Source organism: Sphaerodactylus townsendi, linkage group LG03 (assembly GCF_021028975.2).
Source record: "Sphaerodactylus townsendi isolate TG3544 linkage group LG03, MPM_Stown_v2.3, whole genome shotgun sequence".
NCBI classification, from domain to species: Eukaryota; Metazoa; Chordata; class Lepidosauria; order Squamata; family Sphaerodactylidae; genus Sphaerodactylus; species Sphaerodactylus townsendi.
The window spans coordinates 160,538,606-160,664,890 of NC_059427.1; the positions used below are offsets into that span (position 1 = coordinate 160,538,606).

A 126,285-nucleotide genomic window follows, 5' to 3' on the forward strand; every position below is an offset into this window, starting at 1 on the left:
CGAACGGGAAGACAGCACCAGGGAGCACCGTCGTCCGATCGACCTACCTTCTCTGCGACCGTCCAGCGCGTCGCCATGGCCAGGGGACACGCCCCCCTGCCCTGTGCGACCGCTCCAGAGTCACAGGGCAAGGGGGCGTGTCCCTAGGCCTCGGCAACGCGCCGGACGGTCGCAGAGAAGGTAGGTCGATCGGGCAAAGGTGGGAGGGATGGCGCCTTCCAGCCGCTGCTGTTTGCACGGCAGCGGCTGGAAGCCGCTGTTTTCCCAAAACCTCGCTAGGGGAGCGAGGTGGGAAAATGGCAGCTTCGCGCCACTGGGGCGCTGTATTTGGCCCATGCAGAAAGGGCCTAAGTGTCCTACATCCAGCCATCTGTACTTGCACTGCTCCTGAGCTCCAGCAAGATGGGGCGGAGGCAGAATTTCACAGCTTTCACTACAGTGTGGTGTAGTGGTTAAGAGCAGTTGCATTCTAATCTGGAGAACCAGGTTTGATTCTCTGGTCTGCCACTTGAGCTGTGGAGGCTTGTCTGGTGAACCAGATTAACTTGTGCACTCCAACATATGCCAACTGGGTGACCTTGGGCTAGTCACAGTTCTTTGGAGCTCTCTCAGCCCTATGCACCTCACAGGGTGTTTGTGGGGGGGGGGAAGGGCAAGAAGTATCTGAAAAGCCCTTGGAGATGTATACAGGAGAGTGGTAGAGGGTATCGTCCAAACTCTTCTTCTTCCTCCTCCATTTCCCCTCCCCACTACCACAGTTCACATAAGAGAAGTGATGTGTTTCCAGAGATCAGACTTACTGTATTCAAAAGTATAAGGAACTTTAATACATTAATGAAAAGAATACACACACTTCAGCTGTGGAGGCTTATCTGGTGCACCAGATTAGCTTGTGCACTCTAACACATGCCAGCCGGGTGACCTTGCGCTAGTCACAGTTCTTCGGCGCTCTCTCAGTCCCACCTACCTCACAAAGTGTCTGTCGTGGGGAGAGAAAGGGGAAAGGGAGCTTGCAAGCCACCTCTTGAGTCTCCTTACAGGAGAGAATGTTGGGGTATAAATCCAAACTCTTCTTCTTCTGGCCATAAGCCTCCTCTATTAAATAGAGTCGGCCGACCTCACCTGAGTTGCCTCAAAGAACCCCACCCCTGGTCCACAACCACCCCTCTCTCCAAGTTTTCAAGAGGTAGCAGGGCTGCTCCAGCTGGCCCTCGCTCAAAGGGTCAGTAGGCCTGCTCCTAGGAGACCTATTGAAGTGTGGTTCTTCTCTGCACATCTGAAAATTACTAGCACAAGCCCATGACGGTGGGGGGTGGGGTAGAGCAACTGTAGTTTATCTCTGCTCTGCTGCAGCGAATGAGCCAAACTTCTAGCTGCTGCGGAGGGGGAGTCCTGCTCTGTGCTTGCCTTATAAGTCCCGTCTCCTGCTTGCCTCGCTTTGCTTTCTGCTGCTGTCCTCATCCTTTCCTTGGCTGTCCATAAATCTGGCAACCTATCAGAAACCAAGCTGTAATTTGGGCTGCAAGGGGGGGGGGCGCTCAGCGCAAGAGCCTCGCCTGCCTGCCTGCCTGCCTGCCTGCCAGGTTCCACAGCACTTTTATAAACATATTTGCGTTCCACCAAGAAGTGAAGATTTTCAGCCTTTATATGGGAAAGCAGCAGAGGGAGGGGCGGCTGGAGGTCCTGGGGGCTCTCAGCCTGCAAAGAAGAGTCTGCAGCTTGTTTGGTCCCACTGTGGATGCATAACTCTGTGGACGGGAGCTGACCAGGACCTCCAGGGAGGAGCTGCCAGCTTTTAAACTGGTCACGCCGTACTATTCTTTATGTAACTGGTTGATCTTATTAACGGTTGCCAGAGTGATGACAATTCAACTCTGAAGCAACAGTGGCGTAGGAAGGTTAAAAGCTAAATTATCTAATCTGGAAGAACAGGGTTTGCGATTCCCAGCTCTGCCCCCTGAGCTGTGGAGGCTTATCTGGGGAATTCAGATTAGCCTGTACACTCCCACACATGCCAGCTGGGTGACCTTGGGCTAGTCACAGCTTTTCGGAGCTCTCTCAGCCCCACCTACCTCACAGGGTGGTTGTTGTGAGGGGGGAAGGGCAAGGAGATTGTAAGCCCCTTTGAGTCTCCTGCAGGAGAGAAAGGGGGGATATAAATCCAAAACTCTTATTCTCTCTTCTCTCTGTGCCCTGAAATGCTTCAGCTGCCCGTTTACATTTGTTAAACCTCCTTTTAAGAGACAGGATGTTTTTCTTCCTGTCTGTTGGGAAGGCAGGTCCCCCTGACCCCACCACCTACAGCTGCCAACTTCCAGGGGGTGCCTGTAGATTTCTAGCTGTTCTCCAGACAACATGGATCAGCTGCCCTGGAGAGAATGGTCACTTTGAAAGGTGGACTCTATGGCTTTGTATCCTGCTGAGATCCTTCCCTTCCCCAAACCCCGCCCTCTTCAGACTCCATCCCCCCAAAAAATCCAGATGGAGCTGGCAACCCTAACCCTCACCCCCTCGAAAAAAAAGGAGAAAATAAAGCCTCTGTCTACACCAGCCCTGGAGTTTATTTTGAAATCAACCTTCTGTGGCCCTTGTAGTAGCAGTAGTAGCAGAAGCAGAAGCAGAGGAGGAGGAGGAGTTTGGATTTATCCTGGCCTTTCTCTCCTGCAAGGAGACTCAAGGTGGCTTACAAGCTCCGTTCTCTTCCTCTCCCCCCAACAGACACCTTGTGAGGCAGGTGGGGCTGAGAGAGTTCAGAGAGAACTGTGACTAGCCCAAGGTCACCTAGCAGCAATGTAGGTGTGCGGAGACACATCTGGTTCACCAGATAAGTCCCTCAAATGTTGTACAGGAGTCAGCCAGTCAATCCTTCTTACAGTCATAGACCAGCATAAGGTACATAGATAACATACAACCAATTAAAAGACAAAATAAGATCTATTAAAAGAATAAATCTATTGTTGAAGGCTTTCACGGTCGGAATCACTGGGGTGCTGTATTGGTTTCGAACAACCATGGCGATGATCTAGCAGCATTCTCTCCTGGCGTTTTGCCTAAATGCTGTGGCTAACGTCCTTCGAATATGCGTCAGATTTGATAAGCACCTAGATATTAAACGGAAACAAACTGCTTACAAACGAAAAAGAGGTTAGTTAAGGAAGTTAGGAAATCAGCTCTCTCCTAGCAGACAGGTCTCTTGGCATCTTCAGAAAAGTTGGTTGCCGCAGAACCTGTTGGTGCCCTGTTGGTGCCCTGGGGCCACGGACACCCCTTCACTGCAGGGCTTGCAGCTGAGGTCTTCCACCTCCCCTCTGACTCTGCCCCTAGCTTCTGTGCCCCCTGGCAAAGCCAGATGCTCCTGCAGCCTGGTGGGGTGACAGGAAGAAGAAGGGTTTGGATTTATATCCCCCCCACCCCGTTCTCTCCTGTAAGGAGACTCAAAGGGGCTTACAAACTCCTTCCCCTTCACCACTACCACGCCCCCACAACAAACATATAATGAAGTTTTATTGAATTGAAAGAGCTCCGAAGAACTGGGACTAGCCCAAGGTCACCCAGCTGGCATGTGTTGGAGTGCACACGCTAATCTGGTTCCCCAGATAAGCCTCCACAGCTCAAGTGGCAGAGTGGGGGATCAAACCTGGTTTTCCAGATGCAGTGCACCTATAACTAACCACTACACCTGCCTTGAAGGCTGGAAAGGCAACGCCGAACGCATTCGTGAAGAAGGGGCTGGTCAGGCATTCTCTGTGTCTGGGATGGAGACTTTGTTGGGGTTATACGCTTGGTTGGGAAATTCCTCAGGATTGGGGGTGGGATGGTGAGTTTGAAGGACCTCTGTGGAGAATGATGGTGTAGAGCACAGGTGTCAAACTCGTGGCCCTCCAGATGTTATGGACTACAGTTCCCATCATCCCCTGCCAGCATCATGCTGGCAGGGGATGATGGGAACTGTAGTCCATACCATCTGGAGTGCCGCGAGTTTGACACCTATGGTGTAGAGTTTGTCCTCCAAGCCAACTGCCTTCTCCAGGGAAACCGATCTTTGCCCTTTGGAGATCAGTTGTAATTCCAGGAGGGGTCTGCAGGCTCCACTGAGATGTGGGCAACCCTAGTTGGAAGCCTAGCGGCCAAACTCTTTCCCCGCCCCCGAGCGAGGCTTCCCCTGAGTTCCAGGGACTCCCCTGATCCCAAAGCTATTTCATCCCAAGCTGAGAGAGACAAGAGGGGTCAGACTGGCCATTTAGCTGACAGGGGAATTTCCTGGTGGGCCCCAGCAGGCCAAGCTGCTTCTTGGCAACTCTGTGAATGACTTGAGGGCTACTTGGCTTGGACCCCTCCTTGGCAACAGTCAGGCTTGAGGAGCCACACAGCTTAGTCCAGTGGTGGCGAACCTCTGGCACGGGTGCCAGAGGTGGCAGCACTCAACAGTCCTCTCTCAGCGAAACATCGCGCCAATTTTGCCCCCAACTCTACATCTAGGCTGGCACAGGCGACTGGGCACCGATTATTAGCGGTAGAAGCCAGAGGTGGGATCCAGCAGGTTCTCACCAGTTCCTGAGAGTGGGTTACTAATTATTTGTGTGTGCCGAGAGGGGGGTTACTAATTGGGTCTGCTTTTCCGTTAGAAATTCCATTAGGTCCAAAAATCATAAAGTCCTGTTGTTGTTTCTATGTGGCTGGTTAGCGAAGGTAGAAAACGGGATAATTCTCCCTGTTGGGCTGTTTTAAAAACATGTTTTAGAAACATGGTGAAGTTTCTTATTTAAGGAAAGTATCCTCCTTTTGATTTCTAGAAACAAAATTAAGTATTTGAAAGTATTAAGTATTTGACGGGCAGTCAATTAGAGGTAGAAGTAGTTGTTTCTGTTGGCAATAGACGATAGGACTTGCCATAATGGGTTTAAATTATGGACAGAAAGATACCAGTTGGAAATTAGGAACTTTTTTTTACAGTAAGAGTTTTTTACAATGACAGAGAAATTATTAATTATACCCCTGGAATGCCCGGTTCAAAGTAACGTTGTGCCCATGGCTTAGCCCCATTGGCGCTACGCTACTGTTTGAATCCCACCACCATGGGAACCTGTTACTAAAATGTTTGGATCCCACCACTGATTAAACCTAAGGCCTAGTTTTGGAGAAGCAGTGTAGGTAACCCTGTTAAGCGCTGTTAAACCCCACTGATTTTCATACAAAGAACTAAAGCGCTATCCTTCACCTGGGAGTAAGCTCGGTTGCTGGCAATGGGGCTTGCTTCCGAGTCAACCCTCCTAGGGTCGTGATTCACTCATTGGAAGAGTTGCACGGTTGCTTCAAAGCAAAGCCAACAACTACCACCAAGCTTACTCCCAAGTAACGCGTGCCTTGGAGCCAACCGTTTTTTCTAAACTAAAACCTTAGTATTCAGGTTAAATTGCCGTCTTGACACTTCACGATAAATAGGTGGGTTTGGGGTTGCAATTTGGGCACTCGTTCTCGAAAAGGTTCGCTATCACTGGCTTAGTCTATTGCATGGCTCTTTTTCCACTTCCCAGCCCACTGTCAGATAAAAGTAAAAGGCTCTTGGCAGGGTCAAGGGGGCCATGAATAGACCACCCAGGTCCCAGAGACCTGTTTGCCAGTTCCATCTTTGTGCCCCAATTGATTGTTAGCCTGCCTGGATCTTGGTTCCATTCCTAGGAGCGGAAATTTCTAGAGATGGATGAACTGGAATGGAAGGAGCTTCCAAAAGTCTGTTTACAAGCATCTTACCATATTTTTTTTAGAATTCCCCTCATGAAATTTTGTGTCTGAAAGATACTTGATTCTCCACTGAGGTCCTTCCTCTCTTCCTTTCCTGCATTGCAGGGGGTTGGACTTGATGGCCCTTGGGGTCCCTTCCAACTCTATGATTCTATGAAGCCCACGTGCATCTGCCTGAGAGCCAGCGGGGTATAATGGTTAAGAGTACTGGATTCTAATCTGGAGAACCAGGTTTAATTCCCCACTCCTCCACAAGACTGGCTGACTCTTATCTAGTGAACTGAATTTGTTTTCCTGCTCCTATCCATGAAGCTTGCTGGGTGACCTTGGGCTAGTCACAATTCTCTCAGGACTCTCTCAGCTCCACCTGCATTGCAAGGTGTCTGTTGTGGGGAGAGGAAGGGAAAGGAGTTTGTAAGTGTCATGATCGGCCTGTGTTTGATCCTGCCATTGTCTCCTGTCTCCTGCCCAGGACGTGGGAATCTTTCTCTTCTCACCTTGAGTCTCCTTGCAGGTGAGAAAGGCAGGGCATCAATCCAAACTCTTCTTCTTCTACTGAATCAGTCTATCAAGGTCATGGTAGTCTGCTCTGACTGGTAGCAACTCCTCAGGGTTTCAGGGAGAGGCCTTTCATATCATCCACAACCCAGTCTGGTCCTTTCAAACAGAGATGCTGGGAATTGGACCTGGGATTTTCTATGGGAAAAGCAGATGAAGAAGAAGAGTTGGATTTATATCCCCGCTTTCTCTCCTGTAGGAGACTCAAAGAGACCTACAAACTCTTTTCCCTTCCCCCCTCACAACAGACACCCTTTGAGGTAGGTAGGGCTGAGAGAGCTCCGAAGAACTGTGACTAGCCCAAGGTCACCCAGCTGGTGTGTGTTGGGAGTGTACAGGCTAATCTGAATTCCCCCAATAAGCCTCCACAGCTCAGACGGCAGAGCAGGGAATCAAACCCGGTTCTTCCAGATCAGAGTACACCTGCTCTTAACCACTACGCCACTGCTGCTCCAGATGCTGTACCACTGAGCCATGGTCCCGCTCTCTATCCTTCATTGGTTAGACCTCATATTGTGTGCAGTTCTGGGCACCGCAATTCAAGAAGGATATTGACAAACTGGAACAGGTCCAGAGGAGGGCAACCAAAATGGTCAAAGGTCCGGAATCCATGCCCTACAAGGAGAGACTTAGGGAGCTGGGGATGTTTCGTTTGGTGAAGAGAAGGTTAAGAGGTGACATGATAGCCCTGTTTAGATATTTGAAGGGATGTCATGTTGTTGAGGGAGCAAGCTTGCTTTCTGCGGCTCCAGAGACTAGGACCAGGAGTGGTGGGTTCAAGGTGAAGGGAAAGAGATTCCACCTAAACATTAGGCAGAACGTCCTGACCTTCAGGGCTGTTGGACAGTGGAATGCACTACCTCGGAGTGTGGTGAAGTCTCCTTCTTTGGAGGTTTTTTAAAGAGAGGCTGGATGGCCATCTGTCAGGAGTGCTTTGATTGTGTGTCCCTGCATGGCAGGGGGTTGGACTGGATGGCCCTTGGGGTCTCTTCCAACTCTATGATTCTATGAGGAAGTTTCATGATTTTGCAATGAAACAGCGAGAAGATGAAGCTTTATAGGGAGGTTATGTCTGCAGCTGAGCTGGTCTATTAGAATTTTTAAAAATCCAAACTGTGACAAGATATCACCTTTCACAATGCTGCCAAAAGGTTTATAGGTCTGATCACCTAGCTGGGTGTTAAACAAAAGTAATGAAAGGGGAGGGAGACATTTGGGACATGGTAGAGAAGATGGCTTAGTTGAATTTCAGATATGTAATTTCCCAAATAGAACAGAAAATTTTATTTCACGACACATGAAGCTGAGCCGAAGACAGCTGTGTCCAAGCAGAGGGGAGACGGCATTAAGTGTAAAGTCGCCAAGAGGTCGTTTGCTTTAGGGATGGAGAGGATCTATTTTATTGATAAAGAAATCCATAGGATAGGAAAGGGGATGCAGGGATTCTAACTATGGTGGATTTCACACAGAGTAAATGATGAGTGTAGGATGCTATATAAACCATTTGCAGATGGGAGACGTCTTTGCACAGGTCTCGTCCCCAAAACAAGTCTGCCCTGTTTTATTTCCCTCAATAAAACAGGAGCAGCAGTGGCATAGTGGTTAAGAGCAGGTGTACTCTAATCTGGAGGAACGGGTTTGATTCCCCGCTCTGCCACTTGAGCTGTGGAGGCTTATTTGGGGAATTCAGATTAGCCTGTACACTCCCACACCGGCCAGCTGGGTGACCTTGGGCTAGTCACAGCTCTATAGAGCTCTCACCCCTACCTACCTCAGAGGGTGTTTGTTGTGAGGGCGGAAGGGCAAGGAGATTGTAAGCCCCTTTGAGTCTCCTACAGGAGAGAATGGGGGGATATCAATTCAACTCTTCTTCTTCAATACGCGATTTTCAAAAATCGCTGCGCCAGCTATGATGAGGTGGGACAATCCTCTGCCATTCCACATCCATTGGCTCAGCTGCCTCCCATCCCCCAAACACTGAAGCGCTTGATGCAAAGCACCGTCCAATTGTTCTCCACTTCCAACAGATTTTCTGTATGAGGCAGGGCTGTGGTAGGTGTGGGAGGGAGGCCATGTTACAAATTTGTACTGGCTCCCACCACGGAGATGTCTGGGGCTCGTCTTGACTAGAAAAGTCTGCCACTCCTGAGGAGCCTAAGCAAGCCAGGTGTAAGGAACCTCAAAGGACTCGAAACAAAGTAACTGAGTTCAGTTCGTTTATTTCATAAACTTCAATGATCGCAATACACGGAATGCGGATTCTGATTTTCCCGGGCTTAAGGTGTCGCTTTTACGGACCCTTCAGCCCCTCCTCCAAACTCCCCAGCAGAATTCCCACGACAGAGTAGAACCGAGCTTCAAACACACAAGATAAACGTAGCAAGGTTAAGGCCACAACCACCCCGGGCACGAAGCCCAGAACGAGGAATGCGCCAAGGACAGGCTAAAGGAGCAGAAACTAACCCCCATCCTTACACTCTGCCTCCTCCACGAAAGCCCCCTCCCCACCCGGTTTATGAGGGAAAGCCTTATGGAAAGCAGAGATCAATATTTTCAACATACACCCATTGATTATGGCCTGAGGGATATCCCGCAGGAAAGCCAAATAATTGCATAGCGTTTAGCGCATGTAGCGAGAATCCAGAATAGTTAATCGATTTAAAGTAGTGTTTCGCGACCATCAGCGATCACCGGCGAGAGGAACACTTTGTTGGAGTGCGGTATAGCCAAGCATCTGAATCCTGGAGCCAGCAGAGTAAGCTAGAATGAAATACAGGGTGAATGTTACTGAAGAATTGGGCAATTCCAACCGAGCAGTCACATCATTGATCACCTGGGTGATCGAAAGAACCTATGAATTTCTTGCCTGGCGGAATACTTATGCACATCCCCTAAGGTTTTTGGTGAACAAATAGACCGTTACATGCCGCCCCACTTGCAGAGGAAAATCCATCTATGTTTGTCCGCTTGTGTTTTGGAGCTTCCTGTTGCGAAAACTAAAGGAAAAAACGGATTTCCAGCCTTCAGCCAGAGACCGGATCCAGTCACCAAAAGTCAGGGTTGGAGCGCTACCGGTCGGGGAGCTGGGGTAACAGGAACGAAACGACAAAGGAACCACTTCAAACGGAGTGTTATTGGTGCTGCTGTGAACGGCGTTGTTGTAGGCATACTCGGCGAAGGAAGTTCCGTCCAGTTATCTTGATGATAGTTGGTGTAACAGCGCTGGAGTGCACTGCTCTACAAGCGTTCTGTTGGTCCGTTCGGTCACAGCAAGCGTCACTTTTACGCGTGAAATGCGGGGCAGCCACAGCCAAAGCTGTTCCCAACAACTCCAGGAAAGCTTTTCCAAAACCTAGATATGAACTGCGAGCTACATTTGGGAAGTCACCCTCTCGGCGGCGAAGTGCAAAAGCGATAGATATGTTGAATAAACAATTTGGCCAATTTGGGTGGAGGGGATGGTGGAACATGGAACGAAGTGCGCCTGTTTAGAAAAGAGGTCCACCACCACCCATAATACTGTATTACCATGGCTTTCGGGGAGATCTGTGATAAAATCCATAGCAATCACTTGCCATGGCTGGGCCGCCGGGGGGATGGGGTGTAGTAGTCCGTGAGGCTTACCAGGGATGGCCTTAGCCTCTGCGCACATCAGGCACCCTTTTATGTATGCCTCAATGTCCTTGCGCATGGTGCGCCACCAAAATTGCCTCCTAAGTAAGTGGAGCGTTTTCAAAAACCCAAAGTGCCCCGCTTGTCGAGCGTCATGGCCAGCCAGTAGAACCTGCTTACGTAGGGCCGGTGGGATGTACCAGCAGTCACCCCGTCTCCAAACTCCCCCTCGCAACTGCAGGAGGGGGTCGGATTCATCTTTCGGAACCTCCTGTCGGCCCGCCTCCTCCAGGTGGCGTAGAAACGGAGATACAATGTCCGGGACATTCGTGGGGGGGGTGTATCAGGGATGCCGCTGTTTGGGATCAGGTTACCGCCAAGCCCAATTGAGAGGGTGTGAGAATAGCGCGAGGCATGGCGCGTAAGGAGGTATCCGTCCCCTTGGGGAGGCGGGACAGGGCGTCAGCCAATTTATTACTATTACCAGGGAAAAAGTGGACGGTGAAGTTGAATCTGGAGAAAAAATCCGCCCACCATAATTGCTTGGCCGACAGTTTGAGTGGAGTAGACAAAGCTGCCAAGTTTTTATGATCCAACCAAACCTGGAATGGGCGCGCGGCGCCTTCCAGCCAATGCCGCCACGTAGAAAGAGCCTCCTTAATGGCTGCCGTTTCTTTATCCCCAACCATCCAGTTGAGTTCGGGGCCCGACAGTTTTTTCGATAAATAAGCACACGGTACAAAGAAGTTGTTGGCATCTTTATTATTGTTCTGCAAGAGTGCTGCTCACAAAGGCTTATCGAAGCATCGACATTATTACCGCGATGAAAGGCAAGTGGGATCTGGAATTGTTTTCAAAATGGGCTCTGTAGTAAAAGCAGTCTTAAGACGCCTGAAAGCGACTTTTGACAATCTGGGGACCGGGAGAGGGAAGCCCGGGTTTCGATGCCTGGGGTCGCTTTTCATAGTCATACAGTCAAGTCATGTGAGTGGTAGAGCCAAGTTTAGCAAACTTCAGGGAATAAAATCTCGATAAAATTCACAAATCCTACAAAGCGATTGAAGTTCGCTTCACGGGTGTGGTGGAGTGTTGGCCAATTCACCACAGCTGCCCACTTTTGCGGATCCATCTCCAGGCCCTCTGGAGAGATCTGATAACTCAAGATAATCCATGGAGGTCTGGTGGAAGGCACATTTGGACGAGATTTTCGCGAACAGGGAATTATCAGCAGAGCGTTGCAACTTTACCTGACCAGAGCGTTCATGCGCATTTTCCATCGTTTAGAATATATTAGAACATCATCCAAATACACCACCACCCCTTTGAACAGAAAATCTTGTAGAACGTCGTTAATAAAGCGACATGAAAGCCTGGAGACTCCGGATATCCAGAATGGCATTACAAAGATATTCATACATGGCGAAATGGTAAGTATTAAATGCTGTCAAATGTTAGAATCCCTCAACGAATTAGGTACTTTCGGTAATAGGCCTCCCTCAGGTCCAGTTTGGTGAATATCGCCCTTCCCCAAAGCATCGAGCAGGTCCTTGATCAGGGGCAGGGGGGTATTTATTCGAAAGATGAAACAGCGTTGAGACCACGATAATCGAATTGATGCACTGAAGCGTAGGGAATTCCATCTTTCTTTTTCACAAACAAAAGGGCTGTGGCTGAGTGCTTTCTTGGTGGCACAAGCCAAATGAACCCATGAGCCAGATTCTTATCGAGAAAGGCACGAAGCTCCTTCTCCTCGGTTGGACTCATCCGATATATTCTACCTTTGGGGAGTTGCCCCCCTGGGACCAAGAGGATTTTACAGTCTGTGTCCCTATGGGGGGGGGAGTTGATTGCACTCCTGTTCTGCAAAAACTTTGGCTAAATCCCAGTACTGTTTGGGAACTCCGGCCAGCTCGGACTCGGAGACTGATGGCTAGGGCCATTGACTACAGGCGCATCGGGGTCTTCTTCGGAAACTCCGCCCGGTGGCTCACCCTAGTGCATGTGATCCCCACAAGGAGGATCGGTGGAAATCGGACTATCGTTGCCCCCAGAAGATGGTGGGATTTCATGGGAGAAGCCAGGGCATCCCCAGCACTATGGGATGTTTGGCGACTGGAGCCAGAAATGAAGCTCCGATCTTTCCCAGTCGATGCAGCACATGTAGGAGCACTGGATTACAGGTTTTCAAACGGACCGGACCGTCGGTTTTACCCAACGGGCTGCCATCCATTTGAGTAAAGGGGATGGGTTTGGCCAATGCAATATGTTCAAGCCCTAGTTGCTCAGCCACCTGAGGCCTCATAAGGCAGTGGGAGCAACCGGAGTCTACGAGAGCTCGTGCCAGAATATGGGTGTTAGCGGGCCGTTATTGGTCAGCGTGGTCATAATAATAGATTATGGGGGCTCCCCTTCACTCACTACATCTTTAAAGCGCATGAAACTCTTCTGTAAAGGACCCGGCAGAGAGGCTCCACTCCTTCCAGGTTTGAATTGTCATCGGCGTCCTCCGGGCTCTTCATCGCATAGGTGGTTTTACGCAGCTCATGCCAGGGTCCCTGAGGAGTCCTGTCTTGCGCGGCGTTACGTGCCTTATGACTTGCGAGGAGCGGGGACAAAAGCCGTTTGTTTTCGAGACGGTTGGCGCCGTAATAATGTGGCCTGGGCCCCATAATATAAAACATAACCAGTGGCGGTGGCGGCGCTTCGGAAGTGGAATTTAACTGCCGGCGGTCCTGCACTCGCCTTCTTTGGCGAGGCTGACGACCGTCGCTGCGAGGCTTAACCGAGGAGGTTTGGCACCGGTGCGATTTTCCCCGTCTTGGAACGCGATTGAAGTCGAGCCGCAATAAGGTTACCCGGTTGTAATCCATTCAGCAATAGTCTGCGGTTCCGCGCACCATGCCATGCCAAAGTGCACGGATTTTCGAGTGGTAGCGTCGATGGTAATTCACACTTCATGCGTTCAGAGCCAGTCCGAGGAGTTTGCTCGTGACTAACGGCGGAATTCTCGGTGGCGGAATTCTGCAAAAGGTTTTATTACTCTAGCTTGACACGGTTTTAATGAGTCTTGATGGCTTTGTTCACCTCCTCCGGATCCTGAAAATGTGGTCATGCCAGCAGCGAAGTAAGGCTATTCGGTTTTGAAGTTCAGGGCCCTGCTATTTCAATGCAACTCCACAAACGATTCTACAGCATCGCCATTCAGCACAAGATCGATGTCATGCACTTTCTCGGCTTTGGATGCTATAGAATCATCAAACTCAAACGTAGTGTGCGTCGAGTTGTATGCAGATGAAATATGGCAATCTGGAAGCCGTCCCATCAAAACGCGCGGGGATTTGAGGGCGAGAGTAGCCCCTACCGGCTCGTGGAGCTGGGGCGAGAACTTATTAACTGGCGGTTAATAGCGCCGCCTGCCCTCCTGGTCCGGGGGCCGGAGGTTGCACTGGGAGTATGACTCTATGTTGCGGCAGAGCCTCCATTCGGGCCAGTACGATCAGAAGCGCGATGAAGCGGCGAGTCGCGCTGCTACAATTGCTGGGTAGGGTTGCTGGAGGCGCTTCGAGATTCCTCTGGAGCGTCGCTTCCCTTGCCGCCAACTCCCTCTCACGCCGTGTGAGAGCCTCTCGTTCACGTTGTAGCCTATCCCGTTCCCTGCGTTGCATTGCCGCTTCGACTTCTCCTTGGTTTTCCAGCGCTTTAAGGCACTCGCGTTGGCGCTGGAGCTCGAGTCTGGAGTGTTCTAGGACATGATCACGGGACGTGAGGTCTTTGAGGGGTCTATAGAACACCGTTCTCTCGATTCCAGTTCCGCGTCCCGCGGCTGCGTCAATGCTGTTCCGCGTTCCTGTTCGAAAGCTAGTCGGCTCGCTTTCAAAGGCTTCCCGGCTCCTGCTCCCATTCCAGTTCCTGGGGCTTGGCGGCTCTCTTTTCGAGGGCCTCCGTTCCCTGCTCCCAGTCCCGTTTGGTTCTCTCAAGGAGGGCTTGAGTTGTTCCCAAAGATCCGAAACTTGGAGAGCCCGTGCAATCTCTGTGGCGGTAGAGGCGGTAGACCTGGTAGGCGGAGCACCGTCAAGGGGCATGGCAGTTCGGCTCCCTCAAAGAGATCCTGATCCAGAAGTCCGGAGAATTGAACGGACACGGGCATCTTCTTGAAAGTGAGCCTGACTCCTGGGAACTTTAGGTAACTCCAAAACTTCCTCCTCCAGAGTCCTGGGCCGTTGGGGGATGCGAGCCTTTCGAAGCGGCAGCTCCGGTGCTCTGCCAGTGATCTTCGGGAGGGGGATCCTCGAGGTATTGATCCAGAAATCTTACCAGAGACTCCTGGGTGTCCCTGTGGATGGTTGATACCCCGATTTCCTCCTCGACCCTTCGCATCACCGGTTTGTAATCCATATGCTGGCGGGTGGTGAAATGTTGCTCCAGGGGGGCACGATCCATCGACACTCCGCCACCAGGATCGTAGAAATCCTGACGCACTTCCAGGCGGCCGGCCGAAACGGTGCGCCGAGCCATCAGGGGGGCTTCTTCCACTTGCTCATGCAAAACGGATGGAAGATGGTAGTGGACCAAAATCAATCCGAAGATAGAGAAAAGAGAATCCGCATAATGTAAGGAACCTCAAAGGACTCGAAACAAAGTAACTGAGTTCAGTTCGTTTATTTCATAAACTTCAATGATCGCAATACACGGAATGCGGATTCTGATTTTCCCGGGCTTAAGGTGTCGCTTTTACGGACCCTTCAGCCCCTCCTCCAAACTCCCCAGCAGAATTCCCACGACAGAGTAGAACCGAGCTTCAAACACACAAGATAAACGTAGCAAGGTTAAGGCCACAACCACCCCGGGCACGAAGCCCAGAACGAGGAATGCACCAAGGACAGGCTAAAGGAGCAGAAACTAACCCCCATCCTTACACCAGGGCTGCCAATCTCCAGGTGGGGGCTGAAGTTCTCCTGGAGTTACAAGGAATCTCTGGATGACAGAGATTAGTTGTGAAGGTATGGGGTAAAGCCCCTATAGCAGAGTAGTGCAGTATACTGGGACACAGCAGGAAGTCAGATGCACACAGCAGCTCAGCTTCACAGAAGCGGTCCTACTTTTATTCGTTCACAAGTCTAGCTCACACAAAGTGCTCCGCCAGGCAGTGCGAAGACAAGCGTCTCTCAGACCTCAGTACACTGCAGCCTTATATCTGGTTTACTGGCCAATCACAGTTCTTTACCAATCAAACCCAGAATGAGGCTGTGTCATGTGACATCTGTCAGTTAGCTGTCAGTTAGATTTCGATGATCAGACACCAGTTACAACAGTGCTCTGACTTTAGTTCCCAAGGAGAAAATGGCTGCTTTGGAGGGTGGGCTCTGGGCAGTGGTGGGATTCAAACAATTTAACAACCGGTTCCGGTGGTGAGATTCAAATAATTTAACAACTGGTTGTTTACCAGCACCATTTTAACAACCGGTTCTGCCGAAGTGGTGCGAACCGGCTGAACCCCACCACTAGCTCTGGGGCATTGTAGAAGAAGAGAAGAAGAAGAGTTTGGATTTATATCCTCCCTTTCTCTCCTGTAGGAGACTCAAAGGGGCTGACAATCTCCTTGCCCTTCCCCCCTCACAACAAACACCCTGTGAGGTAGGTGGGGCTGAGAGAGCTCCGAGAAGCTGTGACTAGCCCAAGATCACCCAGCTGGCATGTGTGGGAGTGCACAGGCTAATCTGAAATCCCCAGATAAGCCTCCACAGCTCAAGCAGTAGAGTGTGGAATCAAACCCTGTTCCTCCAGATTAGATACACGAGCTCTTAACCTCCTACGCCACTGCTGCTTCATTTAGGCTCCTCTTCTCTCCAAACTCCAGTTCCACCTCCAGATCTCCAGGAATTTCCCAATCCAGTTAGCCAACCCTTAGACCTGGGGAAGTAACGTATCTCGTGAAGGCCTTCCTCCCACATACCTTGTCATTACTGGTCTGCACAGGCACCAGAGGAGGCCAAAGCTGTGATTGTGGGCCGTGCCTTGGATGGGTTGAAATTGTTCTTTGGGGAGGTCCAGGGGCGTATCCAGGAAAAATGCAACCCGGTGCAAAATCTGACTTTTCCGCCTCCCCCCCTCCCCCCCGGGCGGCCGCCCTCCCCCACCACAACCAAACAACACTTTTTTGCACCAGGTCATCTCACTGAACATGCCCCAACTCACAAATTTGAACACAGCAATGGTCCATGCCACAACAGAAATACACAGTGGGGGAAGGAGGAGGGGGTTGGGGTTATTCCCCCCCCCCCATGTGACTAAATGGCCCCTGGGCAGGACTCAAAGGGCTGTTGTTGGGAGAGTGGTTGTTGAACAACTGGTTGTTTACAAGCACCATTTTAACAACTGGTCCTGCCGAAGTGGTGCGAACCTGCTGAATCCCACCACTGTAAACATCCCCAGCTCCCTCAGTCTCTCTTCGTAGGGCATGGATTCCAGACTTTTTACCATTTTGGTGTCCCTCCTCTAGACCCATTCCAGCTTGTCAATATCCTTCTTGAATTGCGGTGCCCAGAACTATTATGGCTATAAGCAGTGGTGGGATCCAAACATTTTAGTAACAGGTTCCCATGGTGGTGGGATTCAAATGGTGGCATAGTGTCAATGGGGCTGGGCGGGGCATTCTGGGGGCGTGGTCGGGCATTCCTGGGCGGGGCGTTCCTGGGCGGGGCTGTGGCAAGGACGCAGCCGCTGCGCCGGTCCTTGGGTGGGAAACGAATGCACACAGGCGCAGGCTGCCACGCATGCCGGTGCACCTCCTGCTAGACTGCTTCAAGTTCTGCACTGCTGAGAGGAGGGGCGTAACTAAGGCAAAAATCACGTGGCAAAATCACCAATTAGTAACCCCCTCTCGGCACCCACAAATAATTAGTAACCTACTCTCGGGATCCTGTGAGAACCTGCTGGATCCCACCTCTGGCTATAAGCTATATATAACAAAATCTGCCTTGAGTCTCAGACAGGAAGGTGGACTATAAATAAAATATCCAGAAGATTTTAACACGGTTTTCAAATTCACTTTCTCATTCGCACAAGTCAGAAAATATAGCAGCTTATTTGCAGGGATTTTGGCAGAAAGGTGAAGAGGTTTTTAAGAACGTTCATACGTGACGATCAAAGTGGTTCCTGGCCAAAAAGACAACTCAGAGACAATGTCAGAACAATACTGAATGTGTTGTACTATGAGAAGCACAGCGATAAATGAGTAGCCCTGCTCTTTCTGGATGCAGGGAAAGCACTTGACAATGTCTCTTGGAGGTTTATGTTTAGTATTCTAAGAAAAATGGGTTTTAGAAATAATTTTGTGATGGGCATGGAGGCACTCTATGCCAAACAGTATGCTAAAATAATTGTCAACGGGGAAATGTCGGACACATCCATGTACCTGGGCAGTTTTCCAGCTGTGCCCTCTGCGGCCCCCAGATAGTTAACTCTAAAGCGGAGTGTCCCTTGGCATGCAGGCCCCGTCCATTCCTGAGGGAGCCGTTGTGAGTTTAATTTTTGCTGATGATGTGAGTCTGGGATGCATGCGGGCTGAATCAGAGCTAGCTCCCCCCACCCGCCCACTCCGTCTTTGCTGAGAATGAGCAAGTCCATTTATAGAGCCCCGAGTGGCTGCGCTGACATCGTGGCCGCCTCGCTTGGCAAACACGGCCCTTCAGTGGCTGTTGGCAGTTTCACAGGCAAGAGGAAGCTACTGCCACGCCTCTTGGCAAGAAGGGCCCGTCGCACTTGGTGGCATCCATGGACGGGCGTGAATGCGGGATGAAGTCATGACTGGGAGAATCTCCATTGCAAGGACAGAGAATCCACAGGACTAGGCAGGAAGTGCTTCTGTGCTTTGCACCATGCGGGGTTCCAGGGCAGCCCACTCCTGTGTCCTCAAGGACACGGATGGGAGAGGCATGTTCTGCCACCCGGAGAGCAGGGGGTCCCAAGTGAACTCCTTGCCTGGGGGTTAGGGACAGAAGGTACCTGTTGGTTGAGGGGAAAGTGTTGAGGGCTGTGCCGGCTGCTTCAGAGGAGCACATTCAGCTCACTGCTGGAACTCTTTGCTACCCCTGGTGTAGTGGTTAAGAGCAGCTGCACTTTAATCTGGAGAACCGGGTTTGATTTCCCCGCTCTGCCACTTGAGCTGTGGAGGTTTATCTGGGGAACCAGATTAGATTGTGCACACCAACACATGCCAGCTGGGTGACCTTGGGCTAGTCACAGTTCTTCGGAGCTCTCTCAGCCCCACCCATCTCACAGGGTGTTTGGGGGGGCGGGGGTGGGGAGAAGGAGTTTGTAAGATCCTTTGAGTCTCCTTACAGGAGAAAAAAGGGGGATATAATCCTTCTCCTCCTCCTCCTTTTGGCTGTCAAGAAAACCATTTCACCAGTCTTACTGCCTGCTTTCCTTGGCCAGGGTATTTTGTTAACCAGTAGGTTTCCAGTATGACCCCCCACCCTGCTGAATGCATGTTGCAGGGAGTTCCACTGGCTGCAGTGGGAGCAAAAGCTAAACTGAAGGCAAGATGCTCTCTAGCAGGTTCATTGGCAAACACAGCCCTTCAGTGGCTGTCGGCGGCTTCACAGGCAAGAGGAAGCTACTGCAGCGCCTCTTGGCAAGAAGGGCCCGTCGCACTTGGTGGGCCACTGCGAGTAGCAGAGAGCTGGACTAGATGGACTCTGGTCTGATCCAGCTGGCTTGTTCTTATGTTCTTATGTTCTTATTCCTACATTCTGTGATGTAATTCCTTTGCCATTCTCTTGCAGCAGCCCAGGCCCAGAGCACAGAAAGTTTCCCCAAGCTCCTCAGGCCTCTTGACCCATTGCATGCTCAAGCAGGGCCAAACTATGTCCCAACAGGCTTCTAGGCGGAACATGCAGCGCAAGCCAGGATTTTGCTACACTGTGCCATGTTGGATAACCTCCTCGTAGAGGTTACCCCTTAACACAAGGAGCAGAGTGCGTTCGTAAGCTTTAGCGCAGAGAAGCACATCTCCAAACATGCGTGCGAGTTTAGGCACAAAGAACGGAGTCGTTTGTAGTTTCTTAACTAATAAAAAGAGTATTTAAGAACATAAGAACATAAGAACAAGCCAGCTGGATCAGACCAGAGTCCATCTAGTCCAGCTCTCTGCTACTCACAGTGGCCCACCAGGTGCCTTGGGGAGCTCACATGCAGGAGGTGAAAGCAATGGCCTTCTGCGGCTGCTGCTCCCGAGCACCTGGTCTGCTAAGGCATTTGCAATCTCAGATCAAAGAGGATCAAGATTGGTAGCCATAAATCGACTTCTCCTCCATAAATTTATCCAAGCCCCTTTTAAAGCTATCCAGGTTAGTGGCCATCACTACCTCCTGTGGCAGCATATTCCAAACACCAATCACACGTTGCGTGAAGAAGTGTTTCCTGTTATTAGTCCTAATTCTTCCCCCCAGCATTTTCAATGGATGCCCCCTGATTCTAGTATTGTGAGAAAGGGAGAAAAATTTCTCTCTGTCAACATTTTCTACCCCATGCATAATCTTATAGACTTCAATCATATCCCCCCTCAGACGTCTCCTCTCCAAACTAAAGAGTCCCAAACGCTGCAGCCTCTCCTCATAAGGAAGGTGCTCCAGTTTTTATTAATGGACTTCCTTCTGGATAGAAAGGTAGATAGACAGGTTCACTATTCTATTCTAATCTAGCTGGATGGAGATGGATGTACGGAACATCCATGCTCCCTACCCACACGGTGCTGTGGATAGCTGGAGAGCAAGGTCGATTCCCCACTCACCATTAGATGCGCGCTCCTCATGGCAAATATCCCAAGGTCCTGCAGCACTCCCCACTACACCAGCAGTGACAACGCAGTCACCCCGATTCTGCCGCTTCTCCTACCCCACAGCGTGCGGTATTTCGGATCCTGGATGGAAGTACAACTTTTAAAGCGGCGATGCGGCCGGGGAGCAGTGGGGAAGTCAGGGGTGACTCAGGTTTGGGTTCCAGCTGTCCAATCAGGCCACAGCAGGCGTGCTGGCGATCGCACAGCCTTTTTCATTTTGCACAAAGCGCAGCCTTTTTTCATTTCACACACAAAACAAGGCGTCTACCGCGTCGATCTGAGGCAATGGGGAGGGTGAAGAAGGTGTGTGTCTCCTTGCATTCACTTAAAAAGCGTTTCCAGCATGCTTTCGCCAGAGGCACGTGGATCGTCCTTTGAAAAAAATCCTGCCCTGTAATCACCCCATGCTCAGAATGGTTGACCCAGTAAGGGTGGAGACTCAAAGCAGCAAGAGGCTGCAGCAGACCTCATGTAGTTTGGAGGCGAGGCTACCAGACTTTGGACCTTGATTTGCTATAAACCCCTTAACCTTGTTAAGGGTAACTGCAATGTTGTTGGGAACTACTGGGAAGGTAGTTGTTTCTGCTTTTGCCAGAGGCGAAGATCTGAGCAAACTGGAGCCGGGGACAAAATCTGAGAGTTTGGTGCCCCACCCCACCCCAGGGTATGGACGAGCCACCCTCCCCACAGCGACCAAACCAATGATTTTTTGCTTTAAACTACCCAAGCTCTGAAAACACGCCTCCCACCACCAGCAAAGAACATACGCATGGCTCTCCCCACCAACTCTCTTTCCTAATTTTGTCCTCACACCAACCCTATGAGGTCAGGTTGTTTGTTCAGCCTCAAGAAACAGCTCCAAATGCCAGTGCAGAGATGGAATTGAACTTTTAAGCATGAAAATCTCTCACAAATCGCCCCATCAGAGTTGGAATAAGAGAGTCAGCTTCCCAAAGGCAGTTTGAACACAGAAGAAAATCAGAGACAACTGGCAGTGAAGTTGGCTGGGGAGTACCTTGGATAGCAGGCTTTCCCCATTTTATCTTTATTGGTCCCCCAATCTGATGGAATTAAATCTGCCTTACCTTGTGCAGTGCCTCTACCATACTCTACTCATTTTAAAACAAAGTGTCCAAGGTTCCAGTGTTCTTGTTAAAAGCACGAGAACAAACCATGTAGTATTAGATTGAAGGTGGGTGGGTATTTTTTTTAGAAACAGTGTTGATCATTCCTGCAGGCACTCCCCGCAACATGCCCGGGTAGAGAGCGGCCTGGCTTAAAGATGCAGGGCAACCTTCTGACCAGGTTAAGCGTGGGGACTGGAAGTGACCTGCCCCCCCCCCCCCACAAAGCCCCAGAGGTCCTGGAGTGGGGAGACCATGGCTACCAGAGAGCATGGATGGCCCCGCTAGCCCCAATAGACAGAGGGAAACCATAAGTGGGGGGCCAATGTGATGGGGGAATTTGGAAAAACTCAGGTCTTACCCCGGTGCTAGCTATAGGCATAAGGAGGCAGGGGAATTTAACTGGTGCTCTTGCCCTGGGCATCATTTTCTGCCGTGTGTGCCTCTGGAGTTTTTCACTTGACAGGTATGCTTTGAGAATAGGGACTGCTGTAACTCACTAAAAGGTCTGCTCAGGAGAGTTGGTCACAGTGATAATATTTGGCTGGCTTAATACTGGAAACTAATTGCTGGACTAGATGGAGAATAGAGTCCCCTCTTGAAAGAGCCAGAAGGGGTGGAGCTCCACCACCACATGATGCAAGAAGAATCAGAACCTCATGCTTTTGTCAAAAGCCAAAACGAGCTGAAGGGGGAAAAACAAATGGATGTTTGACCAAAATTCCCCTAAATGTATTTTGCACTACAAATTGACTTTCTATCAGAGCTTCTATTTTTTGCTTTATTGACCAACCTGTCCCCTCCAAATTAAGCAACCAGCAGCCACTGCTCTGGAGAGGGACCTGCTCCCAACACCAGTGGCAACAATCTGTCTACCAAACAAACATTCAAAAGAATCATAAAGAGACCCTCATAATTGATGTTTATACTAGGTCAGTGGTGAAAGCTGAACCTTTGGCACTTTCAGATGTTGCTCGACTACAATTCCCATCAGCCCCTGATGGGAATTGTGATCCTGCTGGAGTGCCAAATTTCCTACATTATAAACAATTTAGTGCTTAAAGTGTATGGCAAAAGATGAATGAATGTGCCCTTTTTTTCAACCTGAGTGGCATCTAATATGGAGAACTGGGTTTTGATTCCTTACTCCTCCACAGGAGTGGTGGACCTTTATCTGATGAACTGGATTTGTTTTCCCCCTCCTACACATGAAGCCTGATTGGTGACCCCTTGAACTAGGATTCTCTTTAGCGAACTCTCTCAGCCACACCTACTTTACAAGGTGTCTGTTGTGGAGAAAGGAAGGGAAAGGAGTTTGCAAGCTAACAAATGCCTTCCTTTCCTCTCCCCACTTTCTTCCTCTCCCTCTTTCCTGCCCTTGTAGGGTAGCAGGTGGGGCAGAGAAAGTGGGGCATCAAACTCATTGCCTATAAGGAGCCCAGCCCCACAGCAAAAGTTAAGAAGCCAGGCGCTCCATCCCCCCCCCCCCCCATGTTAAGGCTATTCACAATTGCAAACAAAATTTTAGGAATAGAAGAACAATTTGGATTCATACATTGCCTATAAGGAGTCTCCAAACAGCTAACAAACACCTCCCTTTCCTCTCCCCACAACAAACACCTTGTGGGGCAGAGAAGATGAGGGCATCAAAGCCTCAGCTCATATGCAGTTACAGCCCAGCCCCACAGCAAAAGTTAAAGCCAGGCTCATGTCCCCCACCCCATATTAAGGCTTATTCACAATAGCAAACAAAATTTTAAGGAATAGAAGAGCAATTTGGATTCATACATTGCCTAAGGGAGTCTCCAAACATGGCCCAACAAACACCTCCTTTCCTCTCCCACATGCCAAGCACCTTGTGGGGCAGAAGAGATGGGGCATCAAACTCAGCTCTGCCAGATTACAGCCCAGCCCACAGCAAAGGGATTAAGAAAGCCAGGTAGCTCCATCCCCATATTAAGGCTATTCACAATAGCAAACAAGAATTTACAGGAATGAAAGAGAACAATTTGGATTCATACACATTGCCTATAAGAGAGGTCTCCAGAAACAGCCAATACACCCCTCCCTTTCCTCTCCCCACAGCAAGCACCTTGTGGGGCAGAAAAGATGGGACATCAAACTCACTCTGCAGATTACAGCCCAGCCCACAGCAAAGTTGAAGCCAGGCGGCTCCATTCCCCCATGGCCATTAGGCTATTCACTGTAGTAAAACAAAATTTTAGGAATAAGAAGAACAATTTGGATTCATACATTGCCCTATAAGGGAGTCTCAGACGGCAGCTAACAAACACCCCCCTCCTTTCCCTCTCCCCACCAGCAAGAAGCTGCAACATTGTCGGGGCGAGAGAAAGTGGGGAGCATCAAACTCAGCTCTGCAAGATTACATCCCAGCCCCTCAGCAAAGTTAAGAAGCCGAAGTGGCTCCATCCCCCCCACACACACAATCAAAGGGGCATTCACAATTGCAAACAAGATTTTATGGATAGAAGTGCAGTTTGGTTGCACCACCTTTAAGGAGTCTCCAAACAGTTCACAAGCATGCCCTCCTTCCTCTCCCACAACAAGCACCTTGTGGGGCAAGAGATTCTCTATCTAGCCAGCCCTATGGACTTCTCTCGCTGTGCTGGCTGGCCAGAATCTGCTGGGAGAGGCTTGAGAGCAACATCAAGGACTTCCCTGGAGAATAAGGCACTGCACTCTGGGTGTGAGAGAGGGAGGGAGAGGCCCAGTGAGCTCTCAGATCACTCCTCCTGGAGGCACAATGGATATTTCTCCCGCCCTCCTGGACGCTCAGGGCCACGTGAAGCGATGGGGGGGGCTATCAATCGAGCTTCCTTGAATTCTTTCAGCAGCGGCTTCCTGAATGCAGGAGCTTTGCTGGGAGGAGCTTCAAAATCCAGTCTGCTGATGAGGGATGTTTAAGCCCATGACTACAATGGATCTGCGCCAGGGGACAAGGGGTACCTTGTCCCTAGGCAAATCATCAGATGCTTTGCTATGTTGTGCCAGAAAATGTTGGAATTTATTTGTTTCAGGGTTTCTTTTATGTTTGGCAATGGGTGAGAGTTCTCCTGGAAACCTTCATCATGTTGAATCCCTGTTCATCAAGCCCTTGGAGTCCTTCAGGACCAACCCTTGCAAAGAAGAATTGGACTTAGCGAGTATCAGTAGACTGTAAATATAAGGACTTGAAAATGCAACCTGAACAGGACCTTGAAGTGTGATGTTAAATGTTGATGTTTAATGTTATGTGTTAAAAAAGTAAACCATTTTGTTTTTTTAAAATTTGTTGTTGCAAACCCATTCCAAGTTCTGCCCAACAGAACCCACAAGCTGAGGTTACACCTGCACAACGCAGCAGCCAATCAGGACAGGCCCTAGGCGGATGTTGTAGCGTTTGATCCATAACAGTGGGGAGTCACCGTGGTGGCTGCTGCGTTTGCTTATGAGACCAAGGGGCAGAAGGCACAGGTAAAGGGGACCATGACACAGCAACTCAAAGAGTCCCGAAACAACCAAACCGTCCTTTTGATCCATGTGGGAACAAATTACACTGCAAGGTGTAGCTTTTGGGACGTCACAAGCTATTTGGAGGTTCTGGGGAGGAAGCAGAAGGATCTGGATGTGCAGGAGGCCATTTCATTAGTACTCCTGGGGTCGAAGGACACGGCCCGGGGAGGGAAAGGAGGACAGTGCAGGTGAACTGGCTTCTGGGGTCGGGCTGCCAGGAACGTTTTGGCTTCTTGGACCGTAATGAGATTAACTGTGGCAGCGGCAAGAGCTTCCCAAGGGGAAGGGGTGCACCGTTACTGCTGCATACAGAGGGGGGTGGAAAAATGGCCCCTGAGCCCCTCCCTACCCTTCAGCGCCCCACCTTCCCACATTTACGCCTTAGATTCGCTTTCCCTTTTCCTAGAACTTTTCGGAAGCTGAGAAGAAAGGCCTGTTCAGAGTACAGGCTAAAAATGGCCTGAGGAACTACAGTTCCCAGAAGACCTTGGGGCTCACAAGGTCTCCTGGGAAGTATAGTTCCCACATCGAGAGCTGTTTTAAGCCTGAACTGTCGAATAGGCCTCAACCTGAAAGATTCTAAGAAAAAAGGCTCAAATGAATGGAGAAGTAACAAAGGCTTACCGTGGGAATTAACCATTGAAGTGAGGGCAGAAAATATAGATGCCCACTTTTGGGACACATTTTGGCCCAGCTATGCTTCTGGTCTGCAGTTTCATGAAGATGGTGTGGGGCCAGGACTGCGTCTCTGGTCCTACACAGCTGAATTAGTTTAAGACTAAGTTAGAAAACATTCAAGAAGCAGTTTTGAAACAGAAGATAAGTTTACTGGACAGCATAGAAAGTAGCTGACCAGAGGTGATCCCCTTAAGTAAGAGGCACCCCACTTCATACAAAAGAACCAATTTTATAGACACAAAATTTAGAAGTTACAGAGGATTTACCTTCCGAGGGTGGCTCTCGAAAGAACCACCGTAGCATAGGAAAAGAACCTTGGTTTTTTATAGATTACAAAAAATACAGGCGTCATACGGTTCATCCCCTTAGGTTTTTTCACGTACATGATCCACTTCCACCTCTTTCAAGTGCTATAAGCATGAACCTGTAAAATCCCATTGAGATAGTTCTGTCTCCTTGTCCACATCACTAGAGCAGTTTCCTTATTCTCGATGTTGCATTCCTTCTGTTATTCCAAGCGCTGCATGCTGTTACCTCTACCCATATGCAAGGGCTGCAATAAAACTAACTTCTGCCTTCAAAAGAACTGACCAGCTTGTTTTCTTAGTTTCTAAAGTTTTGCTTCTTCAGAGAGATGTATCCCTTAGGGTATGCAGCATTCTTTAGGATCATAAAACTTCCCTTCGATTCCAATACAATAGAATTATAGTGAAATACTAATACATGTGAATCTCTCATTATCATTTCTGTGTTCATTTAACATAAATAGAAAAACACTTTTTAATTTAACTAATCACATTCATGTAGCTAGTTCTAACCCAAAACAAAGTTATAAAATGCATATGTCTGCTGTCACGTTGGCCTTTAGTGACAAGATCTTAAAGATGTTATCTTTGCTTGCCTGCATACTCACTGACAAGCTTCTAACATTCCTTTGACCTGCTGCAAAAATGCAGTCTTCTAGTCACTTATACAGAAGCTCCATTTTGATTCTTAGGATCTTTGGTTCATATGAATTTCCATATTCCTTAATCAAATACAAATTTATAGACATTCTGATCCGTCCCCACAATGGACTACTGGGAAGAGAAGGGAGTGTGTATGATGGGTGGCAGGTTCTTAAAAGTAAGACCTTGAAGGCACAAACAGTTCCATGGAGGAAGAAAAATGAGAGATGTCAAAGGAAACTAAATGGATGTCTAAAGAATTGAGCTGAGATTTACAAAGGACATGGACAAGAAATGGAAAAATCACCAAAGAGGAATTCAAACAAATAAGCAGGATGTGTTGGGAGAAAGTCAGAAAAGCTAAAGCTCACAATGCGCTCAGGCTTGCCAAAGAGGTTAAAAACAATTTAAAAAGGCTTTTTTTTGTTATGTCCACAGCAAAAGGAAGAAAAAAGCTGTATAGGGTCACTGTATGGAGAAGATGGCAAAATGCGAACAGGGGACAAAGAAATGGCAGAACTACTTAATACCTTCTTTGCCTTAGTCCTTGCCCAAAATGAAAACAGTGCTCAATCAGGAGGAAATGGAACAGAAGATAAAGTGGGGGAAATTCAGTACAGAATAAATAAGGAGGTAGTACAGGAGCACCTGGCTACCTTAAATGAATTCAAATCTCCAGGGCCTGAACTGCCAGGAATGCTATAATCTTTGAGAATTTATGGAGAACAGGAAACATCCCAGCAGACTGGAGGACTTGAATGTTATCCTCATCTTCAAAAAGGGAAAAAAGAGGACCCAAACAATTACCACCCAGTCAGACTGACATCAGTATCAGGAAAGATTCTGTAAGCACTTAGAAGGGAATGCCATGATCACTGAAAGTCAACCTGGATTTTTCAAAAACAAGTCATGCTGGACTAATCTTATCTCATTTTTTTTTTTGATAGAGACAAGCTGAATGGTAAATGAAGAGGGAATGCTTTGTGGATGTATGCATACCTTGATTTCCAGTGAGGAGAAACGACAAAGAGTCCCTGCATTGATATTCTTGCAAGCAAGCTAGCAAAATGTGTGTAGGCAAAGCTAGTTAGATGGATTTGTAATTGGTTGACTGACTGAATCCAAAGGATGCCCACCAATGACTCATCTTCATTCTAGAGAGAAGTGACTAGTGGGGTGCCACAGGGTTCTGTCCTGGGTCCAGAGCTATTTACTGCTTTGATCAATGACTTGGATGATGGAATAGAGGGCATGCTTAATCAAATTTGCAGATGACACCAAATTAGGAGGGGTAGCTAATACCCTGGAGAGACAGGGGCAGGATTAAAATGACCTAAACAGATTGGAGAGCTGGGCCAAAATCAACAAAATGAATTCCCGCAATGATAAACAAAGATATAGGATGGGTGAGACCTGGCTTGACAACAGTTCATGTAAAAGGCATCTGGGAGTTTTTAAGCAGAAGCTGAAGGGACATCTGTCAAGGGTGCTTTGATTGTGTATTCCTGCCTTCGATAATACATTGAAATATACCCTAGTAACAATGAAGTTGGGGCTGTGTGCACAGCAGGAAGTGATGGTCGAGACAGAAGAAGACGGCAAACAGGAAGCAAACCCTCCAACCTCAAATATCGGGCCATTCAAAACCGGCCAGGAGACCAGCCATTTCTCCTCTGTCAGCAGATGCTTGAGGAAGCGAGAGCCCAGTTTAGATCTATCAGTCTGAAAGACTCAAAGGAGGAGCATTTTAACAGGGACAAGCCCAGCGCTTTGATGACGGATTACAAAAACAGTGGGCAGGAGAGTTTTCGACTCAAAAAGTGCTCTTAGTTGAAATGCCGTGCGCATCTCAGAAAGGTTTACATGTCGTCTGACCGAGACTTGCTGGCAAAAGGAAATCGCTCTGTCGCTTTCCACTTTCGGTCAATTCATCTTCCCTGGACGCATTGCCATGCCTCTTCCACCAATTTGTGCTAGAAAGCAGCCTCCCCATGCTTTCCAGCTAGTTGCTTCCATTCACAGGGCTGCTGCTGCTGCTGCGTACTGTTTCCCTCCCAATTAGCGAAGAAGCAGCTGCATAGAATGGCTTCCAAGAGTCAGAAGATCCCATCTGGGCAGAGGGGGCAGGGCCCAGGACCTGTTATTGTTCAAGAGAGGTTTTGAAACCTTGCAAGCTCATTACTCCGAAGAGCAATATTCCTCATCCTCTGAATATGCACAGCCATTTATTTTATTTTTTTATTTATTTTTTAAACTTTTATACCGCCCCATCCTCTAGGGGCTCTGGTACTCTGCTACCAACTTCAGCACAGAAGGATGTGGGGGGACAGGAACCAAGATTCACATTTCAGGTCATTGCCGATGTTTGACACAGCTGGCTCGTGGGCTCTGGGCATCTGTGTCCCAAGTGCTTCCACCCAGAGATTTTGCTCAGCAATGGGATGGGGTGAGGGGGAATGAACCAAACGCATTGTCCACCTTCCAGGTTTCCCTCTGATTTGCTCTGATCTTTCCCATATCAAGTTTGGTAATGTCTTTTCGGAAATGGCACAGTTCAAGTGATCGTGTGCATGTCATGTGAATGGGAAGGTGTCAGGAGGATGCTTATCTGGGTGAATAAAATGTGTTCCTGATTCTATGTAGAAACAACAAACTCTTTGAGATATATGTAACCACTGCCACCTGTGCATTCTTTCCTTGATCTATACTTTATGGCTTCACACGCTTTGTAGTAAATGAGGCTTCCTTTGGCACCTCTGTCCCGTGAGAAAAGAATTAAATCTGTTATTTTGTTGTGGGGCAGGAAGCTAAGTGGCTCTTTTGCTATCTGCTGCTGACAACTTGGGGGCAGTCATCGGGTTTCAGAGACTACTGGCAAATTCTGTGAAGGTTGGGGGGGGTTGCTGTGGGGAATAAACGGGACCTCAAATGACAGCTTGATTAGAACTGGCTTTTGCCAAGTATGGTGCTTGTATACCTCATCGATAAATTCTGCTGACTGATATTTCAGAGTCCGTTTATTGGCTTAAGATTCCGAGACCTAACTGAAGGTGCCCCACCACCCAGTGCCACTAACATCACCAGCCCTTTCTGTTGCAGAAACAAACCTTTCCCCTTATGCCTCCACAATGAGAAGGGCTAAAAACTTTTTTCTTTGAACAAAAGTAGAGAATTCAAAACAACTAGCTCATGGCGGTCTCTCTCAACCTGCAATGGAGTCAGCTGACCCCAAGGGGTCAAGCGACCCTTTCACAGGAGGTAAAAGCCTAAGAGGCTTTCTGCATCAGTGATTCTCCATCTGTGAAAATGGATAGATGTTGGGATTGGGGAGTCCACCACAACATGAGGAACTGGTATGATAAAGTCGGTGAAACATTAGGAAGGTTGAGAACCACTGAGCTAGCTGATCATGGTTACAGCGTTAGAATGCTATTGTAATCGAGCAATTGCCAAGTTTTGCAAAAAAAAGAGCCTTCCTGTGGTACAGGAGAGACAGCAGTTAATGGCTCCTATGTGGACAGTCAATATGACTGCTCCTTTATTCACAGCAGGAAAGACAAGGAAATTGAGAGTTCTTGCGGGGGGGCGGGGGCACTTCTCACTTGGATGTGCAGAACATCTACTGAGTGTGGACTAGGCCACTTGTGTATTCAAGGATATTGATGAGATAGAAAAAGTGCAGAGAAGGGCCACGAGGATGATTGAGGGACTGGAGCACCTTCCTTATGAGGAGGCTGCAGCGTTTGGGACTCTTTAGTTTGGAGAGGAGACGTCTGAGGGGGGATATGATTGAAGTCTATAAGATTATGCATGGGGTAGAAAATGTTGGCAGAGAGAAATTTTTCTCTCTTTCTCACAATACTAGAACCAGGGGGCATCCATTGAAAATGCTGGGGGGAAGAATTAGGACTAATAAAAGGAAACACTTCTTCACGCAACCTGTGATTGGTGTTTGGAATATGCTGCCACAGGAGGTGGTGATGGCCACTCACCTGGATAGCTTTAAAAGGGGCTTGGACAGATTTATGGAGGAGAAGTCGATTTATGGCTACCAATCTTGATCCTTCTTGATCTGAGATTGCAAATGCCTTAGCAGACCAGGTGCTCAGGAGCAACAGCCGCAGAAGGCCATTGCTTTCACATCCTGCCTGTGAACCCCTTTTCTGGTGCAGCTCTGTCAGCATCCCAAGAGGCACTGCCAGCCACAAAACGTGTACACAGCACACATGCAGTAAACAGTACACATGCAGACACACAGGTGGATAACAATGCACAGAGGACAACTATTTAATATATTAGATCTTCTTTATTATTTTACCATGGCCATTCCTGTAATTGACAACATTAGAAAATACTGCATAGGTTAAAATTCTTCATTGCAGACCAAAAACAAAAAAAAAAGCAATAGAATTTCCACTGCTGATATTTATGGAATAAATTCTCTGTGCAATATTTAAAAAAGGGATGGAATCACCAGCACCGAATAGCCAGTAACAAGTACTTTTCAGGCTGTTTTGCGTGAAAAAAATATATTCTCAGGCACGAGTTTAGTTCATTCTCCCTGCACCTAGAAGTTCTATAAGAGGAAATAAACCTAAGGGCTTTAAATTCTTATTTTAAATGTGCCCTAAGACATTTAGCACCTGGGGTTAGTACATTTGGTCAACAGCAGCTATGGAGAATGATTCTCCAAGAATTTCCCTTGGGTAAGCCCAACAGAAATGAAGGGGGGGGGGAGAGTACTTGATGTCTGGGGGCTACTCAGGAAATGCTGCTCCACCACTTTTGGAAATACCTCAGCACAGGGATGAGAGAGACCCCACACTCTGACATCACGCCCAATGGTGCCCCCCACCTCCTCAGCTCCCTTGCCCAGACTGTGGCTGGCTGGTCTCTCTTGCACTCCCTGCCTTGGCCGCTCCGTCCATGGAACGGAAACAGCCCCCTCCCTCACAGGTATGTCCTGAAGACCAAGCAAGGTAACAGGTACGAAAAAAACCTTCCCAACTTGCTAACACGAAACAACATTAACCAGACCAGACCATCTGGCACGTGAACCGCCTTTCAGCTGAAGTGACTGTCGAAACCGAGCATGAGGCAGGAATGTATGGGAAGGAAGGGTGGCAGGAAACGGAGCGTGGGGTGGGGTCTGTCTTAAGGTCCAGGCACATGATGGAGGGTCAGTGTGGGGCTGCTGAAATGCTTGCACGTTTGAGGAGGTAAGCAGGGGCCCCCAGCCTTGAGGATGCAGAGGGATCCCCAGAGCTCTCCTAGACAGCCCCTTGCTTCTTGAATCTTGGGGATAAAGCGCAAAGCATCTTATGCGGAACAGGAAATGAGAGGGAGCTTTGGGGAACTCCCTGCCGGCTCGCAAGGGCTGCCGGCTCGCAAAGCCCTGCACTCCTCTTGGGCAGGTGGCTCACAGTCGCAGGGCATCCGGTTGGCCGCAGAGACAGGTTTCCGGCACTGGGTCTGGAAACATCTCCCCACGGCTGGGCTGGCAGGGACCCCTCCCTTTGGAAACTGAGGCCAAAGCCTTCGACAATACATCGAGGCCAAAGAGTTTCTGTTCCCAAAAACTGATCCCAGATTTCCTCTGCTGCAGGCAAAGAACGTCATCTTGGTGCCTGCAGGGAGCTTCCATTCAGAAGCAGATGTCTCTGTTGGAGGGTAATGCTTGGCTCAGAGCCTCATTTTGTGATGGGCCCGGCCTCTGCAGCCGCCGCTGTGTGGTGCCCGAGACTCTTCCTGAAGGTTCCAAAAATGCCCTGAAGCTTGGCAAAGGCGGAGCCCCCAGAAGTATAGTGCCAGTGCGAAGAACATTCAACGGCACGCAAAATTCTTTCCAAAACCGTTAAGAACCTCAGAAGAGCCCTGCTGGGTCAGACCAGGAAGGGTCCATCTAGACCAGTGATGGCAAACCTTTTCGAGACCGAGTGCCCAAATTGCAACCCAAAACCCACTTATTTGTCGTAAAGTGCCAACCCGGCAATTTAACCTGAATACTGAGGTTTTAGTTTAGAAAAAAATAGTTGGCTCCGAGATGTGTGTTACTCGGGAGTAAGCTTGGTGGTAGTCAGTGGCTTTGCTTTGAAGCAACCATGCAACTCTTCCAATGGGTGAATCATGACCCTAGGAGGGTTTACTCAGAAGCAAGCCCCATTGCCAGCAACCGAGCTTACTCCCAGGTAAAGGATTGTGCTTCAGTTCTTCGCATGAAAATCAGTGGGGTTTAACAGCGCTTAACAGGGTTACCTACACTGCTTCCCCAAACTTAGGTCATAGGTTTAATGATTGAGCCCAGTGGCCCAGGCCAGCCTAGATGTGTTTGTTTGTGCGTGCCTACACTCTGTTCGTGCGTGCCTACAGAGAGGGCTCTGTGTGCCATCTCTGGCACCTGTGCCATAGGTTCGCCATCATGGATCTAGACCAACATCCTGTCTCACACAGTGGCCAACTAGTTCCTCTGGAGGGCCAACAACAGGGCATGGAGGCCAAGGCCATCCCTTGATAAGAACCTCAGAAGACCCCTGCTGAATCAGGCTAGTGACGGTCCATCTAGTTCAGAATACCGCCTCATGCAGTGGCCAACCAGTTCCTCTGGAAGGCCAGAAGGGTATACAGGCTAATGATGATGTAGTAGTAGTAGTAGTAGTAGTAGTAGTAGTAGTAGTAGTATTTTATTTATTTATTACTGGGATTTGTATACTGCCCTACGCCCGGAGTAGTAGTAGAAGAAGAAGAAGAGCCGGAGTAGGAGTTTGGATTTATATCCCCCCTTTCTCTCCTGCAGGAGACTCAAAGGGGCTTACAATCTCCTTTCCCTTCCCCCCTCACAACAAACACCCTGGGAGGTGGGTGGGGCTGAAAGAGCTCCGAAAAGCTGTGACTAGCCCAAGGTCACCCAGCTGGCATGTGTGGGAGCGCACAGGCTAATCTGAATTCCCCAGATAAGCCTCCACAGCTCAGGCGGCAGAGGGGGAATCAAACCCAGTTCCTCCAGATTAGAATGCACCTGCTCTTAACCACTACGCCACTGCTGCTCCTACTAGATTCCCCAACAAAATCTGGCAATGCCTGACCCCCAATTGGACCTTGCTAAATGTCTACTCAAAAGTAAATTTCCTTCTGTAAATGCCCTGCCTCCCTTCACTTTTTCTTTCGTTCCCTTGGTTTTAGCCCAATTTAGCTTCTCTGTCCCAGTTCTATCAGTTCTTATATGGGAGAGAAGGAGCACATTGAAATAATTGCTTTTTACAGCAAGCTGGAACCAACGCTCATAATTTTTTTTAAAAATCACTATGATGACACATTTGCAAAATAACTGGAGACAATACCTGTGATTCGGCTTGTTAAAAAGTTGCTTGCACAAACTCACCTATGTGCCCTCCCCTGCCCCCCCAGCAGTCAGTCAAGCATTTGCTCATGAGAATGGGGAGGGAAAGGGCCAGCGTGGTGTAGTGGTTAAGAGCGGGTGCACTCTAATCTGGAGGACCGGGTTTGATTCCCCGCTCTGCCACTTGAGCTGTGGAGGCTTCTCTGAGCAACCAGCTTAGCTTGAGCACTCCAACACAGCTGGGTGACCTTGGGCAAATCGCAGTTCTTTGGAGCTCTCTCAGCCCCACCCACCTCACAGGGTGTTTGTTGTTTGGGGGAGAGGGAAAGGAGATTGTCAGCCCCCTTATAGGAGAGAAAGGGGGGATATAAATCCAAGCTCCTCTTCTTCAGCCAACAGGAAGTAATCTAGGCTGTGGGCAGGGGGAGATAAAAGGCTAATGGAACAGAAGCAAACAGTGCTTTGGCCCTCCACGTGGGACAGCCTGGTAGGGCAGTTATAACTTAATCTACAAAAAAATGCCCATAAACCTGGCCTGAAAACAACATGGCACAGGGGGACAGATTGGTCTGGATTGACTGCAAAAACTTGAGTGAAGAAGCGGTGGCCATTTCAGATTCTTGTAGAACCAGCGGTCGCCCCTCCTGACACACTGCCAGGATGTTCTGGGCCAAATGAGATTGTAAGGCACAAGGCTCTCCTAAGGCATCCCAGCCCTTCCCGATAATCAGCAGGCAACACAACCTCCCCAATCCCGAGGGGCAGACGTCCTGCCGAGGTCGCACCACTTCCTGCCTTGTGAAGTTCCCTCCAGGAGTGCAAAAGGCCACCCGGCTCGACTGGGTTCTCTTGCAAATCCCCTGGACGAGCAGTGAGCAGCTGTGGCTGAGATGCATGTGCCGGGAATCTCCGCTTCCAGCTCTGACCTGCCCCAACTACCTGGATACTTTGCCAGGCATTCCCAGCTGTGTCAGATGCTTTTGGGAGGGACAGATTCCCCACCTCCAGGACTCGGTGGCCAAGTCTGGTCCGCGTGGCAAAGATCATCTTCTGATAGGGCAGAAAACCAAGTGCCCCAGTTGTGTGGGGATGAAGGTGCCTGCCCGGCCCTCACAGCGATGCCTGAGGGGGTTGGAAATAATCAAAAGATGGCTCCCAGCTTGGCTCTGCATCACCAGACGTGCCCTGCCGGTGCTCTGTCTTCAGGCCGTCTTGTGAGCTTTGGGCTGGCAGAAGGCCCGGTAGAAGCCACGGGTGATACGATACATCCAGATCACATTGAGCACTTCTAGAGCCAGGCTGGACCCGATCCAGGCCAGCTGCACACTGAGGCCCAGACGCTCGTATTCAGGCGTGCCGTACCAGGAGAACACCTGCGCATAGTAGCTGGGGATGACAGCGATGCGCACCACGAAGAACACCACGGTCATGGCCAGGCCGTTGGCCAAGGCCAGCCAGGAGGATCGGGGGCACCCGGCTGCATCCAAGAACCAGCTGAAACAAGTGCCAACAGAGGGGAGTCAGCATTGACAATAGAGGCCCAAAATACATCAGGGCGACAGGAGACCCCAATCTAATTATTCCAGATCAGGAACGGAACCTCAGCATTCAGGAACCCTCAGAGACATCTGGAGCCCAATGAAGAATAGAGGGGAGCCAAGCAACTGAGAAATTCCCCCCAACCTCCCCCACCTCTCAGCACTCAGGAGCTTAAGAAGAAGAAGAAGAAGAGGAGGAGGAGGAGGAGGAGGAGGAGTTTGGATTTATATCCCCCCTCAAGGTGACTTACAAACTCCTTTCCCTCCCCCACCCCCTACAACAAACACCCTGTGAGGTGGGTGGGGCTGAGAGAGCTCCGAAGAACTGTGACTCGCCCAAGGTCACCCAGCTGGCACATGTTGGGAGTGCACAAGCTAAGCTGGTTCCCCAGATAAGCCTCCACAGCTCAAATGGCAGAGCGGGGAATCAAACCCAGTTCTCCAGATTAGAGTGCACCAGCTTTTAACCACTACGGCACGCTGGCTCTCTCTAACAGTCTAAACCCCCTTCCAGATTTTCTTTCAACTTCTCGGAAATTCAAGAGCCTTTTGAAGACTGCTGAGTCCTCCTCCACTGGTGGTTGATCTGCAAACGCCTGCCTATCCAGGGAGGAGTCCCCCCACCCCCACCGGCCTGAAGGGACTGTTTGTTCTCCTTTTCTCATTGCCATGAGGTGGACATGAGGATAAAGGGAAATGGAGTTGTTTGGGTAGACATTTTGGTGAAGGGAACAGCGCTGTGATTTTAAGCAGCTCCATGTATTATGTTTGCATGATACTGTAACACAGCACTGTTTTGGAAATTGTTGAAATTTGCCTCAAATCTCAGACAGAAAGGTGGGCTACACTTTACTATCAGAAAAATGCCAACTGTAACGGATGTGCCCACACCAAAGGGCTGGTGTGTGTAAATGGCTTAATGAAGAAGAAGAAGAGTTTGGATGTATATCCCCCCTTTCTCTCCTGTAGGAGACTCAAAGGGGCTTACAATCTCCTTTCCCTTCCCCCCTCACAACAAACACCCTGTGAGGTAGGTGGGGCTGAGAGAGCTCAGAAGAACTGTGACTAGCCCAAGGTCACCCAGCTGGCGTGTGTGGGAGTGTACAGGCTAATCTGAATTTCCCAGATAAACCTCCACAGCTCAGGCAGCAGAGCTGGGAATCAAACCGGTTCCTCCAGATTAGATGCACGAGCTCTTAACCTCCTACGCCACTGCTGCTCCTTAGTGACAGCCAGAGTTATACAGAAGGCTCCACTATACTTAAGGACCCCATTTGATTGGTCGAGCAAAGGCACAGTTGCCTATGGCCAGGGTTAGGGGGAGTCAGAGTGCTTGGCCGTATAAATAGACAGAGCAGAGCCTGTCAGTAGATTCACTCTCTCTGAAGAGATTCTGATACAGAGATCAGAAGGAGTCAAGATTGGGAGAGAGATTCAGGAAGAGCCAGAGTTTGACAGAGCGCGGTCTGTCAGGTCTGAAGCTGAAGAATTCTGTCTCAGCCGAGATGGCTGACAGAAGTCCAGTCACTCTACAAGCTGAGGAGGCTTGTCAGAGAAAGGAGGCCCTGAGTTTGGTGCAAAGTGACGCGCCAGTCAGTGGCTTGACAGTGAATACTGTCCAGACCTAGAGTCTGCCCTAACCCTGTGTAACACCAGACTGGGAAAAGCCCGATCCAGAGGCAGTGAAGCCAAATTGGGATTAGTGTAAGAGAGGGAGGCTATGTGTGCCTGAATCTCACTGGGCATAGGCTGTGTGTGTGTATTCAGTGAGTTGCGGATTAGAAAGGACTAGTGTCAGTCTGTAAAGGAACTTAGTGATTAAAAAGTATAACCTTTCCTGAAGAGACACCTGCGTGTGTTTGTGTGTGTGTAAAACCTAAGTAACATCTGAAACTCTGTAATTTTTAAGTGAAAAGAACCTCTCTGAAACCATCAAGCGTTAGTACCTCTCGGAGCCAGTTTAAGAAGCCTTTCTTTTGTTTTAAAAATAAATGTATTTCTTTGTGTTCAAGTTACCCTCGTGCCAGCCTGTGTTTGTGTATGAGAGGTTGAAGAGTGCCTGTCTGTGAGACTAGAATCCCAGCCAATTTTGAGTTCCCTCCATTTTTGTATATGGGGCTCTGAAGGACATTCCCCTCAGACCAAGAGCGAATGTGAGGTGGGATCCTTTAACATACTGGAGGCTAGCAGCAGTCTGGGATTCCTAGTGTCTCTTTAAGTTAATGGTGGCAGCAGAGAAAAAAGAAGATCCCTGAACTGGGATATTTTTGGGTGGCAAAGGAAACCCCATTGGTCAGTTTAGAGGGTTCTTTGATTGTAGGCCACACAACCCGTTATACCAACTAATGTGGTTTCAGAGAGTAGCTGTGTTGGTCTGCAGTAAAAGAGCTTGCTTTGACTGGTTGTTGTGGGCTTTCTGGGCTGTGTGGCCTTGGTCTGGTGGATCTTGTTCCTAACGTTTCGCCTGCATCTGTGGCTGGCATCTTCAGAGGTGTATCGCAGAGAGAAGTCTGTTACACACTGTGTCCTGTGAGAAGGGAATTTTTAGTGGGGTATATATTGTCCGTGTCCCAGGGCGGGGAACCAATCAGTAAATGTTTGGGTGGAACTTGCTATGCAAAGGTGTGGTTGACTGCATTGTATTGTGGGTGGGGGTTTCAGTCCATTTACATTTGTAAAAAAAACCCCCAACAAACCACCTCCAATACAATGCAGTCAACCACACCTTTGCATAGCAAGTTCCACCCAAAACACTTACTGATTGGTTCCCCACCCTGGGACATGGACATTATATACCCCACTAAACATTCCCTTCTCACTGGACACCGCGTGTAAGCACACTTCTCTCTGGGATACACCTCTGAAGATGCCAGCCACGGATGAAGGCGAAATGTTAGGAACAAGATCTACCACACCACAGCCACACAGCCCGGAAAGCCCACAACCACCAGTTGAGTCCGACTGTGAAAGCCTTCGACAATAGCTTGACTTGAACCCAAGAGCACCTTAGACACCAACACATTTGGAGTGGGGGTGGGGGTGTTCAACTTTCAAGGGTATCTAATGAAGGGAGTTTTGACTACTGAAAGCTCCTACTCTTGTTGGTCCTTAAGGTGTTTCTGGACTGGAATCGAGCTATCTAGTATATAAGCAAGAAAATATGATTTTTAATTTTACCACTTAGTAGAGCTACAGAACACTCATCCCTCAACGATGTGAAGAATTAGGATTTCAGAGGGCCAGGAGTCATCCACGGATCTCCGGAGGCGGAAAGACTCTTCTCTTAGCCGGCTGGGTGTGCACCAATGGTGTGTGCGCGTGCGTGTGTGAGGCCAGAAGACCACATGAAAAAGGGGAGCCCGAATGACTGTGGTTGAATTCTGCATTAAATATTGTGCACTAAAGAAGATCAGGTTTAACAGAGAAGCTAGGAAATATCATTTTTATTTTTATAATACATCAAATTTCTCACCCTTGAGGGTACAGAATAAAACCCTGAACAGATGGGAGGTAGGAAGGGGTGGGGGGAGTGAGGGTCTGCCACCCCCAGCTGAAGGTTACAGGAGCAGGCAAAGAGTTTTAATGGAGCTCCTGAACGGAGGGATTGATTCATTAGCTCTTGGTGCGTGTGTGTTGGGATGGTGGTGGAAGGGCTCAGAAGATGCTAACCGCCCCCCGCCACCTCTCCCCCCTAGACTCACTTTTCCGCCCCCTGAAGTGGCCTTTGGCCAGGCCTCTGAGATTACCAACCCATTTTGTTGCCTGTCATCTAACTCACCGGAGGTTCACAAAGGGTGTGGACAGCTCTGAGAGAAGCCGGAAGTTGGCAAAATAGGGCAGCACCCCACGGCTCTGCAAGGACAGAAAGAGACGTCGTGAATTTACCTTATGCCCTCGGAACCCCCGCCCTACTCAAGGCCAGCATTACTTCCGCTGGCAGGGAATCCAGTTGAGGCTGTTCTCCAAACTGCTTGGGCTGAATCAAGGAACCCATGGGTGCGGGGGGGTGGGGAGCTCCTATCCTTCTCAGCTGCATCTCCTGAAAATCTGGTGTCATGAGCCAGTCCCCGGACACTGAGAACGTTCCTGCAGAGCCTGAAGACATGGTGGAGCCAGAGCTGGCAGCAGAGCCAGCTCCAGGCCTTTCCCTGCAAGCCGAGGCAAAGCCTGATACAGCACAGCTGGGAGAGCTGCAGTGGCGTATCTGCCAGAGGGACACATGGTGTCATATGTCCCCAGGTACCACCAATTTAATCATGCGGGGGACGCAAACTCGCCCCCTGCACCCACGGTGTTCTGCCAGGTGGCCCTGATGTCAGCCCTGCGCTGTGGCGGTCTGTGCTGCCCAAGAGGCTCTCTGGACGCTCTCTGCCGGTTTACTCTTCCCCCCCGCCCACGCCGGCCTCTGCAGTCAGCTCGCCTGCTTGAGGTGAGTCGGCGCTGGGTGCAAGGGGGGGCCAGGCAACAAGTTAGGAAGGGGGTCTTGCCCCGGGCACCATTTCCTGTTGGCACACCTCTGGAGAGCCACCAGGGAACGAGCCAGCTGCTCAAAGAAGGCAAAGTCAGAGGCAGCAGCTGCAGAGTCAAAGGAGAAGCGCTCGCATGGCTATTAGGTACTGCAGAAGGCTCTATGACAGTGTTGGCGAACCTTTTTGAGACCGAGTGCCCAAATTGCAACCCAAACCCCACTTATTTATCGCAAAGTGTCAACATGGCAATTTAACCTGAATGCTGAGGTCTTCATTTAGAAAAACCGGTTGGCTCCCTCTTCCTCCGCCCCACCCTCTCGAGCACGGGTCAGCATGCTATAGTCTCCAGCAAGTCCTGTATGCACTGCTCTGTGCCTCTCTAGCATCTCTGCCTCCTCTGCGCCCCCCCCTTGGGCAGCAGCCACCCAGAGCACAGGCACCAGGCCCTCCAGCCGAGTCCTTCCTGCTCACCACAGTGCACGCACGTTGTGCTCAGTGGCCCAGGCCAGTCTAGATGTGTGTGAAGGGCCCACGGAGAGGGCTCCGAGTGCCACCTCTGGAACCCGTGCCATAGGTTCGCCATCACTGCTCTATGAGATGGAGGTATCTGAGTCTGATCCAGCTCTTGCAGGATCCCAGCCCCATTAGCCAGGACTTCCTGTATGAACCCTCCCTGGGGCTCTGCTCTGCTTGGATGCAATGAGTGCACTTCCTGGTAAGCTCCATGTGCCTGGTCTCTCCCTCTGGCTCTCAGCCTGATCTCCTACCTGTGCCTTGACTTTGGATTGCTTTGACTGAGCCTGTGCCTGCTCTGACTCCATACTGGTTGACCATGCCTCACCTGCTGCGTGCCTGGCTTGCCTGGCCACAGTCTAGCTCCTGCCTGCCCGCAAGCATCCAGCCTCCCCCAAAGTATCACTTTACCCTGACAAAGAAGGGCTGGCAGAATTATGCATGCCACCCTTCCCAGTACTTTAAAAGTAGTGTGGAAGAGGGGTTAACTGAGGAAGGGGGTACCCACTTCTGAGATGGAAGGGTGGCGTTTCCCTGAGGAGTCCTACATGGTGTGGCATTTGCTCTCTGATGCAATTCTTGTTCTGCTCTCTCTTCTCCCCCTGGTCCAAAGGAGATGCTCCCCCTCCCGCCTCCACCACTGCTTAGGGTAGTGGTGGCGAACCTTTGGCACTCCAGATGTTATGGACTACAATTCCCATCAGCCCCTGCCAGAATGGCCATTGGCCATGCTGGCAGGGGCTAATGGGAATTGTAGTCCATAACATCTGGAGTGCCAAAGGTTCGCCACCACGGGCTTAGGGGAAACTCTGCACACTTTTAGCTCATTAAAAAGGCCACCTTAACAGAATTACCACCTTCTACGGCCACTCTCTTCAACACTCGTGCAACCCCACACAGGATGCTGCCGTTGCCCGTCACACAGCAGTTCTCTCCGTCTTTGCCCACGCCTCTCGGGGCCAGCTTTTTGCTTCTCTAGTGTTGCACGATACTTTCCAGAACCCACAAAGCTAACATTGGTTCCAAGGACTCTAATCACACTTCCCAGTTTCAACCACATATACCCCCAAACAAGCTTTAGGCCAGTGATGGCGAACCTTTTTGAGACCGAGTGTCCAAATTGCAACCCAAACCCCACTTATTTATCACAAAGTGCCAACCCAGCAATTTAACCTGAATGCTGAGGTTTTAGTTTAGAAAAAACCGGTTGGCTCCCTCTTCCTCCGCCCCACCCGCTCGAGCAGGGACCAGCCTGCTGTAGCCTCCAGCAAGTCCCGTGCGCACCGCTCTGTGCCTCTCTAGCATCCTCTGCGCACCCCCCCCCCCCGGGCAGCAGCCACCCAAAGCACAGGCACCAGGCCCACTAGCCGAGTCCTCCCTGCTCACCGCGGTGTGCGCGTGTCGTGCTCAGTGGCCCAGGCCAGCCTAGATGTGTGTGTATGCCCACAGAGAGGGCTCCGAGTGCCACCTCTGGCACCCGTGCCATAGGTTCGCCATCACTGCTTTAGGCTACCCTGAATTGTACACCCCGCACACGCAGCAAGGAGACACAGACTCTTTGGCCCAAAGACTGGTTCTGGTACCCAGAACTTCAAAACAGATTCAGAATAGTGCAAAACTCGTTTGGGGTGACCAAAGGGATGCAGTTGCTCCCATTCCTTATAAATAAGAGCCAATGGGATTTAGGGGGGCATCTGGCCGGTAGCTCTTTGTACCAGAACCAAGCCTAGAATGCCTGGGGATGTCTGATTTGGGGTTACTCATGGCCTGCGGCAGGACACAGTTTTCCGCATTTTTTCATCTTAATTTCTCGCGAAGGGACCCATCTTTGGTGCCATTACCAATACAGTGAGCAGCGTAGGTCCAATACAAAATACCCTGAAGTCTGGGGCCATATGATTTGAGGTGGTTCAAAGTTAATTTTGGGGTACAGAGGTCAGATAGACAAATAAGGAAAATGGGAATTGCCTAGTTTCAAAACTGATATATAAGTTTAACATTGAGGCAAGACAGCCTCAGTCCCAGGTGATGAGGAATAAGAAATAAAGCGGGGGTGGGGGGAAGAGGTTAAACAAGAAGGATCAGATGCCTGATTGCACCACACTTCCAGTGGTGTAGAAAAATACACGCTTCCAAGGGGAATCTTCCACAGACAAAATGGAAAAGTTACTAATTTTCTACCATATATTAAACGAAACTGGTTATGGATCCACCTTGGTAATAGTTTCAGGTGGATTCTAATCTGGAGAACCGGGAATCTGGAGAACCCCACTCCACCTGAGTGGCAGAGGCTTATCTGGTGAGCCAGATGTGTTTCCACACTCCGACATTCCTGCCGGGTGACCTTGGGCCAGTCACAGTTCTCTCAGAACTCTCTCAGCCCCACCTGCCTCACAAGGTGTCTGTTGTGGGGAGAGGAAGGGGAAGGAGCTTGTAAATCACCTTGAGTCTCCTTACAGGCGAGAAAGGTGGGGTATAAATCCAAACTCGTCTTCTTTTTTCCCCCATTTGCTTCACATAACAGACTCCAGTGCCTAACCGGTCACTGCCCCTTTAATGCCCAGTTGGATCTTGGTGCTCAGAGTGGGAGCCAAGAATTCCACAACTCAGTAGATCTAAAAGTGGGCAGCTATTATACCCATTTTAAAGAAGCACGGCTGAGGGCTGAGAAACAGATACTTCCCACGGAGCATCTGGCAGAGCAGGGACCTGAAAACAGATCCTTGGCTTCAGTTCTCTGCCCCTTGCACTTCTGCAAGTCAACCACGTTCCCCAAACACAACAACCGAAGAGTTGACGGAACAAGCCCAGGTCTGGAATGCTGGCTATCCCTTCCCACTACTGATGGCACAGACGGCTGCTTTCTGTCGTTGCGTGTGTGGTTTATGATAGACTTGCCGACGGCTTGAGAAAAAAAATGCCCTGACCCTTTAAGAGAGGCTTAATGGGATGATATTTACTGGCCCTGCCTATTTTTACCCATTAAGCCTCTCTTAAAGGGACAGGCCATTTTTCTCCAGGTCATCTGGCAACCCTGCTGCAAAACCTCCCTCTTCCACCCTTCCCCCACCTTGTCAGGGTGGCCTACTCTGCAAATGCACACGAGGACTGACTCTGTTCCATTATTGTACAGCTCCGGACCCCTCTTGGGTCCTTTTTAAAAATAGGTCTGTGTTAACACTCATAGAATCATAGAGTTGGAAGAGACCCCAAGGACTATCAAGCCCAATCCCCTGCCACGGGGCAGGGAAACCACACAAGCCTGTTGTAGCTGTGCAGAAGCTGCCAAAGAAACCAGGCCGTCCGCAAGCCTCATAGAATCATAGAGTTGGAAGAGACCAGAAGGGCCATCAAGCCCAAACCCCTGCCATGCAGGAACACACAATCGAACACTCCTGTCAGATGGCCATCCAGCCACTCTTTAAAAACCTCCAAAGAAGGAGACCCCACCACCCTCCAAGGCAGTGAATTCCACTGTCCAACAGCCCTGAAGGTCAGGAAGTTCTTCCTAATGTTTAGGTGGAATCTCTTTCCCTTCACCTTGAACCCATCACTCCTGGTCCTAGTCTCTGGAGCAGCATAAGAACATAGGAACCAGCCTGCTGGATCAGACCAGAGTCCATCTAGTCCAGCACTCTGCTACTCGCAGTGGCCCACCAGGTGCCTTTGGGAGCTCACATGCAGGGTGTAAAAGCAGGGTGTAAATGGCCTTCTGCTGCTGCTGCTCCTGAGCACCTGGTCTGCTAAGGCATTTGCAATCTGAGATCAAGGAGGAACAAGATTGGTAGCCATAGATCGACTTCTCCTCCATAAATCTGTCCAAGCCCCTTTTAAAGCTATCCAGGTTAGTGGCCATCACCACCTCCTGTGGCAGCATATTCCAAACACCAATCACACGTTGCGTGAAGAAGTGTTTCCTGTTATTAGTCCTAATTCTTCCCCCCAGCATTTTCAATGAATGCCCCCTGGTTCTAGTATTGTGAGAAAGAGAGAAAAAAGCAGAAAACAAGCTTGCTCCCTCCCCAACATGACATCCCTTCAAATATCTAAACATGGCCATCATGTCACCTCTTCACCTTCTCTTCACCAGTCTAAACATCCCCAGCTCCCTAAGTCTCTCCTCGTAGGGCATGGATTCCAGACCTTTAACCCTTTTGGTCGCCCTCCTCTGGACCCATTCCAGTTTGTCAATACCCTTCTTGAATTGCGGTGCCCAGAACTGAACACAATATGAGGTCTAACCGATGCAGGATGGAGAGAGAAGGTCCCCCATTCCTTGGAGTTTAGAAACAAATCAAACAACCTTGGGCATGTGGAAATGCTATTTCTCATCCTCCAGATTAAGGGTGGAAGCTGGACCATTTCAGCCTTGACTGCTGGGTTGGTTTTCTCCCTGGCTCAATTCCTAGGCCAGTGGTGGCGAACCTATGGCACGGGTGCCAGAGGTGACACTCAGAGCCCTCTCTGTGGGCACGTGCAAACAGAGTCGCCCTCCCCCCCACACACACACATCTAGGCTGGCCTGGGCCGCTGGGCACGATTATTAGCATTAAACCTAAGACCTAGTTTGGGGAAGCAGTGTAGGTAACCCTGTTAAGCGCTGTTAAACTTCACTGATTTTCATGCGAAGAACTGAAGCACGATCCTTCACCTGGGAGTAAGCTTGGTTGCTGGCAATGGGGCTTGCTTCTGAGTATACCCTCCTAGGGTCGTGATTCACCCGTTGGAAGAGTTGCACGGATGCTTCAAAGCAAAGCCACCGACTACCACCAAGCTTACTCCCGAGTAACGCACACCTTTGAGCCAACTGCTTTTTCTAAACTAAAACCTCAGTATTCAGGTTAAATTGCCGTGTTGGCACTTTGCGATAAATAAGTGGGGTTTGGGTTGCAATTTGGGCACTCGGTCTCAAAAAGGTTCGCCACCACTGTCCTAGGCTCTCCTGTCTTCCCTTGGGAGCAAAGGCAGTTTGTATGAACTGGCAGGACACCGGGGGGAATGTTCTACTGACAGTGGCAGAGGAACAGCGGAATAGAGCACAGCATTTGGCCAACAGCCATTTTTTTTTAAAAAAAGGAACAGAGCATAAAGGGAAACCAGTCCGCCGCAAGACCTCACGCTAGACTCGGAAACACTGACCAGCACATATCCATAAGCGTACAGCGCCGCCAAGTGGTGCCAAACAAAGAGGGAATCCCCCAGCGTCGTCCAGTAACGGATTAGCAGCAGCAGATCTAGAATGCGGAACACGAACACAGAAGAAGACACACAAAGGAGAGTTTAGTGGGAGCGGAACAGGCAGGCCCTGGGTTCCAGCAAGGCCCAGGAGGGAAGGGGAACCAAAGCCTGAGGTTGCTGCCCCCTTTCTTTCTGGCCCTGCACCCAGCCTCCGGGCATGGCCATAAATTGACAGAGAGGCTCTTGCCAGCTGCTGTCTCTCTGTTGGGCTGTTGTTAAAGGCAGAGGAGACGCTTGCAGTCTGGGCACCAACTTCACTGTGAAGCACAACCATTTCTCTCTCTCTACGCCAGTGGCGTAGGAGGTTAAGAGCTCATGTATCTAATCTGGAAGAACCAGGTTTGATTCCCAGCTCTGCCTCCTGAGCTGTGGAGGCTTATCTGGGGAATTCAGATTAGCCTGTGCACTCCCACACACGCCAGCTGGGTGACCTTGGGCTAGTCACAGCTTCTCGGAGCTCTCTCAGCCCCACCTACCTCACGGGGTGTTTGTTGTGAGGGGGGAAGGGCAAGGAGATTGTAAGTCCCGTTGAGTCTCCGACAGGAGAGAAAGGGGGGGTATAAATAAAAGGGGGGATATAAATCCAAACTCTTCTTCTTTGCTTCTTCTCTCTCTCTCTCATTCTATACACACACACCCACACACACACCTTCTATCTGCTGAGGAAATCTGTAAAGCAGTGGTTCTCAACCTTCCTAATGAAGCAACCCTTTAATACAGTTCCTCGGGTTGTGGTGACCCCCAATCCTAACATTTATCCATTTTACAGATGGAGAACACTGATGCAGAGAGTCTTAGGTGACCCCTGTGAAAGGGTCGTTCAACCCCCCAAAGGGGTTGCGACCCACAGGTTGAGAACCACTGCTGTAAAGTCACAGGTGATGGGTGGTGCAGCAGCCCCAGCCCAGAATGGGGGCAGGGGGCAGATTTCAGTGTGTGTGTGGGGGGGGGGCAGGAGGCGCACCTCTGAGTTCCTTCCACTCTGCATTCAACTCCTCCTTAGTGGCCCATTTTCCCAGAGACTCCTCCGCCAGCGTGGTGTGGTGGTTAAGAGCAGGTGCACTCTAGTCTGGGGAACCGGGTTTGATTCCCCGCTCTGCCACTTGAGCTGTGGAGGCTTTATCTGGTGAACCAGATTGGCTTGTGCACTCCAGCACATGCCAGCTGGGTGACCTTGGGCAAGTCACAAGTTCTCTTCGGAGCTTTCTCAGCCCAACCCACCTGACAGGGTGTTTGTTGTGGGGGGGGGGGGGAGAGGAGAAAGGAGATTGTCAGCCCCTTTGAGTCTCTTTACAGGAGAGAAAGGGGGAATATACATCTTCTTCTTTCATTAAACTCTCCTTTTTCTTTCATTAACTGGCCACAAATGTTTGCTTGATTATGAGGGAAAGTAACTGAAATGAAGGAAATCCAGGCCAGCTGTTTTCTTTGTGGTGGTGTAGGTGCAGAAGGCATAAGAGGAATATACTCTGAAAAAGCAAAGGTTTTCTTTTTGCCCCCCATTACTTTCTTTCTGTAATGGGCAGTTGGCAACCATGATGCAGCTGAACAAAGAAAAATGCAAGCTTGAAAATCTATCCTTTTTCTGTTACTAGGCAAGCTTGATAGCCCAGCAGAATGCCCCTTGTTCAGAGTTATACAGAATGTGCAAATTCAACTGTTTTTAAGGTCTTACTGCTCCCAGACAGATACCTTGGATTTGCCCTTCTTCTAGTGACAGAAGAGAGAAACATGAAAATGTTTAGGCTCTTTGTCTAAGGAGAAGGGCAACAAAAGACAATATAGATTAGAAAGAAACAGGGCTCTAGTTCATCTTGCGTCAAAGAACCAGGCGCTGACATCTTCCAATAAGGGTCTTGAGGACCCTTTTTTCCCCCTTGTTTTGTGGAAAGGGAAAATCTCCACCTTTCTTTATGATTGATTGATGATGATGAACTTTGGGGTGTATTCTTTTTACTGCTATTCTGATGTAACCTATAAAAGTAAGAACACACTGTCATTTTGCATGGTTCCCCTGATGCTGTTTTGCCCGTTTGTTGGCGTGAATAAAATATTTATCTGATTTTATTCCTTTGTCGGCTTAAGCTTTTTGGCTTAAATATTTTGAACCCGTTACCCTGTTGTAACAGTGGGTTCTCCCGGTGATTTTTGGTGGACACTTGGCTCCGCCTCCCCCTTCTCCAGGCGGAGCGGCCGGATCTCCTCCTCTCCCTCCTCCCGCCCCCTCTCTGGCTTCCGCCTCCTCCCCGTCCCACCAAAGCAACCAGTGCTGCCTCTCCAAGTGCTCTCCCAGGCTTGCTGTCCTCGTGCAGGCAAGGTGAACTGGCTGGTGGGTGAGTCAGTGGCTTGTCAGGAAGATGCAGCTGAAGCCAGATGAGGTGATGATGAAAAATGCCCCGTCTGTGCAGGTGAGAAAAGGCTGCTATCCCCAAGGGGCTGGGGCTGGGTTCTAGGGGAGCATGGTGGGAGTTATGGGGGAGGAACTTCTCCCATAACAGGCAATCCCATTGACTACTTGCTGATCAGCAATCGGAAGCCTGGGCGGAACTCCTGCTGGGTGGGCGGAGGAAGGTGGGAAGAAGCAGGAAAACCCGCAGGAAGAAGAGTATACACTTGTCTCCTCTGCAGGGACTGCGGAAACAGACCAAACTTCAGACTTTAAGCAATCCTGGAATCTTTGGGTAGAGTCAGATTTGAGGTGCAGTGAGTTAGTTCTCAAGAGGGTGAAATGCGTGCATTACAAAAAAAAAAAAATCAAACCAGAAGAGAATGGATGCTGTATTGTTGAAGGCTTCCACGGCCAGAATCACAAGGGTGTTCTGGGTTTTCCAGGTTGTATGAACATAAGAACATAAGAACAAGCCAGCTGGATCAGACCAGAGTCCATCTAGTCCAGCTCTCTGCTACTCGCAGTGGCCCACCAGGTGCCTTTGGGAGCTCACATGCAGGATGTGAAAGCAATGGCCTTCTGCGGCTGTTGCTCCTGAGCACCTGGACTGTTAAGGCATTTGCAATCTCAGATCAAGGAGGATCAAGATTGGTAGCCATAAATCAACTTCTCCTCCATAAATCTGTCCAAGCCCCTTTTAAAGCTATCCAGGTGAGTGGCCATCACCACCTCCTGTGGCAGCATATTCCAAACACCAATCACAGGTTGCGTGAAGAAGTGTTTCCTGTTATTAGTCCTAATTCTTCCCCCCAGCATTTTCAATGGATGCCCCCTGGTTCTAGTATTGTGAGAAAGGGAGAAAAATGTATCTCTGTCAACATTTTCTACCCCATGCATAATTTTATAGACTTCAATCATATCCCCCCCTCAGACGTCTCCTCTCCAAACTAAAGAGTCCCAAACGCTGCAGCCTCTCCTCATAAGGAAGGTGCTCCAGTCCCTCAATCATCCTCGTTGCCCTTCTCTGCACTTTTTCTGTCTCTTCAATATCCTTTTTGAGATGTGGCGACCAGAACTGAACACAGTACTCCAAGTGTGGTCGCACCACTGCTTTATATAAGGGCATGACAATCTTTGCAGTTTTATTATCAATTCCTTTCCTAATTATCCCCAGGATAGAGTTTGTCTTTTTCACAGCTGCCATGCACTGAGTGGACATTCCCATGGAACTATCAACTAAGACGCCCAAATTCCTTTTCTGGTCTGTGACTGATATGGTCTCACATTTTCTCCTGACATTTTGCCTGCATCTGTGGCTGGCATCTTCAGAGCATCTTCTGCCAGACACAGATGCAGGCAAAATGTCCGGAGAAAATGCTACTGGGACACGGCCATACAACCCTGGAAAACCCACAGCACCCTAGAATGGATGCTCACTGCAAGGGAGACTGAAAGTGGCAAACTATCTCTGACCCTTGAAAACCCTAGAAGTTGCCATAAGTCAGCTGAGACTTGACAGCAAAAACCAAAAAAACAGTGTCCAGTAAACTGTCCTTCCAAAACAACTCTGAAAAGCAAGCCTCTCCCATTATTTCCACTGCATTTCTCAGGATGGGATCTGATCAATCCTATTATTTCAAGCAAAGCAGAATTCCAGACTCAACCTTCAGTTGCCTCCTGGTGGATGGCAAGACCTGACCCCCTTCCTACAAAAGAAGACTTGTGATGCACTTCACAGTGGATGGAGATGTGATTTCCTGGTGGAGGAAATGGGTTTCCCAGGCTACATGGCCTACTGGCCATGCTGGCAGGGGCTGATGGGATTTGTAGTCCATGAACATCTAGAGAGCCACAGGTTGCAGACCCCTGTCCCAGAAAGATTCTCCAGGTGGGGAAGGGGACAAAGCGGAGGAAGGCAATTCCCGAAGACGGTCAAGATGACCAAGAGAAACAGTCACTTGGGTGGAATGAATGTAGCACGGGCAGGAGGGTCCTTCCCCAGGCAACGGGTTTACCAACTGGAATCCCCAGAGGCCTGCGGGCCCAGCAGAAGGAAGCACATGGGCGGGGGGGGACTTACCATACAGCAGGTAGCCGCAGGTGATGGCAACATTCAGCTTGACCAGGCGGGGCTCTCCCCTGCAAGGATAACAGAAAGGATGAAAGGCACAAAAGATGACCCTCTGTCAGGTCTATGATTCTTCAATGACAAGCTCTGGATTTTCTCAAGCAGACGTCTTGATTGGAACGAACATTGAACCCCTGGCGTTTGCAAACCCAGTTCTGACATGCTCCCCAAATGCCCATAGCTTTATTACCTCTGCTGCCTCCCTCCCGTGCCCCCAACTACACAAAGTAAAAGCGGGAAAAGCAGAGGAAAGCGAAAGTCCATTCTAGGGAAAGATAGAGAGCCATCTGGCTACCGCTCCCTTCGCAGAGAGGCCCAGAGATGCCACTGTTATCTACATTGCAAGCACAGCGAGAAAGGCAGAGGTGGGATCCAGCAGGTTCTCACCAGTTCCCGAGAGTGGGTTACTACTTATTTGTGTGTGCTGAGAGGGGGTTACTAATTGGGTCCGCTTTCTGTCTCCACGCCCTCGCCTCCCCGAGAGGCATCCTGCCTTTGAACGTGAAGGTTCCATATAGCAATTGCGACTAATCATGTAACTCCCTGAACTGGGTTAATCCCTTTCAGGTACTGCAATTCATTGAGTCTCAGCCTTTCGTACCTTTTATCTCACCAGTCTCTATCAAAGAATCTGTGTGTTTCACCATTGCTGTGTTCAGTTTTCTGAGTTGGGGCATTTTCTATAATGTGATGATGATTTAGAAATGACCTGGTGCAAAAAATTGGGGGGGGGGGGGTCGTGGTGGGGTGGCTGCCCATGGGCATCCAACTCAGGTTTTGCCCAGGGCTGAGCCTAGGTACGCCTCTGCCCCTTTTGCTGAGGGGGGGCTGGCTAGGGAACCTGTTACTAAAATTTTTGGATCCCACCACTGGAGAAAGGGAACATGAAAGATTCGGCAACCCAGAGAAGCCCCAGACATAAAGCATACACTGATTCCCTCCCCAGCAGGCAGCACCTATCCCTGCACAACAGCCCTATAGAGCAGGCCCCGCTCTTGCTCTCTGGTCACTCAGACAGGCTGCACATTTCCTAGGCTGGGCTGGAGAGGTGTACAAAAGGACATTCTGATGTCTGGATCTCCAGCCTAACTCCTTCACGGGTGGCTTCTGCAGCTTGGCTCCTCTGCAGTCTGGGTCTGTTTTGCATCTCTTCTTTGGACTAGTACTAGACTGCTTTGGGGGGGGAGGGGTAGCAGGCACGATATGGCCAGCTGGGATCTTACTAGCCGTGGTGGCAAACCTTTGGCACTCCAGATGTCATGGACTACAATTCCCATCAGCCCCTGCCAGCATGGCCAATTGGCAATGCTGGCAGGGGCTGGTGGGAATTGTAGTCCATGACATCTGGAGTGCCAAAGGTTTGCCACCACTATACTAGGGCCTAAAGCGTCTTAGGTGGCCCACTTCTGATCAGGGGAAATGGCATCGGGGGAGGGTGGGCAAAGAACGAGGCCCAAAACCCACCCCAGCCTCAGAGGTCCAAAGGAGAGCCAAGGATGGAACTTCAGCCCCACACCTGCTTGCGCTTCAAATGCGGCCTCCAGCCGCTGTCAATCACGCAGCCCCACTGCACCGCACAAACGGGCAGAGGTTTCAGCCTGGCTGCCTGGGTCGCAGGCAGAGTTGCCAAGCCCGGAGGGCCCCCACAAGCAAGAGCTAAAAATGGCAAGTGATAAAAGGTTCCACCACATACTTCCCAGCAGTGGAGTAGTGGTGAAGAGCAGGTGCATTCTAATCTGGAGGAACCGGGTTTGATTCCCAGCTCTGCTGCTTGAGCTGTGGAGGCTTATCTGGGGAATTCAGATTAGCCTGGGCACTCCCACACGTGCCAGCTGGGTGACCTTGGGCTAGTCATAGTTCTTCTGAGCTCTCTCAGCCCCACCTACCTCACAGGGTGTTTGTTGTGAGGGGGGAAGGGCAAGGAGATTGTCAGCCCCTTTGAGTCTCCTTGCAGGAGAGAAAGTGGGGATATAAAACCAACTCTTCTTCTTCATACAACAAGAGTTTGGATGCATAGCCCCCTTTTCTAGCCTGTAAGGAGACTCAAAGGGACTGACAATCTCCTTTCCCTTCCCCACCCCCACAACAAACACCCTGTGAGGCAGGTGAGGCTGAGAGAGCTCCGAAGAACTGTGACTAGCCCAAGGTCACCCAACAGGAACATGGGAGTGCAGAAACACATCTGGTTCACCTGCCTCACAGGGAGTGCACAAGCTAATCTGGTTCCCCAGATAAGCCTCTACAGCTCAAGTGGCAGAGCGGGGAACTCAAACCCGGTTCTCCGGATTAGAGTGCACCTGCTCTGAACTGCTACGCCAGACAAATTTATGCAAGTGGAATGGAGACTGAGTGGCACCTGGAGCAGGATCAACCACTGTTATGGTCCCCCAATGAGCGGGCTGTGGACTCCGACTCAGGAGTCTCCAAGGGGCCAACAACTCAGCCCAGAGGAGACCAGGGCTGATGCTCCCAGCCCACCTGCCCCAGAACAGGCCCCCGAGGACGTTGCTGAGGGAGATTCCGCAGTGCCTAAAGAAGGAGCTCCTTCGCCAGAATTTCCCTCTGCCCTCCAGCCAGGTCCTGGCACTGTCCAGATAGCCCAGCAAAGATATGCAGCGCCAGGCTGGCACCCAACCTCCACTTCCTGTGCCACATCATGCTGAGCCCTCCGGGGGAGGGCGGTATAAAAATGTAATAATAAAATAAATAAATAAATCATGGTGGATGTCATCCTTTGCAAGATTCTGGCCCTATTTCACCTGACAAGAAGAGTCCCAGGTGCTGCTTCTAGACCAGGTGGAGCTGCCGCCCTCTCAGCCTATTGAAGCCTTGGGCTGGGAGGGAAAGGGGGCTGGATCCACTGCACCTGTGGCCCTTGCTGCTCAAGCCTCAGGGCACTGCCCCTCAAGGAGACCCGACTGGTCCTGCTTGACCCTAGTTGCTATGGACGATCCTGGCATCTTGCAGTATCCCAGCTTATTTTATCAGGTTGTAGTAAGGACTGCCCATAATATAATGAATGCAAAAGACATTGAACACTCTGAAAGCATTGAAACGAGTGCTGATAAATATCACCGCCACCTCTTGGATCCCCATCCCTCTGACGACTGGCCAGTTCCTAAATGCAGAGGAAGCTCATGGCAATACATGCAACACACAAAGGACCAGTCTGGCATCAACCTACAGCCAGCTGCATAACACACCTGGCTGGTATTGTATAAAGAAGAAGGAGGAGGAGGAGGAGAAGAGGAGGAGGAGTTTGGATTTATATCCCACCATTCTCTCCTGTAAGGAGACTCAAGGCGGCTTACAAGCTCCTTTCCCTTCCACTTCCCACAACAGACACACCTTGACAGGCAGGTGGGGCTGAGAGAGCTCCAAAGAACTGTGACTAGCCCAAGGTCACCCAACAGGAACATGGGAGTGCGGAAACACATCTGGTTCACCTGATAAGCCTCTGCCACTCAGGTGTAGGAGTGGGGAATCAAACCCAGTTCTCCAGATTAGAATCCACCTGCTCTTAACCACTACACCACGCTGGCTGAAAAAGAAGGAAAAGAAGAAAAGAAGGAGAAGAAGAAGGAGAAGAAGTGTTTGGATTTATACCCCACTTTTTTCCAACCTCAAGGAGGCTTAAAGCAGCTTTGCCCTTTTCCTCTCCACCACAGACACCTTGTGAGGTAGGCGGGGCTGCGAGAGTTCCAAGAGGTCTGTGACTAGCCCAGGGTCTCTCAGCAGGTTTCATGTGGAGGAGTGGTTCTTCAATTAGAGTTCACTACTCTTAACCACTACACCAGTGGTGGCGAACCTATGGCACGGGTGCCAGAGGTGGCACTCAGAGCCCTCTCTGTGGGCACGCGCAAACAGAGTCACTTCCTCCACCACCACCACCCCCCCACCACCATCTAGGCTGGCCTGGGCTGCTGGGCTCAATTATTAGCATTAAACCTAAGACCTAGTTTTGGGGAAGCAGTGTAGGTAACCCTGTTAAGCGCTGTTAAACCACACTGATTTTCATGCAAAGAACTAAAGTGCGATCCTTTACCTGGGAGTAAGCTTGGTTGCTGGCAGTGGGGCTTGCTTCTGAGTAAACCCTCCTAGCCACCAACTACCACCACTCTTACTCCCGAGTAATGCACGTCTCAGAGCCAACCGTTTTTTCTAAACTAAAACCTCAGTATTCGGGTTAAATTGCCGTGTTGGCACTTTGCGATAAATAAGTGGGTTTGGGGTTGCAATTTGGGCACTCGGTCTCGAAAAGGTTCGCCATCACTGCACTACACCATGCTGGCAAGGGTATATAGAATAAAAGCCCCAGTCTTGTGAAACACAGAACATATAAATAGCATGGGAAGCTACAGCAAACCGATTGTAGAATGGCACGTCAACATACGCCATATACAGGAAGGAGCCAACAGGTGCTTGGTGAAGCCAGCATGCCCCCTTGAGTGCATCACGCCCTACCCTGCCCACAGAACAGGGCAAAGGAGGAAACAAAAGTTACACTTTGCCGTCCACTGTAGGGAGGACTGCAGCACCCACAGGAGAAGATGGTCCTTAAGACACCTTGATCCCAAACCATCCACAGGTGTCAAACTCGCGGCCCTCCAGATGTTATGGACTACAGTTCCCAGGTGTCAAACTCGCGGCCCTCCAGATGTTATGGACTACAGTTCCCATCATCGCGGCCCTCCAGATGTTATGGACTACAGTTCCCAGGTGTCAAACTCACGGCCCTCCAGATGTTATGGACTACAGTTCGCATCATGCTGGCAGGGGGTGATGGGAACTGTAGTCCATGCCATCTGGAGGGCCGCGAGTTTGATACATGGGGAAGGTCAAAACCAAAACTTTGAGTTTTGACCTCAATTGCTATATTATCAGACTGACATGCTTCCAATAGCTGGCACCGTTCCGCACTAGCTGTAGCTTCCAAACACTCTTCAAGGTTTGCCCAAAGTCGAGTGCACTGCAACAATCCAGCCTAGATGTGACCAAGGCCTATGCTGGACTAGGACCAGCCGCAGCTGATGCACTACTTGAAGCTGGTCAAAGGAACATTTGTTTTCCCCGAAAGTACACAACACAACACAACACAACACAACACAACACAACACAACACAAGCCTTTATTGGCATATAAAGTAACTCTCCGGCCACTCTGATTATATCTGCAGGGAGTGGGACCAGCGACTTGCTTCTTAAAAAACAAAGCACAGAACCTGGGGATTCAGAGAAACTTCCAAGCACACAATTATAATTTTACTGTGCTCTAATGATATGGCAATGGTCCATTTGTAAAAAAAACCTGGAAAATTGTGGGGTTTGGTCACAGTGACAAATGGAGGAGGGAAAATGTGGGGGGACCTGCCATTCTGCTCAGTTGCAAACTGTCACGGGGCAGGGAAACCACACAAGTCCGTTGTATGTGTGCAGAAGCTGCCAAAGAAACCAGGCCGTCCGCAAGCTTCATAGAATCATAGAGTTGGAAGAGATCAGAAGGGCCATCAAGCCCAAACCCCTGCCATGCAGGAACACACAATCAAAGCACTCCTGACAGATGGCCATCGAGCCTCTCTTTAACAACCTCCAAAGAAGGAGACCCCACCACCCTCCAAGGCAGTGAATTCCACTGTCCAACAGCCCTGAAGGTCAGGAAGTTTTTCCTGATGTTTAGGTGGAATCTCTTTTCCTTCACCTTAAACCCATCACTCCTGGTCCTAGACTCTGGAGCCGCAGAAAACAAGTTTGCACCCCCGCCAACATGACATCCCTTCAAATATCTAATCATGGCTATCATGTCACCCCTTAACCTTCTCTTCACCAAACAAAACATCCCCAGCTCCCTAAGTCTCTCCTCGTAGGGCATGGATTCCAGACCTTTGACCATTTGGATTGCCCTCCTCTGGACCCATTCCAGCTTGTCAATATCCTTCCTGAATTGCGGTGCCCAGAACTGTGTCAGGCCTGTGTCTGACAGTTGGGGGTGGCGGGCATTTGCGAAGGGAACTGTGTAGCTTTCTTCTCTGCAGGTGTCTGGCTCTCACACTCTCCTTTGCCTGCAGCCTTGGGAGTCACGGAGAGCCGTTCTTATCGTGTGTGAAATGTTCCTAGCCCTGTAGTGCTTTGTAGTGGGGAACAGAGTGAACTGTTTGGTGACAAGGGGGCAGGGAGGATATAGGCTAGTAGTTTGCGCGGGATCCCCAGAATCTTGTTTACCTATTACTTCAAAATACAGACTTAGAGCAAATCTACAGTTTCTATTGTTTTTGGACCCGGGATCTGATAAACTGAGGTCTGACCAATGCAGAGTAGAGTGGCACAATTACTTCCCTCGATCTTCTAGACACTATAGTCTTATTGATGCATTCTAGAATCGCACTGGCTTTCTTGACTGCCGCATCATACTGCTGACATGTTTGTGTTCTACTGAGACTCCCAGATCCCTTTCACATGTACTGTTATCAAGTCAGGTGTCACCCATCCTATATCTGTGCATTTCATTTTTTCAGCCTAAGTGGAGTATCTTACATTTATCTCTGTCGAAGTTCATTTTGTTAGCTTTGGCCCAGCTCTCTAATCTGTCCAGATCATTTTGAATCCTGCCCCTGTTCTCCAGGGTATTAGCTACCCCTCCTAATTTGACATGATCTGCAAATTTGATTAACTTGCCATCTATTTCATTATCCAATTCACTGATAAAAAATATTGAATAGCACTGGGTCCAGAACAGAACCCTATGGCACTCCACTACTCACTTCTCTCCAGGATGAAAATGAGCCATTGATGAGTATTCTTGGTGTTCGGACAGTCAACCAATTACAAATCCATCTAACAGTAACATTGTCTAGTTCACATCTTTCCAGCTTACTCACAAGAATGTCACGGGGAACCTTGTCAAAGGCCTTACTAACATCAAGGTATGCTACATCCACAGCCTTCCCTTCATCTACCAAGTTTGTCACTCTATCAAAAAAAAGAGAGATAAGATTAGTCTGTCATGACTTGAGAAACTCATGTTGATTTTCAGTGATCACATTATTCCCTTCCAAGTGCTTACAGACTGTCTCCTTAATGATCAGCTCTAGAATCATTCCTGGTATTGATGTCAGGCTGACTGGGCAGTAGTCGTTTTTTCCCTTTTTTGAAGATGGGAACAACATTAGCTCTCCTCCAGTCCGCTTCTCCTGTTCTCAAGGATAGGGATCTGTTTATTTATTTCAAAGATTTGTTAGCTGCCGTTCTACCTTATCAGAACTCAAGGCAGCTTGTAATGTAAATAAAACAATTACTTTTAAAAAAACCCTGAAAAACCACAATTCAAAATCTTCAACTGCCAGTAAATGAAAATCAAATCCATCAAGTCCAGTCCTAAATAAAACTGTCTTCAGGTCCCTCCTGAAAGTCAAAAGCGAGGGGGTCGGGCACACCTCCCTGATTGTTCCATAATTGTGGGGCTGCTACCAAAAAGACCCTGTCTTATGTAGCAAATAGACAAATCACTTCTCATGGACTGTTCTTAATTTTGGTTTCCTTTTTTTAAAGGAGACTGTTGCTATACTTGCATTATTCTAAAAGAGAATTTAAAATCTAGAACCACAATAGTAACATTTAAACTAACCTTCTACACTAAAACGTCAACAAATTCAGATGGCCCTTGCATTCTTCCTCTCTGCAGCCACTGTCCCACTGCCTCCCTTTATTTTCAGCACTGTTTCACCCCCCCGCCTTGTTTTGAAGAGTGCATTTCCATGTCTCCCATCTTTATTTATTTATTGAATTTTTACCCCACCCATCCCCTCAGGGATGGCTCAGGGTGGCAGTACAGCAGCATAAAACCCAATTAAAACAACAATAAAATCCCAAACCTTATAAAAACACCAATACAATAGTACAATAGCACAAAAAAACCTCAAGATAAATAAGATGGCAACTTAAAAAACCTGTTAATCCTTGGGAGGCCAATACAGAGGCAGAGCTACCAAGAGGTGAGGGGGGGTGCACGTTGTACCAAGCACGTGCTGGGGGGTGGAAAATCACACCCACACTTACCTTAGTGAAACAATGCAGGCTGGAGAAGCGGCCTGTTCCCTTCAGGCTGAAAATAGCCTGGTGGGAACTATACTTCCCAGGAGACCTTGTGAGCCCCAAGGTCTCATGGGAAGTGTAGTTCCCACCAGGCCGTTTTCAGCCTGAAGGGAACAGGCCGTTTTTCCAGGCTGAAGTAAGGTAAGTGTATGCGTGGTGATGGTGGTGGGGGGGCGTGGAGGGTGGTGCGGAAAACACAGAGTGTGCACCGGGCGCAGTATGGCCCAGCAACGCCTCTGGGCCATTTGGAATAGACGTCAGCCTGGCCTCCAGGAAAAACCCAGTGGAATGCTCGGTCTTGCCAGCCCTGCGAAAGGACTCAAGTCCTGCAGGGCTCTGATCTCATGCAGGAGCATATTTTACCAGGTAGGGGCCAGGACAGAATAAGTCCTGGATTACCGGTAGGTTCTCCTCTGAGGAGCGGAGGGACCTAATTGGGCAATATGGGGACACAATCGTGACCCTGTTATTCCTCTCTCATTTCTTTGAGCGCGAGCTAAGCTTGATTGCGTCACTTGATGAATCCCGTAACACTTTAAAAAAGAAACAAAAGCAGCTCAAATTCACTGGTGTTTTGGGAAAGTTTGTACAAGCACAATTCCAGAAATTCAGTTTATTAAGAAAAGGAATTTTAATGGCTCTTTCGATACCACAGTTCTAAAAGGATGCCGGCACAACAAACGCGCAAAGGTGAGCCAAGAGCAAGGAAGAAGAGAAGAAGAACAGTTTGGATTTATATCCCCCTTTTCTCTCCTGTGAGGAGACTCAAAGGGGCTTATAATCTCCTCCCTCCCCCCACAACAAACACCCTGTGAGGTGGGTGGGGCTGAGAGAGTCCAGAGAGAACTGTGACTAGCCCAAGGTCACCCAGCTGACATGTGATGGACTGCACAAGCTAATCTGGTTTGCCAGATAAGCCTCCACAGCTCAGGTGGCAGAGCAGGGAATCAAACCCGGTTCTCCAGATTAGAGGGCACCTGCTCTTAACCACTACACCACGCCACGAGGCCAAGCAGAAAGTGGTGGGGGAAGGGAGAAAGGCCAGAATGAAACACAGGCTGAAGAAAGCAGTGGAGATGGGAAGGACTTGGTTACCAACCAGCCTCTATTGCGGCCTGTCATTCTTCTTGTTCACAAGTTCCCTCCCCCTCCCCCTCCAAAATGGGGCTTTCGGCCACTCCAAAGGGCTGGAGGAGAGGGACCCCAATCAGCCTCCTCTTGTTAGCTGAGACCATAAGAAAATCCTTGCTGGCTCGGACCAAGGCCCAGCAGTCCGTTCACACAGCAGCCAACCAAGTGACGCTAGAAAGCAGACAGCCGCAGCAGCGGCATTCTCCCACCGGTCTCCCACAGCACCTAATGTCATAGGCATGCTTCTTTTATACTGGAAATAATAGCTACCCTGTTTCCCCGAATATAAGACATCCCCAGAAAATAAGACGTAGCAGAGGTTTTGCTGAAGTGCAAAATATAAGGCATCCCCTGAAAGTAAGACGTAGCAAAGTTTTTGTTTGGAAGCATGCCCAACGAACAGAACACAGAAAAATAAGACATCCCCTGAAAATAAGACATAGTGCATCTTTGGGAGCAAAAATTAATATAAGACACTTTCTTATTTTCGGGGAAACACGGTATGTGTTAGGGGCAGCTGGGATCCATTTTGGCAAGTAGCCATGGATAGCCCGAGTCATGGAATTGCAGGGGCGTACCACCCAGGGAGACATATGGGGCCAAATGTCCCCAGGCTGCAGCCATTTAGTCATGTGGGGTGCCCCCGACACTCTGGTGCAAAAAAGTTTGGTCATGGTGGGGGAGGGCGGCTGCCCATTTTGCACCAGACTATATTTCCCCTAGATACGCCTTTGTGGAAATGCACACTGAAAATAGTAGAAAGGAAAGGAGGCAGAGAGAGCGGGGGGAGAGGGGGGAAAGAGAGGAGAGAGAGAGAGGGGGAGAGAGAGGAGAGAGAGGGGAGAGAGAGAGGAGAGAGGGGGGAGAGAGAGAGAGAGGAGAGGGGGGGAGAGAGGAGGGGGGCTGACTGTACAACTTGGGCAAGGACCAAGCATCTCATTAGACCCAGCGCCAGTCCTGACCCCGAGGCTCTTGCCTAGAGCTGTTTCCCGCCCCCTTTCCCAATCCTAAATCCCAAGGGGAACAAGGGGCTGTTGTTCTGCAGCACAAAACAGACCTTCATGGTTTCCCATGTGACCACACACGCTCCCAGGCCCTTAGGCTTCTCCCTCGCATGGACCATTAAGCCACTGCTCGGCAACACGCTGCCGATTCTTACCAGATGGGGTTGGCATTTGTAGCATCGTCACACCACAGGATGTAGAGGCAGAAGAGGCCGACCACCATCGCGTGCAGCGTGGACACACATCTGGGAAGGAGCACATGCAACGGTTACCCCGGGAGGGCAGCTCTTGTGCACCCACAAGCACACCTCCTTGCTCTCCATCTCTCGCACACACAGAAAAGGCTGCTTCTGGCAAAGACACCAGAGTCCCTCTTGCTTCTGCACCCCCCCTTCCTGCAAAGGCCTCACATCAGAGGCGTAGCTGGGCCAAACTGCACCCGGTGCGCAGTCTACATTCCCCAACTGCGGTGCCCCCCCTTCCCACACTTACCTTAGTTCCTTTCCTTTTCCTAGAACTTTTTCAGGCTGAAATAAAGGCCTATTCGCAGTTCAGCTTTAAAATGGCCTGATGGGAACTATACTTCCCAGGAGACCTTGCGAACTCCAAGGTCTTCTGGGAACTGTAGTTCCTCTGGCCATTTTTAGCCTGTACTCTGAACAGGCCTTTCTTTCAGCCTGAAAAAGTTCTAGGAAAAGGAAAGGAACTAAGGTAAGTGTGGGAAGGGGGGTGCCACAAGGGGGGGCGCTGCGGGGGGGAAGAGGGAGGGGCCTGGGAGAGACTTTCTGTGCCCCCAGTGCATGGTGCACCCCCCTGCCCCATTGTGGCTCCGCCACTGCCTCACACTCAATCACTCAACCCCCACAGGCCAACGCAGTACCTGGAGTTCCATTCACGCTGCTTGACAGAGGGGAGGGTGGAGTAGCTGGGGCAGAGCAGCAAGGACAGCGGGGGACTGAGAGCCGAGAAGGAGAACTGGAAAGCCACGAAGCTGCCGGCCACCACGCAGTAGCCCAGGCGGGTGGAATCCTCCATGGATCCTTGGAAGCACCTGCAAACAGAGGCAGCGGGTGGACGCATGGAGGGGACAGGTAGGAACCCAACCCTGGGGACAGGAGTCTCCTCGGATGCCTCCCCAAGAGGAGGGTGGGCATAGCACCCGCTGTGCCTCGGCATGCCTGGGGCCTAGTCTGATCTCCAGCCTCATCCCTCTACAAAGAAGCACTCACGTGAGAAGCAAAATCAGTTTTCTCTGGCTGGACAATTCTTTGGTCAAGTACAAAGGCAGCCAGAATTTCCCTAGCAACAGGAGTCTGCAACCCGCGGCTCTCCAGATGATAATGGACTACAAATCCCATCAGGAGAGCCGCAATACTCAGAAGGGGCAAGTAGAAAGGATGGATTTTCTTGGTTGTGTTTTCTTGGTTGTGTCCAAGAGCCAGGACTGGCGGAGACCAACTCAGGAGGTTATTACCACTTTCCTAAATTTGTCAGCAACTCTGCAGAATCTCCCATCACATGCTGCTCGGTCCTTTCGACTGGCTGCCGGGAATCGAACCTGTGGCCTTCTGCGTGCCAAGCAAAGGCTCTGCCACTGAGCCCTGCCGCCCCCCCCCCATGCATGTCAATGTAGGGCCGTGGTGGTGAACCTTTGACACTCCAGATGTTATGGACTACAATTCCCATCAGCCCCTGCCAGCATGGTCAATTGGCCATGCTGGCAGGGGCTGATGGGAATTGTAGTCCATAACATCTGGAGTGCCAAAGGTTTGCCACCACTGATGTAGGGTGACCCTCCTAACCCAAATGGCTTCTGACCCAGAATATCCCACGTAGGAAGGAAAGGAACACCATGCAGGCTGCCCCAGTCTTGCCTACCCCCTCCGCTGGCAGGTACCACCTGGCAGGGATTGAAGGTTGTGGGGGCCAGCTCACCTAGGGAGGCCCCCCATACCAGCCAAGGGAAAGGGTGGAGCAATCTGGGCCCAGGGTTGCCTAATCTAATGTGGCTGGGCAGAGCCAGGCAGGGTCTTCACTGGCTTCTCAGGTCCATAAGAACACAAGAACCTGTGGGATCAGACCAGAGTCCATCTAGTCCAGCACTCTGCTACTCGCAGTGGCCCACCAGATGCCTCTGGGAGCTCACATGCAGGATGTGAAAGCAATGGCCTGCTGCTGCTGCTGCTGAGCACCTGGTCTGCTAAGGCATTTGCAATCCCAGATCAAGGAGGATCAAGATTGGTAGCCATACATCGACTTCTGCTCCATAAATCTGTCCAAGCCCCTTTTGAGGCTATTCTCCAAACACCCTTCTCACGTAAAACTGGATCCAGGAACAGATATTTCACAAGACTGGTCAGAAAAGGAAGGTAACCAACTCTGCAGAGAAACTCTAAAATGCGTTTCGTAATTTGGGTGAAGCAATTCTGACATTACAATGAAAGGAAAGGGCCAAGGAGGGGCTGGTGGCATCACGGGCAAGTCGACTCTACACCGGAAGCAAGAGATTGCACCACGTCTACACAGACCACAGATCTGAGACCCCACACCGGATTGCCAGAAACAGCTGCCCAAAGGGACTCAAAGCAGCTACAAAGTAAAATATCTGAAGTACAATGTTGACCACCAATTTAAACCAAGAACACAAATCCATTCAGGGCAGGTTCTGACTCACTGGGTGAGCTTCTGCAATTGCCCTTCCACCCCCAAGGTAGCTGTAGCAATGATATTGTTCCTTTTTTCCTAGCTGCACCAGTTGTCCTTTATCTCCTCTTTTGTCTTGGAACAATTACAAGAAAAGGTTTGATTAATTGGTTTTTGAGAGTTGTGATTACCTTTGCCTTTCTGAGGATCTTATCTGTCTTTGCTGATTGGCTATGTTGCTGTCTCTTATTTAACCAATTAGATATTTAGAAATAATGACCTGATTGTGAGAACCAAACTTACAGAAAGGCAAGATGGATAATTTTCTCTACAAAGAAGCACTCAACGTGAGAAGCAAACCAGATTTCCCAGGCTGGACAATTCTTGGGTCAAGTACAAAGGCGGCCTGAATTTCCCTACAGGGGTCTGCAACCGGAGGCTCTCCAGATGTTCATGGACTACAAATCCCATCAGCCCCTGCCAGCATGGCCAATTGGCCATGAACATCTGGAGAGCAGCAAGTTGCAGAAGGGGCCAGTAGAAAGGATGGATCTTGACAGTTGCGGGCTGCATAGCGGGGAATCCAACCCAGTTCTCCAGATTAGAGTGGACTGCTCTTAACCACTACAAGGGAAGAGCAACAGAAGCAGACCTGAAGCAGCAGGTAATTAATGGTCAAGCTCATGGGTTTTCTTGGCTGCGTCCGAGAGCCAGGACTGGCGGAGACCAACTCAGAAGCTCCAGTTACACCATGACTGTGACCGAAGAAGCAGCCGTGTCCTGAGTGGCACAAACCACAAGTGGAAAGGCAAAGAAGTCCAAAGGTGGGGGGGGGGGGTCCAGGGCCCAGCCACGCATTCTTGTGACGCCCACCACGGTTTCTCTGGCTGGCCTTTCTACAGACATTTGGGGGAGGGCTGTGTTTTTGATTTCTTTTGCACCAAAGATGGTAACATTTTACATACCAAAAAATATTTGAAAAAGATTAAATGCAAGATTGTTGGATTGGTCTTTTAGCCTCTCCCTGCAGCATTTTCCTGACAGGGATGGGGAGCCCCTGTCAGCTTGCACTTGATGTTTCAGAGCCAGCGTGGCGTAGTGGTTAAGAGCAGGTGCACTCTAATCTGGGGAACTGGGTTTGATTCCCCGTTTTGCCGCTTTAGCCATGGAGGCTTATTGGGTGAACCAGATTAGCTTGTGCACTCCAACACTCGCCAGCTGGGTGACCTTGGGCTAGTCACAGTTCCTCTGCGCTCTCTCAGCCCCACCCACCTCACAGGGTGTTTGTTGTGTGGGGTGGGAAGGGAAATGAGATTGTAAGTCCCTTTGAGTCTTCTTACAGGAAAGGGGGATATAAATCTTCTACTCTTCTTCACAAGGCAACCTGTTGTTTTCCCCATGGGCTGTTTCAGGGCAGGAGATGGTACACAGCAAGGAGCCTTCTCTTCTTCTCTGCTGTGGTCCTGATCCAAACTAGGCCTGGACACACCTGGGAATTGAATTCCCAGACATATGGCTAAGCCAAAAGCAAGAGGATACAAAAGAGAGGAGTAGAGTGTCAAAAGGGAACCCAGGAGGCAACACAGCTATTTGGGTTGTCAGCAAAATGTTTTGCCGAAGGCTTTCACAGCCAGATTCAACTGGGTGTGGTGGGTTTTCCGGGCTGTGTGGCCGTGGTCTGGTAGATCTTGTTCCTGACGTTTTGCCTGCATCTGTGGCTGGCATCTTCAGAGGAGTATCACAGAGAGAAAATGCACCTCTCTGTGATACTCCTCTGAAGATGCCAGCCACAGATGCAGGCGAAACGTCAGGAACAAGATCTACCAGACCACGGCCACGCAGCCCGGAAAACCCACCACAACCTGTCGGCAGAATGTTGAAATCCCCAGTGGGAAGGAAGAGGTGATTTAGAGTCAAAAAGGGCCCTCAGAAGGAACTTGGGGGTGGGGGTGGTACAAGAAGACAGCTGGCAGAATGGACTCCCAGGTAGGAAAAGATCTCAAGACTACAATGGAGAAAACCAACAGCTGCCCCACCCCTTCAAGGAAGACGGGATGAGCCAAGGAACCAACAGAGCAACAGCCTCGGAAGGAAAGACCCAGGCCTGCGTCAGCGCCCGGCTTAAGAAAAATAAGGAAGAAATGTCCTGAGTGGAGGAGGCTGCCTTCAGGCTAAAGATTTTTCAACTCAACACTGCACACCGACCAGACTTGTCACTGGTTTACTCCAGCACTCCACAGGGAGAAAAGGGAGCAAGTCCAGAATTGGCAACTCTGATTCTAGCACCACATCTCTCTTTGTTCTGCTCCCAATGCCAGGAGGTTTCGCTGTGGGCAGAAGCCGGGTATCTTACGTCAACTGCAGCCAGCATCTATGGTGGAACTCCCATCACTCCCAATCAGCAGAACTAGTACTGGTTCTGGAGGGTTTTCCGGGCTGCGTGGCCATGGTCTGGTGGATCTTGTTCCTGACGTTTCGCCTGCATCTGTGGCTGGCATCTTCAGAGGTGTATCACAGAGAAAAGTCTGTTTCTCACTGTGTCTAATTAGGCTCCTTCCGCACATGCAGAATAATGCACTTTCAAACTGCTTTCAGTGCTCTTTGAAGCTGTGCAGAATAGCAAAATCCACTTGCAAACAGTTGTGAAAGTGGTTTGAAAACGCATTATTTTGCGTGTGCGGAAGGGGTCTAAGTGAGAAACAGTGAGAAACAGACTTTTCTCTGTGATACACCTCTGAAGATGCCAGCCACAGATGCAGGCGAAACGTTAGGAACAAAATCCACCAGACCACGGGCACACAGCCCGGAAAACCCACCAGAACCAGTTGAATCCGGCCGTGAAAGCCTTTGACAGTACATAGTACTGGTTTATTTCCATAATGCTGCAGAAGGCTGGTGTATCCGCCAGCTCTCTCAGCAATATTCAGAGCTGCGTAATCATCTTGAATTCTGAGTAACTTACCACTTGAGTTACACACACAAGCACCTCTCCTTCCATACATGCTTAGATCCTCACCTACAAATCCTCAAGGGGCAACGGACAATTGTAAAAATACAACTCCCCTCCCCAATTTAAACTAAGTACTTCCCAACGATGTTGAACTTTGTGCAACATCTAAGAAATGCATGCATTTAAAACCGAAGAGTCCTTCCCACAACCCCGTGCATTTCTTATCGTAATTGCCACCCTCAAATCCTTGGCACAGCAATTTCTCTGGGCTTTCTCTTATCCCCCACCACCGGATGGTTTTCCTTCTCCACAATTGGCGGTGTTGTCCTTCAAGGTATCCTCCTTGAATCCAAGTGCCCCCCCCCCCCAGTTTTCCTTTCCCTCACTCCGCATCCTTCCCACTCTGTTTTTTGTTTTTTTCAGAATCAGTCTTAGAATAATAGAATCATAGGAAGAGACCCCCAAGGGCCATCCAGTCCACACCCCACCATAATTAAAGCACTCAGTAAGCTTCACACAGATGTGCAGCACCCCCCAGGTCAAGTTTCTCCACATCTTTTCTCCTCCTGCTCCCAGAGATCTTAACTGGGACATTGTGTGTGCAAAAGGCATGATTGGAGTCCGCCCCCCTGCCCCCCCTTAAAAGCTTCCTAGACTGAGGCTCAAACCTGGGTCACAGCTCCAGAAACAAGACACCACAGACCCTTTCCTCGCTGTGGCAGTGGCGTTCTGCGGCGATCTTCCAGGCTTCCTATTTTTTCTTGTAAATAAGGACCGCCCCCCCCCCCCCACCACACAGATTGTCGCCACATGGAACAGATGCCTGATTGTGTCAAGATTATGCCCAGCAAGAGCCAAGGTAATCCTTCATCAAACAACCTATTATTTAAAAATGTTTGGTTCAAAGTCCAGCGGCCATCTGGGGCACAAGGAGCCCGTGGAGCCAACCGCTCTCCCAATCTTGGCACCTCCCATGGAACTTTGTCACACTCGAATGTGTCAAGGGCCAGCAACCCGCTGTGGTGGCCACCTGCTGCAAGTGTCTGTCTGGCCTTTCCCTGTAAGCCGCCAAGGAAGGTCCAGGGGTTCTCTGGGAAGCCTATCCCAGTATATTGTGGAAGGCTTTCACGGCTGGAATCACTAGGGTGTTGTGGGTTTTTCTGGGTTGTGTGGCCGTGTCCCAGTAGCATTTTCTCCTGAGTTTTCGCCTGCATTTGTGGCTGGCATCTTTAGAAGATCCTCTGCCCCAGCTGCAGCTGAAACATCGGGAGAAAATGCTACTGGGACACGGCCACACAACCCACAACACCCTATCCCAATACTTGCCAGGGATCACCCAAAAGTGGCTAGAAACTCCTTCCAATACTGGGGGGGGGGGCTTCTGGACTCGCCCCAAGCACTGGCCAAGTTCTTAATGGGTTCGAACAAGATCCTGGCCCAGGACTGACGCTCTGCCTTCTCAAGTGTCCATTCCTTGGCCTGTCTGCCCTGCTGAGCTGTGGGTGGCTGGGACCTTTGAGCAGCGCTGGGAGTGGAGGTCAGGCCCTGCCCCCACCCGCCCCTCCTCCGCAGCCCACCAGGGACCAGCAAGTCCCCCTGTCCCGCCCCTCCCCCCGCGGAACCCCACCAGCGGCCATGCACCCGTCTCCTATGCAAGGCCGCCGGCTCTGCGCCTGGACCGGGGGGGGGGGTAGGCAGAACCGCTGGACAGGGCGGGGGGCTCTGGAGCCTGGAAAGGTCTTCCGACGCAACCACACAAGCCCGCCCTCCCCCCCGGGCTCAGGGGCGCTTGCCTGGCTGGGCCAACCGGTCGGGTTCCCCGGGGAGGGGGGCGGGCAGGCGCAGCTCCACCCTCTCCCGGCACAGCCAGGCACGGCAGCCCCTCCCCCGCACCATCCCAGCTGTCCCGTGGACTACGCCCCCCCCCCGCCCACTGGCCGAAGCGCTCCCACCTTCCTGCCGCCGCTTCTGCCCGGGCGGTCCAGCGCCGCCCCCGAACTCCCTCGGTCAGCGCCTCTCCGCCGGCCCCCCGGAGGCGGTGCTCCCGGCGTCGGCCAGCCCAGCAGCGGCGCCACCCCCCCCCCTTTTCAGCACAACAACCCCGTGAGGGAGGCGCCGCGAGAAGCTGGCCGGCCGGCCGCGACCCTGGGGTCCCGGGCGGAGCACGACGCGTTTGGAAGGCTGAGCGAGGCTGTGGCTAGGCTCCCCAGGAGGGACCCTGCAGGGTTGGAGACCGCCCCCCCCCCCCGCCCCCGGCAGGCCAGCAGAGAGGGCGCCAAGGGAGCCGCCGGAGAGCTGCTCCACGACGGCCTGCGAGGGGCGGGGGGAAGCTTAGGCAGACCCGGTCCGGCCAGATGTGGCCGGTGTCTGGACGGGAGATCAGCGGGTCAGCAGTCCCGACCCCAAGCCCGGCGCCGGCGGCTCTCGCCCTGCGGGGAAGGACGGCGCAGGCCAAGCCAAACCCACGAGGCCCCGGCACGGAGCAGAGCTACTCCAGTGCAGCCCCCGCCCTGGCCTCCGTGGCCTGCTGCTGGACCTCGAACTCCAGAGGGGGCGAGGGCTGGGCTGGAGGGGCCCTACCTGGCCGGTCATTTCCAGTCCCGCAGCCGCCAGAGCATCGTGGCCCCTCCGGGGGGGTCCTGCAGTGCGGTCGTCTGCAGCCTGGCGGGGGGGGGGGGGGGGCGGCGGGGCGGGGTTTGCCCCCCGGGGGGGGGGGGGGGGTTTCGGGGGGGGGGGGGGGGGGGTTGGGCGGCCCCGCTGGCCTTGAGGGTGTTGGGGGCCCTTTGGCGCCCGCCGCCGCCTGCCTGCCTGCCTGCCTGCCCGGAGCTGGGCTCAGCCGCCGCTTTCCACGAGCCACTGCGAGGGCTTCTCCCGCCGAGGTGGCAGCATGACCAGCCGCGGCTCCTGGGGGGGGGGGGGGAAGCCCCGCCCCTCGCTTCCAATTGGGCGCCCAGAGGAGTGCGTCACCGGGGAAATCCAAGATGGCTGCGCCCAAGCTTCTGTCCGGAGAGTGCGTGTGCGGGCGGGCGCGGCGGCGGCGGCTGCTAATGCTGCTTCGGGAAGCGGGTTGCAACTCTTGCTGGAGGCGGGGCGGGGGAGAGACGTGTGGGTCGGGGGGTGGGGGGCTCCGGCTTCCGTGCGAAGAGACCGCGATGCGCTTTGCAGCTCCCCCCTCCCCAACACTAACCTGCCTTAACCCCCTCCCCGCAGGAGCTGATGAGAGCGGCCCTGGTTTCCCGTCCCCTTCATCCTGGAAACAGCCCTGCGAGGTAGGTCAGGTGAAGCAATCCGAAGCCCTGCGGTAGGTCAGGTGAAACAATCCGACCCAAGGTCACCTGGCAGCGTGGGGAGGGCAAACGGGTTTGGTTGCTGATATTTCCATAGGCTTCCGTTATTGGGTGAGTGTGAGTGCGGAGGAGGCCTTTTCGGGGTGGGAGGTGCGGAGGAGAAGGAAATGCAAAAGTATTTCAAGAGGGAAGAGTTTGGATTTCGATTTATATTCCCCCTCCTTTCTCTCCTGTGAGGAGACTCAAAGGAGTTTACAATTTTCTCCCCACCTACCCCCCATGACAAGCACCCTGTGAGGTGGGTGTTGCTGAGAGAGCTCCGAAGAACTGTGACTAGCCCAAAGTCACCCACCTGGCATGTGTTGGTGTGCACAAGCTAACCTGGTTCACCAGATAAACCTCCACAGCTCAAGTGGCGGAGCAGGGAATCAAATCCGGTTCCCCAGATTAGAAGAAAAGGTTCCTGAAGACGGTCAGATTTACAGTGCAATCCAGAACAGAGTTTTTTTAATACAAGTAATTAAAGCTTTATTGTAATGAAATGCTAAAAGAATAGGGACTTGTGGTTTGTAGTCCTGCATACAGTCCATGCTGTCTGTTGCTGTATATGTGACCCTACTGTGTAATTCCTGCACTGTTGAACATATCAGGTTAATGGCTTCAGCGCTGTTTCAACTCTGTTTTTCAGATGTTTGCAATCCAAATGTTATTGCTTTGAGTATTGGTTGTCCCATCCTGTTTGTTGTGTTTGCGTCACTCTTGAGTAATCTGCTTTGGGTCTTAGTGAGAAGGGCAGCCTGTAAATAATACGATTTTTTAAAAAGTTCAGGTTGCAGTGTGGGTCCACACATTCTTCGGGACATGCTCAGAGAGGTGTGGGCAAAGCATGATGCATGCACCCCGAACGCTGGTAGGCGGTTGTGATGAGAACTGCATGAGAGAAAGGGCATGAATGAAGGTTGCACAGAGTCTGTAACAAGTTCCAGCAACTGTTGTGTCCCTAACGTCTTTGCTCCTTGTCAGCCTTTATCACAGGATTGGCTGCTGTGCGTGACTTCATCTTCAGGACGGCCACGGATGCTGTCTGATCTCTGCTGTTGGAAAGAAGGGCAACTGGCCAGCCATGAGTAGAGTGCGGGTGTTATTGCTAATGCCAGCATGGGAACTTTTCTCTGGAAGAGGCATTCTGTTGCAACAGACGATTTCTAAACAGAACCTTCTGCAACTACAAGGACAGCCCTTTATTCAGGTAGTGAGTGTTTAAACAGCTCTCCTGTGGCACTCAGAGGCTGCTGTTAACATTAATTTACTGGGCCTTTGGAGAGACCAGCCGCTGAGTGTAGTGCCCCCTTCTGCTCCTTCTACATCAGGGTTCCCTTCATTTCAATGGGACCCGCTGTTCCCCTCCTCTTGGGGTGGATTTAAATATTGTTTTTTGTTGGACACCTTTTTATTGTAACAACCGCTGTTTTAAAAGGGATGTTAGTAATCGTTTTTAAAATTGATGGAGCCTGTGTACTTTGTAAATTGTTTACCTGTAAGCTTTTGCTCCCTTGTCTGGTTGTATTGTGGTGGAATTTTATGCTGTACACTGCCCAGAGCCCCCCCGGGGATAGGGCGGTATAGAAAACCAAATAATTAATCAGTCCCAGAATTCAGATTCCCCAGAATTCTGGACCAATTTTTCTGAATGGATTTTGCTTCTCTGTAGAGTATACTCAGCCCTGTTGCTCTCTTGTCTTTCCTGCCAGTATGTTCTCTTGTCTGTGTCTTTCTTAGAATTCCAGGTTTGTTCCTGTGAGGAGCTTCCAAGCGAGCGCAGTATTTAGCACTTCCAAAATCACCCGTTTTGCCAAGGATGACAAGGACCATGACAAAGAAACTACCAGCCAGTCCTTGGTGACTGTTGAAGATCTCTTGGAGAGAGGGGCAAAGACCAAGGCCACCTTTCTGCAAGCACTGGACGTCTTCTGCAAACGGGACATCCGCCGCCGGGGCCATGTGGAGTTCATCTACGCAGCTCTGAAGAAGATGAAGGAGTTTGGCGTGGAGAGAGACATCGCTGTCTACAACAAAATACTGGACATCTTTCCCAAGGAAGTGTTTGTGCCTCAAAACTTCATTCAGAGAATATACAACCACTATCCCCGTCAGCAGGAATGTGGAGTCGAAGTGCTTGAGCAAATGGAGAGTTATGGTAGGTGGCAAAGAAGCAAACAAGAGGGGGTGAGAGAGCCCATGTTCTAAGCCTATCTCTGATCAGGCTGTTCTTTGAGCAGCAGCGTGAGTAAGATTCCCAGGTATTAGGAATTCTGCAGTAGGTTTAAAGCTCTAAGACAGTGGTGGCGAACCTTTGGCACTCCAGATGTTATGGACTACAATTCCCATCAGCCCCTGAAAGCATGGCCAATTGGCCATGCTGGAAGGAGCTGATGGGAATTGTAGTCCATAACATCTGGAGTGCCAAAGGTTCGCCACCACGGCTCTAAGAACACCAGATACAAGCAATGCAGGATGGGGAGCGGCTGCGGCCAGAGGTGTAGCTAGGGAAAATGGAGCCCGGTGCAAAATCTGAGTTTTGCGCCCCCGCCTCCAAATGCTGCAGTGATGCTGGAATTCACCCCCAAACAGCATCACTTTCAATGATGCTTAAACTAGGGAGCCCAGATTCTCCTTTTAAATCCACCTTAAAGGGAGAATCTGGGGTCCCCAGTTTAAACAACATTGAAAGTGATGCTGTTTGGGGGTGGATTATCCCCCACCCTGAAACAGCATCACTTTCAATGTTTAAACTGGGGACCTCAGATTATCCCTTCAAATCCATGCCAAAGGGGATGGATTTAAAAGGAGAGTCTGGGGGAATTGGGGGGGGATGTCTGCTGTCAGGGGTGCAATTGTTAAGCTAGCAGCACCAAAATTTCAGGGTATCTTTAGGAGACTCTCCTGATGATACCACCCAGGTTTAGTGGAGTTTGGTTCAGGGGGTCCAAAGTTATGAACCCTCAAAGGTGTAGCCCCCATCTCCTATTATCTCCCATTGGAAACAATGGGGGATGGGGCTCCACCTTTGGGAGTCCATAACTTTGGACCCCCTGAACCAAACCTCACCTAACTTGGGTGGTATCATCAGGAGAGTCCCCCCCAAACATCCCTGAAATTTTGGTGCTGCTAGCTAACCTAAAAACTGCACCCTCTGCAGACCAAAAACTAAAAAAAACCTTAAAAATTCAAAAAACCACAAACAAACCTAAATCCCCCCCCCCCCGTGCCCCTGATAGCTCCCCCCTCTGGCTGTGGCTCAATGATGTAGCTTCTAATTGTCATGCACAAGGTCCCAGGTTCAACGTCTGGCATCTCCAGTGGGAAGGATTTTGTTCTGTTCCCCAAGCAATCTAATATCAGATGCCTTGTACTTGGCCAGAACAGAATGTGAAACCCGCAGACAAATTAGTAACAGTTCAAAAATGGTTTAATAATATTGAAATTTTAGAACTCTGACTCCTCCCATGAAATCTAACTAATAGAGAATACTTGCGACACTGGAAATGATTGGAGATGGGTTTGAAGAACTTGCAGACACCAACTCTTCCTTGCTTGCTTCCAAGAAAGTCAGCTCTGCTTCTTGTCCTCTAACTGCACTCTGTTTTTTCTTGCAATCCTGGTGAAACTTGCTTATGCTCTAACACCTTATATGCAACATCTTAGACGTCTGGGATATTGCTGTCACCAGCCTTCCAGACACCTGAAACTAAAACAAACTGTAAAACAGGGACTGCTGCTAACTAATAAAACTACTATAGTCAAGTGCTTTTGCCTATAGAGGGCTTCTTAAAGGGACAGGGTCTAACTAAGGTTCCTTCCCACAGAATACTGTACAGAAACAATTAAGCCCATTCTATCTACAGGTGTAACTGAGGCTTAAATAAAGGAGGGTGTCTAGGGCATGACAGATCTCGCAGTAGGTAATGTGAAGGACCTCCACCTGAGGCCCTGGAGAGCTGCTGCCAGTCTTGAGTAGACAGTACTGATTCGGTGGGCCAAGGGTCTAAGGTTGCTTCGTGTGTGTTTGAGGAGGATGAGTTATCGTTCAGCGGAAGAGCCTCTGCCTGGCATGCAGAATGTCCCAGGTTCGATTCCTGGCATCTCCAGATTAAAAACAAAACAGGCCGTAGGAGATGGGAAAGACCTCTGGCTGAGGCCCTGGATGAAGGAGTAGGAGGAGGAATTTGGATTTATATCCCCCACTTTCTTTCCTGTAAGGGTTACAGGTCCCCCACCCCAAACACCCTGTGAGGTGGGTGGGGTTTAGAGAATTCCAAAGAATTGTGACTAGCCCAAGGTCACCCAGCTGGCATGTGTTGGAGTGCACAAGCTAATCTGGTTCACCAGATAAGCCTCCACAGCTCAAGCAGCAAAGTGGGGAATCAAACCTGGTTCCCCAGATTAGAGTGCACCTGGTCTTAACCACTACGCCACTGCTGCTCTGGAGAACGGCTGCTAGTTCTAAGTAGACAATACTGACTTTGAAGGACTGAGGGTCCAATCCGATTTAAGGCAGCTTCAAGTGCCTTGAACAGGTAACGCACTTTTAAAAACTGTGTTAACTTCTGCTCACGTAGAGCACTAGTGAGTTATATGGAATTCTCTATTACTGAAGAATTCTGTGTAACATAGCACAGTATTTTTCAAGTGGAATCAGTAAAAGTTCTCTTGTCTAGGTATGTTCCGTTATGTTTGTACTTTGCAACCAACTCCTCAGCATTTGGCTGTGGCTTGCTAGTCTCTGGCATCCTTTCTTTTCATAGACTCATAGAGTTGGAAGAGACCCCAAGGGCCATCGTCCAACCCCCTGCAATGCAGGAACACACCCTCAAAGCACTCCTGACAGACAGCCATCGAGTGTCTCTTAAAAAAACCCCAAAGAAGGAGACTCCACCACCCTCCGAGGGAGCACATTCCACTCTCAGGAAGTTTTTCCTGATGTTTAGGTGTAATCTCTTTTCCTTCACCTTGGACCCATCACTCCTGGTCCTGGTCTCTGAAGCTTCAGAAAACACGCTTGCTCCCTCCCCAACATGACATCCCTTTTCTGTCCGAAGCAGGACAGGCACGATGTGTACCTTTTCAGTAAGGAGAAACTGGCCTCCTCCATTCCCAGGGAGTGACTTTGAATGCTAAAAACACTCCATATGTTTTAATCACAGTTAAGCCTCCTAACGGTGGTGTACGAGTCTGTTGTCGCTTAACAAACGAGGCATTTTTGTTCTCTTTAGGTTATTGTCCTTTGCTCTGGATGGGCTTACAGACAGAGTTGTGGAATGAGGTGGGGAAGAGCTTAACAAGTTTTTGGTGTAGGAACAATATGAGGAACAGGAGTAAAAAAGAAACCATCTTTAATATTTTGGTTTTCTTTCCTTAACAGCAGCACTTAAAAACAAAGGCAGCTTTTTTTTTTGTAAAATATGTGCCCTTAATGTTTGTTTGCTTATTTCAGTGAGCAACAGTGGTATAACGGTTAAGAGCAGGTGCACTCTAATCTGGGGAACCGGGTTTGATTCCCCGCTCTGCTACTTGAGCTGTGGAGGCTTATCTTGTGCACTCCAACACAACAGATTAACTTGTGCACTCCAACACAACAGATTAACTTGTGTACTCCAACACTTGCCAGCTGGGTGACCTTGGGCTAGTCACAGTTCTTCGGACCTCTCTAGGCACCACCCACCTCACCGGGTGTTTGTTGTGGGAGGAGGTGAAGGGAAAGGAGCTTGTAAGCCCCTTTCAGTCTTCTTACAGTCACCCCTTTGAGTCTCCTCATAGAAGAGAAAGGGAGTACATAAATCCAAACTTCTTATTCTTTCCTCTACTTTATCTTCACAACAACCCTGTGAGGTAGGTTAGGTTAAGAGCATGTGACTGGGCCAAGGCCACCCATGGCAGAGCAGGGATTCAAACCTGGATCTCCCAGGTCCTTGTCCGGCACCCTGTCCGTTATACTACACTGGTTCTCGCTTGGCTTTACTTGTTAGGTTTGGCCTTAAACCGAAAAGCCGGCTCACTAAAGCTGCCAGCCCTAGCTAACAGAACTTGCTCTGGAGATCTGCACACACCGCAGTTTGTCCACTCCTGAGAGGTTTGTTCTTTGTCTTGCCTTGAAGGTGTCATGCCCAACAAAGAGACTTTGTTCTTGTTGTTCCAAATCTTTGGGAAGAAGAGCCACCCTGTGAGGAAATACCAGCGGCTCCTGTACTGGTTTCCGAAGTTCAAGCACATCAACCCACACCCCGTCCCAGACCCTCTGCCCCAGGACCCCGTCGATCTTGCCCGGTTGAGCCTTCGGAGGATTGCAGCTGACTTGGATGCCAGAATTACGGCCTACCAGGTAAGGTGAGACAACAGCCGCAATACGTTCGTCATGAAATTGATGTACGGCAGCGTCGCTTTGTGGGCGTGATGAGTTTGCTTTCGGGTACACCCGCTCCAGGCAGCGCTGTTGTCGCCTTGAGTGAAGGGTGCCTAGAGTCCTGTGCCCAAGCTTCCACATCCATAAAAATGAACAAAAAAAAATATCAAGGTTTTTATGATATGTGCACCCATTACTAATATTAAAAAGCTCAGTATGATTTTGGGAAAGGGTTTTTTTAGAAAAAGAATCCACGTTTCTGTCTCTCTTGGCAGTGCCAGATACTTTCAGCAGTTAGATACTATTCCTGAAAAGTGTCTGTGTAAAACCCTGGCTTGGGGGGCCCATGCTGACCAGATTTCATCAGATCTCAGGAGTTAAAAAGAAGAGGAGGAGTTTGGATTTATATCCCCCTTTCTCTACTGTAGGAGACTCCAAAGGTCTTACAATCTCCTTTCCCTCCTCTCCCCCCTTCACAACAAACACCCTGTGAGGTAGGTGGGGCTAAGAGATCTCAGAAGAACTGTGATGAGCCCAAGGTCACCCAGCTGGCGTGTGTGGGAGTGTACAGGCTAATCTGAATTCCCCAGATAAGCCTCCACAGCTCAGGCGGCAGAGCGGGGAATCAAACCCGGTTCCTCCAGATTAGAATGCACCTGCTCTTTAACCACTGCGCCACTGCTTAAGTGTGTCGGCCCCGGTCAATGCTTGAATGAAGACAAAGGCCAGGTTGCTACACAGAGGCAGACGATGGCAAACCTCATGCCTTTCCCACCAACACCTGTATGAAGCATTGCTGCCCCATGTTGTCTTGCTGCTGTTTCATGTGTCATCCTTGGGCTGCGTACCACAGTTCAGCATTTCTCCCTGCCTTGAAATTGTATTGTATTGTTCAATTTGTACACCGCCCTCCCCAGAAGGGCTCAGGGCGGCGAACAGCGGCAGCATAATATCAAACATCAGTCATCGCAACGTCCAGCAACAAAACATCAATAAACATAGCCTCAATAAACAACAAGAGCCTTAATAGTCATAACATCATAAACTATAACGCAACAATAATCATAGCAGCATAAATAATCAACATACGTAGACATAATAAGCATCGATGGCAACTTTCCCCTTCTGTAGCCTAAGACGACAGAGAACACAGTGACTTAAGACTAACCCCCAACCAATCTACAGCCGTGTTTAGATTAGTCTAGTGACTAATCTAAAAAATACAGCGTCATATCACTAAACTGAACCTAAAACAGATCTAACTATGCCTAACTACTGTGGTGTCACTTGATAGCAGAATTGAGCGGTGCTACTCAGAGTAGAACAAGTGGTCTTGTACAGCAAACCCTCACCTTCATGAAGAAAAACTCCACACAGCTGTTTCATTCAAAAGAAGGCTTTTACCATTGAGTTGCTCTATGTACAAGAAACTATATACAACGTAGAATAAGCAGGAATGTTAAGCAGTCCAACAAAGTGCTTCGCCATGCACTTGTTTCCCTAAGGAACACAGACACAGTACAATACAGTTGCTTATATACATGGTTCCACCAGTCATTGTAAAGGTCACTTGAAACTGGTTGGAACTGGTTTGTTAGCTGTCAGATCATTCCTTTCTTGCTGACTCATACCTCTGCTGGATAGGATATGATCACCATGATCTAACTGTCATGACATCACTCAGTGGCAGGGTTCTTTTTTTTCTCTCTCAAGGGGAAGGCCTTGGCCTCTGTGCCCTGTTACTGACCCTCCAGAGCACAGGTGTCAAACTCGCGCCCTCCAGATGTTACGGACTACAGTTCCCATCATCCCCTGCCAGCATGATGCTGGCAGGGGATGATGGGAACTGTAGTCTGTAACATCTGGAGGGGCACGAGTTTGACACCAGTGCTCCAGAGAAACTGGTTGGCTACTGTGTGAGACAAGATGCTGGACTCGAGGGACCCTGGCTGGTCTGATCCAGCAGAGAATGAAGTTACTAGTGGGGTGCTGCAGGGTTCTGCCCTGGGCCCAGTGCTATTCAATATTTTTATCAGTGGCTTGGATGATGGAATAGAGGGCATGCTAATCAAATCTGCAGATGACCCCAAATTAGGAGGGGTAGCTAATACCCCAGAGGACAGAGTCAGAATTCAAAGTGACCTGGACAGATTAGAATTCTGGGCCCAAACTAACAAAACGAATTTCAACAGGGACATAGGTAAGGTTCTACACTCAGGCAAAAAAGAATGAAAGGAAAGGCTCAGATATAGGATGGGGGTCACCTGGCTTGACAACAGTACACTTGAAAGGGATCTGGGAGTCTTAGTAGCCAACATGTTGAACAGGAGCCAGCAGAGTGATGCAGCAGCCAAGAAAGCCAATGCAATTCTGGGCTGCATTAAAAGGGATATAGTGTCTAGATTGAGGAACGTCATGGTACCACTATATTCTGCATTGACCTCACCTGGAGTACTATGTCCAGTTCTTGGCTCTACAGTTCAGGAAGGATATTGACAAGCAGGAACGGGCCCAGAGGAGGGCAACCAAACCGGTAAAAGGTCTGGATTCCATGCCCAAGAGGAGCGGCTTAGGGACCTGGGGATGTTTAGTCCGGAGAGGAGAAGGTTAAGCGGTGACATGATAGCCATGTTTCGATATTTGAAGGGCTGTCATGCTGAACATGGAGCAAGCTCCAGAGACCAGGAAAAGAACTACAAAAAAAAGACATTACATCTAAACATTTGGAAGAACTTCCTGCCTTGCAGGGTGGTGGAGTCGCCTTTGGAGGTTTTTAAGCAGACTGGATGGCCATCTGTCAAGGGTGGTTTGATCGTGTGTTCCTTCATGGCAGGGAGTTGGACTTGATGGCCCTTGGGGTCTCTTCCAACTCTATGATTCTTTGATTCTAGGGCTCTTCTTAGGTTTTTATCAGGGGAAAGCCGGTGGGTGGCTCTCCAAAATAACTAGTTGGCTACTGTGTGAGACAGAGTTCTGGGCTGGGTGGACCTTCACTGATTTGATCCAGCAGGGCTGTTCGTTCATTCTTCTTAGAGCCGTGGTGGTGAACCTTTGGCACTCCAGATGTTATTGACTACAATTCCCATCAGCCCCTGCCAGCATGGTCAATTGGCCATGCTTTCAGGGGCTGATGGGAATTGTAGTCCATAACATCTGGAGTGCCAAAGGTTCGCCACCACTGTCTTAGAGGAAGGCCTCAGCCTCTCTGCCCTGTTGTTGGCCTTCCAGAGGAACTAGTTGGCCATTATATAAGAAGAAGAAGAGTTGGATTTATATCCCCCCCTCCTTCTCCCTTGTAAGGAGACTCAAAGGTTCTTAGAAGAGGAAGAAGAAGAGTTTGGATTTATATCCCCCCTTTCTCTTCTGCAGGAGACTCAAAGGGGCTGACAATCTCCTTGCCCTTCCCCCCTCACAACAAACACCCTGTGAGGTAGGTGGGGCTGAGAGAGCTCCGAGAAGCTGTGACTAGCCCAAGGTCACCCAGCTGGCGTGTGTGGGAGTGTACAGGCTAATCTGAATTCCCCAGATAAGCCTCCACTCAGGTGGCAGAGCTGGGAATCAAACCCGGTTCCTCCAGATTAGATACATGAGCTCTTAACCTCCTACGCCACTGCTGCTCCACTTACAAACTCCTTTCCCTTCCCCACTCACAACAAACATCCTGTGAGAGGTGTGTGACTGAGAGAGCTCCCAAGGTCACCCAGCTGTTGGAGTGCACAAGCCAATCTGGTTCACCAGATAAGCTTCCACAGGTCAAGTGGCAGAGTGGGGAATCAAACCCAGTTCTCCAGATTAGAGTGCACCTGCTCTTCACCACTACACCACGCTGGCTCTGAGGCAGGATGCAGATTAGATGGGCCCTCACTGGTCTGATCCAGCAGGCCTCTTCGTTATTTTTTAGTAGGAGAAGACCTTGGCCTGTGTCCTATTGTCGGCCCTTCAGAGGAACTGGTTGGCCACTGTGTGAGATGGGATGCTGGACCAGATGGGCCTTCGCTGGTCTGATCCAGCAGGGCTCTTCTGAGGCTCTTCTGAGGCTCATACACTTTGAGGACTCAGGCTCTGACTGCAGTTCAGAGGAAAGTGGGTGTGCTGGCATCCCTTGGGACGTAGTGAGCCTGAACAGTTCAGTCTTTTGCACATCCCATTACATTCCACAGAGCTTTCTTCCAGGCAGAGGTGTAGCTAGGGGAAATGGAGCCCAGTGCAAAATCTCCTGATGATATCTCCCAGGTTTGGTGAAGTTTGGTTAAGGGGGTCCAAAGTTATGGACCCTCAAAAGGGTAGCCCCATCTACTATTAGCTCCCACTGGAAACAATGGGAGATGGGGGCACCCCCTTTGGGGGTCCATAACTTTGGACCCCCCAAACCAAACTTCACCAAACCTGGCTGGTATCAGCAGAAATGTCGCTGGATGATATCTTGAAGTTTTGGTGCTGCTATCCTAAAAACCGCATCCCCTGCTGGCTGACAAAGTATAAACACTAAAAATATCAAAAATACAGTTTTGCTGCCCCCCCAGGCATGCGCCCGGTGTGATGAGCACTCCCCTGTCCCATGGTAGCTACGCCACTGCTTCCAGACAAGTCATCTTCAGATTGAAGCATGATGTGTACTTGCTCTAAGCCTGCTTAACTTTCTCTGGATTGCACTTCCTATGTCAGTGATGGTGAACCTTTTTGAGACCGAGTGCCCAAATTACAACCCAGAACCCACTTATTTATCGCAAAGTGCCAACACGGCAATTTAACCTGAATACTGAGGTTTTAGTTTAGAAAAAACGGTTGGCTCCGAGGCATGCGTTACTCGGGAGTAAGCTTGGTGGTAGTCGGTGGCTTTGCTTTGAAGCAACCGTGCAACGCTTCTAACGGGTGAATCACAACCCTAGCAGGGTTTACTCAGAAGCATGCCCCATTGCCAGCAACCGAGCTTACTCCCAGGTAAAGGATCACGCTTTAGTTCTTCACATGAAAATCAGTGGGGTTTAACAGCGCTTAACAGGGTTATCTACACTGCTTCCCCAAAACTAGGTCTTAGGTTTAATGCTAATAATCAAGCCCAGCAGCCCAGGCCAGCCTAGATGTGTGTGTGTGTGGGGGGGGATTTTCCCCCCACATGACGAACTCTGCGCGTGCCCATAGACAGGGCTCCGAGTGCCACCTCTGGCACCCGTGCCATAGGTTTGCCACCACTGTCCTATGTGAAGGTGGCTTCATGTTTGACAGCTGCGTGTGTGTTCTGCAGGTGTTCTGTGACGGGACCTCCAATTGTGTCCCCCCACCCTCTCCAAATTAAGTCTTTAGAGTTTTTACCTAGGATAGTTTGGCCATCTGATCATTAAGCAGTGAAACCTATTCCCAGTTTCCAGTTATTTGGTTCATGGGTGGAAATACAGGAGCTGTTGGAACTGGCTTTTCTCCCCAGTGGGTTTATGTAATTCTAGAGCCTTCAACCTTCCCGCTGCAATTATGAATTCTTGAAGTTTAGGCTTCAGATTCTAGTGTTCTGCTTCAGATTCTGCTGGTAGTGGCATTTCCTTGTACTCTAACTGTGTCTGTATTCATCTTTACAGCTGCCCCATGTCGAGGTCTTGGACTCTGGGAAAACGATCGACCACCCGCATATCATAGGTACGTACTCCTGTGGACTTTCTTGATTTGGGGGTTAGAAGTCCTGGGTTCAGGGACCAAAAGGAGTGCTCGACTTGGAGATCTCTCCAAAGAGGTCAGGAGCAGCAGTGTGAAAAGGCAAGCAGCCAGAGTTCAGCGGACAGACAGAATGGGTCTTTAGCGTGGTGTAGTGGTTAAGAGTGGGTGGATTCTAATCTGGAGAACCGGGTTTGATTCCCCAGCTCCTCCACCTGAGTGGCGGAGGCTTATCTAGTGAACTGGATGTGTTTCCGCACTCCTGCATTCCTACTGGGCGACCTTGGGCTAGTCACAGTTCTCTCTGAACTCTCTCAGCCCCACCTACCTCACAAGGTGTGGGGAGAGGAAGGGAAATGAGCTTGTAAGAAGAAGAAGAAGAGTTTGGATTTATATCCCCCCTTTCTCTCCTGCAGGAGACTCAAAGGGGCTTACAATCTCCTTTCCCTTCCCCCCTCACAACAAACACCCTGTGAGGTAGGTGGGGCTGGGAGAGCTCCGAGAAGCTGTGACTAGCCCAAGGTCACCCAGCTGGCGTGTGTGGGAGTGTACAGGCTAATCTGAATTCCCCAGATAAGCCTCCACAGCTCAGGCGGCAGAGCGGGGAATCAAACCCGGTTCCTCCAGATTAGATTCACGAGCTCTTAACCTCCTACGCCACTGCTGCTCCCATCTTGCAGGAGAGAAAAGTGGGATATAAATCCAACCTGCTCCTCCTCCTCTGGCACCCCCCAAATCAGCTTAGAGGAGGATCAAAGGCTTCTTCCATATTGCTTGTTCTGTTTTTAGGAATTGCTTCTGTGGGTTAAGTGTCATGGAAGACTCTTAATGATGTCAGATATTTTGCATTTGAGTCAACAAGGAGACAAAACAAGTGGACATGATCAGGCAGGCAAAGTGGAAATGTTTGACTCCTCCCCTACGGAGCCCAAAAGTGGCTGACATTGTTCTCTTCCATTTTATTCTCACAACGACCCTGTATGGTAGGTTAGGCTTGAGGCTATGCGACTGGCCCAAGGTCTCCTGCAAGCTTCTCTGGCAGAGTGGGGATTAGAACCTGGCTCTCCCAGATCCTCATCTGAAACACCACGCTGGCTCTCAGTGATAATCAGATGGGTGTATCGAATGCACTCAACGTGCCTGGTGTTTCCAGAACGCAGGAGCAGCAGTGGCGTAGGAGGTTAAGAGCTCGTGTATTTAATCTGGAGGAACCAGGTTTGATTCCCAGCTCTGCCGCCTGAGCTGTGGAGGCTTATCTGGGGAATTCTGATTAGCCTGTGCACTCCCACACACGCCAGCTGGGTGACCTTGGGCTAGTCACAGCTTCTTGGAGCTCTCTCAGCCCCACCCACCTCACAGGGTGTTTGTTGTGAGGGGGGAAGGGCAAGGAGATTGTCAGCCCCTTTGAGTCTCCTGCAGGAGAGAAAGGGAGGATATAAACCCAAACTCTTCTTCTTCTTCTTGTTTATCATGGGAAGGATGAATGGGGGAAGAATACGGGTATTTCCAAGTCGGCTTGATTGGGTCGGGGTGCTTAGGGAAAGCATGGGAAGGGTTGTGCCAAAAGGTGGGTTTTAGGAGGGACTGGGGAGGAGGGGGGAGTTTGGATTTATTTGGATTATATCCCCGCCCTTCTCTCCTGCAAGGAGACTCAAAGGGGCTTACAATCTCCTTGCCCTTCCCCCCTCACAACAAACACCCTGTGAGGTGGGTGGGGCTGAGAGAGCTCCGAGAAGCTGTGACTAGCCCAAGGTCACCCAGCTGGCGTGTGTGGGAGTGTACAGGCTAATCTGAATTCCCCAGATAAGCCTCCACAGCTCAGGCGGCAGAGCTGGGAATCAAACCCGGTTCTTCCAGATTAGAATGCCCCTTCTCTTAACCACTACGCCAACTGCTGCTGCGCCACAGCAAATGAGCCGGCCTCATGCTATTCTGCAGGGCACACCCAAAGAAAAGAGGCAGCAAAGGGGAATGGCGGGGTGGTTTGAGGTGACAGGGATGCTTCAGATGGGCAGCCAGAGGAGCAGAGAGATGCAGGGGGCAAGAGGCCCTGGAGGGCTAAGGAGGATGAACGGGAGCTGGGTCCCAAAATAGACATGAAGCCAGTGCTTGGATTTGAGGCAGGGGTTCACATGCTCAGGGGGAAAAGGGACACGGGCACTGTTTTGGCAGCAGGGGGTTAGGTGGAGACTGGTATAGTCAAGGTCAGAGCGTGGAGAAAGAGGAAAAAACCTTTGCGGTGTCCTTCTGGGAGACCAAATATGGGGAACAAAAGAGAGAGATCAGCCAGCCTCAGCTGAGGCTTTGCACCTGTGTTGCGGGGTGGGGTGGGTGTGGGGGGGGAAGAAGAAGAGTTTGGATTTATATCCCCCCTTTCTCTCCTGCAGGAGACTCAAAGGGGCTTACAATCTCCTTGCCCTTCCCCCCTCACAACAAACACCCTGTGAGGTGGGTGGGGCTGAGAGAGCTCCGAGAAGCTGTGACTAGCCCAAGGTCACCCAGCTGGCATGTGTGGGAGTGTACAGGCTAATCTGAATTCCCCAGATAAGCCCCCACAGCTCAGGTGGCAGAGCGGGGAATCAAACCCGGTTCCTCCAGATTAGATACACAAGCTCCTACGCCACTGCTGCTCCTTGCCCTTCCCCCCTCACAACAAACACCCTGTGAGGTGGGTGGGGCTGAGAGGAATCTCTGGAACCTGTGAGGAGGGGAAGCAAACTCTTTCTCTTGTAGACGGGTTGGATTTGAGACATCCAAGTGGAACCTGTAACTCTGTTCCCTGAATCAGACCCTCGTTCTTCCAAAGTCAGTCTTCTATGCCAGGGGTCTGCAACCTGCGGCTCTCCGGATGTTCATGAACTACAAATCCCATCAGCCCCTGCCAGCATGGCCAATTGGCAGACCCCTGTTCTATGCTGACTGGCAGGGACTGTCTGGTTCTCAGACTGAGGTCTTTCACATCACCTACCACCTGATCCTTTTAACTGGGGGTGCTGGGGATTGAACCTGGCACCTTCTGCCTGCCAAGCAGAGGCCCTATCACTAAGCCTCAGCCCAGTCATGTGTTGAATTTCACCAATTGCATCTTCTGTTCTAATTCTCCTTGGTTGAGGAAAACAGTGCTAAACCAGGGAGAATCACCACAGAAGATGCAGTAGGGGAAATTAAGCACAGAATAAATAAAGAGGTAGTACAGGAACACGGGGCTACTTAAAATGAATTCAGATCTCCAGGGCCTGATGAAATACACCCAAGGGTGTTAAAAGATCTCAGAACCGCTGGAGAACAGGAGAAGTCCCAGCAGACTGGAGGAGAGCTAATGTTGTCCCCACCTTCAAAAAGCGGGGAAAAGAGAACCCAAACGTCTACCGCCCAGTCAGCATGACACCAATACCAGGAAAGATTCTAGAGCAGAATATTAAACAGTTTGTAAGCACTTAGAAGGACATGCCATGATCACTAAAAGTCACCATGTCTTTCTCAAAAACAAGTCATGCCAAACTAATCTTATCTCATTTTTTGATAGGGTAACAAACTTGGTACATGAAGGGAATACTGTGAATGTAGCCGACCTTGATTTCCGTCAAGCCTTTGAGAAAATCCCCCTTGATATTCTTGCCAGCAAGCTAGTAAAATGTGGGCTACACAATTCTGCTGTTGGATGGATTTGTAATTGGTTGGCTGACCGATCCAAAAGGGTTCTCACCAATCACTCATCTTCATCCTGGAGAGAAGTGACTCGTGGGGTGCCGCAGGGTTCTGTCCTGGCCCCAGTGCTATTCAGTATTTTTATCAATGGCTTGGATGATGGAATAGAGGGCATGCTAATCAAATTTGCAGATGACACCAAAATAGGAGGGGTAGCTAATTCCCCAGGAATTCCCCAGTCAGAATTCAAAATGACCTGGTCAGATGAGAGAGCTGGGCCAAAACTAAGTGAATTTCAACAGAAAAAAATGAAATGCACAGATACAGGATGGGTGATGCTTGGCTTGACAACAGTACACGTGAAAGGGATCTGAACATAAGTCAGCAACGCGATGCAGCAGTCAAGAAGGCCAATGCAATTCTGGGCTGTATCAATAGGAGTAGAGTGTCTAGATTGAGGGACATAATAGTACCACTCTGTTCTGCATTGGCCAGACCTCACCTGGAATACTGTGTCCAGTTCTGGGCACCACAATTCAAGAAAGACATTGACAAGCTGGAATGGGTCCATAGGAGGGTGACTAAAATGGTAAAAGGTGTGAATTCCATGCCCTATGCTATGAGGAGCGGCTTAGGGAGCTAGAAGAGAAGAGAAGGTGAACGGGTGACATGATAGCCATGTTTAAATATTTGAAGGGATGTCACGTTGAAGAGGGAGGTTTTCAAGCAGAGTCTGGATGGCCAGCTGTCAGGAGTGCTTTAATTGTGCCATGCTGCATGGCAGGGGGTTGGATTGGCTGGCTCTGGAGCAGCAGTGGCGTAGTGGTTAAGAGCAGGTGCACTCTAATCTGGAGGAACCGGGTTTGATTTCCCGCTCTGCCGCTTGAGCTGTGGAAGCTTATCTGGGGAATTCAGATTAGCCTGTGCACTCCCACACACGCCAGCTGGGTGACCTTGGGCTAGTCACAGCTTCTCGGAGCTCTCTCAGCCTCACCTACCTCACAGGGTGTTTGTTGTGAGGGGGGAAGGGCAAGGAGATTGTAAGCCCCTTTGAGTCTTCTACAGGAGAAAAAGGGGGGATATAAATCCAAACTCTTCTTCTTCTCTTCCAACTTAATGATTCTGTGAGCCCAAAATAATCAGACAAGCCACTTGGCATGCAGGGTCCAGTAGAACAAGTTCAGGAGTGGGGAGACAGCTTGGTGGGGTCAGAATCTAGGTAATGGGCAAGCCTGCACAGAGGGAAGTAGTGAATTTATTTCTTTCCTTAAGTATCCTTGGGAAACAAACTATTGCAGCATAGGCTACCTTCATGGCTGGGAAACAATTTTTAATCCCACACCCTCTTTTCTCCCAGAACTAGGAATAAATCAACACAGCCAGGTTTGCTTCATGCACTGGAAACTGCTGTGTATCAATTGGGAAGTATTTTTGCAGCAGCTAAGCTGTTAATAAAATATTCTAAGGGGAGAGGTGAAAGGCCCTGGGTTTGGGGAAATACTGGCAGGGACCAAGGCTCCAAAGTGCTGCGCTCTGGCCTGTGAGAACCCTGGCCGTGTTCTTCTCTTCCTTTTCAGCACTGCCTCCCCGAAAGAAGAGGAAGAGTTTGGATGTATACCCCCACTTAAATCTCCTGTAAGGAGGCTCAACGGGGCTTACAATATCCTTCCCCCCCCCACAACAAACACCCTGTGAGGTGGGTGGGGCTGAGAGAGCTCTGAAGAGCTGTGACTAGCTCAAGGTCACCCAGCTGACATGTGTTGGTGCACAGGCTAATCTAGTTCCCCAGATAAGCCTCCCCAGCTCAAGCGGCAGAGCGGGGAATCAAACCTGGTTCCCCAGATTAGAGTGCACCTGCTCTTAACCACTACATCACTGCTGCCCCCTCACAGAACACCTGCAGAACACACACAAGGCTGCCAAACATGAAAGCCAAAACCAAAAAACAAGTGGCAGAGGCTCTCATTTAAGCAAAGTGGAACCTGTGGATGCCAGGCAGAGGCAGTGTGTTGCCAGGGACATTTCTCTCTCTCTCTCTCTCTCTGGCTCATTCCGCACACGCAGAATAATGCACTTTCAAGCTGCTTTCAGGGCTCTTTGAAGCTGTGCGGAATGGCAAAAACAGTTGTGAAAGCAGCTTGAAAGTGCATTATTTTGCGTGTGCGGAATGAGCCTCTATCTCTCTATCTCTCTATCTCTCTATCTCTCTATCTCTCTATCTATCATCTATCTATCTATCTATCTATCTATCTATCTATCTATCTATCTATCTATCTATCTATCTATCTATCTATCTATCTATCTATCTATCTATCTATCTATCTATCTATCTATCTATCTATCTATCTATCTATCTATCATCCATCTATCTATCTATTTATTTTAGGCTTATATACCGCCCAACCCCCAAAGGGCTCTCATTTCCCATCCTCCTTTCTTCCATGAACCCATGCCCTGTTTAAGGCTTCAGTCGACAATGACTGTGGAGGCAAATTCTTCCATTTTTTCTCTCCCACTCAGGAATCCAGAGCCCCGACCAGCAGTCTCTTCTGGCTCGCCACACTCCAGACAGGCCTATTTTTGTTGAAGGCCCTTTCCGCTTGTGGCTCAAGAATGCGTGTGTCTATTACTATGTGCTCAGGGCAGAGCGGTTACCCCCTGAAGAGCAGGTAAATGTCCTCATGCCTCTTGTGTGGAGGGGGGCTGGCCCCCTGGCCACGCACTGCCCCATACTGGCACAAAAGGAAAAAGAACCACCACCTCCTTGGCTGCTGAAAGAACAACCCCAAAGCTTAGACATTGCAACAGTATATTAAAGTACGGCAATATATGAAAGTGCAATAAAACTACATACAAATGGGTAGAAAATTCCTATGTCACAAAACCATCATAGTCTTAACAGCATACGAATAAATGTGCGTAGAAACATACTAATGTTTATTAAGGAATCCCAAAAGATGTCCCACACAAGACACTATATAAAGACAGTAAGCTCACTGTGAATTACGGTAAGTCTTTTGAGTATGTTTTGGGACTTCATTGGTTGTATTACAGTCTAGCAGCCTAGTATGGATGCTGTCTAGCAGCCTAGTATGGATTCCGCCCCCTCCCCCCCATGAGGGGGGTGGCGGAAAACGCAGAGTCCCGGTGCAGTTTTCCTCAACTACGCCACTGGGTGGGTCTCCAACGTTTATGGGAGGGCAAAATAACAACTGTCGCAAGATCTGCTGCCCACACTAGCCTCGCATGAAATGGGTGCAGCCTGCCATCCTGCCTCTAACAGGGTGAGTTTGTAGAGAGCCTTTTCCCGGTTCCAAGCACTGGCCAAAGAGAGAGACACTTTCTTTGGTATCATTGCAAGCCTGAAGACCTTTCCTGTATACCAGGGAAGGTGTTTGTCTGGATATCTAAGGCTGTCTACCCTGGATCCACCAGGGATAGAAACCCACGGTTAAGTGGAAATTTTTCCATTTTAATTTAAACTTGAACCCTGTCGTTCAGATCAGTCCACAGTTCACAGGGTCAAGTGTTTCAGTAGACGGTTCTTCCATTCTTGGAGAAACCAAACTGATGGTATACTGAAGGTACCTTCAGAAACCAAGAATATTATATGATAAATTTAATACAGATTTATATGCATTTCTGCTTACTGCTTGGCACAGTTTCTAAGGGAAGAAGATAAGAGTTTGGATTTCCTGTAAGGAGACTCGAAGGGGCTGACAATCTCCTTTCCCTTCCTCTCCGCACAACAAACACCCTGTGAGGTGGGTGGGGCTGAGAGCGCTCCGAAGAACTGTGACGAGCCCAAGGTCACCCAGCTGGCATGTGCTGGAGTGCACAAGCTAATCTAGTTCCCCAGATAATTCCACAGCTCAAGTGGCCGAGCAAGGAATCACACCCGGTTCTCCAGATTAGAGTGCATCTTAACTGCTACACCACGCTGGCTCTCTTAAGTGGAGAGCCGAGAAGTGGAGCACATGCAGCCAGGGACATTCATGCATGGAAAGTAGGGGGCCTAACAGAATCCTGGCTGTGTGGGTCGCAACATGAAACACAGAAACTTGTCTGCTGTGTAAGTAGGATGCCTTGCTGGCTAATGAAGTTGTCATATCTCTTCTCCTCTTCTTCTCCCCTTTTCCATAGGAAGAAGAAGTGATTGACCCAGAAAGGAATTTCTTCTACCCCATGCAGCTGGACTTTGATCTGGAACGGGGGCCTTGGGACGATGAGGAATTTGACATAGATGAAGGTAGCTTTCCTTATCTGCCATTGAAGGTTTTTTTTGAATTAGCCAGCAAAGGTGATAACCGTTAGTCATCTGAGCTATTCCAGGAGGATTAAATGGTTCCAAGAGAAAACCAGCACGATCGGGGGCTGCTGGTGTTGCTGGGGTGGTGGACGGCCCCCAGCCTTGCCTTGGAACATGGATTTGGTTGGGGGTCATAAACTGAGGGGGGGGGGCTGTGTTTGATATGAAAAGTGCCTCTCTTTCATCACTCCTCTGTAGACATTGTCTGACTCTCGGTCTGGGAAGGCTGAAAGTGCTGTGTGGTTTCAAGAAAGTTAAATCTTGGTGTCCAAATCCTGCACGACAGATGTCGCATGAGGCAGAAAGTTCTTGCGGAAATCCTTTACTTTCGGGGGGGCAGGTGTTTGGGAGGGTCAGTGGCCTAGTTCTCTCTGCTGATCCGGATGGCCACCGCTGTACCTGCTCAGTCTGTGCACAAAATCCTCGCTTCAGTCTGTTTTCCTTCGAAATGCCGCTGACCTCTCTGCTTCCCTTGCAGTTGAAGAGGGCCCTGTGTTTGCCATGTGTATGGCGGGGGCAGGAGACCAGGCCACCTTGGCCAAGTGGATTGTGGGTCTCCAGGAAACGAACCCAGTTTTGAGTCGGACGCCAGTCGTGTTCCGCCTCACGCCAGGACCTCGGGAGCTGCAGGCCAGACCTGACTCTGAGAACAGTGAAGAGGAGACGGCGCAACCTCGGAGCGCAAGCCAAGAGTCCTGAACCCCTGCAGATTACTTCTCAGGCTATGATCAGGGCCATTTAAGCTGCATGTTGTAGCCTCTAGGTGTTGCTGTCGACCCCTTTTTAAGCAGTTTTCAGCAGCTTTGGCTTGCAAGGGTGGGAGCTCTCAGCTCAAGTGCCAGCCAGCGACCTGCCTTTTCACCTGCGACGTTTTGAGTGTGGATGGGCCGGCGGGTTGGAAAGGAAAGTTGTTGAAGCTGATCGGCTTTTGAGCAGGTTGCAAATAAAATCAAAGGACGTCGTAGAGTGCTTTAATCCTTGCATCTCTGGAGGGTTTTTTTTGTCTAAGAGGCTCCAGCAGTCTTCCATACTTGAAAGGCAAGTCTGTAGGGGTGTGTCAGCGAACCCAGTAGAGCTTCAGAAAGTGCACAGGAATGCCTGCGTCATCTGTCCCCTCCTGGGCTCACACGCACACCCATCACGAGGTCCCCCAGACACCCAGGTCACAAGATACCTGAATGTGGATTCGACCCAGACAGGAACGTTTCCCCCTGCACGAACGCAGCCCTCCGATGAGTCATGAATTGCGCAACTTTCTCCTGCTCTCCCGCCTTCCCAAAACCCTTAATAAAGGTGCCAGGGACCCCAGCTCGGCAGACTAGGCAGACTAGCCAGAGCCGCTGGCTTCTCTCCACCAGTTTCCTGATATCGCTGCGTCTTGTCTCTTCATTATGTCATCCGTAACGACTTCACAAGTCGCCCTAAAGGGCACTGCAGCAGAGTGCTGCCCCTACTGTGCGTTCCTTTTCCTGGGCTGACCTTTCGAGTGCAGGGTCCTGAGTTGAATTTGGCAGCTTCCTGCCCATTTGCTCTCATTGGTTCCAGTCTGGCACTTAGAAGAAACTGGGAGAGAGTTTTTGCATCTGCTAACTTGCTTCTTGAGGTTAAGATCAAGACTGTCTGCATTGGAATAAAATAAAACAAGGCGTGTGTGTGTGGGGGGGGCGGGGTGTGCTCCTTCTGATAGCTGAAATTACCCTCTCCAGCAGGTACATCCTGCCAGCGTCTTGTCTGGGCCATAGCCCCCAGCTGCCTGATCTTTCTGGGCTAAGAAGCCTCTCCTTGGAGATGAACGACATCTTGAGTCTGGCTACAACACTGTTGGGTCTGATGTGAGTTTGTTCGTGCCTCATCAGCCAGCTTTTGGTGGCACCCACCACCACTTTCCAAAATTCCAGTATTGCCAGTAGACAGGGGAGACTCCTGAGCTAGACACATTTTCACAGGAGACCTTTCTCTCTGATGTAGACTCAGCTCTGGGCTTCAGCTCAACTTGCTTCTAGAGGGGAATAAGAGGAGAGGGAGGGGCTTAATCAGAAGAATCTTGTTGCCCTATTTAAGATGCATGGGGTGGAGGGAGGTAACAGAGAGATCTTTTCTTCCACTTCTGAAGTACTAGAACTCAAATGCACCCAATGAAGAAGAAGAAGAGTTGGATTTATATCCCCCCTTTTCTTTCCTGTAAGGAGACTCAAAGGGGCTTACAAATTCCTTTCCCTTCCTCCCTCACAACAAACACCCTGTAAGGTGGGTGGGGCTGAGAGAGCTCCAAAGAACTGTGACTAGCTCAAGGTCACCCAGCTGGCATGTGTTGGAGTGCACAAGCTAATCTGGTTAACCAGATAAGCCTCCATAGCTCAAGTGGCCGAGCGAGGGAATCAAAGCTTGTTCTCCAGATTAGAGTGCACCTGCTCTTAGCCGTCACACCGCACTGGCTCTCTGATGCAGGTGGTGGGCAATAGATTTGAGATGGACAGAAGAAAATACTGCTTTACACAATAAGTGATTATAAATGTGGAATTTGCTGCCCAAGGATGGCCCCAGGCACAGGCAGGTTTAAAAGGGAATTTGATTCATGGAGAGGGGCCACTAGCCACAGGGACTGACAGAGACGTCCTTGTTCACAGGTAGTCAGCCTCTAAACTCCAGCACCAGGAAGCAGAATCCAGCCAAGGCTTCGACTGTTATGCCTACCTGAGGAACTGCTTGGCCACTTTGTAAGGCGGGATGCTGCACTAGAATCAGTGGTCTGCAACCTGCGGCTCTCCAGATGTTCATGGACTACAATTGTAGTCCATGAACATCTGGAGAGCCACAGGTTGCAGACCCCTGCACTAGATGGACCCTCACTGGCTTGATCCAGCAGGCCACTTCTGATGTTCTTCCGATTTGTTTTTAATAATATATTGATCTTATTTATAGTTCACCTTTCTCTCAGGGAATTATGGTGGATTACACATTGTGAGCCAGTACAATCACATGCACACCAGAAAAACAGGAATGCTGGACTAGATGGACCTTCATTGGTCTGATCCGACAGGGCTCTTCTGATATTCTAGCCAAGTAAAGCTAGGCAATTGTATGATAAAGTTCAGCACCAATTTACTTGTGGCAACCCAATAAAACATTCAGTGTGAAATCTTTGTATCCAATAGTCTGCATTTTAACACAAATTACCATGTATCAGGTCTTGAAGCTTGAAGCAATAAATGGACTCTGGGTTGTTGATCAGAAGCGTTTATTGTTCGGCATCAAAGCACCCAACTTGGCAAAGTCAGTTCTGAGGAACCCGGCTTTTGCTACCCGCTTTATTACAATGCTGATCTCCCCCCTCCCCTTTTCCCAAGGAATGTGAGAAAGAGTTAGTTTGGAACAGAGGCGACACAAAGTCGGCAATAGAGATAAAGCCACCTGGCATCCTACCTGCACAGGATAGTGGAAACAGCCCTGTTTTCTGTGGGACTAGGGTCAGGGGAAAGCCTAGTTATCTACTCAGCATGTGAAGCCATAAAGCAAAGACCAAGGAAAGAATGACCCAAAATCACAGAGGCTGGTTACATATATCTTGTAGAGAAGTAGTTACGTATATTTTGTAGCAGTTACATTTAGGAATGCATCTCAATCACTAGATACATTCCCCCCAGACACCATGCTTCTCCGACAGGCTTATCTGAGGAGGTAACCCTCCCAAGTTGCAGGTAAAGGGAGTGTCTCCAAAAAGGATGAAAAATCATAGCCATTAGGTGGCTGAAGACAAAAAGGGAACATCATCCTAGAAAAGCAATGGGGGAAACAGAAGGTTAAGAAGCCAGTTAGCCAGAAATTGGGATAGGACTTGGGTGAGCTAGAAGGTAGAATGGAAAGAGCCTTAAATCTGTCTTGAAGAAAGTCTTGTGTCAGCTGTGGAAGTTTTCAGGATGAAAGCAGGCTCAGATGGGGAGCCCTTTTAATGTCATTTCTCCTGACTGGTGGAGTTAAGGGGGCTCAGACTCCCCCCCCCCCCAATAGGATGCCCTTGGGAGAGGATCCCTTATGAGGTTGTGGTGGCAAAAAAGACATAATTTTTCGGGGTGCCTAATGCCTGGTGTTGAGCGACCAGGAAATGAAGGTGTTCTGCCTGATCAGTTTCTGGTTGGTTTTCTGGAGAAGTCACCCCTGTAATATTCTTGAGCGATCTTGGAATGATTAGTTATTGCTCCTGCAAACGTTGGTCATTACTCATAACTCTGGAGTCTGGATTAGCCTGCACCAATACTCCCCGGTGTGCTAACCTCGGAACGGCACCTAGCCAAACTTTGATAATCTGGTTTGAAGTCAAAGATGGGATCTTGCCACCTCTGGCTTCTTAGAGCCTGAGGATTTCTGGGGGGTTAAAAACACAATTCTGAAGGGGGTTGTGTTGGGGAAATGTCTCCTCATGAACTTTCACCTTACAGTTCTTACAAACTCTTGCAGGGTTAGGGTGTTGTGGTTTTTCCAGGTTGTATGGCCGTGTCCCAGTAGCATTTTCTCCTGACGTTTCGCCTGCATCTGTGGCTGGCATCTTCAGAGGATCTGATGGTAGTAAAGCAAGTGGAGTATATATACCTGTGGAATGTCCAGGGTGGGAGAAAGAACCATTTGCATTGGTTAAAAGTGTAAAGGGTGCAATTAGCAAGCTTGATTTGCATGTGTTAAGTGGAATCCATCCATTGTAGCATATGTATGTTTAGCAACCCCAAAGGGTTGCTAAATCCAACAGCACAAGTAAGTTGCACAGATAAGAATTTTGGCAAGTTTGTTTTCTCCAGCAGACCAATTCCTCCCCCCTCTCCACAAATGTTTAAGAGCTGAGCATTTGAGATGTTGTGTGTGTAAGAAAGGGACAGTGTGCATAGGTGCCCACAACATGCAAAGATAGAGGGTACTACAGTATCAGCACACACTTGCCTATGATGTTACAGCACTCTACACTAATATACGACACGATGCGGCACGTTCAACAGCCCAACATTATTTAGATCAGAGAGTTCCATGCCATCCTTCGACTAATTTTTTGTTCGATTTGCTAGACATTGTTTTGGAAAATAATTTTTTTCAGATTTGATAAGTATTTATATAAACAAATAAGAGGCATTTGTATGGGTTCTCCCACGGGTGTGTCTTTGGCCAATTTGTATATGTCGTATTATGAACAAAAGTATATAGTAAACGGAAATCATAACTGTTTTTCGGTTCATAGATAATTTACTTTTTTTTATTATCACTGCAGTAAAATTGTCATTGTGAAGGTTGTGATATCTATGTGTTAAGCATTATTTAAGGAAACTTTTACAAGTACTTGAACTTTAAAGGTAGAGTATATATATATGAATCATTTTTATTTTATTATTTTGGAATACATATACATTGGCAGACATTCTGGCTTAAAATGGTTCCAGTAATAACAGAATAGGATCTGCCACATCAATTTTAAACAATGTACTTTACATTTGCGAGTAATAGTTACATCAGGGATAAGATTTTAGTGCACAAATACAGTGTGAAAATATAGGTATAAATACGTGATAATATGTATAAATAAATATATAGATAAATAATAATAATAAATATATTACTAATAATCCTAAATTATATATATATTTGATAACCTCCAGGAGGCATCTTGCGATCTGGAACTACACCTGGTCTCCAGGTGACGAGACCAATTCCCTCGGAGGTGGACTCCGTGGCAGCGTGCGCACCCTCCACAGATCCATCCTTTCCCTTCCCACACGCGGCTCTCTCCAGGCTCCACCCCAAAAATCTCCAGAAATTTCCCATCCCGGAGTTGGCAATTGGATCCAAACGGGCCGTCTGGTTACGACAACTCTATGGGCCGGGCCCTGGCGGACGCAGAGGCGCGCTCGGCGGTGACGTCATAGCCGCGCGCCGCCGTTTTTGTTTGACGACAGGGCTCCCGGCGCGCGGGCCCTTGGATACCGGGTCGGGATGAGCGATTCGGAGCGCGACGCGGGCGCGGAGGAGGAAGAAGAAGAGGAGGAAGAGGCGGCGGGTGGCGGGGCCGAGGCGCGGGGCGGGCGGAGGGCGCGGGGCAGGCCGCGGCTGACGGAGTCGGACCGGGCGCGGCGGCGCCTGGAGTCCCGCAAGAAGTACGACGTGCGGCGGGTCTACCTGGGCGAGTCCCACGGGCCGTGGGTGGACCTGCGGCAGCGCAGCGGCTGGAGCGACGCCAAGCTGGCCGCCTACCTGCTGGAGCTCGAGCGGGAGCAGCGCGCCGGCCGCCGCGGGTAAGAGCAACCCCCGCCAGCCCCCCCTCCCTACCTCCAAGGCAGGCCATCCTATGCCATAACGGGGGGGGGGGGGTCCGCAGCCTCTGAAGGCAGGAGGCTTGGCAACCCCCAGGTGGGATATGTCATTATAACTGCACCAGTGGCTCAATACTCAATTACAACGCATCATTCTTAATTAATACATATTTTGCCGGATAACCGCCTCTGCATATAACAATACATTAAGAATTGTGCAGTATCGTTGAGTATTGGTGCGTGGGAAACCCGTGGTACAACTAGCTCACGTTTTTTGTGAGCGTATGCAGTTGTTTCTGTTCAGCTTTTTAATTCATCCGGAGCAGGTAGTTCGTTGGTTTGTCTAGCTTGGCATCTGTGTCTGCTAGCAGCGGGTGTCCAGTCTCGGCCAGCGAAAAAGGCCTTACCCAACCACGGCTCCCTCCCTGGAGCTGGTGAGTTCTGTGTCACTGAGAGAAGGCCATTTTTTCCTTAAACTGATTGTCCTTGCTTCAGTTAGCAAGTAGTTGATATTATGGGCTTGAATCATATTACTTTTCAGCTATCAAGGCAGGCTTGGAAGCAAAATGTCAACTGGTATGAGCCTGTGCCCTTGTTCTGGCCTTTCTGTAGCTTTATAGACCAGATAACAGCAGACTACAGACTCCTCCAAACAGCTTCCCCCAAAGCTTTCTCAGGAAAAATGAAACAAAACAAAAAAACACCTCCTGACTGCCAGACGATAAAAAAATCCAATAGCCTTTTAATTCATGAACAGGAAAAAGAAAGTCCTCTTAATCAAGAGAAGAAGAATAAATCTTAACAAACCAAGTCTTGGTATTCTGAGAAAAGAACCAGGGTCGCCACCCTTCCCTTTCCCTTTCCCTTCCCCCTGCCTTATCTGCCTTTCCTCATTAACGACAGGGGATTCTTGTCATAACAGCCATTTCCAATAATCAAGCCTCAGGTGTTTTCATTCTGAGAAGTAATCTTTGTTTCTTACAGGTGACGTTTTAACTGGTAGTGTTCTTTAAAACTATAATGCAACTCTTGCATACACAACTGGGTTGTGATCTTGAGGTTTTGCTTTGGACAGATGCTCCACCTCTTCATGGCTATTCTTAGGGGGAATGAGAGATGCTGTAAAGCACTTTGCGTGAAATCGCAATGGTTGCCTTTGTTTCCTATGAAAACTGGGGCAGGAAGAGATTTTTGTTTCAAACTTCCACTTCCTGTTTTGTTTCGGGAACCACAAGAAACCCCTTTTCTGATCTCCTGAGTTCCCAAAGGTATCTGGTGGGCCACTGCGACTAGCAGGGTGCTGGACTTGATGGACTCTGGTCTGATCCAGCAGGCTCTTTCTTACGTTCTTATGATCTAGAATAGGTTTTCCTTCATAGTGTTCATGCTGTGATACTCCACTGTTGTCTCTTGCAGGAAGCCATGGGAACAGATGCCTTATGAGCCACAGCGGAAGAAAAGTAAGTAAATGGTTTTTTACTGGTCTGTCTCAGTTGATTTGTGGTGTTGGCTGAATAATTTTCTTAGGAGAAGCAGAAGAAGAGTTGGATTTATATCCCCACCCCCTTTTCTCTCCTGCAAGGAGACTCAAAGGGGTTTACAAACTCCTTTCCCTTCCCCCCTCACAACAAACATCCTGTGAGGTAGGTGGGGGCTGAGAGAGCTCCAAAGAACCATTAGCCCAAGATCACCCAGCTGGCGTGTGTTGGAGTGCACAGGCTAATCTGAATTCCCCAGATAAGCCTCCACAGCTCAAGCGGCAGAGCGGGGAATCACACCCGGTTCCTCCAGATTAGAGTACACCTGCTCTTAACCACTACGCCACTGCTGCTCTCGGGAGAAGGAGCAACTTTGATTCATGTCTGTACCCGTTCTGCAGACAGATCCTCTGCTGAAGTATTTTGGAGGGCCGTGGGGAATGGTTGTACAGTTACCGTGGCTGGCAGGGCTTGCCAAGTCTTCAGTGTCTGCAACAGGGGCAGTCAACTTGTTCCTCACCAAGATTCCACTTTTGGAAGCTCACACTGAAACCCAGTGAGTGAGAACAGAATCAAACTCGAAGCTAAGGATTTGTTAGAATGTATTCATGTTGATAAATATTCAAATGACACAAGAAATAAAAAAATAAAGAAGAGGTGAAGTCAGTATATTTTCATGGAAGTGCACTTCACTGAATTTGAAATTACTGAAGAATAAAAATGCAAAAGATGATTCTGTAAGGAATGGTCCCTGTTATGCCTTATATTGATTCCTGAAAATAGGAAACAGTGCCTACTGACTTCAAATTTATTTTTCTAGTTGGGCAGGACAATCAGGGAGGGGGCAGATCCTCCCTCTGGAAGTGGGGCGGACTGATGCTGGTGGATTTGCCTTCCCTGGGGCACTTGCCCGGAGTAACGGACAGACTGAGTCCAGATCAAAGTAACATCAAACAGTTCTTTATTCACTGGCTTAGACAGATTCGCAGGCAAAGCAGGAGAACTCTGGAGCCCCAGAGTTCAGTCAGCAGTATAAAACCAGACCAGCATCCCACCCGTACAGAGATACCCAAAACAAAAGAGTTCACACAGAAAGAAGGCAAGAATTCACACTGAAAGTAGCAATCTTAACGATAACACCCAAGTACGCATATCTCAACCCAGGCACAGAGTCCGGGTGAAACGCCAAGAGTCAAGTTGGTGCTCAAATGGATGAGAACCAAGGTCAAATACAGCACTTGACACCCTGGTGGTGGGGCAAGTCCGCTGGAGCTCAGCCACTGCAGAGCCCTGGGATGCCTGATCTCACTTGTAGGAACTGCTGATGTCTAAAGCTTGATAGGCTGAAAGAGACACCCAGTTTGCTGTGTATGTTGGGCTGTGGCAAGTGACAATGGGACGGCGTCCTCCTCTTCTAGGTCTCTTTTACCCACCTGCTTGTTTCCTTTCTAGTCAGGCTTCCTTGCAGACTCTCAAATGAGAGCATTGTTTGTGGTGGCTGTGGAAAGGTGCTTTCTCCATTCCCTGTGGCCGAGGGAAATGGTTCCTTGGCTGCTGGTGCCTGGAAGTTACAGACATCACCTGATAACACAGGAGGCTGATGCAGGCCTTTTGGCTTGCATTCAGTGCTTAGGACGTTGTGAGGAATGATAGAGTGCACTATTTTGGTTTATGTGCAGCTTCTGGAAATACAGAAGGTGCCTATGGAATACGGCAGCCCACAGAAATATTCCCTACACACTCTGATCATGGTGGTTTGAGTTGTCTGTGCTTGTAAATGCAACACAGTCAAGTTTCAAAGTCTTTTAGAGTAACATCTTTGAGTAAAAATATTGTACTAATGCTCCTTACCATCTCCCCTGTCTGAGAACAGGTCTGTTTGGTAGGGTGCACGGTGGATAAGTTCCAGGTTCGAATTTCCTTATCTTGTGCCACCACTTGACAGTGCCTGCAATTTTGTGTTGTTCAAGCTCGCATTCTTTTTCTCCTTCTCCTCCCCCCGTCCCCATTTTCCAAGGAAGAAGGCGGAATGTGAACTGCCTGAAAAATATAGTGATCTGGTATGAAGACCACAAGAACCGCTGTCCCTATGAGCCACACCTCTCAGAGCTGGATCCCACCTTTGGGATGTACACGACTGCTGTGTGGCAGTGTGAGGCTGGACACCGCTATTTCCAGGACCTGCACTCGCCCCTGAAGCCGCTCAGCGATTCTGAAAACGAGTGTGAAAATGGTGAGCCTGAGGAGGTCACAGCTTGGAAACTTCAGTCTGTTATTCTAGCATGGCCTCAGTAAGAGGACCAGTAGTGGAAGAGAAGCCAGACTAGAAGATGCCCTTCCTTTGATGTCTGTCAGGCATTTGGGGAAAAGATAGTGCTGAGAGCAGCTCTAGGGAGGGGGGAGAAAATGGGGTACTTTGTATATTTGGCACTTGTGGAATTGTTGGCCATCTTGACCCACAAGGGGGTGGTGGTGTTGAAGTTTTTGATCCATAGAAACTGCTGGTAGGGTAAGAGCCAGATGTATTTTAAACAGCAAGGTAATGAAGTCAACAGGGAGCAGTAGGCGATGGGTATTCTTGCTCATGTTCTCTTCTTTGATTTGGCCTTGCAGTTGGCAACGGCACAGGGTCCGAGAGCTCAGGGTCCTCCGAGGCAAACTCCAGCTCCGAGTCTGAGGAGCAGCCGGAGAGCCAGAAGGCTGATGCCAATGTGGGGCGGCAGCCTCCAGCAGAGACAGGAGGGGAGAGCGCCAATGGGCTCATCACACAGGACGGCATCCACGTCCCCTTTGAGCACCACATTGAGAACCTGACGGCAGAGCAGGGTGCTGACATGTGCTACGACCCACCGCTCGGTGGCCCGGAGACCATGGAGACCGTGGTGTGTGTGCCCGTGCCCGTGCAGATGAGCTCAGGCCATGGGGCCCTCTTTGAGAGCGTCGCGCAGGGGGCGCTCGGAGAGGTTGTGGCCAGCTGCCCCGTGCAGGGGATGATGCAAGGCTCGCAGGTGATCATCATCGCCGGCCCTGGGTACGATGCCCTGACTGCCGAGGGGATCCAGCTGAACGTCACCAGTGGCGGAGGGGAGGAGTTGCCCTGCACCATGATCGAGGGCGTGGCGGCCTATACGCAGACGGAGCCCGAGAGCAGGCAGCCGAGCACCATGGAGGGCACTGGCACAAGAACAGGTAACTGACACTTCAAGTTCTGCAGGACAAGGCGAGAAGCAATTGCTCCCCCCTCTTTTTTAACATCAAATTTAAAATCAATCACATGGCAGATTATTTGAGTTTACTTCAGGAGCCCAAGCATAGATGGATAATCACTAGGGCTCGTTGTAACTCCTTCCCTTGCTCTATGCTACAAGGAAGGTTCCAAAAAAATCGACCTGCAAGAGCGGAAATGTCCTCATTGCATCACAGCAATACAAACTATGGAACATATATTGCTCGACTGCCCCAAATACGAGGGATTAAGGACCAGACTTTTTGCTCTTTGTCCTGTAATCTTTAATGAATACTCTGCTGTGGGGAAGATTACGTTTCTGCTTAACAATTCCGCCTCCGAGATTTTAACTTTTGTAGTTAGGTTCCTTATAGAAACTTTGAAATGATTACCTGTGATGATTCTCATGTATGGGATACTTGTTTGGACAATGTTGGCTGTTATATGGATTCTATGCCTAATAAAGGTTTATATATATATAAATAAACAAAAATTAAAAAAAGGTAACTGACACCACTGGCTTTCCCCTCGGCTCTTCAGTGGGCTAGGAGGGCATGATCCACACTTCCGTGGGCATTCAGAAGTGGACATGCGTTCAGTGGTGTAGTGGCCTGGAGCATCAGTGGCGTAGTGGTTAAGAGCGGGTGCCTTCTAATCTGGAGGAACCGAGTTTGATTCCCAGCTCTGCCGCCTGAGCTGTGGAGGCTTCTCTGGGGAATTCAGATTAGCCTGGGCACTCCCACACACGCCAGCTGGGTGACCTTGGGCTAGTCACAGCTTCTCAGAGCTCTCTCAGCCCCACCCACCTCACAGGGTGTTTGTTGTGAGGGGGGAAGGGCAAGGAGATTGTAAGCCCCTTTGAGTCTCCTGCAGGAGAGAAAGGGGGGACATAAATCCAAACTACTACTACTCCTCCCTGAGTGAAGAAGGGCCTATGGAGCTGTCAGCGGAAGGTACCTCCAGAGCTCTTGTTAACAAACATTCCCCTCTTGTGCTACTTCCTGTAAGTAAGTTTCCACGGAAGCCAGATTGAGCTGCTGTGAGGAACTTGACCTCAGCAGGCAGTTCTTCCCCAAGCCATGATTCCACTGCAGCAGCCTAATAAAAACTGATTTAGCAAGGAGAGGAAGGGCCGTCTCTCTATGATGCCAGCGGTGTCAGAAGCGAAGGCTTGGCATCTACATTTACAGGTGAGCTGACATACTGTCAGGTTCTGTAACTGAAGTCAATGAGGAACTCTGGAATCTTTATTGATAACCACAGCACGCACCTGGCTTTGCGGAAGTCAGCTCTGACCACGCTTGCAATTGCGCCTGTCTTTATCCCCACTCAGCAACCACAAATCCCCCCTCCCTTTCCCCATGGAATGTGAGAAGGACACAGCGGGAAGAAAGAGCCGTTGGGTAGGCATCCCCAAGACCACAGCAGCAATAGACCAGTCACCTGCCACCCTGGCGCCAGAGTCATTCCTAGTTATCTATAGTTGCAAGCATCAAAGGAAATAGATATAGACAAGCCTTTATTGTCCATAAAAGACAGATAGATACAACAACCATTCAGAGTCTTATCAATAGTTTAGTCCAAATGGACTCATCAAAAGTGCCATTCCCATACACCTCTCCACAGACCAGACTGAAGACCCACCAGCAGAGCCCAGGCATCACAACAGCATACAGTGTCAACACTCCACTATAAAACACAGAGTTTGTTAGAGTGGCACCTAACACAGAACAAGGGATAGGGGGCAAGGAAATGGGCAAACAATTGATTTGACTCCAGTAGGTTGCCACAGCCTTCAGTTGTCACACCATCTGGCAATCAATAACAAAACTACGACATCTTTCAATGAATCACCCACAGGTTATTTGACTTTGGGTGACCGTGAACCCACAGGTTACTGGTAGAGGTAGGCACTGTATGCGCATCAGAGGAAATGAAAGGAAGGGAAAAGTCCATTAACATAGGAATGAGGAGCCCCTTCCCAAGAGTAGGTGTGAATGTCCTCACCTGAGGGCATCGCTTTGATGGAAGCAGAAAGCACATCCTGACACATACAAAAGCGTTCCTTTTAAAATATAAAATGCGATCTCCGAATTTCATATCCAGCACATGACAGTTCAGAGACAGGCAGCCTTGCGAAGGAGTTCTCAGCAGTTACCCATCCACCACAAAACCCTTGCCTGAAGCTCACTTGGAGGCGACTCTGGCGACTCTGGCTTGCTGTGCCTGATGTGGTAGTTTTGTTGACAAGAGCCGAGGCCTTGCCAAAGCAGAAAGGGCCACATTCCCCTTGGGGAAGTGCACAGGAGTTGCACTTGGCTTCTCTCTGCTGGGGGCTCTTCAAGGCCTTCCGAGCCTGGCCTTGGCACCGCTGAGCTTCTGACCTGTTGAGAAGTCATTCACCTTCACCAAGGACCAGCATGCTTTTGCTTTAATAACGAAGCTGTGGGCCAGGACTTGGGGCAGTGTGGAGCTTCAGCCGCACGTTTAGCTGCCTGTTCATTGAATGGAACAGAAGGGCTGCTTGACATATCATGTTCAGAGGAGGCTCGGGGTGCCCTGTGCACGGATTGTTTTTGCCTCGACTTGTGATGGAATTGTACTGTAAATCTAGCAGCATCACACCTACATGTTAACATGGTCTTTGATCGCCGGATGGGGAAACCAAAAGGCCATGGGAATGTGCCCAGGACAGGAAGATGCCCAAATAAGGCACTTCAAAGGCTTTGGGTAACCCCATGGCAAGGAGGGAAGTTTTCTTGGAGACTAAGAACAAAGACCAAGGTGACACTATCATGGGCTAAGCTACCCTGTTTCCCCGAATATAATACATCCCCGGAAAATAAGACGTAGTAGAGGTTTTGCTGAAGTGTGAAATATAAGGCATCCCCCAAAAGTAAGACGTAGCAAAGTTTTTGTTTGGAAGCATGCCTGACGAACAGAATACAGAAATATAAGACATTCCCTGAAAATAAGACATAGCGCATCTTTGGGAGCAAAAATTAATATAAGACACTGTCTTATATTCGGGGAAACACGGTAAGAGAAGCATCTCTTGGGCAAGAGGTCCCAGCAGAACCTAAGAATGTATTCAGCTGAGCAATCTCTGTAACTGCATTTATGTTTTATTTCTTTGACTTCTATTTTTCAATAAATCCTTGAGAACTCAGCTGGTTTGGAGTCATTGGAGGGAAAAGGACCTGGGATTGGGGTGAGATAAGTGTGGCTCTCCCAAGCTTGATCTCAGCCTCAATCATCATACACCTGTAGACAAGGTGTGGCTCATTGCTGGGCTCTGACATCCTTCATTCTGGGGTGTTGTGGGGTTTCCAGGCTGTGTGGCCGTGTCCTGGTAACATTTTTCTCCTGACGTTTCTCCTGCATCTTATGCCAGCCACAGACGCAGGCGAAACGGCAGAAGAAAATGCTGCTGGAACACAGCCATACAACCTGGAAACCCTACAACACCCCAGTGATTTTGGCTACGAAAGCCTTCAACCATCCTGCATTCTGTTTTGTCATTGCTGGCAGAAAACGAGCAGCAGCTTGAACTCAAACAAGAGGAGCCTCCAGCCGAACTCGACACTCTGTGTGACTCAGAAGCAGCCGGTGATGGTGTGGTTGGGGAGCCAGAGCCTGAACCTGAGGAGGAGGTGGAAGGCAACGGGTCCTCTATTATCTATGAAATCCCAAAAGAGCCAGAAAAGTGAGTGAGCCTTAAGGACTTCCAGTTTTCTTATGTCGGCCCACCATAGTAGGAAAGGACTCCACTTCCCCTTAGATTCTGGAAAATGCTGCTCTGGTGACTGACAATTCCCATGGGGCTGAATATGCCACGTTCTATGGCACCCACAGAAGCCTCAACCTGATTTGACAAATAATGCATGGGGTTGGTTGTTGTGGGCTTTCTGGGCTGTGTGGCCGTGGTCTGGTAGATCTTGTTCTTAACGTTTTGCCTGCATCTGTGGCTGGCGTCTTCAGAGGTGTCAGAGAGAAGTGTGCTACACACTGTGTCCAGTGAGAAGGGAATGTTTAGCGGGGATGTATATTGTCCATGTCCCAGGGTGGGGAACCAATCAGTAAGTGTTTTGGGTAGAACTTGCTATGCAAAGGTGTGGTTAACTGCATTGTATTGTGGGTGGGGGTTTCAGTCCATTTACATTCGTAAAAAAAAACCCACCTCCAATACAATGCAGTCAACCACACATTTGCATAGCAAGTTCCACCCAAACACTTACTGATTGGTTCCCCACCCTGGGACATGGACATTATATACCACACTAAACATTCCCTTCTCACAGGACACAGTGTGTAACACACTTCCCTCTGTGATACGCCTCTGAAGATGCCGGCCACAGATGCAGGCGAAACGTTAGGAACAAGATCTACCAGACTGCGGCCACACAGCCTGGAAAGCCCACAACAACAGTTGAGTTCGACCTGAAAGCCTCCTACAACAGCTTGATTTGAATCCAAGAGCACCTTGGATTTGAATCCAAGAGTGCTCTTGGAAAGGTGTGGTTGACTGCATTGTATTGCAGCTGGGGTTTTCAGTCCATTTACATTCGTATTCGCATTTGCATTCCCTGCAGCAGCAACAGTATTAGTGAATGCAGATCCTGTGACTGCGTGGAGTTCATTGTCCATGAACCTAGTAGTATGCCCTTGGCCTTTGATTCTGGAGTTTTTAAGTACTGGTAGCCTTTGATTCTGGTTAGGAACAAGATCTACCAGACCACGGCCACACAGCCCAGAAAGCCCACAACCACCAGTTGAGTCCAGCTGTGAAAGCCTTCAACAGTACAGTGCATGGGTTTCCTTTGCAGTTAGACTTGGAAGGCCTCTCCCAAGTTTTCAGCTTTGAAAAAGGATTCCGGACAGATTTCTCTCTGGTGCTACACTGTCTGCCTGGTGGAATCACTTGATGCCACTCTTTTTAGATGGTTGGGCTCAGTGAGATTCATTGATGGGGAAAAGGATGGAAGTAGTTATTTTTTCACTTGGTCTCCTGGGATGGATGGTCTGAAGGTGGCCGCAGATGTCGATGTGCACATGGACAGACCTCTTCTCTGTCTATCCCTTCAGGAGGAGGCGGAGCAAGCGGGGCCGCATGATGGATGCAGATGGCATGTTGGAGATGTTCCACTGTCCCTACGAAGGATGCACCCAGGTCTATGTAGCACTTAGCAGTTTTCAGGTGTGCCTTCTCTACCTTGCAGGGTTAGCTCCCCAACTGGGTCCCAAGATGTTAAATCTGATCAACCACCAAAACAGTGGAGCTCTTCCACTTTGTGTGAGCTTCAGTGGCTTTCTTTCTTGGTCACGTGTGATGTGGGCAGGCAAACCTCAGTGGAGCCCCTTCGACTGTGCCCTCAAAGATGCCTCAGTCTACCTGGTGTTTTCTGTGGGTGATGCAGCACCATCCCCCAAGCTGCGCCGTTGCCTTGCGATTAGCTAAGCTGAAACATGGGGTGGATTGCAAGGTTCTTGGTGATGGCTTTCCCAGTCATCTCTCTGTGTGTGTTTCTCCCTTCTTTCCGTGCTCAGAATCATGTCAACCTCGTTCATCGGAAGGGGAAGACGAAGGTGTGCCCTCACCCAGGTTGTGGCAAAAAGTTCTATCTGTCTAATCATCTCCGGAGACACATGATCATTCACTCAGGTGGGTTGCCGTGTCCAGCAGTTCTTTGTCTGTCCTGCAGGGGGAGAGCCAGGGAGAGCTTTAGGTGGGTGGGGGCTTGCTTTCTCCCTCCTGATGATAGAGTCAGAATTGAGAGGGTAGCCTCTCCTCAGGTGCTGTTGGGGCAGTGAGTGGACAGAGGCCAGGAAAGGAAATAGTGCCAACTTCAACCAAGGCTCTGCAGAGTTGAAAAATAGAATGGCTGTGCCAGGGAACTTTTTTTTTAATGTAAAAAAGATCTTTATTAATATAATGACAATTAAAACAAACAATCCTAAAAAAAACCAACGAAAAATATCAATATGTCTGTCTTTAGCAAAGTATTAAAAGCCATCTACAACATACGTAGACTTAATACAACATAATATCCTTACACTTTTATTACATTATTATTATATAATCCTTACATTTTTTTCAGACTTCCAACTAAGCTTTCACAAAATCAAAATCAAATATTCCCAAATCATAAACATTCCGAAATCTAATACTCTTTCCCTTAATGTCCCTTAACCTTTAATTTAATTTCTTTTCATAAAGAGGAGATAGCAATTTTTAACATTTAGTGTATTCTAATAATTTTGTATATTCTGATCTACTTTCCACATAAGTTCTCAATGGTCTCCAATCTTCCACATACTCTTCAATACATTTATTGTTGATTAAATTAGACAGCTTATCATACGCGGCAAATTCCATTTAAGCACTGAAAATAATAAAAGTGTTTCCTGAACTTTTATCCAGTTTGGTCTGTAAGCCAGGATAAAGGACTGTTCTGAAACTCCCCCCCCCGCCTTAATGGTGGAGGGATCTGATTATTTTAAGGGGCAAAGCTTGGCTGTGCAAGTCGCCTTTACCGCTGATTCTGTTGCAGTCCATTCTTATCTCCCTCTGAGTCTTTTGGGACAAATTGTTGGCAGGTTGCACAAATCAAGATCAGCCAGAAGAGGAGCAGAAGTATAGCAGGACATGACAAGTCAGCTCACACGCATTCACCAGTTGTATTTTGGGCAAAATTTGGTTTAAAATTCTGTGTTGGTGATCTTTTAGGGGACATTCCTTTTTCAGAGGTGTCTACACTGCCTCTCAGCTGTTGGTGAACTCAGAGAGTAGCTGTTTGGCAGGGGTCTGTGGCATTCACAGATCAGAACTCCTACTTGTAGAGGAATTGGGGTGCCAAAGAGGCCTGCTCAGCAGGGAGGGCCTCCACTGGAGTGAAGGGAAGGTCAGGCTGCTGTCCTTAAAATCATAGAGTTGGACGAGACCCCAAGGGCCATTAAGTCCAAACCCCTCCAATGAAGGAATACACAATCAAAGCACTCCCGACATATGATCATCCAGTCTTTTTAAAAACCTTCAAAGAAGGAGACTCCCCACCACGCTCCTGGTAGTGCATTCCACTGTCGAACAGCCCTGACGGTCAGGAAGTTGTTCATGATGTTCCAGGTAGAACTTCCACCTTTAGAGTGGCTTCCTGGTCCTGCCGAGATAGGCTCCAGTTCCAAGAAATGTGATCTGTTCTCCTTGCATCAGATCCCGTTCACCTCCCCCTCCCCCCCTCGCCCTCTGCTGATCCCTTCTGTACCAGGCTGCAATGAAAAGGTGTCTTGAGGGCAAGAAACTTTAACAAGGGCCTCTTTTCCCTAGTCAGGGAAAAAATTGTAGCACCCTGGAGATTTGTGCTGCTACTGCTTTGTCGGCTTCCTCTTATATCCCAGGATGCTGCTGTTAACTTGAATAAAGAAGCCATTTTTGAGTACGCTCTGAAGGCTCTTTGAAGTTTGCTAGGAGACAGAGTAACATGGGGGTGGAATCTTAAGACGTCTTTCACTTTTTTCCCCTCAGTCTTCTTTAACTAGGACTTTAAGAAGAGAGGCAGAGTTTGTAAGGGAAAAGAAGGATCCGTTGTTTAGGCGTTCCAGAATAACACTGGGTAGTTTGCAGAGTTCCCAAAACTCTTTTCTATTTTAAAACGAGGGTTATAATAATCAAAACAAAGAGAGAAGCTTGTGCGACTTACACAGGAGAGTTCTGCTACAACCAAAGAGCTGGTCTCTAGAGCTTCCACTGGCTGCAGTCCTGTCAATGGGGTTTGCAATTGGGCTGTCTTTGGCCTCACTTTTAGCAGCTGCAAGGAGCATAGGGAATGGGAACCACTCTTCCTGGATCAGGGTCTGGAATGAGCACCCAGTGTACCTGCGGAAAGGATATGACAATGCCAAGGCAGGCTGATTTATTCTAGAAATAGGTGATCAGAATTAGTGCTCTGGTTCACTTTTAAGGTAGATGTAATTTCCTTGTGAGTAAGCCGATGCTGGGTTAGAGTCCTTTGCTAAACTTGTAATTCAAATTTCAGTAAAAGTTTTCTCATTCATAAGGGTGTTGTGGGTTTTCCGGGTTGTATGGCCGTGTTCCAGTAGCATTTTCTCCTGATGTTTCGCCTGCATCTGTGGCTGGCAACTTCAGAGGATCTATGATCCTCTGAAGATGCCAGCCACAGATGCAGGCGAAACGTCAGGAGAAAATGCTACTGGCACATGGCCATGCAGCCTGGTAACCCCACAACACCCTAGTGATTCCGGCCATAAAAGCCTTCAACAACATATTTCTCATTCATTTCTCATTCATACTTATACCAGCCCTGTATTGCGCTGTGGAGATGTAAAGTTTCAGGAAATTTTGAAGCCCACCCAGGGGAAAAATAGAATCCTGCCGGGGGAACGCTTACCAGCCCTGTGTCAGAAAAGGTAGAGTGGACTTCTGAATGCTGGAGATGGTGATCCATCTGGGATGGTGAAATCGTGTCTTTTGAACCAGTGCTGTTGAGTGTGTAGTTAGTCCTTTTCCAGTTTAGGGTTTATTTTAAATCCTCACTACTGTTGTTCCTCTTGAAATATTATTCATCTAACACTGTCAATTCTCTTGCTGAAAAATCTGCACGCTGAGTGGCATTTTGTCTAAAAAGGATTCTAAGCAAGAAAATATCTCATAGGAGGTGCCCCAAATTTCTACTTTTCCTGTTGGAAAAATTGAAAAAAAAACCTTGGAGGGAAAAGCCCCCCACAAACTCCTTGCTTGGTTTCTTCCTGGTTCTGTAGATTTCTGTTCTTCTCTTCCTCCTGCATACTGTGATCAAAGATCCTCATTGTATAGAGGGGGAGCTTCTGAGGGCGATTTGAGGTATAGATTTCTAGCCTGTTCTCTTTTAACTTCCTGCATTGTTGTTGTTGTTGCTATTATTATTGTTGTTATTATTATTAGATTTAATAGACTGCCTTACCCTCGATGGGCTCAGAGCGGTGTACAATAAAACCAATAACAACAGTGATAAAGCAGAATATAAGCCATTTAAACAATATAAATCAAGAAGGTGCATTAAAATCCAGTAAAATCAGTAGCAGCATCATAACTCGCATAAACCCGTTGTTTAAAGGTGGCGTCCCAACCCCAACCCCATGAGGAGCTTCCATAGTCCCAGGTACAGTGCACTCACCTGGGCACCATAGGAGGATTTCTGCAGGCTCACCAGTGAGATGTCTACTCTTGGGTTAGGAAGGTGTGTGGAAGACCTGGAACCCAAGTCTGTGAAGCATGAGGCACGAGGCCTTGGAGGGAGTCTCTTGCCAGCCCTGGGATGCTGGCTGCGCTGCTTGCTTGAGACAGGCACTGGTGGCCCGACGGGCTTCTCTGGGAGCGACTGCTCAGAAGGGCTGTTCAGTTTCCTTCCTCCTTCCTTACAGGAGTGCGCGAGTTTACCTGTGAAACGTGCGGCAAATCCTTCAAGCGGAAGAACCACCTGGAAGTTCACCGCCGAACACACACGGGAGAGACCCCGCTGCAGTGAGTGGCCCAGAGTGGGGAAATGAACAGAAAGCCATTCTCTAGTGCAGTGGTGGCAAACCTATGGCATGGGTGCCAGAGGTGGCATTCAGAGCCCTCTTTGTGGACACACGCGCAATCACCCCAGTTTGGGCACTCAGCAGTGGCATGGGGGCAAGGGGTGCGCAACGCACTGGGTGTGTGCCCCTGTGGGGTGTGATGGGGTGTGATGGGGTGTTTGGGGGCGTTGCAGGGCATGGCAGACAGGGCCATGGCAGGGGCGCAGGGCACACACATGCCCCGGACGCAGTTTCCCCTCGCTCCGCCCCTGGCACTTGGTCTCTAAAAGGTTCACCAACACTTCTGTAGTGCTTGCCCCCACCCCCCATGGTGAGGTCTTTGCCTCTGCTTGGCAGAACAGTGGATGAGGCCAGAGTCTTATATGGCCATGTGGGGGCAAAGCAGGTGCCTCACGGGGGTCCAGAAGAGAGCCCTGGTGGGTGGGGTGGAGGGCTCAATCCCACTGTGGGACGGGTGAAAGGGCTTCCCATCTGCTGCAGGGAGAAGTGAGCTAAAAATGCCTTTTGGAGCCAGGGCATGAGCCGCTGAAGATTCTGCTTGTCAAATCTTGATATGAGGCTCAGTTCCTGATTGTGTTCAGACGCTTACCCATACCTAAGCATCTTGCCTGGTCTGCAGGTTGTTTTCAGCAGTTCCCTCAGCACTGGGAGCAGCAGTGGCGTAGGAGGTTAAGAGTTCGTGTATCTAATCTGGAGGAACCGGGTTTGATTCCCAGTTCTTCCGCCTGAGCTGTGGAGGCTTATCTGGGGAATTCAGATTAGCCTGTGCACTCCCACACACGCCAGCTGGGTGACCTTGGGCTAGTCACAGCTTCTCGGAGCTCTCTCAGCCCCACTTACCTCACAGGGTGTTTGTTGTGATGGGGGAAGGGCAAGGAGATTGTCAGCCCCTTTGAGTTTCCTGCAGGAGAGAAAGGAGGGATATAAATCCAAACTCCTCCTCCTCCTCCTCCTCCTCCTCCTCTTCTTCTTCTTCTTCTTCTTCTTCACTGTGTATCCTTTGACAGAAGGGGGCGCAATTTAAAGTAGGTTCCAGAGAGTCCATCCATGGATCCCCCCCGCCCACGGTCTCCTTCAGAGAGGTGCTTATGGGAACATCCCCCCGCCCCCCGCCACCTCTCATGGGAACGGCTGGCCAGGGCTGCTTCTTGTGGCCATCTGAGACTGTGCAGGGGGTGCTTCGCCTTCAGGGCGAGGTCCCCCCCATGCAGTGCAGCGATAGAGAAGGGCATGCTCCGGGGCTCCTGCCGAGTCGGGAAGTGCGGAGGACTGACGGCAGCTTCTCTCTGCAGGTGCGAGATCTGCGGCTACCAGTGCCGGCAGCGGGCCTCTCTGAACTGGCACATGAAAAAGCACACTTCGGACGTCCACTACAACTTCACCTGCGAGCACTGTGGCAAGCGCTTCGAGAAGCTGGACAGTGTCAAGTTCCACAAACTCAAGAGCCACCCAGATCACAAAGCCCCCTGACTCTGGCTTGGCCTGAGGTGGTTTTATTTGTTGCACCCCCCACCCCCAGGGCTGGGGGGGGGGGGGGGTGGGGGGGGGGGGGGGTGGGGGGGGGGGGGGGTGGGGGGGGGGGGGGGTGGGGGGGGGGGGGGGTGGGGGGGGGGGGGGGTGGGGGGGGGGGGGGGTGGGGGGGGGGGGGGGTGGGGGGGGGGGGGGGTGGGGGGGGGGGGGGGTGGGGGGGGGGGGGGGTGGGGGGGGGGGGGGGTGGGGGGGGGGGGGGGTGGGGGGGGGGGGGGGTGGGGGGGGGGGGGGGTGGGGGGGGGGGGGGGTGGGGGGGGGGGGGGGTGGGGGGGGGGGGGGGTGGGGGGGGGGGGGGGTGGGGGGGGGGGGGGGTGGGGGGGGGGGGGGGTGGGGGGGGGGGGGGGTGGGGGGGGGGGGGGGTGGGGGGGGGGGGGGGTGGGGGGGGGGGGGGGTGGGGGGGGGGGGGGGTGGGGGGGGGGGGGGGTGGGGGGGGGGGGGGGTGGGGGGGGGGGGGGGTGGGGGGGGGGGGGGGTGGGGGGGGGGGGGGGTGGGGGGGGGGGGGGGTGGGGGGGGGGGGGGGTGGGGGGGGGGGGGGGTGGGGGGGGGGGGGGGTGGGGGGGGGGGGGGGTGGGGGGGGGGGGGGGTGGGGGGGGGGGGGGGTGGGGGGGGGGGGGGGTGGGGGGGGGGGGGGGTGGGGGGGGGGGGGGGTGGGGGGGGGGGGGGGTGGGGGGGGGGGGGGGTGGGGGGGGGGGGGGGTGGGGGGGGGGGGGGGTGGGGGGGGGGGGGGGTGGGGGGGGGGGGGGGTGGGGGGGGGGGGGGGTGGGGGGGGGGGGGGGTGGGGGGGGGGGGGGGTGGGGGGGGGGGGGGGTGGGGGGGGGGGGGGGTGGGGGGGGGGGGGGGTGGGGGGGGGGGGGGGTGGGGGGGGGGGGGGGTGGGGGGGGGGGGGGGTGGGGGGGGGGGGGGGTGGGGGGGGGGGGGGGTGGGGGGGGGGGGGGGTGGGGGGGGGGGGGGGTGGGGGGGGGGGGGGGTGGGGGGGGGGGGGGGTGGGGGGGGGGGGGGGTGGGGGGGGGGGGGGGTGGGGGGGGGGGGGGGTGGGGGGGGGGGGGGGTGGGGGGGGGGGGGGGTGGGGGGGGGGGGGGGTGGGGGGGGGGGGGGGTGGGGGGGGGGGGGGGTGGGGGGGGGGGGGGGTGGGGGGGGGGGGGGGTGGGGGGGGGGGGGGGTGGGGGGGGGGGGGGGTGGGGGGGGGGGGGGGTGGGGGGGGGGGGGGGTGGGGGGGGGGGGGGGTGGGGGGGGGGGGGGGTGGGGGGGGGGGGGGGTGGGGGGGGGGGGGGGTGGGGGGGGGGGGGGGTGGGGGGGGGGGGGGGTGGGGGGGGGGGGGGGTGGGGGGGGGGGGGGGTGGGGGGGGGGGGGGGTGGGGGGGGGGGGGGGTGGGGGGGGGGGGGGGTGGGGGGGGGGGGGGGTGGGGGGGGGGGGGGGTGGGGGGGGGGGGGGGTGGGGGGGGGGGGGGGTGGGGGGGGGGGGGGGTGGGGGGGGGGGGGGGTGGGGGGGGGGGGGGGTGGGGGGGGGGGGGGGTGGGGGGGGGGGGGGGTGGGGGGGGGGGGGGGTGGGGGGGGGGGGGGGTGGGGGGGGGGGGGGGTGGGGGGGGGGGGGGGTGGGGGGGGGGGGGGGTGGGGGGGGGGGGGGGTGGGGGGGGGGGGGGGTGGGGGGGGGGGGGGGTGGGGGGGGGGGGGGGTGGGGGGGGGGGGGGGTGGGGGGGGGGGGGGGTGGGGGGGGGGGGGGGTGGGGGGGGGGGGGGGTGGGGGGGGGGGGGGGTGGGGGGGGGGGGGGGTGGGGGGGGGGGGGGGTGGGGGGGGGGGGGGGTGGGGGGGGGGGGGGGTGGGGGGGGGGGGGGGTGGGGGGGGGGGGGGGTGGGGGGGGGGGGGGGTGGGGGGGGGGGGGGGTGGGGGGGGGGGGGGGTGGGGGGGGGGGGGGGTGGGGGGGGGGGGGGGTGGGGGGGGGGGGGGGTGGGGGGGGGGGGGGGTGGGGGGGGGGGGGGGTGGGGGGGGGGGGGGGTGGGGGGGGGGGGGGGTGGGGGGGGGGGGGGGTGGGGGGGGGGGGGGGTGGGGGGGGGGGGGGGTGGGGGGGGGGGGGGGTGGGGGGGGGGGGGGGTGGGGGGGGGGGGGGGTGGGGGGGGGGGGGGGTGGGGGGGGGGGGGGGTGGGGGGGGGGGGGGGTGGGGGGGGGGGGGGGTGGGGGGGGGGGGGGGTGGGGGGGGGGGGGGGTGGGGGGGGGGGGGGGTGGGGGGGGGGGGGGGTGGGGGGGGGGGGGGGTGGGGGGGGGGGGGGGTGGGGGGGGGGGGGGGTGGGGGGGGGGGGGGGTGGGGGGGGGGGGGGGTGGGGGGGGGGGGGGGTGGGGGGGGGGGGGGGTGGGGGGGGGGGGGGGTGGGGGGGGGGGGGGGTGGGGGGGGGGGGGGGTGGGGGGGGGGGGGGGTGGGGGGGGGGGGGGGTGGGGGGGGGGGGGGGTGGGGGGGGGGGGGGGTGGGGGGGGGGGGGGGTGGGGGGGGGGGGGGGTGGGGGGGGGGGGGGGTGGGGGGGGGGGGGGGTGGGGGGGGGGGGGGGTGGGGGGGGGGGGGGGTGGGGGGGGGGGGGGGTGGGGGGGGGGGGGGGTGGGGGGGGGGGGGGGTGGGGGGGGGGGGGGGTGGGGGGGGGGGGGGGTGGGGGGGGGGGGGGGTGGGGGGGGGGGGGGGTGGGGGGGGGGGGGGGTGGGGGGGGGGGGGGGTGGGGGGGGGGGGGGGTGGGGGGGGGGGGGGGTGGGGGGGGGGGGGGGTGGGGGGGGGGGGGGGTGGGGGGGGGGGGGGGTGGGGGGGGGGGGGGGTGGGGGGGGGGGGGGGTGGGGGGGGGGGGGGGTGGGGGGGGGGGGGGGTGGGGGGGGGGGGGGGTGGGGGGGGGGGGGGGTGGGGGGGGGGGGGGGTGGGGGGGGGGGGGGGTGGGGGGGGGGGGGGGTGGGGGGGGGGGGGGGTGGGGGGGGGGGGGGGTGGGGGGGGGGGGGGGTGGGGGGGGGGGGGGGTGGGGGGGGGGGGGGGTGGGGGGGGGGGGGGGTGGGGGGGGGGGGGGGTGGGGGGGGGGGGGGGTGGGGGGGGGGGGGGGTGGGGGGGGGGGGGGGTGGGGGGGGGGGGGGGTGGGGGGGGGGGGGGGTGGGGGGGGGGGGGGGTGGGGGGGGGGGGGGGTGGGGGGGGGGGGGGGTGGGGGGGGGGGGGGGTGGGGGGGGGGGGGGGTGGGGGGGGGGGGGGGTGGGGGGGGGGGGGGGTGGGGGGGGGGGGGGGTGGGGGGGGGGGGGGGTGGGGGGGGGGGGGGGTGGGGGGGGGGGGGGGTGGGGGGGGGGGGGGGTGGGGGGGGGGGGGGGTGGGGGGGGGGGGGGGTGGGGGGGGGGGGGGGTGGGGGGGGGGGGGGGTGGGGGGGGGGGGGGGTGGGGGGGGGGGGGGGTGGGGGGGGGGGGGGGTGGGGGGGGGGGGGGGTGGGGGGGGGGGGGGGTGGGGGGGGGGGGGGGTGGGGGGGGGGGGGGGTGGGGGGGGGGGGGGGTGGGGGGGGGGGGGGGTGGGGGGGGGGGGGGGTGGGGGGGGGGGGGGGTGGGGGGGGGGGGGGGTGGGGGGGGGGGGGGGTGGGGGGGGGGGGGGGTGGGGGGGGGGGGGGGTGGGGGGGGGGGGGGGTGGGGGGGGGGGGGGGTGGGGGGGGGGGGGGGTGGGGGGGGGGGGGGGTGGGGGGGGGGGGGGGTGGGGGGGGGGGGGGGTGGGGGGGGGGGGGGGTGGGGGGGGGGGGGGGTGGGGGGGGGGGGGGGTGGGGGGGGGGGGGGGTGGGGGGGGGGGGGGGTGGGGGGGGGGGGGGGTGGGGGGGGGGGGGGGTGGGGGGGGGGGGGGGTGGGGGGGGGGGGGGGTGGGGGGGGGGGGGGGTGGGGGGGGGGGGGGGTGGGGGGGGGGGGGGGTGGGGGGGGGGGGGGGTGGGGGGGGGGGGGGGTGGGGGGGGGGGGGGGTGGGGGGGGGGGGGGGTGGGGGGGGGGGGGGGTGGGGGGGGGGGGGGGTGGGGGGGGGGGGGGGTGGGGGGGGGGGGGGGTGGGGGGGGGGGGGGGTGGGGGGGGGGGGGGGTGGGGGGGGGGGGGGGTGGGGGGGGGGGGGGGTGGGGGGGGGGGGGGGTGGGGGGGGGGGGGGGTGGGGGGGGGGGGGGGTGGGGGGGGGGGGGGGTGGGGGGGGGGGGGGGTGGGGGGGGGGGGGGGTGGGGGGGGGGGGGGGTGGGGGGGGGGGGGGGTGGGGGGGGGGGGGGGTGGGGGGGGGGGGGGGTGGGGGGGGGGGGGGGTGGGGGGGGGGGGGGGTGGGGGGGGGGGGGGGTGGGGGGGGGGGGGGGTGGGGGGGGGGGGGGGTGGGGGGGGGGGGGGGTGGGGGGGGGGGGGGGTGGGGGGGGGGGGGGGTGGGGGGGGGGGGGGGTGGGGGGGGGGGGGGGTGGGGGGGGGGGGGGGTGGGGGGGGGGGGGGGTGGGGGGGGGGGGGGGTGGGGGGGGGGGGGGGTGGGGGGGGGGGGGGGTGGGGGGGGGGGGGGGTGGGGGGGGGGGGGGGTGGGGGGGGGGGGGGGTGGGGGGGGGGGGGGGTGGGGGGGGGGGGGGGTGGGGGGGGGGGGGGGTGGGGGGGGGGGGGGGTGGGGGGGGGGGGGGGTGGGGGGGGGGGGGGGTGGGGGGGGGGGGGGGTGGGGGGGGGGGGGGGTGGGGGGGGGGGGGGGTGGGGGGGGGGGGGGGTGGGGGGGGGGGGGGGTGGGGGGGGGGGGGGGTGGGGGGGGGGGGGGGTGGGGGGGGGGGGGGGTGGGGGGGGGGGGGGGTGGGGGGGGGGGGGGGTGGGGGGGGGGGGGGGTGGGGGGGGGGGGGGGTGGGGGGGGGGGGGGGTGGGGGGGGGGGGGGGTGGGGGGGGGGGGGGGTGGGGGGGGGGGGGGGTGGGGGGGGGGGGGGGTGGGGGGGGGGGGGGGTGGGGGGGGGGGGGGGTGGGGGGGGGGGGGGGTGGGGGGGGGGGGGGGTGGGGGGGGGGGGGGGTGGGGGGGGGGGGGGGTGGGGGGGGGGGGGGGTGGGGGGGGGGGGGGGTGGGGGGGGGGGGGGGTGGGGGGGGGGGGGGGTGGGGGGGGGGGGGGGTGGGGGGGGGGGGGGGTGGGGGGGGGGGGGGGTGGGGGGGGGGGGGGGTGGGGGGGGGGGGGGGTGGGGGGGGGGGGGGGTGGGGGGGGGGGGGGGTGGGGGGGGGGGGGGGTGGGGGGGGGGGGGGGTGGGGGGGGGGGGGGGTGGGGGGGGGGGGGGGTGGGGGGGGGGGGGGGTGGGGGGGGGGGGGGGTGGGGGGGGGGGGGGGTGGGGGGGGGGGGGGGTGGGGGGGGGGGGGGGTGGGGGGGGGGGGGGGTGGGGGGGGGGGGGGGTGGGGGGGGGGGGGGGTGGGGGGGGGGGGGGGTGGGGGGGGGGGGGGGTGGGGGGGGGGGGGGGTGGGGGGGGGGGGGGGTGGGGGGGGGGGGGGGTGGGGGGGGGGGGGGGTGGGGGGGGGGGGGGGTGGGGGGGGGGGGGGGTGGGGGGGGGGGGGGGTGGGGGGGGGGGGGGGTGGGGGGGGGGGGGGGTGGGGGGGGGGGGGGGTGGGGGGGGGGGGGGGTGGGGGGGGGGGGGGGTGGGGGGGGGGGGGGGTGGGGGGGGGGGGGGGTGGGGGGGGGGGGGGGTGGGGGGGGGGGGGGGTGGGGGGGGGGGGGGGTGGGGGGGGGGGGGGGTGGGGGGGGGGGGGGGTGGGGGGGGGGGGGGGTGGGGGGGGGGGGGGGTGGGGGGGGGGGGGGGTGGGGGGGGGGGGGGGTGGGGGGGGGGGGGGGTGGGGGGGGGGGGGGGTGGGGGGGGGGGGGGGTGGGGGGGGGGGGGGGTGGGGGGGGGGGGGGGTGGGGGGGGGGGGGGGTGGGGGGGGGGGGGGGTGGGGGGGGGGGGGGGTGGGGGGGGGGGGGGGTGGGGGGGGGGGGGGGTGGGGGGGGGGGGGGGTGGGGGGGGGGGGGGGTGGGGGGGGGGGGGGGTGGGGGGGGGGGGGGGTGGGGGGGGGGGGGGGTGGGGGGGGGGGGGGGTGGGGGGGGGGGGGGGTGGGGGGGGGGGGGGGTGGGGGGGGGGGGGGGTGGGGGGGGGGGGGGGTGGGGGGGGGGGGGGGTGGGGGGGGGGGGGGGTGGGGGGGGGGGGGGGTGGGGGGGGGGGGGGGTGGGGGGGGGGGGGGGTGGGGGGGGGGGGGGGTGGGGGGGGGGGGGGGTGGGGGGGGGGGGGGGTGGGGGGGGGGGGGGGTGGGGGGGGGGGGGGGTGGGGGGGGGGGGGGGTGGGGGGGGGGGGGGGTGGGGGGGGGGGGGGGTGGGGGGGGGGGGGGGTGGGGGGGGGGGGGGGTGGGGGGGGGGGGGGGTGGGGGGGGGGGGGGGTGGGGGGGGGGGGGGGTGGGGGGGGGGGGGGGTGGGGGGGGGGGGGGGTGGGGGGGGGGGGGGGTGGGGGGGGGGGGGGGTGGGGGGGGGGGGGGGTGGGGGGGGGGGGGGGTGGGGGGGGGGGGGGGTGGGGGGGGGGGGGGGTGGGGGGGGGGGGGGGTGGGGGGGGGGGGGGGTGGGGGGGGGGGGGGGTGGGGGGGGGGGGGGGTGGGGGGGGGGGGGGGTGGGGGGGGGGGGGGGTGGGGGGGGGGGGGGGTGGGGGGGGGGGGGGGTGGGGGGGGGGGGGGGTGGGGGGGGGGGGGGGTGGGGGGGGGGGGGGGTGGGGGGGGGGGGGGGTGGGGGGGGGGGGGGGTGGGGGGGGGGGGGGGTGGGGGGGGGGGGGGGTGGGGGGGGGGGGGGGTGGGGGGGGGGGGGGGTGGGGGGGGGGGGGGGTGGGGGGGGGGGGGGGTGGGGGGGGGGGGGGGTGGGGGGGGGGGGGGGTGGGGGGGGGGGGGGGTGGGGGGGGGGGGGGGTGGGGGGGGGGGGGGGTGGGGGGGGGGGGGGGTGGGGGGGGGGGGGGGTGGGGGGGGGGGGGGGTGGGGGGGGGGGGGGGTGGGGGGGGGGGGGGGTGGGGGGGGGGGGGGGTGGGGGGGGGGGGGGGTGGGGGGGGGGGGGGGTGGGGGGGGGGGGGGGTGGGGGGGGGGGGGGGTGGGGGGGGGGGGGGGTGGGGGGGGGGGGGGGTGGGGGGGGGGGGGGGTGGGGGGGGGGGGGGGTGGGGGGGGGGGGGGGTGGGGGGGGGGGGGGGTGGGGGGGGGGGGGGGTGGGGGGGGGGGGGGGTGGGGGGGGGGGGGGGTGGGGGGGGGGGGGGGTGGGGGGGGGGGGGGGTGGGGGGGGGGGGGGGTGGGGGGGGGGGGGGGTGGGGGGGGGGGGGGGTGGGGGGGGGGGGGGGTGGGGGGGGGGGGGGGTGGGGGGGGGGGGGGGTGGGGGGGGGGGGGGGTGGGGGGGGGGGGGGGTGGGGGGGGGGGGGGGTGGGGGGGGGGGGGGGTGGGGGGGGGGGGGGGTGGGGGGGGGGGGGGGTGGGGGGGGGGGGGGGTGGGGGGGGGGGGGGGTGGGGGGGGGGGGGGGTGGGGGGGGGGGGGGGTGGGGGGGGGGGGGGGTGGGGGGGGGGGGGGGTGGGGGGGGGGGGGGGTGGGGGGGGGGGGGGGTGGGGGGGGGGGGGGGTGGGGGGGGGGGGGGGTGGGGGGGGGGGGGGGTGGGGGGGGGGGGGGGTGGGGGGGGGGGGGGGTGGGGGGGGGGGGGGGTGGGGGGGGGGGGGGGTGGGGGGGGGGGGGGGTGGGGGGGGGGGGGGGTGGGGGGGGGGGGGGGTGGGGGGGGGGGGGGGTGGGGGGGGGGGGGGGTGGGGGGGGGGGGGGGTGGGGGGGGGGGGGGGTGGGGGGGGGGGGGGGTGGGGGGGGGGGGGGGTGGGGGGGGGGGGGGGTGGGGGGGGGGGGGGGTGGGGGGGGGGGGGGGTGGGGGGGGGGGGGGGTGGGGGGGGGGGGGGGTGGGGGGGGGGGGGGGTGGGGGGGGGGGGGGGTGGGGGGGGGGGGGGGTGGGGGGGGGGGGGGGTGGGGGGGGGGGGGGGTGGGGGGGGGGGGGGGTGGGGGGGGGGGGGGGTGGGGGGGGGGGGGGGTGGGGGGGGGGGGGGGTGGGGGGGGGGGGGGGTGGGGGGGGGGGGGGGTGGGGGGGGGGGGGGGTGGGGGGGGGGGGGGGTGGGGGGGGGGGGGGGTGGGGGGGGGGGGGGGTGGGGGGGGGGGGGGGTGGGGGGGGGGGGGGGTGGGGGGGGGGGGGGGTGGGGGGGGGGGGGGGTGGGGGGGGGGGGGGGTGGGGGGGGGGGGGGGTGGGGGGGGGGGGGGGTGGGGGGGGGGGGGGGTGGGGGGGGGGGGGGGTGGGGGGGGGGGGGGGTGGGGGGGGGGGGGGGTGGGGGGGGGGGGGGGTGGGGGGGGGGGGGGGTGGGGGGGGGGGGGGGTGGGGGGGGGGGGGGGTGGGGGGGGGGGGGGGTGGGGGGGGGGGGGGGTGGGGGGGGGGGGGGGTGGGGGGGGGGGGGGGTGGGGGGGGGGGGGGGTGGGGGGGGGGGGGGGTGGGGGGGGGGGGGGGTGGGGGGGGGGGGGGGTGGGGGGGGGGGGGGGTGGGGGGGGGGGGGGGTGGGGGGGGGGGGGGGTGGGGGGGGGGGGGGGTGGGGGGGGGGGGGGGTGGGGGGGGGGGGGGGTGGGGGGGGGGGGGGGTGGGGGGGGGGGGGGGTGGGGGGGGGGGGGGGTGGGGGGGGGGGGGGGTGGGGGGGGGGGGGGGTGGGGGGGGGGGGGGGTGGGGGGGGGGGGGGGTGGGGGGGGGGGGGGGTGGGGGGGGGGGGGGGTGGGGGGGGGGGGGGGTGGGGGGGGGGGGGGGTGGGGGGGGGGGGGGGTGGGGGGGGGGGGGGGTGGGGGGGGGGGGGGGTGGGGGGGGGGGGGGGTGGGGGGGGGGGGGGGTGGGGGGGGGGGGGGGTGGGGGGGGGGGGGGGTGGGGGGGGGGGGGGGTGGGGGGGGGGGGGGGTGGGGGGGGGGGGGGGTGGGGGGGGGGGGGGGTGGGGGGGGGGGGGGGTGGGGGGGGGGGGGGGTGGGGGGGGGGGGGGGTGGGGGGGGGGGGGGGTGGGGGGGGGGGGGGGTGGGGGGGGGGGGGGGTGGGGGGGGGGGGGGGTGGGGGGGGGGGGGGGTGGGGGGGGGGGGGGGTGGGGGGGGGGGGGGGTGGGGGGGGGGGGGGGTGGGGGGGGGGGGGGGTGGGGGGGGGGGGGGGTGGGGGGGGGGGGGGGTGGGGGGGGGGGGGGGTGGGGGGGGGGGGGGGTGGGGGGGGGGGGGGGTGGGGGGGGGGGGGGGTGGGGGGGGGGGGGGGTGGGGGGGGGGGGGGGTGGGGGGGGGGGGGGGTGGGGGGGGGGGGGGGTGGGGGGGGGGGGGGGTGGGGGGGGGGGGGGGTGGGGGGGGGGGGGGGTGGGGGGGGGGGGGGGTGGGGGGGGGGGGGGGTGGGGGGGGGGGGGGGTGGGGGGGGGGGGGGGTGGGGGGGGGGGGGGGTGGGGGGGGGGGGGGGTGGGGGGGGGGGGGGGTGGGGGGGGGGGGGGGTGGGGGGGGGGGGGGGTGGGGGGGGGGGGGGGTGGGGGGGGGGGGGGGTGGGGGGGGGGGGGGGTGGGGGGGGGGGGGGGTGGGGGGGGGGGGGGGTGGGGGGGGGGGGGGGTGGGGGGGGGGGGGGGTGGGGGGGGGGGGGGGTGGGGGGGGGGGGGGGTGGGGGGGGGGGGGGGTGGGGGGGGGGGGGGGTGGGGGGGGGGGGGGGTGGGGGGGGGGGGGGGTGGGGGGGGGGGGGGGTGGGGGGGGGGGGGGGTGGGGGGGGGGGGGGGTGGGGGGGGGGGGGGGTGGGGGGGGGGGGGGGTGGGGGGGGGGGGGGGTGGGGGGGGGGGGGGGTGGGGGGGGGGGGGGGTGGGGGGGGGGGGGGGTGGGGGGGGGGGGGGGTGGGGGGGGGGGGGGGTGGGGGGGGGGGGGGGTGGGGGGGGGGGGGGGTGGGGGGGGGGGGGGGTGGGGGGGGGGGGGGGTGGGGGGGGGGGGGGGTGGGGGGGGGGGGGGGTGGGGGGGGGGGGGGGTGGGGGGGGGGGGGGGTGGGGGGGGGGGGGGGTGGGGGGGGGGGGGGGTGGGGGGGGGGGGGGGTGGGGGGGGGGGGGGGTGGGGGGGGGGGGGGGTGGGGGGGGGGGGGGGTGGGGGGGGGGGGGGGTGGGGGGGGGGGGGGGTGGGGGGGGGGGGGGGTGGGGGGGGGGGGGGGTGGGGGGGGGGGGGGGTGGGGGGGGGGGGGGGTGGGGGGGGGGGGGGGTGGGGGGGGGGGGGGGTGGGGGGGGGGGGGGGTGGGGGGGGGGGGGGGTGGGGGGGGGGGGGGGTGGGGGGGGGGGGGGGTGGGGGGGGGGGGGGGTGGGGGGGGGGGGGGGTGGGGGGGGGGGGGGGTGGGGGGGGGGGGGGGTGGGGGGGGGGGGGGGTGGGGGGGGGGGGGGGTGGGGGGGGGGGGGGGTGGGGGGGGGGGGGGGTGGGGGGGGGGGGGGGTGGGGGGGGGGGGGGGTGGGGGGGGGGGGGGGTGGGGGGGGGGGGGGGTGGGGGGGGGGGGGGGTGGGGGGGGGGGGGGGTGGGGGGGGGGGGGGGTGGGGGGGGGGGGGGGTGGGGGGGGGGGGGGGTGGGGGGGGGGGGGGGTGGGGGGGGGGGGGGGTGGGGGGGGGGGGGGGTGGGGGGGGGGGGGGGTGGGGGGGGGGGGGGGTGGGGGGGGGGGGGGGTGGGGGGGGGGGGGGGTGGGGGGGGGGGGGGGTGGGGGGGGGGGGGGGTGGGGGGGGGGGGGGGTGGGGGGGGGGGGGGGTGGGGGGGGGGGGGGGTGGGGGGGGGGGGGGGTGGGGGGGGGGGGGGGTGGGGGGGGGGGGGGGTGGGGGGGGGGGGGGGTGGGGGGGGGGGGGGGTGGGGGGGGGGGGGGGTGGGGGGGGGGGGGGGTGGGGGGGGGGGGGGGTGGGGGGGGGGGGGGGTGGGGGGGGGGGGGGGTGGGGGGGGGGGGGGGTGGGGGGGGGGGGGGGTGGGGGGGGGGGGGGGTGGGGGGGGGGGGGGGTGGGGGGGGGGGGGGGTGGGGGGGGGGGGGGGTGGGGGGGGGGGGGGGTGGGGGGGGGGGGGGGTGGGGGGGGGGGGGGGTGGGGGGGGGGGGGGGTGGGGGGGGGGGGGGGTGGGGGGGGGGGGGGGTGGGGGGGGGGGGGGGTGGGGGGGGGGGGGGGTGGGGGGGGGGGGGGGTGGGGGGGGGGGGGGGTGGGGGGGGGGGGGGGTGGGGGGGGGGGGGGGTGGGGGGGGGGGGGGGTGGGGGGGGGGGGGGGTGGGGGGGGGGGGGGGTGGGGGGGGGGGGGGGTGGGGGGGGGGGGGGGTGGGGGGGGGGGGGGGTGGGGGGGGGGGGGGGTGGGGGGGGGGGGGGGTGGGGGGGGGGGGGGGTGGGGGGGGGGGGGGGTGGGGGGGGGGGGGGGTGGGGGGGGGGGGGGGTGGGGGGGGGGGGGGGTGGGGGGGGGGGGGGGTGGGGGGGGGGGGGGGTGGGGGGGGGGGGGGGTGGGGGGGGGGGGGGGTGGGGGGGGGGGGGGGTGGGGGGGGGGGGGGGTGGGGGGGGGGGGGGGTGGGGGGGGGGGGGGGTGGGGGGGGGGGGGGGTGGGGGGGGGGGGGGGTGGGGGGGGGGGGGGGTGGGGGGGGGGGGGGGTGGGGGGGGGGGGGGGTGGGGGGGGGGGGGGGTGGGGGGGGGGGGGGGTGGGGGGGGGGGGGGGTGGGGGGGGGGGGGGGTGGGGGGGGGGGGGGGTGGGGGGGGGGGGGGGTGGGGGGGGGGGGGGGTGGGGGGGGGGGGGGGTGGGGGGGGGGGGGGGTGGGGGGGGGGGGGGGTGGGGGGGGGGGGGGGTGGGGGGGGGGGGGGGTGGGGGGGGGGGGGGGTGGGGGGGGGGGGGGGTGGGGGGGGGGGGGGGTGGGGGGGGGGGGGGGTGGGGGGGGGGGGGGGTGGGGGGGGGGGGGGGTGGGGGGGGGGGGGGGTGGGGGGGGGGGGGGGTGGGGGGGGGGGGGGGTGGGGGGGGGGGGGGGTGGGGGGGGGGGGGGGTGGGGGGGGGGGGGGGTGGGGGGGGGGGGGGGTGGGGGGGGGGGGGGGTGGGGGGGGGGGGGGGTGGGGGGGGGGGGGGGTGGGGGGGGGGGGGGGTGGGGGGGGGGGGGGGTGGGGGGGGGGGGGGGTGGGGGGGGGGGGGGGTGGGGGGGGGGGGGGGTGGGGGGGGGGGGGGGTGGGGGGGGGGGGGGGTGGGGGGGGGGGGGGGTGGGGGGGGGGGGGGGTGGGGGGGGGGGGGGGTGGGGGGGGGGGGGGGTGGGGGGGGGGGGGGGTGGGGGGGGGGGGGGGTGGGGGGGGGGGGGGGTGGGGGGGGGGGGGGGTGGGGGGGGGGGGGGGTGGGGGGGGGGGGGGGTGGGGGGGGGGGGGGGTGGGGGGGGGGGGGGGTGGGGGGGGGGGGGGGTGGGGGGGGGGGGGGGTGGGGGGGGGGGGGGGTGGGGGGGGGGGGGGGTGGGGGGGGGGGGGGGTGGGGGGGGGGGGGGGTGGGGGGGGGGGGGGGTGGGGGGGGGGGGGGGTGGGGGGGGGGGGGGGTGGGGGGGGGGGGGGGTGGGGGGGGGGGGGGGTGGGGGGGGGGGGGGGTGGGGGGGGGGGGGGGTGGGGGGGGGGGGGGGTGGGGGGGGGGGGGGGTGGGGGGGGGGGGGGGTGGGGGGGGGGGGGGGTGGGGGGGGGGGGGGGTGGGGGGGGGGGGGGGTGGGGGGGGGGGGGGGTGGGGGGGGGGGGGGGTGGGGGGGGGGGGGGGTGGGGGGGGGGGGGGGTGGGGGGGGGGGGGGGTGGGGGGGGGGGGGGGTGGGGGGGGGGGGGGGTGGGGGGGGGGGGGGGTGGGGGGGGGGGGGGGTGGGGGGGGGGGGGGGTGGGGGGGGGGGGGGGTGGGGGGGGGGGGGGGTGGGGGGGGGGGGGGGTGGGGGGGGGGGGGGGTGGGGGGGGGGGGGGGTGGGGGGGGGGGGGGGTGGGGGGGGGGGGGGGTGGGGGGGGGGGGGGGTGGGGGGGGGGGGGGGTGGGGGGGGGGGGGGGTGGGGGGGGGGGGGGGTGGGGGGGGGGGGGGGTGGGGGGGGGGGGGGGTGGGGGGGGGGGGGGGTGGGGGGGGGGGGGGGTGGGGGGGGGGGGGGGTGGGGGGGGGGGGGGGTGGGGGGGGGGGGGGGTGGGGGGGGGGGGGGGTGGGGGGGGGGGGGGGTGGGGGGGGGGGGGGGTGGGGGGGGGGGGGGGTGGGGGGGGGGGGGGGTGGGGGGGGGGGGGGGTGGGGGGGGGGGGGGGTGGGGGGGGGGGGGGGTGGGGGGGGGGGGGGGTGGGGGGGGGGGGGGGTGGGGGGGGGGGGGGGTGGGGGGGGGGGGGGGTGGGGGGGGGGGGGGGTGGGGGGGGGGGGGGGTGGGGGGGGGGGGGGGTGGGGGGGGGGGGGGGTGGGGGGGGGGGGGGGTGGGGGGGGGGGGGGGTGGGGGGGGGGGGGGGTGGGGGGGGGGGGGGGTGGGGGGGGGGGGGGGTGGGGGGGGGGGGGGGTGGGGGGGGGGGGGGGTGGGGGGGGGGGGGGGTGGGGGGGGGGGGGGGTGGGGGGGGGGGGGGGTGGGGGGGGGGGGGGGTGGGGGGGGGGGGGGGTGGGGGGGGGGGGGGGTGGGGGGGGGGGGGGGTGGGGGGGGGGGGGGGTGGGGGGGGGGGGGGGTGGGGGGGGGGGGGGGTGGGGGGGGGGGGGGGTGGGGGGGGGGGGGGGTGGGGGGGGGGGGGGGTGGGGGGGGGGGGGGGTGGGGGGGGGGGGGGGTGGGGGGGGGGGGGGGTGGGGGGGGGGGGGGGTGGGGGGGGGGGGGGGTGGGGGGGGGGGGGGGTGGGGGGGGGGGGGGGTGGGGGGGGGGGGGGGTGGGGGGGGGGGGGGGTGGGGGGGGGGGGGGGTGGGGGGGGGGGGGGGTGGGGGGGGGGGGGGGTGGGGGGGGGGGGGGGTGGGGGGGGGGGGGGGTGGGGGGGGGGGGGGGTGGGGGGGGGGGGGGGTGGGGGGGGGGGGGGGTGGGGGGGGGGGGGGGTGGGGGGGGGGGGGGGTGGGGGGGGGGGGGGGTGGGGGGGGGGGGGGGTGGGGGGGGGGGGGGGTGGGGGGGGGGGGGGGTGGGGGGGGGGGGGGGTGGGGGGGGGGGGGGGTGGGGGGGGGGGGGGGTGGGGGGGGGGGGGGGTGGGGGGGGGGGGGGGTGGGGGGGGGGGGGGGTGGGGGGGGGGGGGGGTGGGGGGGGGGGGGGGTGGGGGGGGGGGGGGGTGGGGGGGGGGGGGGGTGGGGGGGGGGGGGGGTGGGGGGGGGGGGGGGTGGGGGGGGGGGGGGGTGGGGGGGGGGGGGGGTGGGGGGGGGGGGGGGTGGGGGGGGGGGGGGGTGGGGGGGGGGGGGGGTGGGGGGGGGGGGGGGTGGGGGGGGGGGGGGGTGGGGGGGGGGGGGGGTGGGGGGGGGGGGGGGTGGGGGGGGGGGGGGGTGGGGGGGGGGGGGGGTGGGGGGGGGGGGGGGTGGGGGGGGGGGGGGGTGGGGGGGGGGGGGGGTGGGGGGGGGGGGGGGTGGGGGGGGGGGGGGGTGGGGGGGGGGGGGGGTGGGGGGGGGGGGGGGTGGGGGGGGGGGGGGGTGGGGGGGGGGGGGGGTGGGGGGGGGGGGGGGTGGGGGGGGGGGGGGGTGGGGGGGGGGGGGGGTGGGGGGGGGGGGGGGTGGGGGGGGGGGGGGGTGGGGGGGGGGGGGGGTGGGGGGGGGGGGGGGTGGGGGGGGGGGGGGGTGGGGGGGGGGGGGGGTGGGGGGGGGGGGGGGTGGGGGGGGGGGGGGGTGGGGGGGGGGGGGGGTGGGGGGGGGGGGGGGTGGGGGGGGGGGGGGGTGGGGGGGGGGGGGGGTGGGGGGGGGGGGGGGTGGGGGGGGGGGGGGGTGGGGGGGGGGGGGGGTGGGGGGGGGGGGGGGTGGGGGGGGGGGGGGGTGGGGGGGGGGGGGGGTGGGGGGGGGGGGGGGTGGGGGGGGGGGGGGGTGGGGGGGGGGGGGGGTGGGGGGGGGGGGGGGTGGGGGGGGGGGGGGGTGGGGGGGGGGGGGGGTGGGGGGGGGGGGGGGTGGGGGGGGGGGGGGGTGGGGGGGGGGGGGGGTGGGGGGGGGGGGGGGTGGGGGGGGGGGGGGGTGGGGGGGGGGGGGGGTGGGGGGGGGGGGGGGTGGGGGGGGGGGGGGGTGGGGGGGGGGGGGGGTGGGGGGGGGGGGGGGTGGGGGGGGGGGGGGGTGGGGGGGGGGGGGGGTGGGGGGGGGGGGGGGTGGGGGGGGGGGGGGGTGGGGGGGGGGGGGGGTGGGGGGGGGGGGGGGTGGGGGGGGGGGGGGGTGGGGGGGGGGGGGGGTGGGGGGGGGGGGGGGTGGGGGGGGGGGGGGGTGGGGGGGGGGGGGGGTGGGGGGGGGGGGGGGTGGGGGGGGGGGGGGGTGGGGGGGGGGGGGGGTGGGGGGGGGGGGGGGTGGGGGGGGGGGGGGGTGGGGGGGGGGGGGGGTGGGGGGGGGGGGGGGTGGGGGGGG

General features: G+C 55.0%; 3 protein-coding genes across 9 annotated transcripts; 2 read left to right on the plus strand and 1 right to left on the minus strand.

The window, feature by feature from the left end:
• Nucleotides 1-19,718: 19,718 nt before the first annotated feature.
• Nucleotides 19,719-68,366, minus strand: LOC125428345 (TLC domain-containing protein 4-B-like). Of its 5 annotated transcripts, none has more exons than XM_048488265.1 (7): nt 68,022-68,366; nt 60,729-60,899; nt 60,004-60,093; nt 49,579-49,637; nt 45,011-45,105; nt 38,668-38,741; nt 33,668-34,845 (listed from the first exon to the last, which is right to left on the minus strand). In XM_048488265.1, the coding sequence occupies exons 2-7, from the start codon at nt 60,881-60,883 to the stop codon at nt 34,554-34,556; spliced, it is 765 nt and encodes a 254-aa protein (XP_048344222.1). In that variant the 5' UTR covers nt 60,884-60,899; nt 68,022-68,366; the 3' UTR covers nt 33,668-34,553. The 5 variants fall into 5 exon arrangements, with proteins under 5 accessions (XP_048344224.1, XP_048344222.1, XP_048344225.1 ...); XM_048488268.1 differs by lacking the exon at nt 68,022-68,366 and adding an exon at nt 67,394-67,619; XM_048488266.1 differs by lacking the exon at nt 68,022-68,366 and adding an exon at nt 66,110-66,590.
• Nucleotides 68,183-89,706, plus strand: ECSIT (ECSIT signaling integrator). 3 transcript variants are annotated; one of them, XM_048488260.1, is made up of 9 exons: nt 68,183-68,451; nt 68,652-68,710; nt 69,752-69,980; nt 70,508-70,925; nt 74,884-75,107; nt 80,702-80,759; nt 86,943-87,091; nt 88,566-88,671; nt 89,210-89,706. In XM_048488260.1, the coding sequence occupies exons 3-9, from the start codon at nt 69,852-69,854 to the stop codon at nt 89,428-89,430; spliced, it is 1,305 nt and encodes a 434-aa protein (XP_048344217.1). In that variant the 5' UTR covers nt 68,183-68,451; nt 68,652-68,710; nt 69,752-69,851; the 3' UTR covers nt 89,431-89,706. The 3 variants fall into 3 exon arrangements, with proteins under 3 accessions (XP_048344217.1, XP_048344219.1, XP_048344218.1); XM_048488262.1 differs by having other exon boundaries at nt 68,185-68,451; nt 69,752-69,977; XM_048488261.1 differs by lacking the exon at nt 68,183-68,451 and having other exon boundaries at nt 68,462-68,710.
• A 140-nt stretch (nt 89,707-89,846) lies between these two features.
• On the plus strand, nt 89,847-110,823 carry ZNF653 (zinc finger protein 653). Its single transcript, XM_048488259.1, has 10 exons — nt 89,847-90,563; nt 94,368-95,000; nt 96,435-96,478; nt 98,514-98,729; nt 99,110-99,685; nt 103,254-103,428; nt 104,808-104,919; nt 105,270-105,384; nt 109,140-109,239; nt 110,591-110,823. Exons 2-10 carry the CDS (start codon nt 94,702-94,704, stop codon nt 110,766-110,768), a joined length of 1,815 nt encoding a protein of 604 aa, XP_048344216.1. The 5' UTR covers nt 89,847-90,563; nt 94,368-94,701; the 3' UTR covers nt 110,769-110,823.
• Nucleotides 110,824-126,285: the final 15,462 nt, after the last annotated feature.

Excerpts from the sequence above, each read along its gene's own strand:
- LOC125428345 (XM_048488263.1), bottom strand. The coding sequence starts at position 61,024 with ATGCCGAGGCACAGCGGGTGCTATGCCCACCCTCCTCTTGGGGAGGCA. Across the intron at positions 49,638-60,003 it reads ACAAATGCCAACCCCATCTG|GGGAGAGCCCCGCCTGGTCA; the intron begins GTAAGAATCGGC and ends TTATCCTTGCAG. Across the intron at positions 45,106-49,578 it reads CTGCGGCTACCTGCTGTATG|ATCTGCTGCTGCTAATCCGT; the intron begins GTAAGTCCCCCC and ends TCCGCATTCTAG.
- ECSIT (XM_048488260.1), top strand. The coding sequence starts at position 69,852 with ATGAGTAGAGTGCGGGTGTTATTGCTAATGCCAGCATGGGAACTTTTC. Across the intron at positions 80,760-86,942 it reads CGACCACCCGCATATCATAG|GAATCCAGAGCCCCGACCAG; the intron begins GTACGTACTCCT and ends TCTCCCACTCAG. Across the intron at positions 88,672-89,209 it reads GGAATTTGACATAGATGAAG|TTGAAGAGGGCCCTGTGTTT; the intron begins GTAGCTTTCCTT and ends CTTCCCTTGCAG.
- ZNF653 (XM_048488259.1), top strand. The coding sequence starts at position 94,702 with ATGAGCGATTCGGAGCGCGACGCGGGCGCGGAGGAGGAAGAAGAAGAG. Across the intron at positions 96,479-98,513 it reads TGAGCCACAGCGGAAGAAAA|GAAGAAGGCGGAATGTGAAC; the intron begins GTAAGTAAATGG and ends CCATTTTCCAAG. Across the intron at positions 105,385-109,139 it reads ACACATGATCATTCACTCAG|GAGTGCGCGAGTTTACCTGT; the intron begins GTGGGTTGCCGT and ends CCTTCCTTACAG.